At 41.1% G+C, this 144179-nt stretch overlaps 1 protein-coding gene and 1 pseudogene across 3 annotated transcripts; one reads left to right on the forward strand and one right to left on the reverse strand.

The window, feature by feature from the left end:
- Window positions 1-39519: 39519 nt before the first annotated feature.
- Window positions 39520-76992, forward strand: LOC308651294 (glyceraldehyde-3-phosphate dehydrogenase-like; annotated as a pseudogene). The gene is made up of 2 exons: window positions 39520-39645; window positions 76191-76992. The product of its transcript is annotated as a glyceraldehyde-3-phosphate dehydrogenase-like (transcript).
- An 11221-nt stretch (window positions 76993-88213) lies between these two features.
- SERTAD4 (SERTA domain containing 4) lies at window positions 88214-100270 on the reverse strand. 2 transcript variants are annotated; one of them, XM_081299330.1, is made up of 4 exons: window positions 99830-100270; window positions 94752-94943; window positions 93475-93590; window positions 88214-91115 (listed from the first exon to the last, which is right to left on the reverse strand). In XM_081299330.1, exons 2-4 carry the CDS (start codon window positions 94924-94926, stop codon window positions 90366-90368), a joined length of 1041 nt encoding a protein of 346 aa, XP_081155456.1. In that variant the 5' UTR covers window positions 94927-94943; window positions 99830-100270; the 3' UTR covers window positions 88214-90365. The 2 variants fall into 2 exon arrangements, with proteins under 2 accessions (XP_081155456.1, XP_081155457.1); XM_081299331.1 differs by lacking the exon at window positions 99830-100270 and adding an exon at window positions 99458-99809.
- Between the last annotated feature and the right edge of the window lie 43909 nt (window positions 100271-144179).

Here is a 144179-nt window from a genome sequence, read left to right on the forward strand (position 1 = left end):
AGGGGCGAAGGCTAGGAGGCCGCGCTGCTGGAAGGGGACCCGCAAGAGGGCGGCCTGCCTCTCCGTAGCATTTCGGGCCAGCTCTGTCTTGCCAAGGCCCAGGTTCCTGCGCTGAGCAGAGCACCCAGATCTCTCCCCCCCACGCGTGTTCTTAGCAGGTCTGGGGCTAGCTTCGGGTCAATTGCAGGGCGGAAGTCACCTGAAACCCGAAGTGGACAGTAAATCCAACACCAGTGGTCCCCACGTACGTTTTGTAGGCGAAAGGAGGTAGCTTGGTGGGGTGGTGGAAAGAGGGAGGGCTCTGCAGCCCTGGCAGCTTCACAAGCTTTGCCCTGTGAACTTAGCCCCTGTGAGCTTCTCTGTCGTTTGTAAAAAAAAAAATTAAGAGTGAAGATCAAATGTGAACAACTTTATGAACTGTAAAGCAACTTGCAGAGAGCACTACTGCAAACAGATTTTGAATGAACTGTGAAGAGTGGACGATCTGAAGATGGCTTAGGACGGTGACTTTACATTGAGTGTTGATGCTCAGAGGCCTCCAGTGCAGATCTGAGGAACAAAACTGCCTGACTTCTGCAGATTTATAGGAGCAGAATCACCTGGGCTCTCATTAAGACCTGTTTCTGGTTTCTCCCAATAAGGAATCAGAGTTCCCAGGTGTTTTTCTATGGTGAGCTAGGAATGGATAACTGCCTTGGGCAACAGGAAAACAAAGGTTGTGTTGTAAGAAGCTTAAACTACCAGTCATTATGAAGGTCCAGGGATTGTTTTTCTGATTGCAGAATTCTCCTGAAATCCAGAATTTGAAGTCAAAATTGGGACTATCTTGTATGTCACCCTCCTGGGCCCCTAACGCCCAGTTCAAAGGACAATGTTCATCTGACAGGTGCTAGTAAAGGAGCCCCAGTGAGAGACAGGTGTAGCCAATAAAGAGACAGGCTACCCAGATGAAACTGAACTTCAGATATACAACGAATAAATTTTACTATCAGTATGGACCATGCAATATTTGTGACATATACTTGTGCTAAAAAAAAAAAAGGGAAATCTTCTGTCTTTTATCTTAAGTTAAAATTTAACAGGCATCCTGCTATCTGGAAATCAAATTCAACTTTTTTTTTTCTTTATTTACATGTTTTGTTCTAATTAGTTATACATGACAGAACGCATTTTTGACACAATCATCCATAAATGGAGTATAACTTCTCATTCTTCTGGTTGTACATGCTGTAGAATCACACTGGTCGAGTAATTATACATGTACATAGTTCACTGGGTTCTTATAAGTCAACTCTAGATCCCAGGATTTAGCAGGGGCCTGGCAAGGTACGAGCTCAGGGCGTGGCCAACTCAGGGAGAGAGATAACAGCTCCTGTTATTTCTAAGTGATGCTATTGGATATTAATGTTGGTTTGTTTTCATTTATTTTTTTAATTGTTATTATTTATTTATTCTAATTTGATATACACGATGGGAGAATGCAATTCACTTCATATTGCTTATATAGAGCACAATTTTTCAAGTCATTGATTGTACATAAAGTATTTTCACACCATTCGTGTCTTCATACATATACTTAGGGTAACATATTCCCTCCATTCATTCCACCGTCATTCCTACACGCTTGCCCCCTCACTTCCCCTCCCTTCCCCTCCCTCCCCTAGGCCCTATCTAAAGTTCCATTGTCATTTACTTCTAATGACAGAATGGGGAAAGCATTTGCACTAAAAAAGGAGGGAAGGAAAATTAGGAAACAAATATTTCGCAAAACCCTTGAAGAAATGCATAGTAAAATATGGACACTGTTTTTCACATATAAAGTTGACCAAAAAAAATAAATGAGGGGAGTGGGTTGTAGCTCAGTGGTAGCACGCTTGCCTAGCATATGTGAGGCACTGAGTTCTATTCTCAGCACCATATACAAATAAATTAAATAAAGGCCCATCAACAACTAAAAAAAAATTAAAAGTAATAAATAAATGAGGGTTGGGGTTGTGATTCCAAGGTAGAACGCTCTCCTGGCATGCGTGAGGCACTGGGTTCGGTTCTCAGCACCACATGAAAGTAAAATAAAGATATTGTATCCACCTATAACTAAAATAAATATTTTAAAAATGACATTAAAGTTTAGTAAGAGTGATTATGGTAGCAGTCACCACACAACTCTTAGGTACACAAGCAATTTGACACTATCAAAACACTTAAAATATATGAAAATCCTCAAAAACATTCAAACCTTTTTGACTATTAATTTTATTTATGAGAATAAGTCCAAAGGAAATAATCCATAATGTAGAAAATATTTTTTTCAGTTTAATTGAAGTCTAATTGACAAGTGCATATATTCAAGGTATACAACTGGATATTTTGGTATATGCATACGTTGTTTTTTTTTATTTTTTTTTGTTTGTTTCTTTTTTTTTTTTGCATACGTTGTTAAATGATGAAAATAATCAACCTAATTAACCTCCATCACCTTGTTTAATTAACTCTGTATGTGCATGTGTGTGTGTGTGTGTGTAAAATACCTGATGTTGAGAGTCACAGTTTAGTCGTCTGGCATTTTTGCCAGAGGGAATGGTTGAAAGGTGCCCCTGCTCCTGGATTAGGTCGGATCCTGCTGGGAATAGGGCGGCTCCAGAATTAGGGTGGATCCTGCTGGGATTAGGGCGGATCCTGCTGCCTCTGCCCCGCCCCCCCATACTTTGGAGTTCCCGTTGAGTTCTCTCAGGGTTCTGAGAGAATTGGCCTGCGGAGCCCGGTGGAGGCAGTGTGTTTCCGGGAAGTGTGTGTAAAGTGCCAGTGAGAGTTCGGGAATAAAGGTTGCTGTTTGAACCTACAAGGCTGTGTGGTGGCTTGGTTATTTTGTGCCCAGCCAGACTTCGGCAACCTGAGACCTGTTCTCAGTAAATTTCAAATTTACCATATATTATCAAGTATAGTCACTATCATGTGCAGAACTTATTTATCTTATAAATACAAGTTTGTACCCTTATGGCCAATGGCCAATATGTTCCCATTTCCCCCACCCCCTCACCCTGGTAATCACTATTTTATTCTCTTTCTGTGAATTCAACTTTATCAGATTACACATTTAAATGAGATCATGCAGTATTTGTCTGTGTTTGACTTATTTCACTTAGCATAATGTCCTCCAGGTTTGTCCATGTTGTCACAAAATGGTAGGATATTCTTTTTAAGGCTGAGTAATATTCCATTGTATTTATATACCACCGTTTCTTTATCCACTTTTCTGTTGTTAGATACTTGCATTGCTTCCATATTATTGTGAATAAAGCTAGAAAATTATCTTTATCAGCAAGTATTCTAAATTTCATGAACATATTCAACTATGACTTGTCAATCAAAAGAACAATTACAAAATTATATAATTATGGTACTGGGAATTGAATCCAGGGCACTTTACTCCTGAGCTACACCCCCAGCCCATTTTTATTTGGGGACAGGACCTCACCAAGGTGCTGAGACTGGCACCTTGCAGTCCTCCTACCTCAGGCTCCTGAATCACTGGGATAACAGACATGTCTTATCACACCTGGCTAAGAAAAAAAAAATTTACTCTTAATTCATTTCATTTTAATTTATACCATAGTAGGGAAAATGCACTGTATATGCCAAAATTCACCATGGGGGCCAGGGGCATTTTGGAAACTCCATAATATTATAAAAATAAAGAAGTAGAAATTTAATCAAAATTATATACTCTTCTCTGTGATGTATTACATATGCAACCTTTGAAATAACAGTTACTATTCATATGTAATATGATCATAACTATGTATGTTTAAACCTGTGCATGGAAAAATGACTGGATATGACTGGAGAGGAAATAAAGTCGCTTAGATGAGGGTGCTTGCTTTATTCTTAATTTTTGAAAATTTTCATTGAGATAAGTTAGTTTAAAATGGAACAAATTTGAATCCAAACAAAATAATTTTATGATCACTGTGTTAGCTTTCTAGAATTGTGACAAAATACCTGTTATATTTCAGATGTGAGGTGTCCCCCAAAAGCTCACGTGTGAGACAATGTAAGAAGGTAGAGGAGAAATGTTTGAGTTATGAGAGCTTAACCCAATTGGTGAATTAATCCCTTGGTGGGATTAACTGAGTGGTAACTGAAAACAGATAGGGCATGGCTGGAGGAGGTGTGGCTTTGAGGTATATAATTTGCATCTGGTGAGTGGAGTCTCTCTCTGCTTCCTGCTCATAATGCGAACCTCTTCCCTCCACCACCCACTTCCACCATGATGTTCTGCCTCACCTGGAGCCCCGAGGAATGGAGCTGGCTATGGACTGAGACCTCTGAAACTGTGAGCCCCCAAGTAAACTTCTCCTCCTCTACAATTGTTCTGGTCAGGTCTTTTAGTCATAGCAGTAAAAAAAAAAAAAAAAGCTGATTAAAACAATACCTGAGATGATCAACTTATAAAGAAGAAAGTTTTCTTTGTCTCATGACTTTAGAGGTCTCAGTCTATGGAGGATGGTTGGCCCTGTTGCTTTTGGGTCTGTAGTAAGACGGCACATGATGGTGGAGAGCACCTGGAGGAGCAAAGCTGTTCATCTCATGGTTGCCAGGAAACAGAAACAGGAAGTGGCCAGGCCCCAATATCCCCTTCAAGGACATGCCCTCAGTGGCCTCATTCCCTCCACTAGACCCCCTTTCCTAAATGTCCCACCACCTCACAATAGCTCCATGGGCTGGAAACCAAGCCTTCAATACATGGGCCTTTGAGGGACGTTCAAGAGCCAAACTATAACAGCCATAAAAGTGAGGGTTTTTATTTTTAATATTTCTTTAGATGTTGATGGGCCTTTATTTTATTCATTTATTTATATGCAGTGCTGAGAATCGAACCCAGTGCCTCACACATGCTAGGCAAGCGCTCTACTGCTGAGCCACAATCCCAGCCCTATGAAGGTGTTTTTATGAACTATAGATCTCAGCTTACATGGTCTTTATTAAATACTAAGCCTATCTAAATATTAAAACTCCTTAAAACATTTCCCCTAAATATAAACACTGTTCCAAACTCCACATGTTATCTGTTAACTTAGACACTATCCTTAGCAAATTCTTAGTTCTACACTGAATTTATCAAGCTAGTCATTCATGTAACTACATGCTAATAAAAGTGCCTTAAGTGTTTTATTAAGTTCAGCAAGTCACATGAAGCCTCACTCCTTCCTTTGGATTAAACTCTAAAATGCACAAGCTGAGACGGTGTTTTTTGTCATTTGTAATAAAATATACATAGCATAAAGTTTGCCATCTTAACCATTTTTAATTGTACAGTTCCAGGTGTTAAGTACATTCAGATAGCTGTGCACCTCCAGGCTCCTTGTCTTGCAAATATAAAACCCTAGACTCAGTAGACAACTCCTCATTCCCTTCCTCCCTCTATTTATTCTACTTTCTGTCTCTGAGACTTTTAGACTACCCTGAGTCCAACAGATAGAGGGGAGCCATTCTACAGCATTTATACTTTGGTGACAGGCTTGTTTTACTTACCAAAATGATTTATCCATTTTGTAACATGCATCAGAGCTTTCTTCCTTTTAAACGCAGATAATATTCCATTGTATGTACATATTATATTTTTATCCATTAATCCATTGATGAACACTAGGTTTCTTCCACCTTCTGACTCTTTGCCTGTGGATATCCAGTTTTCCCAGTACCATTTGTTAAAAAGCATAGACATATTTTAGGTGTCTGGATTTGGAGTTGAAGGAATGGATGGTCAGAAACTAAATTCTTCTTGGAGTGAGAGAAAAGAGAAAATGAATAAACCAATTTCAAAGTATAAACACCTAGAATAGTTGGGTTTTGATTGGGAAGGATAAGCGGAAGGGAGGAAAAAGAAGAGAAGATTTTCCTCCATATCTTTATTGCTTCACACACAGGCAGAAACCAGTGTTGGAGCAGTCAGGCACTGGGGCTCCCTGACTTGGAACCACAGCAGCCAATTTGGGGCCAGACATGAACAGAGCTGCCTTGGCTTGAAAGACTACTGTCCTGACCATATATGCAAAACCAGAGAGACTCCTCCCTGGCGGTGAGAAGCAAATCAGGAATAGAATAAATTAAGCAAAACCCATAAGTGAGGTTTAAAAGAGAAAATCAAATTTTACCTTGGTATTGTGCTTGTTTAAAAGCAAAAATATCAAAATGAGCATGTAAATGTGAGCAATTAATGGCCACTGATTCTGTGTGCCATTATTTTAATTCTAAGGCATTCATCAAGTGCCTGTTGTGAGTGTGTTTTCTCCCTGTCCCTCTCAGTTATGGGGTCTGAGCCTCCTAGTGGGGCCACCCCATCAGACAGGCAGACCTGAGCACCTGGTAACAACGCTCCAGACAGTAGAACTGGAGCTTAGGAGGGATTATCCAAGCCAACTCTTTTAAACTCAACCAGGACTTCGTCATAGAAATTATCTTCATTCAACAGAGACACAATGATTGATGAGACACGAAGCCATTAAAACAAAGGAGTAAATATCTAATTATGAAATTTTACACCCAGAAATATTCTGAAGGATGCAAAGGTCCTCCCACCACCTACCACAGGCTCTGCTCTACCTATCAGGATGTTGGCCTCGTATCGTATCGTTCTCCACTACATTTCAAAGGTCAATGTTCAACCAGTACTTGTCCAGCAGCTGCTTTACATACAGCACAAAACTGCATGCTGGAGGAGTTGTTTTGTTGTTGTTGTTGTTGTTTTGCTTTTTTTTTTAATGAAAGACGATTTGCCCAGTCTACCTGCAGATTCACCAAATATACACTAGACAACCAGCAACATATGTAAAATTACATTAATATACTTCAAATTGCCCATAAGTCCTGAAGAAAGGACTCACATCTGTAGCCTAAACTATGCAGAGAGCACAATTCAATGTCACCTCCTCCATGAAACAGTCCCTGACCACCCTGGCAAAATTAACCCTTGCCCAAGCACTCTCTACTCTACCGTTGATATATCCTGTTATTTTCCTATGTACTTCTATAGCACCACCATCTGGACTTCTCTTGTCTGTTTATATATGCATTATTAATGTCAGCATTATTCAAACTACTTTCAAGATGACACATAAATAGATTATAAAATAATGCTAATTGGTCACAACTAAATTTTTTAACAAAATGGAAGAGAACATATCACTGGACTTTTCTTAAGGATTATGAACATTGTTGGAAATGTTGCATTCAGTGGCAATGAGCAGGATTAAAAGAGATAATGAAGGAAAAATGAGTATCAGTTGGGTAGTACAAGTCACTCTATCTTTTAAAAGCAAAAAGCTCATTTGATTTTCTAGTATATGATGCAAATATGGCCATCACCATTATAAGACCATTAACAGTCTATGTTTTTTATTAAAATTATTCAGAGTTCATAGAAAGCATTTTTTCTTCTTTTTTTTAAGAGAGAGAGAGAATTTTTTTTAAATATTTATGTCTTAGTTTTTCGGTGGACACAACATCTTTATTTTATTTTTATGTGGTGCTGAGGATCGAATCCAGCGCTCTGGGGATGCAAGGCGAGCACGCTACCGCTTAAGCCACATCCCCAGCCCTTAACTGCACCTTATTTTTTTTTAAGAGAGAGAATTTTTTTAATATTTATTTTTTAGTTTTTGGCGGACACAACATCTTTATTTGTATGTGGTGCTAAGGATCGAACCCGGGCCGCACGCATGCCAGGCAAGCACGCTACCGCTTGAGCCACATCCCCAGCCCAGTAAAGCATTTTTTATGAAAGGACATTATCAAATGAAATATTTCAAGTTTGCATCAAATGCACGTTTTATTAAGTTAGCATGAATTTCCCTTTAACAGGATTTCTCATTATTATTTGACAAAAAAAAAAATAATGAAGAAATGAGAATTAAAACAACAGCCAAGTTCAACCACCAAATATCTAGAACTGTAAATAGTGACAAAGTTGAAACAATCCTTGATTCTAATTAGTAAGCTTCAACTTCATTTAAGGAGGATTTTTTAAATTAAAAGAAAATGCAAGACTTTTTAAGGCAGATTTTTAAAATATTTTTCTCAGTGCATAAAATCAAACAAAGTGACAAACCCCAATATAGTATTTGTGATGATACCTTCAAAACGAGCAGAACACTTGGAAAGATAGCATGATAGACTTATTTTTTGGCACTGGTGATTGAACCCAAGAGTTCTCTACCACTAAGCTACATCCCCAGTGCTAAATTGCTAAGACTGGTCTAGAATTCACAATCCTGCCTCCGCTTCCTGAGTAGCTGAGATTAGGCATGTGCCACTGTGCCTGGCCCTTCAAATATTTTTAAAAATTGTTGGCACAATTCCTTCATTGTTCCACAGAGTATTAAAGAGTTTTATTTGCATATGGTTCTGCAAAAGAAAAGATGGCTTGCACAGTTATTGAAAAATGAACTCTTTTAACATGAATAGAAATGGTACATATGGCTGGGTGCAGGAGCACATGCCTGAAATCTCAGCTGCTTGGGAGGTAGAGACAGGAGGATCACAAGTTCAAGGCCAGTCTGGGTAACTTAAGGAGCACTTGTCTCAAAATAAAAAATAATTTTAAAAAAGGGCTGGTGATGTAGCTCAGCGGCAAAGTGCCACTGGGTTCAATCCCCAGTATTTAAAAAAAAAAAAGGCATGTGTAATTTTTTTTATATTTATCTTTTTAGTTTTAGGTGGACACAATATCTTTATTTTATTTTTATGTGGTGTTGAGGATCGAACTCAGTGCCCCCGCATGCCAGGCGAGTGCGCTACCACTTGAGCCACATTCCCAGCCCCAACATGTGTAATTTTTAATGCTGACTCAACTGATAAGTTACAATGTATAATTCTTCATGATAATGCTATTCTTAATCTGCATTGCTACAGAACCTTCTGGAGTCATGCTTTTCATGTGATTGAAATCCAGTATAGAGCTTAAGACTGTTACCGCTGTTGACCCCTGACGAGTCCTTGCTTCCCCAATGTTGAAGAATAACACCAAAGAAGCACGCCGAGGCAAGGTCAGAGTAGAAATTAGAAGTTTAGTAAAGGACAGCAGAAAAGACTTCTCCCGGAGGAAGAAGGGGACCCAAGAGGTGGAATCCGTGGAAGTGCGGTTGTCTCCCCTTTTTATAGTTCTTTCAGTGATGGAATGTAGGTGGGAAGGCCCGAGGGGTGGGACACATGTGGGCCAAAGAAGTAATCTGGGCAGGAAGGACTTCTGAGTCAGCACCTTCAAGTTTGCTGGGGGCTGTTCATTAACACTTCTTTGGGATGGGCTCTGGCCTTGGGCTTTTTCCTGGACTTCATTAACATTCCATGAGTTGTCCTGCATTTCCCTGAATCATTCTCAGCATGGCCTCCATTTTAGATTTCACTCGATATTAGACCCGACCTAACTACACTGACTACCTAACTTTAAATCTGGCTTCAAGACTATCCCCCAAACAGCATAGATACTGCAATTGTTTATCTCCCCTACTGTATGCAAAATGGCAAGATGCGTATGTGTGTGTATGGTGGTGCTAAAATTTAACCTGATGTGCAGTGGATTCAATCTAGTTATTAAACTGGAAAGAGTTTTATTAGTCAATATCTAATAAAATGTAAAAAATAATAGTGGAATTATGAATGATAGGGCCAGCAGATAAAAGAAAAACATAACAAAACTATTAAAATATCATTAAGGGTCAGTAACCCAGTGTTAATTCTGTGTGCCACCTCTATAAATAACTCCACTATATCTCATGGAAGTGTTTATGGGGAAGATTGTTAAATTTATTAAAGAGAACACATTAAATACCCAAAACAGGGGCTGAGCAAAACCAAGGTTAGCCTCAGTACGCACGCAGCAACACAACAAAAATATCACGCAGAACAATAGAGCTCGATCAGGTGCTCAGTCTCTATCATAAAATGAAAGTACAGCCAAAATAAACCTCTTTAGATTCAGTAGGTAAAGGCTATGGTATGATTGAGGAAATAGCCATGAGCTCTTCTTTCACACACTGGGCATCTTTATCATGGAAGTTTACTTGGAAAAGGTAGAGTCACATGCTGTATCCAAAGAGACTCTCCTGCCCTCAAAGATCCAGCAAGCAAGCTGAAGTGTTGTTTTCATTTCTTTAAGAGCAGAGTGAACCTTGTTCTTGTGACAAATGTGTTCCTGGAGTCATACAAACTCAGGATTTTTAGGTATGAAATAATGAGCTTGCTATTTAAAGAAAACATGAAACAGAACTGGATATGTGGCTCAGTGACAAAGTGGCCCTGGGTTCTATCCCCGCACTGCAAAAAAAGGAAAGAAAAGAAAGGAATTATTTTTTGAATGAAACTATTTTTAAAAACCCTAACACACACACACACACACACACACACACACACACACACACAAGGACTGAAGAGGAATGCTTGCCTAGTTGGGGTTCAATTCTCAGCACCACAATAAATAAATACTGAAAATCTGGATATGTTTTGTTCAAGTCAGAGCTAACCATACCCTCATGTTGAAACATACTAATATTCATTGTTTGTACTGAGGGAACATAATGAAAAGTATTAAGCAGAGTGAATAAACTCAGAAATGACAGCCACATTTTTCTCATTGAAAAGCAATCTCATCTAGCAAGCAATCTCATTTTCAAATATGATATTTGGGATTTAAAGTTAGTATATTTAATGGAGGTTATTGATATGTTTAATGAACTTAAATGTACATTTTTTTTCCCTCAGGGAGAATAAAAACACAATATAATTCAGCAAGCCAAACATATCCAGGACTTCAAGACTTTTTGTTATAGAAAGTGAGACCAAAAAGCAGTCACTAAGCTCACCTGTTTGTTCATGGTATTGTTTCAACATATTGAAGGAGACATTATCGGTCTCCTTTATTAGTCTCCTTCAGTGTGACTGAAATAAAATTAGGGATATTGTTACATTATTTTCCAGAAGAGAAATGATAAATATCAGAGACTTTTTTTAAAATCAAATAATGGTGTACTTTTGGAAACCCTGACTCAATAACTGACCTCAATTTCATGCTCAAAAGAGGTGAATGAATTATTACAGCTTAGTCCTTAATCCATACTAGTGAATGATCACAAGAAAATAAATTTTATCATTAAAGAATGCATTATTATTGTTAGTCAGCTTTCTGTTACTGTGACAAAATACCTGTAATAAATAATTTAAAAGAGGAAAGGTTAATCTTGGAAGGAGAAAAGGTTAATTTTGGTTCATGGGTTTAGAAATTTTAGTCCCTGTTTCTTTGAGCCCATGACAAGATAGCACATTGTGACCAGGAGCATATTACAGAGCAAAACTGTTCATCTCATGAAAGCTGGGAAGCAAAAAGAGAGAGAGAGAGAAAGTGGCAAGGGTCCCAATACCTCCTTCAAGAGTAATGTCCACAATAACATTTCTTCTTTCAAGAGGCCCCACCTCCTAAAAGTTCCACCATCTTCCAGTAGTGTCACCAGCAGCCAGTCAAGCCTTTAACACACAGCCTTTGGCAGACATTTAAGGTCCAAACCATGATACATACTATTACTGTTCACAATTACCTCTTTGTGTTGGTAAGTAGAATCAACAAATGGGACTTACTCAAACTAAAAAGTTTTCTCTCAACAAAAGAAACAATAAGAGAGATAAACAGGGAGCCTACATCCTGGGAACAAATCTTTACTCCACACACTTCAGATAGAGCCCTAATATCCAGAGTATACAAAGAACTCAAAAAATTAGATAATAAGATAACAAATAACCCAATCAACAAATGGGCCAAGGACCTGAACAGACACTTCTCAGAGGAGGACATACAATCAATTAACAAGTACATGAAAAAATGCTCAACATCGCTAGCAGTCAGAGAAATGCAAATCAAAACCACCCTAAGATACCATCTCACTCCAGTAAGATTGGCAGCCATTAAGAAGTCCAACAACAACAAGTGCTGGCGAGGATGCGGGGAAATGGGTACACTTGTTCATTGTTGGTGGGACTGCAAATTGGTGCAGCCAATTTGGAAAGCAGTATGGAGATTTCTTGGAAAGCTGGGAATGGAACCACCATTTGACCCAGCTATTCCCCTTCTCGGTCTATTCCCTAAAGACCTAACAAGAGCATGCTACAGGGACACTGCTACATCGATGTTCTTAGTAGCACAATTCACGATAGCAAGATTGTGGAACCAACCTAGAAACCCTTCAATAGATGAATGGATTAAAAAAATGTGGCATTTATACACAATGGAGTATTACTCTGCAATAAGAAATGACAAAGTCATAGAATTTGGAGGGAAATGGATGGCATTAGAGCAGATTATGCTAAGCGAAGCTAGCCAATCCTTAAAAAACAAATGCCAAATGTCTTCTTTGATATAAGGGGAGTAACCAAGGACAGGGTAGAGACAAAGAGCTTGAGAAGAAGATTAACATTAAACAGGGATGATAGGCGGGAGGGAAAGGGAGAGAGAAGGGAAATTGCATGGAATTGGAAGGTGAGCCTCAGGGTTATACACAATTACATATAAGAGGAAAGGAGGGGTAGGAGAAAAATTATATAAGTGGAAGAAACGATTTATAGTAGAGGGGGTGGAGAGAGAGAAGGGGAGGGGAGGGGAGGGGAGGGGAGGGGGGATAGTGGAGAATGGGATAGACAGCAGAATACATCAGTCACTAGAAAGGCAATTTGTAAATCAATGGAAATGTAACTGATGTGACACAGCAATCTGTATACGGGGTAAAAATGGGAGTTCATAACCCACTTGAATCAATCTGTGAAATATGGTATATTAAGAACTATGTAATGTTTTGAACAACCAACAATAAAATAAAAAAAATTTAAAAAAAGATATAAAACTCTGAAGCCTAAAAAAAAAAACTGAATAAAGCAAAGAAAAGAAGGAGGCAGGCCCATGAACGCATGCACATAGTAATATTGTCCTCGTATGTTTTTCTGGACTGCAGTAAACTTAAAAGCAGAGAAGCATCCCTATGCATCTGGATGCATAGGGATCTTGCCTGATTCCTTTTTTTTTTTTTTTTTTTGGTATTGCTCATTTGGAGAACTTTCTTCTAGGCTGCATTGAAGTCTTAGTAAAGTAATATTAGACTTTTGTTTTCAGTTCTTTATATGTAATAAGAGCAAATTTTGTCCTACAAAACTTTTTATTCTGTTGTATAGTGGGAGGAGGAATATAATATATTGCTATGTAAAAGGTACTTTTTTATTAGGAGATCTGATTTTTTTTTTAGTAAGTTCAAAAGTATCATTTAGTGCCTTCCCTCCTCCCACATCAGCCCCTATAAAAAGCAACTCCAGATGGGCAAGGATTTGATCTGTCTTATTCATCACCAGATCTCTAGTAGCACCCAAAAAAATGCCAAATAAATATAACTATTTTTTCAGCAGATAGATATTTGATGAATAAATGAAGGAACTAACCAAATTGAAAGGGAAAATTCAATGGTACGTACGTAATTACCTCTTGTCCACGTTATCAAGGCATCTTTCTATCTATTCCTTTTGGGGCCATTGCCAAGGTCATTTTTCATAAGGGCCTATGAGTTGCTAAGAACTTGGAAAGACTCCCGACTCCATCTGGTTGGGAGTGGCCTGTGTATGACCTTGAGTTCTAGGTCAATGCAGCCCTGGTTGGGAGTGACTGAGGGCAGCAGGAGGAATGTAATCGGGACCAACTGCAGGAGTGTGCAATGAAACCGTCACTTTTCACACTCAGTAGAGATCAGCTGTGCCCTTGAAAGCCTGCTCAGTTCTTTCCGTGCTGTAAGAGAGACAGAGCCTGGTCCCCATCCCTCATTTTATGAAGGTCAGATAAGATCAAAGGAAGGAACAGACATGAGAAATGGTTTCCAGGAGGGAGCAAAGTGAGGTCAACCCTAGTTTCTTCTTTATCAAATTTGGATAGTATTCATAACATCATAGGGATGTTATAAAGATTGACTGAAATAATAAATGCGAAATGTGCCTGGCCCATAATATGCACTCACTCATAACTAAGTGTTGTTACTATTACCAGCAGAATGTGTAACGTTAGGAAACATTAACTGAAGATTTATTTCTTTGTGTGTCTTTAAACCCATTACTCTTTATCATTCTATCTTATTCCATACACATTGTTCTCAGACAGAATAGATAAGGCTAACGATAAAAAAAAATCTGTTGAATGTCTGAATGGATTTATTTTAAACCCATAGTAGAGACAACAGCTTGAAAGGCAAGACTTTCTTTTATTCACAAAGCTGTGCATTTTGAAAAAGAACAAAACAAGTGTGTAGCGGTTTCCTCATTTTTTTGGTATGGAGCCCAGCACCCCCATCCTGAACCAAGTACACCCACTATTAAGGCAATGTTTTTCAAACCGTGGGCTGAGAGCTACTCTTGGATCATAAAATTGATTTGTTGGGATAAAACCACATTAAAAGAAACAAGATATAACAGAACAGAAAATATCCGAGTACAGTGGCATGAGCCTGTAGTCTTAGCTACTTGGGAAGCTGAGTTAGGAGGATCACCTGAGTCCAGAAGTTCAAGTCCAGCCTGGGCAACATAGCAAGACCCTGCCTTAAAAAAGAAAAATTTAAAACATATCTGAGTATATTACAAGGTATTGGTAAATACTGTTTCATAAAGCTGTTGTTTTATTTGTGCTACATGCACATACTCAGCCATGACTTAAAATGTGTTTTCTAGCCAGGCACAGTGGCGCGCGCAGGCCTGTAATCCCAGCACCTGGGGAGGCTGAGACAAGAGGGTTGCAAGTTCAAATCCAGTGAAGCACTAAACAATTCAGTGAGACCCTGTTTCTAAAAAAAAAAAAAAAAAAAAAAAAAAATAGGGTTGGGAATGTGGCTCAGTGGTCGAGTACCCTTGAGTTCAGTCCCTGATACACCCCCCACCCTTGCAAAAAAAATGTGTTTTCTATCATAGTCATAGGTTTGTTTATCACCAGGGACTCTATAGCAGAGGACACACAAGTTTGTCCTCTCAGAATGTACCAGGAAGAACCAAAGTTCCTGAGGGAACTTCTGTATCAAAGGTAATAAAAGAACAGAGCAGCCAAGGCCTGTAAGTTGGCCATACCCAGCCCCAAGAGCCTTCGAGGTCAAAGAAAGATCTGAAAAGTTTCTGTGGCTAGCAGAAAGAATACAGAAGAGGTCCCAAACAAGCCAAAAGACCTAAAGGAGTTGGAGTCTGGATAATAAGAATGCGTGAAGAGGGGCTGGGATGTGGCTCAATTGGTAGCACGCTCACCTTGCATGCGTGCAGCCCGGGTTCGATCCTCAGCACCACATACAAACAAAGATGTTGTGTCTGCCGAAAAACTAAAATAAATAAATAAGTACTTTAAAAAAAAAAAAAAAGAATGCGTGAAGAGAAGATAATGGTGGAAACTTGGACAGCAAGAACAGAAGATGGCAACTGACCAAGTGAGAAGACCCACCCATTGTGGAAGCTGGTGTGGAGGGAACGCCATGATGGATTGGCCACTGCTTTCCTCCCCCAATCAGCATGGTATAATGAAAGGGTAAAGTTTCTAAACTGCAAAGCCTGGGTTAAATTCCTGAGGCAGTTAAGACAATGCCCTACTGGCCATTTGGTTGTTTAATAACCTAGGACCCTGTGTAGCCTGGCACGTAGGCATTCAAGGCCCAAACCAATCAGTTTGAATGTGTACCCCGCTTAGGAGTGACCAATCACCCCCGCCCCCCCTGTTCCCACCAATGAATGTACTAATCAAGTCTAAGAATTATTGTTTGATTTTCCCGAGGAGTATGGTGATTTGTTAAAGGAGACTGTGATGTGTGTAAAGTCCCCGCCCTCCCCAAAAAGTGTACTTAAGCACTGCTCAACCCCTGCCCGGGGCTCTGGGCTGCTCTCTCTTCCTGAGTGGGCACGGAGCCCCAGCATGCTGGATCAATAAATCCCCTTCTGCCAATTGCATGAGTGGTCTCTTGGTGGTCTCTTCCTCCGACGCTTCGCCGGTTCCTTACAATACAAGTTCTGCACCACAACGCCTGTTCCTGGAAGCTACAGAGACTCAGAGACTACAGGGAAGAAGAAGGAAGGAACTCTCAATTAGCTGCCCATGAAAAAGAGCATGTTTTAAAGCAGAATTGGCAGAATTCATCTTAAACTAGGAAGACCACAATTTCTGCAGCCATGGCAGACGTTGGAAATTGTGTTAATGATCTGAGGTCAGGTCTAAAAAAGTAAAGTTACATCCTTGAACTTCAGAGCTGGGTCTGTATAAAATATCCACCCTGACATATTATTAATGAGGCCTTTGAATTTGGTGCTTTAAACGTCTTGAGCACTCTCCAAAAGGGTAGTTTCCGAAGAAGGGTTAGTACACAAGCCAGATGGGAATGGGGTCAGGACAGAGTGGTCAGAATAAACTGTTCACTGGAGACACTGGCAAGGAGAGTGGGAATGGAAGAATAAGGACAGCAGGCTTGAGGGAAAGTTCTGTTTATTTTAAATGGAAAAACACAAGAATTTATAGGGAAAAAATTGTAGGCAGATGAAGAGGACTTACACAGAGCTATCCTTGGGTAAAAGCAGGAGCCAGTGTACATCAGATATGTTTTTAAAGTGAAAACTGATCCGAATTAGTGAAGCCAGATTTAAAGATAGGTAGTTAGTGTAGTTAGGTAAATCGGGTCTAATATCCAGTAAGATGAATAAATGGAGGCCATTATTGAGAATGGAGTCCTGGAAACCAGAGTAGCACTTGGGGAAATTGAAATGTTAATGTTCCCAAGGTCCCGAGCCCATCCTAAGGAAATGTTAGTGAAGTAGCTTCCAGCAAACAGGGAAAGGCTGATCAAAGCTGCCCCAGGCCCTTCCTGCCAAGATTACTCCTATCCCCCACCTTTTGGACCTTCCCACCTGCATTCTATCACTGCAAGATAACAGGAAAAAAGGATAGGAGTGTGGGAAAGCTGAAAGAAGACCTTAGCTATAAAAATGTGAAGGCCTACCCCTTCCACCTTTTGGGTCCCCTTCTTCCTCCGGGAGAAGTCTTTTCTGCTGTCCTTTAATAAAGCTTCTACTTTCCATTCTAAACTTGCCTCCGTGTGCTTCTCTGGTGTTATTCTTCGCATTGGGGAAGCAAGGACTCAGCGGTAACATTAGCAAAGGAAGGGTGGTGTCACTCATTGGTACTGGGACGCCTGCAGAAAGGAATATGGAATGGGAAGGAAGGTATTTCTAAAGGTGTGAGTCTGAGCAGTGTTTCTCCTTGACTTCTGACCCCCGGCACTACTCCTTCCTTCTTGGAGACCAACACCTGAGTACCTGGGAAGGATGGAGACCCAGTGGAACGGTTTCAGAATCCCCCCTCCTAGGAGCCTCGTTCAGTGTTATGGCTCAAATTCCTCTTCATTTGAACCAGTGTGGTGCTGACTTTTCCCCAGGCCCCTGTGTTCTGACCACTGTTCTCTTTGCTGACACATTTGTGTGTGTGTGTGTGTTCTCCACAATCATTTCTTGGTCCCAAGGAGCAGTTCTACACAAGAACTCAAATGGAGAGTTCAAATTTGAGGCAAAGGAACTTTGCTAAATGAGTCGCTCAAAACCTAACTTTCCTCAGGAAACAAGGGCTGTCTGTCTCATCCTGGCACTACTCATTCCTGCTCTCCCTCTCCCTCCCGCTGTATCAAAGGCATCTCTAAGAAGGAGCCATGACATCACATCCTTCGGGGTGGGTGGTTCTAGGTCAGCCAGTCTCACACCCAGAGGCCTTGGGCCGCTGACCCAGGAGGAAGTGGGCAGCGGCCAGAGCTGGACACACCCTGAGCTCACCCGCCTTTCCCAACTGGCCCATCTTCCAGGGCCGCTGTCAGAGGCCTCCAGGAAGTGGGCCATCTCAAGGATGTCTCTGTGCCTGCAGGTCCCTCAGAGGTCCTTTAAAAACTACCAGACGTTGCAGGGATAAAGTGTCACCACTAGGTGGTGCCTGAGACCTTGTTTGTTTCTGTAGGTGCTAAACTGGTGGCAAAGACCAGACCCTCTACAGGGTGTGTGTGTGTGTGTGTGTGTGTGTGTGTGTGTGTGAGAGAGAGAGAGAGAGAGAGAGAGAGAGAGAGAGAGAGAGAGAGAGAGAAGGGTACCTAGGGAGGCAAAGGCAGAAGTTTAAGAAAAACCAATGCTAAATAACCTAAGTTTACAAAAACTGTTCCGTTAAAGGTGATTCTTTTTCTTGATGCCTAAAATGGAAGAAGCACAATGCTAATAAGGAACAGAATTCCCTTAATTCCTTTAGTTATTTTTAGCTCATCAGTTAGTTATTTGGCAAAGAAACTGAAGTGTCCGCCTGCTAATGTTTCTGGCTACAAAGAATGAATCAGAAATCAGGATGTGTCAAGAGATTTGAACTCCTCTAAGAAGCTGATTCATACTCATTTTCATTCATAATCAGAATTTAATGAGCGCCTACCATGTGCCACACCCTAGGCGAGGTGCTAGACAGACAACTGTGAACAACACTGACATGGCCCCTGTACTCTCACAGAACACTTGAGAAAAATGCATAGACATAGAAAAAGTGCATACAATTTCTCCATTATGTACAATTCTGTATTTCCATGATGATACTCTTCCTTTGTCGAGCTCTCACATATAGAGGTATGGGATAACAAGATTCAACTAATCCACCAAAATTAGATGTCACAAAGATTTCCTGGAGGAGGGTTGCAGAATAATTTCTAGTATATGACCAGGAGTTCCATGAAGAAATAATGCCATTAGATTTCCAACCTTCCCCATCTCATTCTTCTTTGGTCATCAGAAGACCAGGACGTACACCACAGTTGGGGGCTTCTCCTGGGGCAGAAATCTCTGTGAACACACTGAGGTCCAGAGACTGAAGTACGTAATTGGAAAATAAGAAAGAAAAGTTCCAAAATTCAGGATTCCAAGAAGATTGTCGGGGGGAAAAACTCAGAATATAAAGGTGTGGCATTTCTCCGCACTGCCAACTCTATTTCTCTAGCCAAGTCAAACATGACACAATGGTTTCCAAAAGTCCCATAGGAGGAAGTCTATACTCCAGACTTAGTGTGGAAATCACGGTTGGAACTGGGAGATGTCTGACTTGAAGGGCAGGAGTTACGGGGAACACTGTACCTGTGTGCAGGCCCATGAGCGCATGTGAGAACTAGTTAGGAAAAGGCTATTCATGTGGATTCAAGGAACACCAGAAATGGAATTCTGGAATTACCTCTGCAGAAATTTAATCCTCTTCCCAATTAACAGCTGCGGAAATCAGGCTTACAAAGAAAAGTCTCTTCTTCCTTGAGATCCTAGAGTCACTACAGATAAAACTAAGACTAGCACCCAATATTTTAACTCTCAGTTCACAATTCCAGTCTATTTTATCTGCTTTTAAAGAGTTATAGAGAAAGTCACTGCCTTTCTTATTTGGATTTACTAGATTTTCCCTTGTATGTTATGGTGGTTGCATGATACTAAGTGGTGCCCCCCCCCCAAAAAAAAGATATGGGGGCTGGGGATGTGGCTCAAGCGGTAGCGCGCTCGCCTGGCATGCATGCGGCCCAGGTTCGATCCTCAGCACCACATACCAACAAAGATGTTGTGTCCGCCGAGAACTGAAAAATAAATATTAAAAAAAAAAATCTCTCTCTCTCTCTCTCTCTCTCTCTCTCTCTCTCTCTCTTCCCTCTCTCACTCTTTCTTTAAAAAAAAAGATATGGAAGTAATGACTGTGAGCTTATTTGGGAAAAGGGTCTTTTCAGGTGTACTTAAGTTAAGGGTCTTTAGATTATCCTTGATGAAGGTGGACCCCAAATTCAATGTAGAGAAGGGAAATGGAGAAGGCAATGTGGAGACAAAAACTGGGATGTTGCATGTATTGGCCAGGGAACACCGAGGATTGCCAGCAGCTACCAGAATGTAGGAGACAGGCATGAAATGAATCCCTCCTCAGTGTCTCCAGAAGGAACTAACCCTAATAGTACCTTGACTTTGGACTTCTAGTCTCCAGAACTAAAGGGAATAGATTTCTGTTGTTTTAAACCATTAAATTAGTAATATTTTATTATAGCAGCTATAAGAAACTCATACATGTGTATTTCTCAGCCCTTTTCACTGTCTTCACTCCATCCCTTCCTCACCTTGGAATGAGAAATACATTCTTTTATCACAGAAACACATCACAGTTATGTGAGGGCATCACTATCGGAAGGAGAAAGTTTGCTCACGGATGGTCCTCTTGGAAAATTGAAAATGTTGGACTCAGCCACTAACTGGAACTAGTCTCAAGAAGTCCTCTGGAAAGGGCTTTTAGATGCCCTAAATCTATCTTCAGTATGACCTCAAAGAAGAATCAATGGGAAAAGAAAACAACAGATTTCTGTCCCACACCAGAGTATGGTCACAACTGGCTTTTATCAGAATTGTGTTTTCTCTGGTAATAAGAGATGCTGTATCAGTGTGATCATTGCTGTATCAACCAGGTCTTTCAATGACTTTGAATGGTGCAGGGGATGTAAGTCACACCTCAAGTGAATTTAAAATAGAAATGGAATTTTAAGTAATATTATAAGGAAAGTCTATTGCATAATGCAATGACTTTAAGAATATTTTTCGTTTTTATGTGGTTGTTGGCAAATATCTGGAATGGGAAACAGGACCGTCCTTTTGGGAGGCTTTCTCTTTGTGTTTCTCAACACCAAAGAAATAAACATACAACTTTAATTCGTTCCCCCAAAGGAAGGAATAAAGCAACCCCACTCAAGACTAGTCAGAGTCGCTGGAAGATACAGGAAAGAGTTTTTGTGGTTGGTTTGTTTGTGTGTTTGTTGTTCTTCGAAGTTTTCCAAGAAATCTAGTTGAGACAGTAGCTGCCTTTTGGGTAAAACATTCATCTCAAGGACCAAAGAAATTGATACATTCACTGAAACTGTCTCCTGTCCTGAGTACATCTCACTGTCTGAGCTCATAGCACCCTAAGGGCTGGGCTCCAAACCCAGCCCTTACTTAAAGAAGTTGATGATGTTGTTCGGAGGAAAAGCAAAACAGCTGATAGCAAAAAAAAATTTTTTTAAAATAAATAAAAAATATATAAAATATATAAAGAGAGCAACTAAGAACAGAACAGGAAGGAAGAGCATGAGGAAATGACTAATAGTAAACAAAGATGAATGGGGGGAGAGAAAGGGAGAGAGAAGGGAAAGCATATGGAAATGGTAGGAGACCTTCAATGATACACAAAATTATAAGAGGTTATGAGGGGCAAGGGGGAGGGGGGGAAAAGGGGAGAGAATTGAACAACAGCAGAGGAGGTAGAGAGGGAAGATGGGAGGGGAGGGGAGGGGAGGGGGGATAGTAGGGGATAGGAAAGGTAGCAGAATACAACAGTCACTAATATGCCATTATGTAATATTGTGAGTATGTAACAGTTGTGATTCTGCAATCTGTATCTGGGGGTAAAAATGGGAGTTCAAAACCCAGTTGAGTCTAATGTATGAAAGACGATATATCATGAGCTCTGTAATGTTTTGAACAATCAATAAAAAAAAATGAGACTCAAAAAAAAATAATAAAATAAATAAATAAATAAATAAATAAATTTGTAAAAAAACAGCTGATAGCAAATGTGGTTAGAATGTCATCTGGTAAATTCCAATTTAAATTCCAACTGAGATTTAAACATGTCAGATAATAAACCTAAAGTGCCAGGTAGACAAGAAGAGGCAAATTTCAGATTTATTGAATGGGCTAAAGTAGAAGAGAGGAGGTTTGGTGGCTGTTTTGTAGAAGGTAAAAATGAGACGCCATCATGGGATTTGTTCCATACCTGATACCATGGCTTAGTGTCTTGAGTCCTGTAGAAAAGGGGCAGTGAGCAAAAACTATAGGATTGGTCTCTATGAAGGACTCTGTAAGGCCCAAGGCAAAAAAAAAAAAAAATGTCATTCTTATGTGCATGAGAGATTAATATGATGCAGATTGCTGGATAGATGGGCCAAAACATAGCACTTCTCTGGCCATGATGGATTGGAGGATTTGGCCTCTAGATTTAGTTGGCTTGGATATTGGAATTCTGATCACAGCAGCTAGAAAGAGGGACAATGGAGTCACCCTCTAGAGTCTTTGTTGACAGAAGACATTGGAATAGAAATCAGGCCACGAAAAAGGAGGAATGAGCCTAGGGGAATCTGAATGTTGACTCTAATAACGTGGTCACCATTCATAAGGACAAGTGAGACATACTCTGGGTGGGACATTGGTTTTTTTGGGGGGGAGGGAGGTACCAGGGAATGAACTAAGGGTCACTCGGCTACTGAGCCACATCCCCAGCCCCATTTTGTGTTTTATTTAGAGACAGGGCCTCACTGAGTTGCTTAGTCCCTCACTGTTGCTGAGGCTGGCTACGAACGCACCATCCTCCTGTCTCAGCCTCTCAAACGGCTGGGATTACAGGCATGTGCCACCGCATCTGGTCTGAGTGGGGCATTATTGAAATAAGTAGAAAACCCTAGTTGAACATGTGGCAAAAAGAGTCAAAACTTGTATTACTCAGACTAAGGTGATCCCCTTCCTGCCTCTGCCATATCTAAGAAACAGTAAGATTGAAATTGTACCTCATCTGTTAGGCTGTGGTTTTCCAAACGTGCTCCATAATAGTCTAAGTGTTCTGAAGAGACCCCAGGAATACAGTGAGATTGGTGGAGCATCTGATAGCAGGTTCTGGGCCTTTCACCACCAACTCAACCGCCACAGTCATTATTTCATCTATTTTTCTTTTGGTAAGAGAGGTTTCATAATGAACAAAAAGACCTTCATAGTTTCATAAAAAGCTCTCAAACACCCCTGTTTTAGAGCTCCCTTGACTAAGCCCAGAGACTCATATATAGATTTTCAATGAATTACGTATGTATTTGTATACACAATTGAGGCAAAAGAGGATTTGAAGCTACGATAACTTTTTATTAATGGATGAAACCAGAGAAAGTGATTTATTTCTAAAATTGGTTGAAAACAACAAAGCAATTAAAATAGTAAAGTGTTGAGAATGCTGTTTTATTTCTTTTGCAAACACCAGAAATGAACAAACACAAATCTTAATGTGGGACATTTATATTGATTCTATCTATTGGAAACAAGCAAAATAGTGAAAGATCGTGAATACGTTTGTTATTATCTATATTTCAAAGTTATTGCTGGTTGTGTGGGTCTGTTTAACAGTTGTTGACTAATTTTCCATAGCAAGAAAAAATAATGGCCAATTCATAAATTGTGTTTCTGTATGAATTTTGATCAGAAGATTATTGTTGCTTTCAAAAAGGATTTGAAAAGATTAAAATTTAATAGTAAATAAAAACTATGTGAATGTTAACAGTTTTGAATGTCCTAGCCTAACACTTCATAATACACCTATCAACAAGTATTTTCCTCCAGGCAGAAGGTCTCAATGAAAATAGCTTTGAAAGTAGAAGTACACCCCCAGGCATAACTAAAGACTTGGCTAATTGTTTTTCTCTATGGTAAGTTGATGGACCATTTGCAAAAACCTATCCATTTGTGTAACTATGTCTGACCAGATGGGCTTGCTCCAGGGCAGAGCATTCTTTTGAGGGCCAGTCAAAGCTAGCCAAACCAACATTTTTGAAAAAGGCCTTGTCATAAATCTATCAAATCTCCCTTGACTTGAGCTAGGCTATTAAGAAAAAAAAAAAATTCTAGAATGTTCTTGGGAACTTTTCTTTGAAGACTTTGAAAGGTAGATAAAATAACTCTGAAAGCCTTCCCACTTGATAAGCTTTCTTTATTTTTGTTTAGCACAGGTCATAGCCATAAGGAACTACTCCAAAAGGGGGTTAGCATTACGGAAAATTCCAGATTACAGCCAATTGCACTAGCAACCCAGAGAAAGGAGATATCATGAATCAGAGCATATGGACCAGATGCAGCCCTTCCCTGTGCAGCCACAGTCAAGACCGAGGGACGTGGCACAACCGCCGTCTGTTTCCAAGCAGGCAAAGTGATCCAGGAGGGTCTGATCAGAAGAGGCCAAATGGGAATCCAGTTTCATGAGTTCTTGGCAGCAGCAGCGCTCGCTGTTAGGGGTAGACTGAAATGCTAACAGGAACCAGCCAGCTCCTTGTGAGGCGTGAGACTGGGATTGGGCCCAAGTCCTGGGAAACTGAACTGGCAGCAACCCTCTAGGCGGCTGGAACACAAACGAGGCCTACTCCATGCCAAGGATGAGGACAGAAGGGACCAAGCAGACAACCTGGCCACTCATGTGCCTGGCAGTCAGATTCAAGGCTGTGTTCACCATGCTCCAGCCACAGGCAAGAGGCAACAGCAAATATCTTCACAGGCTAGTCTTGATGAGAGAGAGATGCAGCCTTCAGGCCAGGCTTCCATGGCCCATTCTGGGCTGCAGCAGGAGGGCAAAATAGAACAGGACCAGGGATGATTATATGGCAATAGGTGATGATGGGCCTAGAAAATCTTGATCTTTAGCATGGCCACCTGAGGCAGGGCAATTCACAGATAGGTGTACTTCTTGGAAGACCCCCACCAAAGTCCCCCATTCCACATGTGTACCCTGAAAATGTGCTTTCACTGAGAAATCAAGATTGACTTCTCTGGTTGAATGGATGCAAGTTAACTCTGTATTTGGCAAAGCTAAACAACTAATCCCCCAAAGAATGTCTGAATCCTTTGGAAAAGCTTGAGGAGGTATTGTTAGCTTCCCATCTTCCCATATTCCTCCACCAGTGGACCACATCTTTGCTTTTGTACATTTTCCACAGAGACTGGGAACCAGGCCCAACAAATGTTGAAAAAAAGAAGTTTTTTTTTTTTTAATTTTTTTTGGTTTTTTAATAGGAAACAAATTCAGGTTCACATTCAGACAATGCTACACGTAAATGCGCAAACTCACTACACTATCTGGCTCTCCATTTATGTCAGTGCAAAAAAGCAAGTATCCAGAAGTTGCTTCAAGCTCTGACGCTCAAAGCAAGTACCTTTTGCTGTCTGGAACCAGTTTCCAGCAACGCCACATAACCCCCTGGAAGATTAGCAAAAATTGCTTTCAACTTACTACTTGCAGCTGTTTGGAATTCCACATTGCTGCTCTGCTGAGTAGCAGAGCCGAACTGGGCGAGCTGTACAGTAAACACATGAATCTCTGCCAGCGCTGGCATCTAGCAGCACCATGATTTGCAAACATGTTGAATTGCTATTTTATTCAATAAATGGAACTTACAATAGAAAATAGATTTGGAAGTTACATCAAAAGTGTTTATCCTGTTACAGTGGGCTGGTAAAGCTATTGTGCTTTGGTTATGGAGGAATCCCCTATTGAGAAGGAAGAGTTTCTGCCATCCTTTCTGGCCTACTAGGAAGCACGCCATATATACCCAGGCTGCACTGACTCAGTTTACTTGGAGCTGGACAACGCTTCTCTCTAAAACTCTTTTCCTAACACTAACTCCATAAAGTTTTGAATAAAAATAGTCAGTGGTTAGCAATCAGAAGTGATGGACCCCATCTGAGGTCTTGTTCAAATGCAAAGCCCACACCAGGAAGCTAACCTTTAGATCTAAACAGCAAGGCCTATTTCAAATGTAAAAGGCCGTGAGGCTCACCTGTGGAAGGACTCCTTTGTCCCAGAGGCAAGGAGGATTAAAACCTTGGTGCTGTTTTCAGTGCCTGTTTAACATAGATTTTGCTCCATGCCCTATCCAGTCATGCTCTATCCTCCTAAACTAGCACACCAAAGGGGAAATTTCTGCTATCAGGCCCCCTCCTGCATGGAAGGAGTCCTCTCTTAAATAAATCCTGCTCTGTTTACTACTCTCCTCCATTGTTGCCCAAGGATTTTATTCTTTATATTTTGTGAGACAAGAATGCAGAAGGAAATTGGCAGGGCAGGGGATCCAGTCTCATCTCAAAACTCAGTTTCAGTTGGACTCAACTAATAGTAACTATGTCCTTGTGTCCTATCTCAGTGTTATTTATCAAAAACCATTTTCCCATATGTTGTAGGTGAAATACATGTATACATTGTAAAATATAATATGTGGTAAAAATACATATATTCCTATAAATATGTGTGTATATGTACGGACGTGTGTGTATGTATGTATATGTTTTCGTCACCTCGGGGTTGTGCCTTCTCCATCCCCTGGGAACACTCTAGAACAGCTGTCTGGGTCTCCTCCCTCAGTCTCAGAGGTTCCTGGGAAGATTCTCTGCCTCCTGTATCAGTGAAAAGACACCCGCTCTCCTAGGACTGGGAACTCTTCTGACCCCTGTGGGAGAGGTGTCAAGCGGGGGTGGGGGTGGCAGTAACTTTTCCAGCTGATAGAACCATAAGAGGGTACTAAGGTACACGGAGCATACAGGAGATGGAAGAAAATTCTCAAAGATCTGCCCACATAATAGCTGCACTTAACTTTGCCAGTTTTTTTCCATCTGAGTGAATGGGTGTGGTCATTATAAGGCGACTATTCCCCTCAAGTAAATAGGGTATGCTATTTGGTGGAAAGGGAAATTGTAAGAGAAAGTGTCTCATTTCTGCAGTTTGAAAGCAGGTAATCTCTGTAGTCTGGGTGTCTATTTACACTGCTTTTCAGCAATAAAGGGTAACATTACCTTAATAACCTGCTCATCGGAGGCTGGGAGGATACTTAAGGCATCAGAGAAAAAAGGCATTTACTCTGATGAGCCACTTTCCCCAAACAGCCCCAGATCGACACCATTCACCCAGGAGATTTTTTTTTTTTTCATTTCTAAAAATACTTCCTGGTTCTGACATGTGATCTCATGCACAGACACCCCTGCCTCACTCTTCCTTGGCACCTCAATCCCCCACCCCCACCCCTGTCAGAGAGTGGAGAGAGGAAAAGTAAATGAGCACTAGACTTTGAAACAAGCAAGTTCTACAAGTTAAAAACCCAACTAAGTAACTGTGAGGCAGAAAATGGCTTAGTAATTTGATCTCCGTGCTTCCAGAAACACCTCTGGGAGAGAGCACTCTGTCAATGGGAGAGCAGCAGCTCTGCTTCCCAGACCCTGCTCAGAGCAGAAAAGTGGGTTTTCTCGCCTTTTTTGTCTTTTCAAAGGGACCGACCTCTGGACATTTCTGACCTACTCACTGCTCTCTTTTAGGCAACAGGAACATTTATTTCGAAATGGCCTTTTTTTGACACCTGTTCAAAAGCTGCGGGATGACAAGCAAGTGGCACCCACTCCCACACCCTCAGCCATGGGGCATTGTTCTTGGTTCCAGCCGGCTTGAAAACCTCTGTCTCAACTTGCATTTTAAAAGGATCTGAGGACAGGCTTTGAGAAGATTTTTTTTTTTCATAAATATAGCCTAAGGCATACAATGTGTGGGCTTTTTTTTTTTTTTTTTTTGTCATCAACCACTAGTACTTACAATACAGGCAGATGCATTTTCTTTGACTAGAAAAGCTTAACTGGGCAATAAGGGGGACTGGGATTCTGTACATAACAGAAAACTCAGTGATTCAAGCTCAGCCAAATCAAAATTTGATCATGTTAACCTTAGAAGAAAGGGTCAAGTTTTTTTTTTTTTTCTTTTTTGGCGTATTTTTTAAAAGGTGAATTGAAAGGATAGGCAAGAACTGAGAAGGCACCTTCAATTACTTACCATGCTTCTAAATTCAGTAGGATATTGCTAGCATGAAAATGGATGCCGCTCAGTGCTCAGTATAAAACAGTCTTATCTGTTCATTAACAAGCCTTCACAGAACCATAAAACTGACTCTGAGAATCCCTATGAACAGTTAATTCAAATGTGGTCAGGAGAACTGGGGATGTAGCTCAGCAGTATCGAGTGCTGGCCTAGCATGTGTAAGGAACTGGGTTCAATCCCCAGCACCACAGACTCATGTGAGAAAATGTGATCATAAAACTAAAAATACTCAAAATGAACTCAACGTTCTTTAAAATGATCTTGTAATAGAAGTTGCAATGAGATGGGAAAGTTGAGGTTGTGACTTCAGGATTCTTTTGTGCTAATATGTGACAAGATGTCCGAGGTAATAAATTCAAAGGAGGAAAGGTTTATTGTGCCTCATGGTTTCAGAGATTTTAACCCTTGGTTAATTGGCCCTGTTGCTTCAGACCTGTGGCAACACAGTACATCATGGCTGGAGCACATGGGGGACAAGGTTACTCATGTCTTGATAGCTGGAAAGCAAACAGTGAGAGAGGGTCCCAATATCCCTTTCAAGGACATGCCCCCAATGACCTAACTTCCTTCCACTAGGCTCCACCTCCTAAAGGTACGACCACCTCCACAATGGGGTAGCAGCAACTCTGCTTCTGTTGGTTGGCAACCAAGCCTTTAACATATGACCTTGGGAGGGTGGGGCACTTACAAGAACCATAGCATCCTGGGTTCAAATTCTGGCTTGCTTATTCACTAAAAAAAATTAGATAAATAGATTTACCTGTCAAAGCCTGAGATTCCTCATTCTAAGTTTCCTCAATCCAAAGAATAAATAGAATATGATTTTTCAAAGTATTTGGTAAACTGTGAAGTATTATACAGATGCATTTTGTCTAACTTTGTTATTATATTACAGGAACCTTGAATGTAAATGTCCTCAAATAGAACCCAGGAATCTGAATTTGTAAGCAGGATTTTTCAAGTGCTATGTCATTAGGCTGGAGAACCACCTCTGTGTGGTCCCTGGACCAGGAACACCTGAACCACCTGGGAACTTATTGGAAATGCAAATTCTCAGATTCCTGAGTTAGAAATTCTGGGGCAAGGTCCTGCACTCAGAGTTTTAACAGGAGCTGCAGCTAACTCTAAGCCAAGCAAAAGATTGAGAACTAGTCTGGGACATGACTTCTCACTCTGCAGCATTCATACAAGTCATCTGAAAGTCTTGTTAAAATGCCTAGGATGTCTGGTAGGGAAGGATCAGGAGATTCTGTAGTTTTTAAGGAGCTCCCATACAATGCTAAAGTTGGCAACCACATTTTAAATAGCAAAGACCTGGAAGACTCCAGCATCCTTCAGCAAAAAGGGTTCTGATTCTTCAGGACAACCTCAGGCCAGCACCCAATATTGCTTCTATGCACGTTCCCTTAAAGAAGGAGTAGTGTGGGAATGTATGCGGTAGGGGGTGGGGAGGAGATGTTCCATCTAAGTTGCCCCAAAGCCACTGTGCTAGGTAGAAAGTAAGGAGGTATGGATTGAGAGAACCATGGGGGTACTGTGGCTGAGACTGGACTGCCCCTTTATGTGTTTGAAAAGAAGCAATGACAGCTCTTGAACCCTACCCATACCCTCTTATTCCAGAGATGGCTTTGTGGGTGTCACCTGAGTCCTGTCAGAAACTGACCCTGTGTCTTCTCTGGAATCTTTTAATAGAATAAGTTTTTGGTAAGGTGCAAAAGAGAGAGTAGCTGGTCCAGAATTCCTCCACGATCTTTTGTTTTTAACCCCACCATTTAGCATTCCTTCTCATTGACCTTCTTTCCCCAGGGAACCTGCCTCTTGGGAAAATGTGGCCAGAAAGGACTTTGGTTTCAGACACAGGAGGTATTCCCAGAAGCAGAAAACATAGATACGGTATTCAAACATGGTAAAGCAGCTGGCAAGCCTCTGCCCCAAGCATCCCTGGTTCCCAGGACCCTGATGCCCATCTTCCTGGCATCACCCTCATAAGAGAACAGGATATTTAAAGGAGGTTCTTCTTGAAGGGAGAACATCTTCCTGGGTTTTAATGAGATCATTTATTGTCTCTTTGCTCTGACGAAAATGGTAAATGTGACGGGTGAAATATAAAGAATAATTAATCCCAGAGGTGGATCCATCCCCTGCAATGTGTCTTTTATTTTTTTCCCCCTCAGCCTGTTGAAAAGTTTACTGCTTCCAGATGCGTCTGGTTTCAACAGTAAAGAGGAGCTGGTTCCTTTTGAGCTGCAAACTTGTCAGGGAAAAGCTGGTTTCTGAGAAAAAGCTTAGGCAGGAAAGAGGATTCCTGAAGAAAGAGCCAAGTGAGAAAGCAGGGCTATGGTAAAGCCTTGCGGGCCTCCCCAGGGGCCTGGACCCCAGGAGGAGGTAGAGGAAGGTCTAGGTCAGCCCCCACCACAGTAGCGGCTTCTCACTAATTAGCTGTTAAAGAATCTGGCAGCCTCTGAAGGAGACATTTGTGAGGAATGCTTTCCTCAGATCCTGCCAGTGCTCTGGCAAAGCCTGCAAGCCCCAGCCCAGCCGGGGACTTCCTGCTTCCCCAGAGCTCGGGACAGGCCTCAGCCACTGTCTGGAGAGGCCTCTGGAGCCCACACATCAGTCTTTGATAAACACCAGCCACTCCCACTTCAGAAACATAAGCGCTTTAGTCCCTGCCTGTTGCCTGGCAGCTTGGAGAGAATCCTAAGAGCTAGGAGCCCCCAGGGACTACGGGATCCAGCCTTGTGACTTCAGAAGGCAAGAAAGCTAATATCATGCCAGAGGACGACTTTTTTCTCTGGTGTCCACTTGGTTCCTGAGGCTCTCTGAAGCCAAAGGGTACCTGAGGGACACTTGCTCTGAGGAGGGAAGTGAGCAGGAAGGCCTGGCCAGATATCCAGATGTGAGCCTCTGGAGACTCGGAGAGTGAGGGATTAGATGAGGAGTGCCAGGGCCTGAGTCTCTCCTACAAGGAGCTAACAAAATACGGGCAGGATAGATGTCTGTCTGTGAAGAGGGACTGAGGAGAGAGGTCTATAAGGAAAGGTGGGCCTCACTCTACTTGCCTGGTCATGAGCAGAGGAAGGGAAGATGAAGGACAGTGGTGCAGAGAGCATACTGATGTAGAGGAAGCATGGCCCTGACAGAGAAAGCTAGAACCACAGTCCCATGGAGTGGAGAAAAGATGGTGGGGGCCGGGTACAGGGGGTAAGGTGTAAGACTGGGTTTGTGAAAGCTATTACTGTCCTGCTTCCCACACCCTCACTCATTTATACTCCCGATAGCCTCTTGCTGGGGTTCCTAATGCAACCTATGTCTTGGTTTGGAACATCCTAGACCCTGAGCTAGGATATAAGTAGGGGTAACTTACCCACAACACTTTTGGGGGCCCATGAAAATGTTTCAATTTTTTTTTTAGAAACAGAAGAAAAATGAAATTTTAAATAAAAAATATTTTAATACATAAATTAGTACATTTATTTTTATACCAATAGTCATAAAATATATTTTGCTGGTTTTCAATGAAGATGCCCACAACCACAAAGGCCAAAGTGCCTAGGACCTACAAAAGTCACAATGAGACCCTGGGTATGAGAACTGTGCTAAGAACCTTATATATAGGAGTCTTCATAATAGTCCTTTTGTTATCCCCTTGTAACAGGTAAAGAAACTGAGACTCAAAGAGGTTAAATCACTTGCTCAAGACCCTGGCTCATAAGCTGTAGAGCTAGCATCCCTGCTATTTCTGTCTGACTCCCCAGCTCTTCCTTTTCCCCATCATCTGCAGAAAAGTGAAGGACTGGGGGTGAGTGTCAGGGAGGAAATTTCCGTGGGGGAATGTGTCTTCTCTCTTGGCTGCTCTCATCTCTCCAAAGCAGGCCCAGGGAGGGCACCAGAGCCCCTCTAAGTTTAACATCTGCAAACAGCCGTGAGGGTGCATCTCTGCAGATTCTTGGAGCTGCTCCGTCTGCTTCGGCCAGATGCATATTTGTGGCTTTCCTCCTTGGCTCCTTTCCCCGAGTTTTCATTCCTTTTATTCTGAGATGGAGCTGAAATTTTTCCAACAGGGCCCATTGTGGACACCCAGAAGTCAGTAGGGACTCCAAAAGGAAGTTAAGGCTGGGGAAGGAGGCCAACCTAAAGTACACAACACTCAATCCTTTATTACTCACATGTGGCCTGACCGCTGGTGGACCAGCTCCAGGAAAATCTGAACTGAGCCTCCCTGAGGCTGTCCAGGCCAGACCTGGATACCCCCACCCCAGCCAAGCTTATTGTTTTCATATTATAGCCCCAAAAGCACTGAGCTGAGGCTCAATAGACATGGCCCTTCTAGTCTCAGCTGCACAGTTGAACTTGAGCCCAGTGACCTTGATCAAAACGCAAAACCTTTCTGCTTTTCAATTCCCTCATCTGCAAAAGGAGGCTGTTGGAGGTGATGGTCTTTCAGGGTCTAATAATGAAATAAACAGAAAGCCTGTATTTCTACCAAGATAGGGCTATTGATTGAAAAGGGAGTCTCCAAATCCCAAAGACCACTAAGGCCCCTTTTGGCAAGTGTTCTCACTGAAGGCACTCTGGGCCCTAACCCCCTGCAGGCCAGATCACTGAGGACCGCCCATTTTAGTGGACAGTCCATCCACATAGAACATCTCCGACCAAGGCAATGACATCTGGGCAGAGGCAGGGCCACTTCTGGGAGTCGTGGCGAAGGTGCAGGCTGCCTTGGCGCCAGGATCAGGGTGCCCCCTCCTCGGACACCTAAGCCTGACCCAGTCCTGGGGCCAACCCCCGGCAGACGCAGGCGGACGCCAGAGCCTCTGGGCGTCCCCTCCTGCCCAGGCCAGGCTGGCGGTTCCCCCAGCCGCGGAAGTCGCGTGTTCTTTCTTTCTTTTCCTGTGCTTAGCGGAGCTGAAATCTGATCGTGGAAAGTCTGGGGCGGGTCTCAGACCCGCGCGGCTCTGGCTCCCAGTGCCTGGGGCGATTCCTGCCAGAGGAACCCTGCTGGGCCCTCGGAGGGGGCGGGAGGTCGGACACCTCGGGAACAGGGCTCTTTGTCTATGAGGGTGAGGGGCTGGCAAAGGAGAAGGAATTAATTGCAGGGGCGGGGAGGAGGAGGGGGCCGGGTAAGCCGAATGACACCTGACAGCTCCGGAGAGAGCCCCCCACCCGCCACCGCTGGGGGGTGGTCCTGCTAATCCCTTCGCGAGAGGAAGCTAATTACTGCAGCCAGAGAAGGCAGGATAAAAGCGAGCGGGGGACCCACACCCACTAGGCCTAGAGTCATGCTATTTGCTGCTAAATTAATATAATTATATTACCTAATACAGAAACCACGTTAAGAACTCCGGCTCTCTATTCCAACTAGGAGCTTCTGATGAGTTAAAGGCAACATCTTGGTTTAATTCCTTCTTTTTTTCCCATCGTACCCCCCCCAACACACACACACACACACACACACACACACACACACACTCTACAAATGTCAGAAATAAATTATCGAAACCAGATGTAAGGTTTGGGGTGCATATTTTCAGGCAGTTCTGTGCTAACAGATGCCTTGTATTAATAATGTACAGTTGTGACAGGAAATATGGTTTAGAGTCCTGGAAAAACATGAAAGCTAATTCCATTACCCCTTTTCATGGTACCTACTTCTCAAATGCTCAACTGGTTTGGATTACAGTGAAACTCTAGAGGAAAAACGATTTGGTCTGCAATGGTAACTTAGCTCTGCATCCAGCCTCTCCCCTGGAGAAGCACCCACCTTCCCAGGCACCTGCAGACCTACATTCACTGTGCAAATAACCAGAGATGAGAACATCTGGACCAGGTCATTCCTCAGGGGAAGGTGCCTCCAAATGTTCTCTCCTTTCCTGTTCATGGTAGACAGTAAAACCCAACTGATGATCCTTGTTTTGCACTCTTGCCTGGGACATACAGTCCCTTTAAACCTGGCCTACCCCCTCACACTTCACTTGGAGCAAAAGTAAAAACAATAAAACACTTTTATGCTCCAGGAACCAGATAAATCCTGGTAATTGATCTCGGGAGAGGGATTATTAAGGGGCTAAGTGCAATGCTTTCCAGAACTGGGGGTGTAATAAGCATGAAGCCAAACAAATGCACAATTTGTTATCTGTATTTCATCACTTGATGCATTGCAAGCAACTGGCTTGAATATGGCTTTTCTCCAGGAGGGGAGAAGGCACTAAAATAGCTGTAACACATCCATTGACAGTTATGCTCTGCTGCTGAAAAAAATGTCTGCACTCTCCCTGTCTCACACAGGCAAGCACACTCAGTTCCTACTCTGCTCTTTTTAGGGACAGATTCCTCTCCACTTTATGCCAATATCCAATACAAAAAGACAAAACTCTTTCAAAGTGCTCCCCACTCTACATCTATGAAGAAACAAGTGGGTAGCCAGCAAGGTCATCTAACAGACCTAGACCTAGATGAGAAAGGCTTTCCAAAGAACAATGAGGAAGGAGAGATATATGTATCAGATTAGTTGAGTTGGACCAAAGAATCACAGCCACTAAAACAATACCTGATGTGTATTGCCAGGCACGGTGGCACACTCCTGTAATCCCAGCGGTTTGGGAGGTTGAGGGAGGTAGATTGTGAGTTCAAAGCCAGCCTCAGCAATGGTGAGACACTAAGCAACTCAGTGAGACTCTGGGATGTGGCTCAGTGATCAAGTACCCCTGAGTTTAATCTCCAGTACCAAGTAATAATAACAATAATATCTGACATTGATTGTGAGTTCACTCCTTTCCAGGTACACTCCTATTTGCTCTTATGCATATGTTATATAATCCTATCAGTCCCTGATAGGATAGGTACAATAAAACTGTATCCCTAGTTTGTAAATGGAGCTGGGTTTTAAAGACGCTGAGTAATCTGCTGATGGTCACAGTCAGTGGCAGAGCCAACACTCAAAATTAAGTCTGTCTGAATTTTGGGCAAGTCCAAATTGTGTCGTTCTTATACCAAAACATTTTTTTAAAAGCAGATTGTATAGTTAATGTCTACAATATATTAACAAAACTTTCCCTTGTAGACATTTTTTTTTAATTCTTTTTTTTTTAAAGAGAGAGTGATAGAGGGAGAGAGAGAGAGAGAATTTTTTTAATATTTATTTTTTAGTTCTCGGCGGACACAACATCTTTGTTGGTATGTGGTGCTGAGGATCGAACCCGGGCCGCACGCATGCCAGGCGAGCGCGCTACCGCTTGAGCCACATCCCCAGCCCGACATTTTTGTTAATGATAGTGATTAACCTAGAAGTGGAAGAAAGTTCTGGGGATTAAGAATCAAAAATTTTAGTCTTTCTGGGCTGGTAATATAGTTCAGTGGTAGAGTGCTTGCCTAGCTTGCTAAAAGTCCTGGGTTCAATTCCCAGTACTGCAAAAAGCCCTGGCTTTCAGCTCTAGCTTTAGCCCTTCTTACCCATAAAATCAGGAAATTAGTCTTTGTAGCTTCAGTTTCTCCACCTTAAAGGTTGACTTGATGATTATTGCCCCGCTAATGAAGATCATTTGAATAATGGCTATTCACATTTTTGTAAAGCACTAGGAAAATAATTGTGTACATTCCTTTACCTTCTGATCTTTATTTATCCTAACTATAAAACTGAGATTGACAGTATGTAGGTTCCTCAAAAGACTAGAAATGGAACCACTGTATGACCCAGCTATACCACTCCTCAGTATTTACCCTGAAGAAGTAAAATCATCTTACTGCAGTGACATATGCATACCCATGTTTATAGCAGCACAATTCACAACAGCCAAACTGTAGAGCAGGCGTAGGTGTCCATCCATGGATGAGTGTATAAAAAATGTGGTTCAGGGGCTGGGGATGTGGCTCAAGCGGTAGCGTGCTCGCCTGGCATGCGTGCGGTCCAGGTTCGATCCTCAGCACCACATACCAACAAAAATGTTGTGTCCGCCGAGAACTAAAAAATAAGTATTAAAAAAAAAATTCTCTCTCTCTCTCTCTCTCTCTCTCCTCTCTCACTCTCTCTTAAAAAAATGTGGTTCATATACACAATGGAATTTTATTCAGTTATAAAGAAAAATGAAATTATGGTATTTGCAGGAAAATGGGTGGAACTAGAGACCATTATGTTAAGCAAAATAAGTCAAATTCAGAAGGTCAAGGGTCATATGTTTCCTGTTATATGTGGAAGCTAGAGAGTAAAAAGGAAAAGAAAGGTGAGTGTGGATTTCTTAAAAATCAAAGGGAGATCGGGAGGGAATGGGACCAAAGTATGGGAGTGAGGAGGGAGAGGGGTATGCTGGGGAATGATATTGGCCAAATTATATTGTCATATTATGTGCGTGTATGAATATGTAACAACAAATCCTGTCAGTATGTGCAACTATAGTGCACCAATAAAAAATGTGGGGAAAAAAAAGAATATCAACCCCCCACACACCAAAAACCCTATGAGATTGGGTTAAATAACATTATGCTCCACCTCCTGCTCTGAAGTGGTACATTTCAAGGATGGTTGTTATGGTATGGTTCAAAGGAGCAAAAGCCAGGAAGCAGAGAATACTTTCTAAGAGGAAATAACTGGATCTGTTGCTACACACCCACACAATGGAATAGTACACTCTAATGAACATGAAAAATCAGAGCTACACCAGATAGCTTGGTGGAATTTCCATGAGGTGCTAAGCAAGAAAAGTAAGATGTGAGGAAAGGTGTATAAATATTCCCACCACTGTAAAAAAAATGAGCAGCACTTCCTCACCCCAGAATGTGCATAAATATATATTCTATACAGAATTATAAGAGCAAAAAGAAAATTATGGAGAATATACTCTATATTAATGGTATTAAGGTGGGTAGAAAATGGAGCCAGGGCTAATCATACAACCGAAATAGGGCAGGGGGAAGACCACGCTTGAAAATAACAAAAGGCATGAATTTGCTCAACACATGCAATTGGGAAAAGATTGTCATGTGTAGCTATATGATTTTTTAAAAATATGACTCATTCATAAGTTATTTACAATAAATAGCATTTTTTATTTAGAGATTCCTTGCACACATCGGTATACATCTATTGGTACTCTTATCACAAGATGACTGGATGTCAATGGAACGTTCCCTAAGGTAGAAAGTTCCCTAACGCAGTTGGATTACTACCCCTGTTCTTTAATCATGTTTATGCTATATATATGCATATGCAACATTTTTCTCATATAAAGAAAACTTTTCCAGCACCTACCCAAGCACTTCATTTATATTCAACAAGTACCTCTTGAGGGTCTATTTGTAGGCGCTGGTCTAGAAGTAACAGTGAGCAGAACAAAGCCCCCACCCTGATGAAGAGTACCCTCTAGTGGGGGAGAGAGATAACAAAGATCAGAAGCCAGGTGATCTCAGGTGTAGGCTGTGGTCTCAGCCACTCAGGAGGCTGACTGAGGCCAGCCTGGGCAACATAGCTCACAAAACAAAACAAAAAAATAGTAAATAAAACATAAGAACAGTAAGCGATACCAGCTGTGAATAAAAATAAAGCAAGAGGGGAGAAGTAGCTTTGTGATAAAGCCCTTGTCTAGCATGCACAATACACATACATAAATGTAATATTATGATAAAGTAAAGAGGAGGAAATGGGAGAGAAGGGGGTACGGGGAACCACGCAAAAAAGAGTGTTCAAGGAAGACCTTTGCAATGACATTCAGGCTGAGACCTGCATGGAGTGAGACAGGGTGACGTGCATCTGAGCGGGAGACAAGATCCGATCTGTCTTCCTTGGCCTTTCACCTCGTTTCTTACCAGCCCTCTAGCTCTGGCCTGTCTCCCAATTTCTGTTTCTTGCTTTCTATGGCCGATTTTCCATACAGGCAGCCTTAGTGATCCTTTTCAAATGTAAATGAGATCATGTTAGAACACTACAAAAGCCTCCAGGAACTTGCCATCACTCACAACAACATCCAAGGTCTTTCCCTTGCCTGGCCAAAGCCCTCAGGCCTCTGCCAGCCACCTCTCTGACCTCAGTCCCGCCTTTGCTTTCTCACCAGCCGCCCCCCATGGCTCTTCCTGGAACAGGCCAAGCACACACCTGCCTGGGCTGCTCTCTGGGCGGTCCCTAGACCTGTAGCTCCCATAAGTGGACCGTGATTCACCCAATTGGTCTGGCCATAGATTTTAGGAGTGGCTCTTGACTCCTTTTCTTTCATGCCACAGCCAATCCATTGGCAAGTCCTGACAGGTGTCCACTTCAAGGGAATCCAAGTCAGAACACTTCTTCTACTAGTACACATGATCCTAATCCAAGCCACTGCCATATCTCAGTCGGATGACTACACCGACCTTGTTTGACATCCTGCACCTATTACCTATCCTTCACTTAGTAGCCAGAAAGATCCTTTTCAAAAATGTGTTCCACATTCAAAATATACGTATTGAGTCCAGCTATGTGCGAGGGCCTAATATCATTGCTGGAGGTTCATCAGTGAGCAAAATACAGAAGGTGCCAGTCCTGAGGGAAACAAAAGTTTGGAGAAGAAATTGAAGACAAGTTCTGCTTTGTGCATGTTGAAATAAGCAGTTGATTTAATTGGTCAATATTATAAAACATGTTTGTATATACAGCCATAGCCACTGGCACTTTATTGTTATTTCTTTAATGGTTTAAATTTACAAATTCAGTACTCAGGATGCTCTATTTTTTCCCCCAATTGAAATGTTCTGTGTCGTGCTGGTGGTAGATGCCTTGATATCACATCACAAACTACAGTGTGTGTGTTATACCTAAGGTCTAGTTGGGAATAACATTTCCAGACATTTTAGAAATAAAAAATATAATTATTTCCTAATTATATTTGTATATGAATACAAACAATCTATTCAGATAAGATGTTCCTGAAGGAAGCTTTCAATAAGACATATACAGGCAAGGATCTCTATCTACTGACTCCCATCAGTTCCAAAAAGGCTTTGAGGGGGAAAAACTGTACAGAAATGGGTAATTTTAACTGTCATCAATCACAATTTAATCTTAAGTTGGTCCTATTCCCAAACTTTGATTAAAATGCTTCTTCCAAGCTACCTTTAATTTTACTTTGGCTGTTTGCCCCAACACCTGGAGAGCAAGAATTACAGTTTATTCTCCATTTGACCCCAGTCCTGGTATACAGTCACTGACACAAAATACAGGTTTGTTGAATAAATGAATGACATTTTTAGGGCAAGCCTTAATTCTAAGTCTTGTGACTAACTGAAACAAACGTTGGCATTAGAAGTATCTTCCTATCTTTTCAGGGGCATTTCAGCAAGAACAGTATTAGGACTGTCTCTTTCCACAAATTCTAGAATTTTCTCCATGGCTCTCAGCAATTTTTTTTTTCTTCCAAAGGCCCCTGATTCAGAAGAGTTTGGTTTCAGGATACAGAAATCATTATACTCATTTTAAACAGAAAAATTATTTAATATCAGGAATTAGGTGCCTGCAAAATTGTTGGCAGGTCTGAAGCAGCAGATCTAGCCCAGGCATACTGGAATGACTCCCAAAACAACAGCCCAGAGCTGGCTGGGTAGGGGTACTGCTGCCCATGACGGTGAGTCTGAAGATGACGAATTAAAGCATCCACATGGCCAGGGCCACCACTCATTTCAGGGATCAAGAATCTGTCACCACCATCATCAGACCCACAACCTTTTGTTACCTTTAAGGCTGTGACAGGGCACAGGAAGGCCGCTATAGAGTATACCATGTCTGCCCAGACACACCTGCTGCAGGAACCAGGATGACTCTGGACAAGACTGAGGAAAGACAAGCCGGGCTGCTCAATTCTCCTGCGGACACTCAAGGGCCAAAGCTGCAGGAAGAGGACCTTTGTCTCGCTTGTACCAGTGCATTGAACAGGCAGAACGTACATTCTCATGGAGAATTCTAGCTACAAGGAAGTCTGAAAAACAGAATTAACTTTACAGATTCAGGGTAAATCATATAGGATATCATACCTGGGAAGGTAGAAGAGATGCTGAGTGCCCATTGGCCATAATTACTGTGACCCTATCATGCATTTGGCAAAAATAACAATAGCATCGATACAGCGAACACAGAGCCCTGGCCAGATGCTGGTTTTTAGAAGGAAGAACTACCCCTGACATCCCTAGCATACGAGCATCAAACTCCCTCATGAACAAATAACCACCCACTTGAAGGGAGGGGGACTTACACCTCCATTAACATGATTACACACCACCCTTGCTGAAGCTGGGGGAAGGAAGGAGCAAACAGAGCCATTTTAGGTGGAAAATGGAAGAATGAAAAAAGGTATATTTTCCATTTTAAATAGGCATCTTTTCCTTCCATTTGACTTCTTTTGTGGTCTGACTGAATGTCCTTCAGCGGGTCAGTGTGCGGCGTGGGAGAAGAGTGACACAGCTGTCCCCAGGCTGAGAGGAGAGACCCAGTTCCTCCTCCCAGGGCTCTCTGGGGGTCTGACTTGGCGAGCTGCTCTCCGCTGTAATGTGGTTCTAATTAAACACAAAGCTTGACAAAGAAAAAAATTAGATAAAAATGAAAAGGGCCTGAGGGTAGGAATTGGAAGATTCCAAAGGGGCCTCTAGGGAGGACGCCATTTAAACAACCATGGAATTGCATGTGTTTGGGGAGCGAAAGGGAGAGGGGTGCACAGGAAAAGGGCATGCGTGACAAAAGAAGTGCATGGCAGTGAGACAGCTTCTTGAGAGACAGACACATGGGAGGGGGGCCCTCAAAGCCACTGGTCTTGTCTCCACCGCTCAGTTAGGGTCCCACCCAGAGCTCTGCCTGGCAGCAGAACACAACCGGCCTAGATTACCCGTCCTGGGTTAGGGGGATCAATAAGCGGGTTGCCTTGCTGAGGTAGGACATAGTCAAGGACATCGGCCAAAGATTGAAGGGTGCCTGGAGCATAGACTGTGGTTTGGTCAGTGACCAAATGAGATCTCGCCAGAAGAAGCTGCAGAGATGAGGATAGGAGAGATGGGGGTACTAAATGGAATTACACCGTCAGGAAAGTCTGTCTGGGGAATCCCTTCAGCTTGTCCTATAAAGCTCAACAGCCTGGAACGACAAGAAGCGCCGCCCCCACGGGGCTCTGCTCCCTCACCATCTGCCGCTTTCCTGGAGTGACTTGGGCAAGATGAGGCTGCCAACTTTGGGTGGGTTTCTGGGGCCACCAAGGAAGAGCCAGCAATTGCCCCTGGTCATAGATAACCAAGCCATCATACTCTTCCGTGTCCTCAATGATTTCTCTGTCTCTTGGAGATTTTTATGTCAGGATCTATGTCAGAACGAGGGGGCAGAGCATCCCCTGGTCTATCTGTGCCTAGGATTCCTCATCTCCAACAGGGAGGAAATACAGCTCCTTATTTCAAAGGGTTATTGAAGGGTTCAAGTGAGATGTAACTAGTTTAGATACGTCATTAATATGAAATTAGAGCAGAGACATATTATTAGAGCAATGATATGTGCTCAATAAACATTGTCAACTTCTTTTTGTTTTATTTCGATGGATTCTCTCCCCATGTGGGAGATCACAGATTGTGGAGATTCAGGCCATGGTGGAGAACTGAAAGTCAGAGGGGGAGGGGAAACTGGATGAAGAAATGACCCAAACTGCAGTGAAGGTGAGTGACTGAGAAGCTTTGGCAATGGATTATAACAGCGAGTGTCAGAGGTTGACCAGCCAGATGAAATGGATCCTCAAAGAGGGTATGAGTAATGAGGAGCAGGAAGAAGTGTGACTGCGAGCAAACATGGGTTAGAATACCGATTCAGCTACTCTACTAAAAGTTAGAATAATGGTACGTTTAATGAAGAATATTTCTCTTACATAAAAATCGGGGTAGATGTGTCAGGGTTGGTATGGTGATTCCACGGTATTGGAGATCCGTGTTTCTTATACATTGTAGGACCACCAGGTTCCTTCTGCCTTGTGGTGTGGGTCTGCCATTCTCAACATGTGGTTCCATCTCTTAGTCTGAGATGGCTGCTGCAGCTCCTGCCATAACATCTGGCCTCTAGCCAGTGGGAAAAAGAGAAAAGTGATAGTGATTGTATCCTTTTCCCAAAGAATAACCTAGAAGACTTACACCACTTCTGCTTATATCTCATTGGCCAAGACTTAGTCACACGATCAAAGAGCTGCAAAGGAGGCTGGGAATACAGTCTAGCTGAGTAGTCACTTACTCAGCTAAATCATGGTGAAAAAAAAAAGGAGAAATGGACATTGTGTCTGCTCTAGAACTAATGGACATTGGGATCCTAATGGGAATTTTTATTTCAATGATTTTCGAAACACATGGTAATGCCATATCATTTGTGACCATCATTCAAAAGGCCAAACCGTAGAAAGAGTTGGAATTTGCAAGCTTCCTACAATGACCCCACTGCTACCTAAGTATCAAAGCCTTATCGATGTTCATGGGAACATGCCTTGAATTGTCCAAGTTCTCTCCAGGAAAATATTTTGAAGGTTAATTAAGTCAAAGAACTACTGAATAAACTTTCTTCCTCTGGATTGATTCCATCCATTACCAATGAGATTTATTAAGTAGATTACCTTTTCTGAGAAGGGATTATTAAAGGGCAGAATACGTCAGGCTTTTAAAGTTTGACAAAAATACTCACTAAAATTATTATTAGATTCTGAGATACATTTTGAAGGTGATGAAGGAAGTTTTGGGACTAGAGCCAAATGCTAATGCTGATTTCAACAGCTAAGCAAGATCTAAGCAAGCACTCCAGAATCACGCCCTGCTCCCAGTCACATTCCCAGTCACGCTGTTTAACCCGTAACCCCTAGGTTGGCATGTGTTGAAATGTTCCTGTTTGCCCCAAGCTCTTTCTGGAAGGAACTAAGCAACACATATACTGCAGGGTGGATTCCTCACTGGAAAGTGGAGTGAAGTGTTTCCTTTGTCCCTGTCCTCTCCTGTTAAGGGTGTGTGTGTGTGTGTGTATATATATATTTTTTTTCTTTTTTTTTTTTAACAAACATGGAAATTATGCTATGAAAACTGAAAAAGGAGACAGAAAAGAGGAAAGTAAGGAGAAACAGGGTGTGGAGGGAGACTGTGCTCTTATCCTTTTGACCTTCTTTTTTTTGGTGTCAGAGGCCACTTTGACAGCCTAATGAAAACTATGGCCCCTTCTCTGAATAGTGTTTTAAAATACATAAAATAAATAGGATTGCTTAGGAAAACAACTACACTGAGGTAGAGCTCTACTGATGAATTCCTTAATGTTGATGGGCCCAAGAAGAAAAACACTTTCTTGCCTCCCTCGCATAGATTATCAACTTCCCTAAAATCAAGCCTAAGGGGCTGGGGTTGTGGCTCAGTGGTAAAGCGCTTGCCTCGAATGTGTGAGGCACTGGGTTCGATTCTCAGCACCATATATAAATTTAAAAATCAAGGTCCATCAATAACTAAAATGAATAAATAAATAAAATTTTAAAAAAAATCAAGCCTAAGTCCCAGATGCTCAGGCCGCCTCGGCTGATAGTTTGACAAATGTGGTCCCTTACATGAAACTGCTGTGATGCATACTCTTTCTTTCTAAGACATAGTCCCAGCCTCTGAGGGCTATTGATATGAAGGTCAAGTGCATAGGCCTCCTTACTCCATCTCAAGCCAGCACCAGAGGGATAGATCTATATGGGCTCTGCCTGGATGCCACTTGCTTTCCTTCAGCCCTGCCCAGAGATACTGGGATTGATCCATCTCCCAAGGTAATAACCTCATATAAATCTATGAGTTGCTCTCTTAACAAAATACCTGTAAGAGGAGAGTACTTTTAAAGTAGGAGAAGCTCCTGTTCTTTGGAAGAGGTCTTTGATAAAGAGGGACAAAGGATCAAGATCATTGTTCTGTCATGTGTAACTAATTAAAACAAATAAAAAAATCTTTTTTAAAAAAATATTTATTTGGTTGTAGATGAACACACAGTATTTGTTTTTAAGTGGTGCTGAGGATTGAACCCAGGGCCTCATACATGCGAGTCAAGCACTTTACCACTGAGCTACAGCCTCAGCCCATAAAAAATCTTAAGAAAAAAAGAGGGACAAAGGAGAGGCAGGTTGAAGGGGAAAGAGGGAGAGGGAGTCACCATCCATGCCTTAGTTAGTTTTGCCTCATCGGTGAATCTGGACTGAGGGAGATACAAGGCCAAATACCATCTCAGCTTTAGTTCTTGGGCATTTCTCCAAATAGACAAGTTTGGAACAAGAACAATGATATCAGGCTGGGACCCAAGACTCTGTCATTCCAGTATCTCACCAAGCCTTATGAATCTTCAGGAATCCCCAGGCAGATAATGACCCTTCTCCAATAACTCAGTTTTCTGATACTATGACAAGATGCTTGAGAAAATCAACTTAAAAGGGCAAAAGTTTATTTAAGCTTAAGGTTTCAGAGGTTTCAGTCCATGGATGGCTTAGTTACTTTGGGGTCTGTGGTGAAACAGTACCTCATGATGGCAGAAAAAACATGGCAAAGAAGTCTACCCACCTCATGGCAGCCAAAAAGCAAAGACAGGAAAGAACCTGGGTTCCAATGTCTCCTTTAAGGGCATGCCCCTAATTACCTCACATCTTTCTACTAACCCCTATCTCCTAAAGATTCTACCACTTCCCAATAGCATCATCAGCTGGGGACCTAGTCTTCAACACACCAACCTCTGTGGGACATTTAAGCTTCATAACATACAGGTTGCCTTCACTGAGACTCCATATCTGAGGGGAGCCATTTTGCTAGTTCAAAAATAGGCTCAGGGGCTGGGGCTGCAGCTCAGTGGCAGAGCATTTGCCTTGTATGTGGGAGGCACTGGGTCCTATCCTCAGCATCATACAGAAATGAACAAATAAAGACATTCTGTCCATCTACAACTACAAAAAAAAATTTTTTTTAAATAGGGTTAATCAAAGTCCTAAGAATCCAGGCCCTTCCCTACCCATCATGATAGACTCTGATGAAGAAAGAGCCGCCTAGAAATTCCAATGAGACACCCATGACCCCCACTGAACTTCAGTCACAATGGAGCTACTTCCATTGTAGCTGGAGTCAAAATAATTCATTTATTTAAATCCCATGTCAGGCTCCAACACTGGATTGCACTTAGCCTGTTTGGTCACTACATCCAAAGTGCTGGGGACCCCTCCCTTAGGAAGATGCTGTTAGCCTCCCTACCTCTCTAGGAAAAACCCAGCCTGCGAAGAGAGTCAAGAGTGCTCCTTCCAGCAATGCAGTGCTTTCTGAATTTCCCTCATTATGATTCCCATACACTTAGAGGGTTATACCCTAAAAATTCAATTTTATTCTGTGTACCTTTAATAATATTGTTTTTTGTCATTAGAAATTATTACAGGGCTGGGGTTGTAGCTCAGTGGTGGCGCACTTGCCTGGCAGGTGTGAGGCACTGGGTTCAATTCTCAGCACCACATACAAATAAATTAAATAAAGGTCCATTGGCAACCATATATATGTATATGTATATGTGTATATATATATATATATATATATATATATATATACATACATATATATATATATATAGAGAGAGAGAGAGAGAGAAAGAGAGAGAGAGAGAGAGATGTTTTAGAGGTTTTGACAATTATATATATATAGAGAGAAAGGTTTCAGAGGTTCCACCATGCGGCCTGCGCAATGGTTTCATTAATGAGGTTCTAGGCATAAAGTTAGTTAGATGAGATCGAAATAAAACACACAGACTCAGTTACCTTATTTATATTGCCAGGTCCAAGACGTCTCCCCTCTCTGGTTCCCTCCTCTAACCGCCCAGCAGGGCAGCAAGGATTACTCAGGGCTAGCAGGAGAGAGAGAGATTGAACACGCCTGGAAGTAGCCTTTTATTGGGGAACAAGAGATTCAGGGGAGAATTCCATTCAATGAAGGTTGAGGGGGGACCGCACTCCAAGGTCAGGGTCAGTGATTGGGCCCCCGGGGTCAGTGGTCAGGCACACCCCCACACGGATGGGCTCTCTCATCAGGTAAGGGCTGGGAAAGCTTCGACACAGCCAGAGCGCCTCAGGCCCTTAACGGGAGCCACCCAATCACGTGTCAGAAATGGCTTCCCACAAGAGGTTTTGACAATTTTATATATATATAAAAGAGAGAGGTTTATATATATATATATATACATACATATACACACACATATATATAGTTGTCGATGGAACTTTATATGGATATATATATCCACATGGAGATATATATATATATATATATATATATACACACACACACACACACACACATATATGGATATATATTTATATGGACATATATCCATTTATACATATCCATATGGATATATATATATATATATATATATATATATATATAAATTATTATAAAACAAAATTAGAGCAAAGTGTTAATAGTGATTTGTTCCTGAGTAGTATGACCAATGGTGACTTTTAGTTTCTTCTTTAGGCTTATGAATGTTTTCAAACATGACTAATAAACTAGCATTGCTATTACAATTAGAAAAAAGAAAGAGAATGAGAAAGAAGCTGGGCATAGTGGCCCTTGCCTGTAACCTCAGAAGGCTGAGGCAGAAGAATTATAAATTAAAAGCCAGCCTCAGAAACTTGAGAGGCCCTAAGCAACTTAGCAAGACCTTGTCTCAAAAAATAAAAAGGGCTGGGGATGTGGCTCAATGGTTAAGTATCATTGGGTTCAATCCCTGGTACCAAAGAGAGGGTGGGGGGGGGCAGAGAAAACATATCTGGTAAGCAATTACTCTGCATTGAAACCAGGGGCAATTAGTAAATCTTGTCCAATCGATGACAAGAAGAAGGAAAGAAGTTTGTGTTTGTCAAATAAGGGGACTGCAATAATTTAGGTGAAATGGACAAAATTCCTTGAAAAACACAAATTATAAAAATGGGGCTGGGGGTATAGCTTATAGTACAGCATGTGCTAAGTCAGTATAAAGCCCTGGGTTTTGTCCCCAATACAATACATACATGCATATATACTTACATACATATACAAGGGAATAGAAAAATCTCAGTACTGTAATCTATTGAAGAATTCAAATTTATGATTTAAAACCTTCCCAAAATGAAAACTTCAGGCCCAAATAGCTTCCCTAGTAAATAGTATAAAACCCTTAAGAAAGAAATAATGTTAGTCTTGCAAAAACACTTTTAAAAAATAGAAGAAAATATTTTCCAACTCATACTATAAGGTCCCTATAAACCTAATGCCAAAATTGGAAAAAGATGGGTAATTACAAGGAAAGAAAACTATAGACCAATAGCCTTTATATATATTGATGTGAAAGCACTTAATACAATACTGTATTAGCAAGTAGAATTCAGCAATGTATTAAAAAAAAAGAAAGAGTTCTTTTCTTTTCAAGATTATTTTAATTACTGTGGTCCTTGGAATTTTCATATAAATTTTAGAATCAGTGTATCTGGTTCTACCAAAAGAAACTTGTTAGTCAAAGATGTTAGGATGGGACTGGGGCAAAAATTAAAATCAAGAATTAATAAATGGGGTGGATTCAAACTAAAAAGCTTCTTCTCAGCAAAAGAAACAATCTGTGAGGTGAATAGAGTCTACAGCTTGGGAGCAAATTTTTACCACTTGCACATCAGATAGAGCATTATAGAGTATATAAAGAACTCAAAAAGCTAAACACCAAATAAACAAATAACCCAATCAATAAATGGACCAAGGAACTGAACAGACACTTCTCAGAAGGTGATATACAATCAATCAACAAATATATGAAAAAATGTTCAACATCTCTAGCAATTAGAGAAATGCAAATCAAAACTACTCTAAGATTTCATCTCACTCCAGTCAGAATGGCAGCTATTAAGAATACAAACAACAATAAGTATTGGTGAGGATGTGGGGAAAAGGGCACACTCAAACATTGCTAGTGGGACTGTAAAATGGTGCAGCCAATATGAAAAGCAGTATGGAAATTCCTTGGAAAACTGGGAATGGAACCCCCATTTGACCCAGCTATTCCTCTCCTTGGTCTATACCCAAAGGACTTAAAAACAGCATCCCTCAGAGACACAGCCTCATCAATGTTTATAGCAGCACAATTCCCAATAGCTAAACTGTGGAACCAATCTAGATGCCCTTCAGTAGATGAATGGATAAAGAAAATGTGGTATACATATACACAATGGACTATTACTCAGCAATAAAAGAGAATAAAATCATGGCATGTGCAGGTAAATGGATGGAGTTGGAGAATATAATGCTAAGTGAAGTGAGCCAATCCCCCCTAAAACAAAAGCTGAATGTTTTCTCTGATATAGGAGGCCGATTCATAGTGGGGTTGGGAGGGGGAGAATGGGAGGATTCCATGAACTCTAGATAGGGCAAAGGGGAGGAAGAGGAAGGGAAGGGGCAAGGGGGTAAAAAAGATGGTGGAATGAGATGGATATCATTACCCTAAGTATATGCATGAAGACACAAATGGTGTGAATATACTTTGTATACAACCAAGATATGAAAAATTTTGCTATATATGTATAATATGAATTGTAATGCATTCTGCTGTCATATATAACAAATTAGAATAAAAAATTTTAAGAGATTCCAACATGGCGGCGGGCGGAGAGAGATCAAGTCTCTGACCTCTTCAGCTGTGCAGGCATAGGGAGTCATAAACAACCTAAATCTGTTTGCTCAGGATCACTAGGCAATGCTGAGCTGACGTGGAGCTGGGGCGAACAGTCTGGGCCTCTCAGAACACACACTGAGCCCGGATCGGCTGAATTCAAGCTCCCGTTCGCCTGCCTCCCACAGACAAACAGCTGTGACTCAGCACTAATCCATCCGGCTGAAACAACTGGTCAGCCCTTCTCATCCTACGGAGGTAAATGCCTACCGAGCCTTCATAGGTAGTGGCCACAGGTTTGAAACGGGGCTTGGGAGAGACAGTAAGGACCCACCCGTTGCATTGGTCGCAAGCAAAGGGAAACGAACTGTCGCCATTTGCAAAAGATACCACCATGGCAGAGAACTGACATCATCAGACTGCGGCGGAGGAGATAACTTCATTGAAACCTGTGGATACAGGTGTGTAATCCCCTAGCCTTCCCTCTCCACACATCGGGGAAACCTTAAGGGCCCCTCCCAGCTCTCCCGTAAGGGCCCCTCCCAGCTCTCCCGTGAGCGCGATAGCCAGACCGAGGGAATCAGAGGTGGTGCGGGACCCGTGGCGCGGAACTACCGCTCCCACCAGTGCTGACAGCTGAGGTCTCTTGCACCAGCTACCGGGGGCGTGGCTACCGGAGGGCAAGTAAAATTCGCTGAGGATTCTCAGCCCCAAGCTCTACAAACTTAGGGTCTGAGGGAATGGCAAACTGGAAGAGTGTGCCCAGTTGTTCATGAAAACAGGGCTCCCGGGAGCAGCAGACCAGGCGTGTAGCCAGTATTGTGGTGAGCGGCACCCGTGAGAGGGGCCTGGCTAGAGGAAAAGTGGGAAGTGACTAGACACAAGAGGAGGCCCTAGGCACTCAGGATTGGAGACTCGCCCAGTCTGGGAGGAGCTGCTGCACAGTGATTGGTTCCCGCGTATTGACAGGAGAAACTTGGCCTGGTGGGCACAGCGCCACCTACTGGAAGAGAAGTTAATCAAACTCTAAGACTGCATTTATTAGTTTTCTTTTTTCTTTTTTTATTTTCTCTTCTTTTTTGATTTGGGTTTTTCTTTCATTTTCATTTTTCTTTCTTGTTGTTTTTTTAAATTTTTCTTACAATTTTTTTAAATTTTTTTTCTTCTAATTTTAATTTTAATTTTTTTATTATTATTATTTTAATTTTTTTCTTTTTTTCTTTCCTATTTTTTTTCTTCTTTTGTCTTTTCATTTCTTTTCAATTATCTTATCCCCCTTCCTTGCATTCTACCTGCTTACTCTCATTCTCTTTAGTGACTTCTTCCCTTCCCTTCTAATACCTTTCCTCCCAAGCATCAAATAAATTTATAGGAGTAAACAGTAACTCAGCAGTCAAACAGAACAAGAAGTAACATGAGCAGCTTCAAAAAGCAAGGAAGAAAAGGAGTACAAACAATGCAGGACAGCCTAAATATTCAGGAGGACCTAGAGTCATCAGAAAAATGGTCATATAAAGAACTCAAGGAACACCTTAGACAGATGGAATGGAACCTTAAAGAGGATACAAGACAGCAAATTCAAGCAGCGAAAGAACACATTGAGAATGAATTACATAAACAGATAAAAGAAGAAGTTAAGCATCTTTATCAGGAGATAGAGATTATAAAAAATAATCAAACAATAATTCTAGAAATGAAGGAAACGATAAACCAAATTAAAAACTCAATTGAGAGTATCACTAACAGAGTGGAGCAAGTAGAAGCCAGAACGTCAGATAATGAAGACAAAATATATCATCTTGAAAAGAGTCTAGCCAACTCAGAAAGGCTGGTAAAAAATCACGAGAAAAACATCCAAGAGTTATGGGATAACATAAAAAAACCAAACTTACGAGTCATCGGGATAGAAGAAGGTACAGAGATTCAAACCAAGGGAATGAGTAATCTTCTGAATGAAATAATTGCAGAAAACTTTCCAGATATAAAAAAGGAAACAGATATACAAATTGAAGATGCATACAGGACACCGAGCACACAAAATTACAGTAGACCAACGCCAAGACACATTGTTATGAAGATATCCAATATAAAGAACAAAGAGAAAATATTAAAAGCTACAAGAGAAAGGAGACAGATTACATTCAGGGGTAAACCAATAAGGTTAACAACGGATTTTTCATCACAGACACTGAAAGCAAGAAGGTCATGAAACAATGTATTTCACACACTGAAAGACAATGGATGCCAACCAAGAATTCTGTATCCAGCAAAATTAAGCTTTAGGTATGACAACGAAATAAAAATCTTTCATGATAAACAAAAGTTAAAAGAATTTGCAGCCAGAAAACCAGCATTGCAAAGCATTTTGAGCAAAACACTACACGAGGAAGAAATGAAAAACAATAACCAAAACCATCAGTGGGAAGTGCCTCGGTAAAGACAGAGGGCGAGGGGAAAGATAATCATGGAGAAACAAACTAAATTTTTTTAAAAAAAGATAAATAATCAAACATGGATGGAAGTACAAACCATATATCAATAGTAACTCTGAATGTTAATGGCTTAAACTCTCCAATAAAGCGACATAGGCTGGTATCATGGATTAAAAAAACAAATCCAACAATATGCTGCCTACAGGAGACACATCTGATTGGAAAAGACATACACAGGCTGAAGGTGAAAGGATGGGGAAAAATATACCATGCACACAGTCCTCATAAGCAAGCAGGGGTGGCCATCCTCATATCGAATAAAATCGACTTCAAGACTAAGTTAATCAATAGGGATAAAGAAGGACATTATATACTGTTAAAAGGAACCATTCACCAACAAGACATAACAATTATCAATATTTATGCACCAAATAATGGTGCTGCAACATTCATAAAACAAATTCTCCTCAAGTTCAAGAATCAAATAGAGCACAACACAATAATTATGGGTGACTTCAACACACCTCTCTCACCATTGGACAGATCCTCCCAACAAAAGTTGAATAAAGAAACTATAGAACTCAATATCACAATCAATAACCTAGACTTAACTGACATATATAGAATATATCAAACATCATCAAATGGATATACTTTTTTCTCAGCAGCACATGGATCCTTCTCAAAAATAGACCATATATTATGCCATAGGGCAACCCTCAGTAAATATAAAGGGGTGGAGATAATACCATGCATTTTATCTGATCATAATGGAATGAAACTGGAAATCAATGATAAAAGAAGGAAGGAAAAATCCTACATCACATGGAAAATGAACAATATGTTACTGAATGATCAATGGGTTACAGAAGACATAAAGGAGGAAATCAAAAAATTCTTAGAGATAAATGAAAATACAGACACAACATATCGGAATCTATGGGACACAATGAAAGCAGTTTTAAGAGGAAAATTCATTGCCTGGTGGTCATTCCTCAAAAAAAGAAAAAACCAACAAATAAATGAGCTCACACTTCATCTCAAAGCCCTAGAAAAGGAAGAGCAAAACAACAGCAAATGTAGCAGAAGGCAAGAAATAATTAAAATCAGAGCGGAAATCAATGAACTTGAAACAAAAGAAACTATTGAAAAAATTAACAAAACTAAAAGTTGGTTCTTCGAAAAAATAAATAAGATCGACAGACCTTTAGCCATGCTAACGAAGAGAAGAAGAGAGAGAACTCAAATTACTAAGATACGGGATGAAAAAGGCACTATCACAACAGATGCTACAGAAATACAGAAGACAATTAGAAATTATTTTGAAAACCTATATTCCAATAAAATAGAAGATAGTGAAGACATCGATAAATTTCTCAAGTCATATGATGTGCCCAGACTGAGTCAGGAGGATACACACAATTTGAACAGACCAATATCAATGGATGAAATTGAAGAAGCCATCAAAAGACTACCAACCAAGAAAAGCCCAGGACCGGATGGGTATACAGCGGAGTTTTACAAAACCTTTAAAGAAGAATTAATACCAATACTTTTCAAGTTATTTCAGGAAATAGAAAAAGAGGGAGCTCTTCCAAATTCATTCTATATGGCCAACATCACCCTGATTCCGAAACCAGACAAAGACACCTCAAAGAAAGAAAACTACAGACCAATATCTCTAATGAACCTAGATGCAAAAATCCTCAATAAAATTCTGGCGAATCGAATACAAAAACACATCAAAAAAATTGTGCACCATGATCAAGTAGGATTCATCCCTGGGATGCAAGGCTGGTTCAATATACGGAAATCAATAAATGTTACTCACCACATCAATAGACTTAAATATAAGAACCATATGATCATCTCGTTAGACGCAGAGAAAGCATTCGACAAAGTACAGCATCCCTTTATGTTCAAAACATTAGAAAAACTAGAGATAACAGGAACTTACCTTGACATTGTAAAAGCTATCTATGCTAAGCCTCAGGCTAGCATCATTCTGAATGGACAAAAGTTAAAGGCATTCCCTCTAAAATCTGGAACAAGACAGGGATGCCCTCTATCACCACTTCTATTCAATATAGTTCTCGAAACACTGGCCAGAGCAATTAGACAGACGAAAGAAATTAAAGGCATAAAAATAGGAAAAGAAGAACTTAAATTATCACTATTTGCAGATGACATGATTCTATACCTAGAAGACCCAAAAGGGTCTACAAAGAAATTACTAGAACTAATAAATGAATTCAGCAAAGTGGCAGGATATAAAATCAACACGCATAAATCAAAAGCATTTCTGTATATCAGCGACAAAACTTCTGAAATGGAAATGAGGAAAAACACTCCATTCACAATATCCTCAAAAAAAAAAATAAAATAAAATGCTTGGGAATCAACCTAACAAAAGAGGTGAAAGATTTATGCAATGAAAACTACAGAACCCTAAAGAGAGAAGTAGAAGAAGATCTTAGAAGATGGAAAAATATACCCTGTTCATGGATAGGCAGAACTAACATTATCAAAATGGTGATATTACCAAAAGTTCTCTATAGGTTTAATGCAATGCCAATCAAAATCCCAATGGCATTTCTTGTAGAAATAGATAAAGCAATCATGAAATTCATATGGAAAAATAAAAGACCCAGAATAGCAAAAGCAATTCTAAACAGGAAGTGTGAATCAGGCAGTATAGCGATACCAGATTTCAAACTATATTACAGAGCAATAGTGACAAAAACAGCATGGTACTGGTACCAAAACAGGCGGGTGGACCAATGGTATAGAATAGAGGACACAGAGACTAATCCACAAAGTTACAACTATGTTATATTTGATAAAGGGGCTAAAAGCATGCAATGGAGGAAGGATAGCATCTTCAACAAATGGTGTTGGGAAAACTGGAAATCCATATGCAACAAAATGAAACTGAATCCCTTTCTCTCGCCATGCACAAAAGTTAACTCAAAATGGATCAAGGAGCTTGATATCAAATTAGAGACTCTGCATCTGATAGAAGAAAAGTTGGCTACGATCTACATATTGTGGGGTCAGGCTCCAAATTCCTTAATAGGACACCCATAGCACAAGAGTTAATAACAAGAATCAACAAATGGGACTTACTTAAACTAAAAAGTTTTTTCTCAGCAAGAGAAACAATAAGAGAGGTAAATAGGGAGCCTACATCCTGGGAACAAATTTTTACTCCTCACACTTCAGATAGAGCCCTAATATCCAGAGTATACAAAGAACTCAAAAAATTAGACAATAAGATAACAAATAACCCAATCAACAAATGGGCCAAGGACCTGAACAGACACTTCTCAGAGGAGGATATACAATCAATCAACAAGTACATGAAAAAATGCTCACCATCTCTAGCAGTCAGAGAAATGCAAATCAAAACCACCCTAAGATACCATCTCACTCCAGTAAGATTGGCAGCCACTATGAAGTCAAACAACAACAAGTGCTGGCGAGGATGTGGAGAAAAGGGTACACTTGTACATTGCTGGTGGGACTGCAAATTGGTGAGGCCAATTTGGAAAGCAGTTTGGAGATTCCTGGGAAAGATGGGAATGGAACCACCATTTGGCCCTGCTGTTGCCCTTCTCGGACTATTCCCTGAAGACCTTAAAAGAGCATGCTACAGGGATACTGCCACATCGATGTTCATAGCAGCACAATTCACAATAGCTAGACTGTGGAACCAACCCAGATGCCCTTCAATAGATGAATGGATAAAAAAATGTGGCATCTATACACAATGGAGTACTATGCAGCACTAAAAAATGACAAAATCATAGAATTTGCAGGGAAATGGATGGCACTAGAGCAGATTATGCTTAGTGAAGCTAGCCAATCCCTAAAAAACAAATACCAAATGTCTTCTTTGATATAATGAGAGCAACTATGAACAGAGCAGGGAGGAAGAGCAGGAAGAAAAGATTCACATTAAACAGAGACATGAGATGGGAGGGAAAGGGAGAGAAAAGGGAAATTGCATGGAAATGAAGGGAGACCCTCATTGCTATACAAAATTACATATAAGAGGTTGTGAGGGGAATGGGAAAATAAACAAGGAGAGAAATGAATTACAGTAGATGGGGTAGAGAGAGAAGATGGGAGGGGAGGGGAGGGGGGATAGTAGGGGATAGGAAAGGTAGCAGAATACAACAATTACTAATAGGGCATTATGTAAAATTGTGGATGTGTAACTGACGTGATTCTGCAATCTGCATTTGGGGTAAAATTGGGGGCTCATAACCCACTTCAATCTAATGTATGAAATATGATATGTCAAGAGCTTTGTAATATTTTGAACAACCAATAAAAAAATAAAATTAAAAAAAAATAATAATAAAAAATAAAAAATTTTTAAAAAGAAGGGGTGGGGGTTGTGGCTCAGTGGTAGAGTACTTGCCTAGCACATGTGAGGCACTGAGTTCAATTCTAGCACCACATATAAATAAATAAATAAAATAAAGATCCATCAACATCTAAAAATATATTTTTAAAAAAGCATGTTAAGAAAATGAATAGGCAAGATATGGGTTGGGAGAGAGATTTGAGATAAACACACATACACGCACCTGCATGCATCTGAGGCATGGTAAACTGAATAAAGGTTTGCCCAAAGATTTTCACAACTTAATCTTTAGAATGCTCATCATTTTACATGGAAAAGGGGAATTTGAAAGTGTCAGATTAAATTAAGGATCTCAAGATGGGGAGATGATCTTGGATAGTTCAGCTGGTCCAAATGTAATCGTATCAGTCCTTATTAGGAAGTCAAAGTCAGAAAGAGGAGATGGAAAGGATGGAGGAATGAGTTTTGAACACAGAGGAGCTATCCATACAAGTGACCTTGAGAAGATGGAAAAGACAAGGGAATAGACTCTCCCCAGATCCTCTAGAGGGAGGATGGCCCTGAAAATACAGTGAAACCCGTTTTCTATTTTTTACTTTCAGTACAATAAATGTTGTTGTAAGCTCTTAGGTTTGTGGTAATTTTGTTACAGCAGCAATAGGGAACTAATACAGACATGCACATGTGGACCAATATTCCTGATTCAACAAAGAATTACAATTTTAACAGTTTTTATTAAACAGCTTTATATAATAGTTTTATTCAAATATAATTCACATACAATTAATCAAAATATGTTCAATGGTCATTTGTATATTCATAGATACGTGTAATCATTACCACAGTCAGTTTTTGAAACATTTCATTGCCTCCTATCCACCAAAACTTCCAGTCCTAAGCAATAACTATTCTATTTTAGATTTCCCTAGTCTGGATACTTTATATGGATGAAATTATACAGCACATGATTTTTTCGGTGCCAGGATTCTTTCATTTAGTCCCTTTCATGCTGTGGTACTTCATTCCTTTAAATGTTGCCTCATTTATATTCCTTTCTGCAGTATATGAGAGTTCCAATATCTCCACACCTTTACCAATACTTTTTGTTATCTAATTTTTTGATCTTGCCACCTTACCAGGTGTGAAGTACTAACCCATTGTGATGGGATTGCATTTAATTGATGACTAAGATGTTGAGAAACTTTCCATGTGTTTGTAGGTCATTTGTTTATCTTCCTTAGAGAAGTATCTATTCAGGCCCTTTGCTTTTTTTGAATGGAGTTGTTGTGTTATTGAATTAATTTGTTATATATTTTAGATACAGGTGTCATTTTAGAATATTATTTGCAAATATTTTCTCTCACTCTTTGGAGTGTCTTTTCTATTTTTCTGTAGTGTCATTTAAAGATAATAAGTTTTTAATTTTGATGTAGTTAAGATTATCTTTTTCTTTTTTTTTCTTTTTTTGCTGGAATTTTTAGAATCCAATCTATTTTGTCAAAATCCTAGGTCACAAAGATTTATCCCTAATTTTTTTTCCAAAGATTTTTAGAGTTTGAGGTCTTATGTGTAGGTTTTTAAAAAAAAAATTTTTTTAGTTCTAGACACAATACTTTTATTTTATTTTATTTTTTAATGTGGTGCTGAAGATCAAACCCAGTGCCTCCCACGTAGGAGGCCAGCGCACTGTCACTGAGCTACAACCCCAGCCCCTGCATTTTTCTTTCTTTTAATATTTTAACTGTGAAATATGATATATTAAGAACTATGTAATGTTTTGAACGACCAACAATAAAAAAAATAATAATATTTTTTTAAAAATTTAGATGGACACAATACGTTTATTTTATTTATTTATGTGGTGCTGAGGATCAAACCCAGTGTCCCATGCATGGGAGGCAAGCACTTTACCACTGAGCCACAACTCCAGCCCTTATGTATAGGTTTTTATTCATTTTGTGTTAATTTTTATATATATTGTGAGGTAAGGTCCCTCCGTTTTTGTACATGGCCATTGAGTTATCCCAGCACCATTTACTGAAAAGACAACTCCTTTCCTATTTTATAAATGGTACCCTTGTAAAAATTTCAGTTGATCATAGGACAGATGGTTTTACTTCTGGATTCTCAATTTTATTCCATTGACTATATGTCTATACGTCTATCCTGGACCAGTATCACAATGTTTGTTTTTTGTTGCTTTGTAGTAAGTTTTTCAGTTGGGAAGTGTGAGACATACTTTGTTTTTCTTTTGCAAGATTGTCACTATTCTGGGTCCTTTGCAAATCCACATGAATTTTAGAATTAGCTTGTCAATTTCTACAAAGGAGCAGTAGCTCAAATATGGCAGATTATAATTTTTCTTACCAGGTGTTTATAGATTTTTTCACTAGATATAAATTCATTTACTGCTTTCCCTTAGACCCATTTCCTGAGTCTTTAAATGCTTAGGGTTTCTAAAAAAATGACTTTCATCAGTTTCACTGAGAAATAGTCCTTTGGGGGGCTCCTGACTGTGTCATACTGGAAGTGTATCTCTTCAATGAAGGACTGCATGAAAAACTCCTATAACTCACTAACAAAGAGGAAAACAACCCAATGTTGATTAGGATATGGAACAATCACACCTCTCATCCTTTACTGATGGAACTGTACTGTTAGAGAAATACTCTGGAACAGTTTGGTAGTTTCATAAAACTAAAAGTTCCAATTTCCCTATTACCCAATACATACACTCTCATATGTATTTAGCCAGGAGAAATTAAAGTTTATGTCCACAAGACTCAACAAGAATACTTACAATGGCTTTATTCTTAATAGTCTGAAAACAACAGAAATGTCTGTTGATGAAAAAAAAATGTGTAAGAAAATAGTGAGATATTGATTATACCACAATAAAAAGTAATGAGCTACTGACACATACAGCATCATGAGCTTTGGAATAAGGCATTAAATTACTGTATGACTTTGGGTAGATTACTTGGCCTCTCAGAGTCTCTGTTATCTTTCCTATAAATGGGACTATTGTGGGTTGACTTATAAGCTTCCAGAAATTCATATGTTAGAGTCCTGATCCCCAATATCTCAGAATATCTATTTGGAGACAGGGTCTTCAAAGAGGTAATGAAGTCAAAATGAGGTCACCAGCCACAATGCTTGGAAATAGTGAATATCTAATAAATAGCAGTATGATGCTGGGCACAGTGGTGCACACCTGTAATCCCAGAGGCTTGGGAGGCTGAGGCAGGAGGATTGTGAGTTCAAAGCCAGCCTCAGCAATTTAGTGAAGCCCTAAGCAGCTCAGTAAGACCCTGTCTCTAATAAAATACAAAAAGGGGCTGGAGATGTGGCTCAGTAGTTGAGTGCCCCTGTGTTCAATTCCTGGTACCCAAAAATAAAAATAAAAAATAAATGACAGTTTGAAGCAAATCCCCCTGGAGATGTGAAGTACTCATCAATGTGTAAAAGAAACCTTTAGTTTACAAATAGACATAAGCCTGGGAAGGTGTGTGTGTGTGTGTGTGTGTGTGTGTGTGTGTGTGTGTGTAGTTTCCATGCATATATGTGTTTTGTATGTTAAATGATTGTGCCAGTCACATCCACACACCTCAGCTTTCTGAGGCAAGACTCTGGCCTAGGTAATCAAATATCTATAAAGCAAATTGATCTATTTGGTTAATGAAGTTTCACTGAAGTTCAGTCATGCTAGACTTAGCTCACAGATGATCTCTGGCAGCTTTCATGCTACCAAGGTGGGCTGAGTAGTTGTGATTGACATTGTACGAATCAAAAAGCCTAAAATATTTACTAGCTCTTTAAAAAAAAGTTTGCAGACCCTGTTAAAAGATCAATGTAGTCGGGACTCATAACATCTCTTTTCTCCTTTTTTCCTCCTTCTTGTTATAAGTAGAGACCAATAAAAAGACCAAAGGTACTGTAGGTACATTTTACGGTTATGAGGAAACCATACTCCAAAATGGGAAGTGTCAATGTCCTCATCTATAAAACAGGTATTTGGAGGGTGAATGTGCTGATACGTGTTTAGCGATTAGAACAGTACCTGGCACACTCTTTTACTAGCACAAGTTGAATCATTCCTAATCTGAAAATCCAAAATGCACCCAAACCTGAAACTTTCTGATACCGCAAGTGAAAAATTCCACACCTGACTTCATGTAACTAGTTGCAGTCAAAACATAGGCGCAAAAAATACTGTATCAAGTTACCTGCAGGCTCCATGTGGAAGGTGTACATGAAACATAAATGAATTTCGCTCTCCACTTAGGTCCCATCCCCAAGATATCTCATTATGTATGGGAAAATAATCCCCAATCCAAAATATTCTGAAATCCTAGTATTTTTTGGATAAGAGATACTCAGCCTGGATATCATTAAGCTCTTATTGTTAACTTCTGTTCCCTAAGAACATCTGAAAAACTTATAAATTTTTCATTTATATATATAAATAATCCACACCCTTCTCTGCAGAGAACATGAGAGATGAGGGAGTTGGAGCCGAAAAGTTAAAAACAGGCAACCAAAGGCGCCCTGTGAGCCCTGCCACCCCTGTCCCTACCCCCAAACTAATAGAATTCAGAAGGTAACATAATCCCGAAGCTCTGAATTCTGGAGGATCCTGGCCAGGGGCTACCAGGAGCTGGCAGGAGGCCGGAGGTGGAGAAGGCTCTGATAAAGATCAAGTGCCTGCAGCCCTCCCATCTCACCCCAGAGGCCTCCTGAAACCCGGCCTCACAACAGCGTTTGTAGATTTCCTCCAGTTGGCTGTCTGGCTTCCTGGGGAGAGATTGTTCAAGTCCAGGGAGCCTCAGGAATGGAGTCTAATCAGACCCATGTGTCGAGAAAACCACTGTCCTTGCCTCTTGTTCTTGCTGCCTCCGTCCCTAACCGGAGGACACGGGAGTCGCCCCAAAGGGGGAGGACTTTCCTATGGGGTTGGGGACCTGGTGAGCAGGCTCTCCCCCAGGGCTCGTGCTTAGAGACCTCCTCTCTCTCACCCTGAGGGGAATCTGTATCTAGACAAGGTTTCATGTTGCTGTTTTCTTTCCCCAGGATCAAAGTGGAGGCAACCCCTGAAATACAAGATAGTTAGGACAGGGAGGAATGCAGGAGGAAACATACTGAGACAGCAAGACATGCCCCCCCCTTTGCACCCCTAGGCTGTGGGAAGATGCAGCCCCTGTCTAGAGCTCCCTGTCCCAGGACAGAAACATCATAGGAAACAAGAGGAATAAGACAGAAACTTATCAACAAGAACACAAATAGTAGCAGACGAGAGCTCCAAGGGGTAGTTATAAACCATTGTCTTACTGCTATCTCTGACAGGAGAAGAAGTGAGGGATGTGTGAAAGTAGCCTTTTGAGTTTTTGAGGACCCAGATTCCTGGCACAGCACGAGTAACTGTGCCAATGGAGGAGCTACGCGTACCCTGCATAGGAGCCTGTTTATGGTAGTTACACTCTGTCACCGCAAACCCTGAGTTAGCGAACACTGAGACTTGGCTCTTTGCAGAAATACAGGGTTAGGTCACTGTGAGCCTCAGGCCCCAACATTTTTTTCAGCTGAACAATATATAACTTTCTTGGATGTGTTCTTCCGGTTCACTCGATATTAATAATATACATGTAAATAATGAGTAATACATATTCATTAACATTGAACTCCCAGCCATCAGAACGATAACTCACACCTGAACAAAGCTTATCCCGTGTGCTCAATTCCTCTGAAAGGCTCACCATAATTTTCCTGTGCCGAGGAAGATGCAGACTTCCACATTATGCTTGGGGACCATTTTAAACAGTGAAATCACCAACCAAAAGCACAAAAGTGTCCCCAAACAAGGTGCTGTGAGAAGGATACTTATTCACAAGAACTGAGGTAAGAAGCCAGAGAGCGCCTGTTTGACCTCAGCTGGGAGTACGTGTGTTGGGTGAGTCCCATTTCTACTCCTCTGTATATGTCCACAAATGACTCCAAAAGCATGGCAAATAATGATTTGGGGGTTACCAATAAATTTTAGTGAGTAAGCAAATTCACAAATACAGAATTCACCAACATTAAGGTTTGACTGTATACTATTCCATTTACTTCTCCTAACAATTCCATGTGGTAGGTATTAATATAATTCCCATTTTAAAGACTAGAAAACTTGGGCCCAGTTGGTTATAGGATATGCACAAGCCAAAAATGATGCTTGGTATTTCTCCCTTATCCATTTAAAGACATTTCACTTGGAAGAAACACTACCAGCGAGGACCATCCTGCTTTGGTCTTTGTTTTGTTTCAATACACATATTTAAATGAGCTTGTTCAGTCATGGGTTGGTGTGTTCTGCCTAACTTATTTGGAAATGCTTCTGGGGACAGGGGATTTCCATAATGAACCCTAAATTTATTGTGTACAGAGAGGGCCTCTTTTGCCATTTATTCTCCAGAAGCTCTGCAAGTGATTCTTGAAAAATCAGCCCACAACCCCATCTTTGTCTACTGCTAGCAGCTCACATGACGTGTAGTCTAGGACAACTGTGGGAAGCCATAGGGAGGCTTTGCATTTATTTATCCACTAGATGCAACAAATATTGGGTCCCCGCTGTTTACTTAGTTCAATGTTGAGCTCAGGTCAGGGTCACTATGGACATAGAAAACATGTTAACCCTGGTCCTCTTTCAAGGAAGTGACCTGTGCTATGGGGAGACTGTTAGACACAAAGATCTTAGGCCATTCAGAAAAGCACATGGTGCACAGCCAAGTTTGGGGTGGCCTTTATTGGGTCAGGGGATCTGTGAGGGCTTGAGTGGGTACTTCCTCATGGAGGATATCTTCAGTGGGAATAGTTGGAAAGAAAGATTGGAATCCAGGCATCAAGAAGGTGGAAACAGACTACAGTGACACAGCCACATCAATGTTTATAGAAGCTCAACTCACAATAGTTAAGCTATGGAACCAACCAAGGTGCCCTTCAATAGATGAATGGATAAAGAAAATGTGGTACATACACATAATAGAATATTACTCAGCCATAAAACGTAACTTTTGGTGGTAAATGGATGGATCTAGAGATGGATGTTAAGTGAAATAAGCCAATCTCAAAAAACCAAAGTTCGAATGTTCTCTCTGACCTGTGGATGCTAACACACAAGGGGTTGTAGGGGTGGAGAATAGAAGTTCAATTGATTAGACAGAGGGGAATGAAGGGAAGGGAGGGGAAATGAGAGTAGGAAAAATAGTGGAATGAATTGAACATAATTATCCTATGTTCATATATGAATAAATCATAATGAATTTCCACATCAAGTACAACCATAAGAATGAGATCCTAATTAGAATAAGTTACACTCCATGTATGTATGTCAAAATACACTCTAATGTCATGGATATCTGAAAAGAACAAATTAAAAAAATGAGTGGAATATAAAAGAAGGTAGGAATAGGCATAGCCCATGAGAAGATCCATGTGGCAGAAGCTGTGTTGCATGCTCAGGGTAGGATCAGGCAGGAACCAAAAATCCACCCAAAGAAGAATCTGTGAGGGTCAAGGAGACAAGGGAGCTATTGCCAAGTTGTGGAGGTGGAGAGGCACAAGGCCGCATGTTCTCAGTTCCCTCCCAAACAACACTGGGGAGCCCAGGATCAATCCACCCAGGTTCCTTGGCAGTTACGTTGCGTCTTCAGCCGGTGCCACTTACAAGTCCCCAGGCATAAGGAGCCACTGCAGACAGCCAGCTGATAACGGGGTAGGTTATAGAGAAGACAAAATGTCCTGCCAGGGGTTCTCTCTTTATCCTCATAATCAGAGCTGCCTTCACCTTCCCAATCCATCTCCAATTCATTCCTCAACCCAGCCCAGTCTGGATTTCACCCTATTTCTAAACAAAGTAAAGACTTTTTCATGAGGGTCACTAGTGACTTTCTTGTCACTACATCCGAAACACATTCTTTCAGTCCTCAACTAACTGGGTACTTAGAATAGAATGAAATTATCACGAGGTCAGAAAATCTTTCATTCACTACTACTTTCCCAGAATCTAGAACAGACTGGGATAATAGGTGCTTAGTAAACAAAGAATGAGCCAGGTACAGTGAGGCATGACTATAATCCCAGTGACTCAGGAGACTGAGGCAGGAGGATTGCAAGTTGGAGGCTAGTCTCAGCAACTTAGCAAGACCCTCTCCAAATTAAAAAAAAAATTTAAAGGTTGGATATAGCTCAGTAATAAAGCAACCATGGGTTCTATACCCAGTATAAAGGAAGGAAGGAAGGAAAGGGGGAGGGAAAAAGAACTTTCTTCCATTGATTTCTGTGTCTCCAGTTTTCTCCTATTCCTTATGTTCTCCTTTCTTGTACCCTCTGTAGACTCTTCTTCTTCATCCTGCCATGGAGGACACTCGAAGCCTCCATCCTGGGCAATTTTCTCTTCTCATCTATTTGGATGCTTCCCTACTTATGATGGGGTTACATCTTGATAATTCCATCATCAGCCAAAAATACCCTAAGTCAGGGCTGAGGTTGGGGCTCAGTGGTAGAGCACTTGCCTAGCACATGTGAGGCACTGGGTTCAATCCTCAGCACCACGTAAAAATAGATAAATAAAATAAAGACATTGTGTCCATCTACAACTAAAAAAAATTTTTTAAATATCCTAAGTTGGGGCTGGGGTTGTGGCTCAGCCGTAGAGCACTCGTCTTGCACATGCGAGACCCTGGGTTCGATCCTCAGCACCACATAAAAATATATGAATAAAATAATGGTATTATGTCCAACTACAACTAAAAAATAAATATTTGAAATATATATATATATACATATATATATATTTGAAATGTATATATATTTGAAATGTATATATATTTGAAATATATATATTTCAAATATATATCCCAAGTCAAAAGTGTGTTTAATGTATCTAACCTACGGAACATCAGATCTTAGCCTAGCCTAAAAGTGCTCAGAACATTTACATTAGCCTATAGTTGGGCAAAAATCATCTAACACAAAGCCTATTTTATAGTCAAGTGTTGACTCATGTAATTTTTGAATGTACTGTAGGTGAAAAAGAGAACAGCAGTTTGGGTGTGATTTTAGCACCACCATAAAGTCAAAAAGTTGAATTGTTGTTAAGTCTGCATTCTCTTTCCCTGGGAGATTTCACTCATTACCTTTAATTAGCATCTGTGGCAGTTTTTATTGTCTGAGGATGGCCACAACTATCTGTTTATCCAATTTCACACTCTTCTTACAATACAACTGATACTTTTCCACTAAGAAGTGGAGTCTAAGTCCCCTCCTCTTGAATATGGGTTTCAGATTATGAGTTCCTGAGTCAAGGAAGTATGGTAGAAGAGATACTCTATGACTTCCAAGGTTAGGTCCTATAAAGGATAGTTTCCACTTGGCTCTCTCTCTCTTGGGATTCTCCCTCAGAACCAAGCTGTCGTCTGGTGAGGAAACCCAGGCCACATGGAGAAGCCACATGTGGGTGTCGTAGCCAGCAACTCCAGTTATGGTCTTAGTCAACAGCCAACATCAACATCAGATAGCCCCAGCTCTCAGCTACTGAGGCTCCCAGCTGAGACCTCCGACATTATAGACCAGAGTTAAGCCATCCCCTCTGTACCCTGTCCAAAGTACCCAACACACCCAAACCACAAGAGATAATACATGTTGTTTAAAGTCATTAAACATTGAGGTCCTTTGTTACTCAGCAATAGATAACCACTGTATACTGATATCTCCTAAATTCATCTTTCCAACCAAGGCTTCTCATTTGGTCTCTAAATCCATACATCGAATTGTGTATTCATCATTTGCACTTGGATAGCTCAATTGTCATCTCAGCACATCCAAAACTCTTTCCAGGTAGGATCTTTTCCCAGTGTGTTATTTCCTGGTAAATGCTTCCACTTTCCAGCCATGTTCTCAGTCTAGAAATTTAGGAATCATCCCTTAATCCTTCCTGTTCCTCCTCAATCCACAATAAATCTATCAACAAATTAGGTCAATTTATCCCTAACTGTCCCTCAAATCTCACCACCTCTCATGATTCTTACCATCATCCTGGTCCAACCTGCCATCATCCCTCACCAATGTCTTTGCCTGTAGTAGTTTCCTGTCTCTCTAAGTGTAACTTGATCCTTTCTGATTTGGTCTTTACACTGCATCCAAAGTGATCCTTTATTAGGTCACTTAAATGGCTTTCCCTTGCTTTTAAGGCCAAGACCAACATCATTAACATGGGCTACAAGACCCTATGAGATTTAGCCCTTGCCTAAACCCCCAAATCCCAACCCTTCTTCCTAGGATCTCTGCTATGCACTGCACTGCCCTGTGCCAATTCTGGGACATTTCAACAGGGGATGCACACATATTGTCACTTTCCAGGGAAATGTCTTTGTCCCCAGTCTTTTGCCTATTTTTTATTCATTCTCCTGTTCTTAGCTCAACCAAAGAATTCTCTCTTGACTTTGTCCCACCCCTATGTAGGGGCTCCTGTTAGATGCTCTCATAACTCCATAGGCCTTTTATTCATAGAATATCTGCCTAATTGCACATGATCTGTGGGATAATTTTATGTCTCCTTTATAAGACTGAAAGGTCCAGGTTGGTAGGATCCAAGTCTATTATGCCCCTAGCACCAAGAAAAGGCTTCTGCAAATTCCTACTGTTTACTGAAGAAGTAGATCCAAAGTGGATACCCAAGAAGCAAGCTCTAACCTGGAGGGTCAGCAATACATTTCTCAGTTCCATGAGCACAGTGTCCAGGTTAGATTCTGTTGGAAACTATACAGCATCCTTTCCCACTCCAGAAGGCTTTTTTTTTTTCTAACAGGGTTCAGGTTTCCTACCCCAGCATTGATGTGGGGATGTTTGGTGAAGGATCTGGATTAAATTTTCTTGGGATAGATTAAGAAATAGGCATGGGACATAAGAAAATTTTATGTGCAATTGTGATACTTGGGGTGTCTTGTGGCCCAGAAGAAATAAATGTCCCATAAATGGCAGAGGCAAAGCCTACTGATGCAGGGAACCCAGTTCCTCATTAAGGAAATAAAATAACCTGTGGGCCTGAAACTGCTTGTTATATGGGACAATAAATTGTTCCTTATTGGTTTAAGCCAGGGCTTCTCAACATTGCTACCATTTGGGGCCACATAGGACATTGAGCAATGTACCAGTAATATCCCTCATCAAGTTATGACAACCAAGGTTGTCTCCATACCCTATCAGATGTCCCCTGGCAAAATGGCCTCCCTTGAGAACTACTGGTGTAGCCAATTGATCTACATTTTCTATTGGTTGTAGCCAAAATCATCTTAATTGATATAACACCATCCTGCTGATTTACCCATAACAGACTAATCTCTTTTTACCTATGTACATCACACCTGCCTCCAGCTCCAGACCCGCTCACAGACACTCACACAAAAATACCTGCCTACCAGCTCCATTCAATACCAGTCTTCCTATCTCTGCTTTATACTGTCTCATATCATCTCTGCCTTTAGCATCTCCTGCCACTTGCTGTGGAAGCTGGTGACAAAGGGCTCAGTTACTTACTCCTGCCCTGTTAGTCAGTTTTCTGTTCCTATAACAATATAGCTGAGATAATCAACTTATAAAGAAGAAATGTTTATTTTAACTTGCAATTCCAGAGGGTTTGTGGTAAGTTAGCCCCCTTGCTTTTGCATCTGTAGCAAGGCAGCCTATCAAAACAGGAAGTACATGATGGAACAGAGCCATATACCTGCTGGCCTGTCCAGAACTAAAAGAAAGAAAGAGGAGAGGGTGAGGATCCCAATATCCACTTTGAGAGCATGCCCTCCACTGTCTGGAGGACCTCCCACCTCTTTCGATTTCCACCACCGCCCAACAGTGCCAATCTAAGTACCAAGCCTTAAAAAGCCACATGGGCCTTAGGGAAAATTCTAAACGATAACACTGACACAGTTCTTTGTTCTCCCCACTCATCAGGACAGAACGTCTCCTTCAAAATTCCCTTACCACAGTTCTTTGCCATTCCTGTACTCCTGCCTCACTAGTTTCATCTATCCATCCCTCCATCCCTCCATCCATCCCTCCATTTCTCCATCCATCCATCCCTCCCTCCCTTCATCCATCCATTCATCTCCTGTTCAACACATATTTTGCACACTTACTCTGCACTAGAAGCTATAATAGGCATTGGAGGACAAGGGTCCCTAAAGAGTGTACAATCTGGCCAGGAAGACAGTTTGCAAGCCAGTGAGAAGTACTACAAGTGTTGAAGAAATCCTTTTAAAAAAGCATTTCCAGGGGCTCAAGTGGTAGTGCGCTGGCCTGGCATGTGTGCGGCCCGGGTTCGATACTCAGCACCACATACAAACAAAGATGTTGTGTCTGCCGAGAACTGAAAAATAAATATTAAAAAAAAATTAAAAAAAATAAAAAAGCATTTCCACACCCTGCATAACCCTCTCATTCATTAGCTCTTCAAGATGGTGGCAATAACTGATCTTCATCTATATACATGCAGCAGGTCTGGCAGGACAGTATCTGCCTATGGGATCACGTCCCTTTCCAATAACTGAATACACTTGGGAGAAATAAGAAAGCCTAAATTTAACTGTGTTAAGTCAGACTTTTCTTCCCCTCTGGACTTTTCTTCAACTGTTCTGAATTAGTGAGGTCTGTTTCTATTTAAAGAAAAAGGCAACAAAATCTTGTGGGTGTGCCTCTGAATATCTTGCCAAAAGACACACACACACACACACACACACACACACACACCCCACCACCACCAATACCAACACCCCCACCACCACCACCTCCATCATCCACACTCTGCTCTTGAAATACAGACACACAGTGACATACAGTGTCCGGCAGTTCAGGAAAAAAAACAGAAAATGGGCATCCTTTCAAACAGCCTGACGATATGGAGATGGAAGGGCAGCAGCAGGGGGGGTGGGGGCAGGGCAGGGTAGGAGGGGTTTTGGTGAAGAAACTGCTCCAAGCACAACAGCAAAGGTCCCTCGCCTGAAGATTCTGGATTTCCTCTTTAGTTATTTCAAAGAATGAGTCTCTGGTTCTATTTGGCTGAGGGACCAGCACTTGTGGGGTGTGGCCTTGGGCTCCCTCTTCCCTTACACAGTAACTCTATTGTTCAGAAACTGCGGCCAATTTATGGAAAGAGGTGGAATGTTTATGTAACTGACTCTGCTTTAGACAAGACGTTTGAAAGCAGAAAAAAAAAAAAATGACGGGTGGAAGGAGGCCAGTCCAAACAGGGTTTTTCTTCCTTTCTGGACACAGATGTTGGAAAAAGGAGGAGAAGGAAGGAGGGAGGGAGAGAAGAAAGTCAAAGGACAGAGAAGGAATGCCAAAGTCCAAGCTGGCCAGAGACAGCCAGAGTCTGTCTTTGTGGCCAGGGCCAGGGCCTTGGAGCAGAACCTCCATTTTTGGAAGCTGCTGTTTTAATTAAATAGGTCAACCCCATCAGGGCGGCTCTGGTGTGGGGTCTGGAACTCATTAGACTAACATGGGTGGGGTGAGGCTGGCCGTGGGGGCTGCCATCCCCTGGTGAGTATGCAGGGGGTGGGGGTCTGGGACGAGGGAACTTCTTTACTGCTCTCCCCACAGCCAGGCCCCAGGCAGCTGGAGCTGCCAGGAGGGCCAGACCACAGATGGAGAATGCGCTTCGTTAAGCACAAGTCCGCTCTGCAGCCTGGAGGCCCAGGCAGCCTGGAAAAAGCAGAACTGCTTCCAGGGGAAGTAGCAGGGACAAATCTCACCCATCCACCCAGCTCGACTGGGGGCTAATTAGGAGAACAAGCCTCATACCTATACTTTCCCTTGACCTTGAGAGCGGATGTTGGGCGCTGAGGGAAAAGGCTGGAGCAATTGACAGACGGAATCTTTGTCTGGCAGATGACAGGATTCCTGTCCTGGGGAGCCTCATTGAATAGGGAAAGCAGTCTTTTGCCCTCAGGGACAATCCTGCATTTAGGGATTCCTCCTGACCCTGGGATCCCTAGTGTGTTGGGAGAGCAGGACTGCAGTAAACCAAGCAGTCATCAAACTCATCTAAAACTGGCATGAAAACAGGCTCCATTGGATTTCAGGCCAGATGAAGGATTTACATGCACAGTGCATTGGAGTTAGGGCTGGTTCCCAAGAGCAGCAAGATGGCCATGGCTTGGTTAGGACAACAGCCTGTTAGTTCTTAGCAGGCAGAATTTAGGCACCCACGTCCCCAGAGCTCTCAGTTCCACTGGTTGGGAGTGGTGAAGCAGGGTCTGAGCGCCAGATCTTTCACAGAAGGAGAACAAAGACAAATCACCTGACTGCCTAGTTTTCCCTGAAGGTTCTTGCCCAGCCGCAGGGATTGCTGGGTCAGGCTGTAATGACATCTTTGTCAGCCCGTCCTAGAGGCTAGGGACTGTCAGGTGTCCCCCAAGAATAAGATGACCACATGATTTATCATCTGAACTGGGACACTTTGGAGAAGGAAAGAGGTCTTATTAATCATTCTGCTGGGCCACAGGCATACGCCAGGCCTGCTTCACGTAAACCAGGACATTTAGCACCCCCTCCCTTCCTGAACTCTTGAAGGCCTGTGTGTGTGTGCAGCTGGGGAGGTTGCAGAGAAGCCAAAGGATTAGCTTCAAATATCCTTCAATGCCTCAATTCTACATGAAGACTTTCATATTTTCAATTTATCTGGAACAGGCCTGGTTTAGGTCTGTGGATCCAACATAAGGAAGACTTTATTATGTTAAATAAGATGTGTGTGCATATGTTGTATATGTGTACTTGTAAGAAGTATATATGTGTATACATATAGAAATACATAGTTGGGTCTAGATAGGTAGGGATAAATACTAATAAAATACAGAGGTTACATGTATTTATTTTTTAATTATTCAAATGAAAATGAGAGGCATCAAAAAAACAGGAAGCCTCTTAGGACTATATCCTCAGCATCCCAAGGAGCAAATGTCACAAATAGATGTCATTTGTGGTTGCCCACATATTTGCAACACCCTCTTGGTATTTTGATAGTTCCTGAGAATACACATCCCACTTTCCTAATGAAAAGTAAAACAAACTGCATCCATCTTCCATTTTCTGTTGCTGCTGGAACAGGTAAGTGATTCCAGCCCCACCAATCCAACTCAATCTTTGACTCAGAAAAGAGTTACCTGGGGATAGGGACATGGCAGGACCGGGTCATCCCTTTTTGCTGGCACAGGTCACAGTAGGCACAGTGTGGGTAGGGATTGGCAGCTTTTCTGTTCCTGACCAGGGCAGGAGCTCTGCTGGCAGCCATACCTGTGCTGTGGTTCTGGGAATCATCCTAGAAGCTCCACCTGAAGTCATTTCTTCAGTTCTCCCAACACCCTTACTAAATCCCATCATGTTTAAACCAGGGAGCAGGATTCCAGCTCTTTATGTTTGCATTGTTTTCAAAGAAGAGCCCTGACCAATTCTTATGCTTCAGGGGCAAATTTTCAGTAGACTTTTGTCACGCATATAGTATGAAGGATGGGGGAAATTCGGCCCCAGAGAATGAAATGAGAGCATAAAATAAAGCCATTCTATTTCCCCCAGTGTCCAGCCCCAGCCTCCGTCTACCTGTTTCTACTTATTGGCTCCCACCTGTACATCCCTCCTCCTGCCCTCTCCTGCCCTAGCTCTTCACATTTCCTCTCCCTGCATCTTCACACTATTCCTCAGAAGTGGGGAGCTCAGGAGAAGATATTTGTCTCTGTCTTTCAGGAAGGTACAATGATGTCCAGTGAAGGCAGCATCTTGACTGAGCAGCTACAGGTGGAGAGGCAGTGACAGACACATCAGTCTATCTCTTTCTGTTCAAGGGCTTGGTGCTTCCCAAACCAGGGCTCCCTGGAGCTATGAGTAGCTCAGACATCTGCAGACCTCATTAGATTGGTGTCTAGTGAAAAGGGCAGACCCATTCAGATTTCCAGTCCCCATCTCTGCTCTGAGGCTAATGTAATCCTGGGAAAACCACTGACTGTGGGGACTTCAGTTTCCTCATCTGCCAAAGGAAGGATCGCTAATTCTTAGCCATTAAAAATATGATCCTCTTTCCTCCTGTCTCCAACTCTCACACAACCCCCACTCCTGCAAAAAAAAGGCGGGGGAGAGGGAGGAGTGGTGGTGGTGGTGGTAATACATAATATTTTCTGTAAGATTTCAAGAAGTACTTTGTTAAGTCCCATCCCCTCCCTCCCTCCCTCCCTCCCTCCCTCCCTCCCTTCCTTCCTTCCTTTTCTTTGATTCTGGGGATTGAACCCAGGGCCTCATGTGTGCTAGACAAGCACTATACCACTGAGTACATCCCCAGCCCTTTTAGTTTTTAATTTTGAAACCAGCTGATCTGCAACTTGCCATCCTCCCTAAGTTACCCAGGCTGACCTCAAACTTGTGATCCTCCTACTTCAGCCTTCCAAGTAGCTGGGATTATAGTTATATGCCATAGTGCCTGGTTTCAAGTTCACTTACTCATCAAGAAGATTCAAAGTTGTTTTACCGTCAAAGTCCCAAAGGGATCTAATGATCTCCAAATTATAAGATCTCTGCTTTAAAGTCACCTGGGGGCAATGATTCTGGAAAACTCTGCTGGAAAAATCTGCCAGCTCAATTTGGTTCTGCCCCTAGGAAAAGAGTCTATTTCTTTCTTGAGCTTGTTTTCTCACCTGTACTAAAAGGCTAATAAAAGCCACCCTGCCAATCCTATAGCACTGTTAGAAACATACCATAGTAGAGGTGAACTTTTTTTTTTTTTTTTTTTTTGTAAATGTAAGGAATAACTTAGGCAATTGCCTTTTATAAAGCCTAGGGGATGGTGGTGACATCAGGCCAGAGTTGTCAGAATCCCTGGTACCACTCTAGGGCCTGAGAACTAGAACCCAGTGATGTCACCCCTTAGAAATGAATGGCTTTCCCCACTCGGGGGCCTCTTTGAAGCTGCTTCATGTTCTGAATTTCAGACCCATGAACATCACTTCCTCCAGAGCTCTCTGCTTCCTGTAGCACCCTCTATTTAACCCACTGACCATGGCTGCATGACACATGCTCCCTGCCTGTGACAGTCCTATGCTCATTCATCCACTGCTATTCCCTGGGAGCAGTCAGGGAAGGACAGGCATAGTGAGACAGTGACATCCCTAGGACAGTCCTATTTTTCAAACCATATATCTAAATTTGGGGTTCAGAATATATGAACCCAGGATTAGTATCCTCCTTAGGATGCTCTCAGCTGTGAAGCATGTAGAAAGAACCATCTGCAACCTGATTAGAGGCCACAGACATCCACATCCAGTCAAAACCACCTGGGAAGTGCTGTGTCTGTCCCAGGCTTGGCCTGGCCTGCATGGATGGCATCAGGGCGCTACATCAAAGGAGAAGAGTGGTAGAGCCGGCGATTATTCAGGCATGTGGCTCACCTTCCTGCCAGTATTCTCCCTGACAAGACTTTACTTGCCACCCACATTGGTAACAGAGGATTAAAGGATTCTGGCTCTTCTCCTAACAAAAGCCCTCACCACCCTGGGAACAATGCTGTTATGCAGTCCTCCACCCCTGTCTGCCTTTCATGGCTCTACTGGCTCTAGGATGGCCCCACACAACCTCCAGCTCAGGCCAGGGTGGATGAGGCAGGAGAACGTGGGCCACAGCGTGTCCACCCCAGGATGTTGACCCTCTGGTCCCTGGGAGTTTCCACTGGGCAGTTGCTGTGAGTGACAGCAGATTCTAATGTCTTTCAGTGTTCTCCCTGCTTTGAACTAGAGGACTGGGCTGAGGAGCCCCTAAGAAACAAGAATATGGTACCCAGAGGGCAGGGAGAGCAGAGAAAGTGATTATGATCAAGACAGGAGTTGCATGACTCCCTGTACAAGGGACTATGGGGAAATAGACTGACTTTATCCAAAATGGTAGCCACTAGCCACACGTGACTCCTGAGCACTTGAAATGTGTCTCATCCCAATTGATATGTGTTGTAAATATAAAACACACACCAGGTTTCAGACATTGCAACACAGAAAAGAATATGAAATATCTTGTTCAGAATTTTATATGATTCCATGTTACAGTGACAATATTTTGCATATATTAGATTAAATAAAATACATTATTAAAATTAATGTCACCTTCTTTTTTGAACTTCTTTTTTTTTAATGAGGTTACTGGAAATTTTAAAATCATATCCATGGTTCAAATTTTATTTCTGTGCAATAGTGCTGGTCTGGCCTAGCCAAAGCAGAGGGCCCACCCAGGGGATCAGCTCTGGAGTGAGGAGGGCCTTCTATGCCCACCTCACAGAATGGGGCTGGAAACAGAAGCCTCTGAATAGTTTACTTGGGAATGAGACAGACCTGGAGCTAGAACCAGAGTCCCTGACCCCATTCTAATATTCTGTTCCCTTAAGACACAAGCCCTTCCCTTCCCCAGGATGGGTTGATAAACTGGTGACTCATGATGGACGGATGGGAGAAGGTGCCCCCAGGACTCTAGGCCACCTACCTAAGGGTCCTACCTACTGCAGGACCCACAGAAGTTCCAGGGACCAGGGTGGTGGTGGTACGAGTTTCCTCCTGCCAGGAGGGCTTGTCACAGCCTGCAAGCTTAGAGAAGAGAGATACCCTTTCCAATGCAGGGCATGTTCTATTATTTATTAACCCCGAGGAGGCCTGCCCACGCTGGCCTTCCAGCTGGTTAATTGGATTTCATGACAACTTTTTTAAAAGAAATGTTCTGAGGAGCACCGCTGTGTCCTGCCCCAGGGGTCCTGTGCGGTTTCTTCGTCTCCTTGAAAATGCAGCCACTGCCATATAACGTGGGGCTTTAATCATACATGTCAGGGTAGCTCCAGCCCCAGCGGAAGCTGTGTTGGGGCTGACATAACTGCGGATGCTCAGGGTTGGGAAACAAGTCCCTTTCTTGGCTGCAATGGAGAAAATAACCACTGTGCTTGGTATGTGGGACACTGCTGGTTAATTTGTACAGTGCGACTGCTTCCATTACAGCCCTGGTAGGTGAAAGCATGCTGCTTATTAGAATCCAAATGTCATAGGTTTGCATTTCCTTCTGATGAGGAGATCCTACTAAGCATAAGGTCTGGTGATAATAGCTATTATCAAGGTAGAGACCTCTACTTAAACAATTACTTTGAGAATAGGCAGCTAAACACTAGTACATGTATTGTGGAACTGCTCATTGTCCCTCCTCCGTTGTCACTTTTGCCATGGTTAAGATTTCATCCAAAGCATGCTAGTTTGGGGGCGGGGGCAGGACAGGAGCCCCTGCTGACTCATAGCCACTCATTGTCCTGTGGTCTAAGCAACATATAAAGAGAGTCACAAGACCTGCCTTGCAAAATCGATGTAAGTATGCATCAACTTGCATCTTCAAGGACAGGCACGGATTCTTGGATTATGGCAGGATTTGCTGGAGAACTCTATTAAATTGTGGAATTCTGCCATAGGAAGGAGGTCTACCACCTGGGAAGTGCTGTGTCTATCCCAGGCCTGACCTGGCCTGCATGGATGGCCTCAGGGCACTACATCAAAGGAGAAGAATGGTAGAGCCAGCGATGGAGGTTGGAGAATGAAGACAAGGAACTGACCCCCATTCCGTGTCTTCCTTGTGTGGAGTTCTGATTATAGTATATGCTTAAATATTACTAGCTTGTGAACTCCAGAGAAGAAGCCCATCCTAGGGATTTGCAAAGGGCCCTGGTGAGAAGAGATAGCAAGCAGGCCCTGAGACATTAGCACCTCTAGGGATAAGGCGGGGCAGGAGTTCAGATAACCAGGAAATCCCTCAAAGTGGGGGACTCTCTAGGACAATGATCACAGAGCTATTAGTATTATGTGCCTGGCATTGCGTAAGGTGACTTACGAGTGATTTGTGCTCATTATTTATCCATAAATCCCAATAACTTAGTTATGTAGGTAACATTATTAGCCTCATTTTACTAGTGAGAAAATCAGAGCTTACAGAAATCAAGGGATTTGCTTGAAGTCACAAAGTTATGTGAAGCCAGGATTGTAACAAAGGTCTGTGATTCCAAAACCAACTGAATTTCTACTTTATAATGTCTTTCTTAAGAGACAGCCCCCTAACACCCATCAAAAAACTATGATTCTCGTATTATATCATGCAACAGGCCCTATGACAGCTTCAATGGAGCATGAACCTTGAATGGGCCTTGAGAGGAAGTGACTGCAGATGTGGGGGCAAGAAGAGCTTATCCTAGGTTAAGTGCAGGGTTGAATGCTGGTGGTGTGATGGTGGGGTGTGTGTAGGCCAGCAGGAGAGGACATGAAGAGGACAGACAAGATGAATCAGAAGGTTCCTCCCCAGACAGCAGAAGGTAGGGTTTGACATGTGGCCTGGGCTGAAGTCTGGAGGGCAGTGAAAGTGCTGGGAGGTTAAATGCTCACTTGAGGCTGGTGATTTAGGACAATCAGTCACATAATAGCTGGGGAGGGAATGCCACCGGGGAATCGGGGAATCGTGGAAGCTATGCCTCTAGGCAGGAATGAAGCTTGGCAGGTTAAAGCTGCCAGGGGTGGCTCTCTGCATTTCAGGGAGTACCAGTCATGTCCCTGAGGCAGGATAGTTAAAGTCAGAGTTACCAAATTTGCCTCATATTGGGCACCTGGTCATCAGGACTGCTCTCAAGTCTGGCAAAATTAAGGGCCACGACTTGATCCTTACTGTCTGTCTCCAAGCCTGCGCTATGAACTGTGAACAAAGGGACCATTTGTGTTTCATTTGAATTGAAGACCAATTGTCTATGTGCTTGTTTTTATGTGCCAAGACACCCTGACCTGGACATCACGCTTTGGTTGAACACGCAGGCCCAGTGCAGGTTGAGAACAGAAGTGTGCACATAGGCCTGCAGAGCTGTTGCCAGCAGCAGGAGATATTGTCACTAGCAGTGATGCCTTCAGTGACCTCAACTATATGATTCTCATGTTCTAGTTTGATTCCACTCATGGCAAGTTCAATGGCACAAAGCTAAGAATGGGAAGCTTGTCATCAATGGAAAGCCTGTTTCCATCTTCCAGCAGTGAGATCTTGCCTACATCAAATGGGGTGTTGCTGGTACTGAGTATGTTGTGAAATCCACTGGTGTCTTCACTATCATGGAGAAGGCCTGAGCTCATTTGAAGGATGAAGCCAAAAGGGTCATCATCTCTGAGGCTTCCGCTGATACCCCCATGTTTGTAACAGGCACGAAACATAACAACTTCTTTAGTGTCACCAGAAATTCCTCCTGTATCACCAATTGCTTAGCACCCCTGGCCAAGATCATCCATGACAAGTTGATGTGCGTGATGGGACTCAGGACCACAGTTCCTGTCATCACTGTCACCCAGAAGTCTTTGCTGTCCCCTCTGAGAAACTTTGGCATGATGTCACGCATCTACCCAGAACATCATCCCTGTGTCCACAGGCACTGCAAAGTCAGCAGGCGAGAGCATTCCTGAACTGAACGGGAAGATTGCTAGCATGGCTTTTTGTGTGCTTACCCCAATGTGTCAGTCATGGATCTGATCTGCCACCTGGAGAAATCCACCAAGTATGATGACATTAAGAAGGTGGTAAGCAGGCATCGAACAACACCCTGAAGGACATCCAGGGCTACAGTGAGGACTAGGTTGTCTCCTGTGACTTTAACAGCAACATGCACAATTCCACCTTTGATGCTGGGGCTGGCATTGCCCCAAGGACTACACACAGAGAATCTCCCTCCTCCCAGTTCCCATCTGGGACCCCCTGAAGAAGGGGAGAGGCTTAGAGAGCCCTACTGTCATATACCCTTAATAAAAACTCCACTGTACCACCCTGAAAAAAGGTGCCAGGTGCAATGGTAGCAGAACAACAGTAGTGCCTTCTTTTATTTAATATGTAAAAATTAGAGGGCAAGAACTGACGAACCAGGAGCAGAGGGAGGAAAAGGAGGAATAGTCCAAGTGACTCTGAGGCCCCAGTTGGAGGATGTGCACAGAGGTTCCTCCTTGCACCTGGTCCCCAGCACAGTCTGAAGCTACATCCAAGTCAGGGGTCTCCAGCCTATCCACTGAACACTCCTACCCCACAGGCCAGATTTGGGATTAGGGTCTCTTCCGAGCTCTTCCCTGCCCCCTCTGCATTAAAACCAAGACATCCCCCATTTCTCCAGCCTCTTGTTTCTCTAATTTTATGATTGTATGAAAATAAGGTTCCCAAATTGCCTTTAATTAGCTTTAATAAGACAGCCTTTTTGCTAATTAAAACGATTATTAAGAAACCATTTATTGAGAGTGAACACAGTTGTTAGAACCTGGGAGAATTCTGAACTCTTAATAACAAAAGCAGCCACCAGCAGCCCCATCAGGCCACCCATTCACCTGCTGGTCTCCTTAACTCTGATGGGTGATGTTGAGGCTGGGGATCAAGGGTCCCAACCCTCCCTCTCTTTCCCGGGCACCTCAGGGGCCAGATGCTGCCCACATTCCTAAGACCGTACTTTCCCCAGCCCTTGGGTTCAACGTGTTAAGTAAGCATCTGGTGCTCGGGAGCAAGGCTGGGGCAAGGCAGTCAGAAGGCTTTTAAACCTCCAAAGTCACTTCACCAACGTGGGCCTGTATCTCTAGGTCTGTAAAAAATGGGTGATGAGCCTGGGTGGCCTTAGAAGCCCAGTCTCTCTGGAACTTGGTCATGCTGAAGCTCCCCATAGCGCTTACACTATCGAAAACAGTTCTCTGAGTAATGGGGCAGCTTGGGGCTGGCAGAGCCCGGCAGCTCATCTACTTCTCTCCTCTCTCTCCGCAGGGCTGCTCAGCCTAAGGAACTGATACACGTCGCGAAGGGGGTCAGAGGCTCTGAGAGGCACGGTTCAGGTAAGCTTGGCAATGAGGCAGGCCCAGAAGCCAGGCCCGAGCCGCGGAGGGGCAGTGCCCGGTTCCCCAGGTACTGGATCCCCTGCTGGGGCGCTCCTCCCACCTCCTCCTTATCCCGCCCAGGGCAGCATAGCTGCAGACAGCTCCCTGAGGACCCCGAATCCCTGGTGCTGTCATCTTTTCTTTGCGTACAGAGTGGGCTGGGAGCTGGAGTCTGCAGAGGCTGGGCGGGGACCTTTGTGTGACATCTGTGGCCAGGGAGGGGGAGACCCAGGTCGAAGGTGGCTGGAGATGTCCCGGGCTTCTTCTAGGGACGTTGTCTGGGTCATGTCCGCTTTCTCGGGTCGTGGTGTCTGGGGCAGCCTGACCCTCACTTCCCCGCAGGCATCCCAGGGTCCTTTTGGGGACTTGGCCAACTCAAGGTCTGGCATCAATCTAAAAGCTGTGTTTGGGGGTTCTTTTTATCTTATTTTATTTTTTTATTTTAAAATATTACAATGAGAAGAAGGTGGCCTCTGGAGTTCCACAGCCCTGGGTTCCAGTTTTGTGGGGGCGAAATACCAGCTTTGTGACCTTTTGTAACACAACTGAGCCTTCGTTTCCTGAGCCAGCTTTCTTCCCACGGTACTGCTGGAAGGTTTACATGTAGTTAATGAAATTGCGCAGCCAAAGAAGGTGCACTTGACCTCGGTCAGTGAGGGTAAAGGACAAACTTCAAGGCCTTATATCCAAGGCTCAGCTGGCCCTTCCCTGCTCCGCACTCGCTCTAGGCCAAGGTCAGCGCCTGGCTCCGCGGTTCCCAGCCCAGCAGTCGCTCGGAATCACCGCCCACGTTGGGGGGTCTCAGTGGAGGCTAATTAGTCCTGATTCTCCAGGGCAAAGCCTGGGCCTAGGGGTTTTGTAAAAGCTCCCCGGGGGTTTCCGAGGTACAGCCAGGATTAAGAACTGGCGAGGTAAGTAAAACGAGCGCTCTTTCCGAAAGGAATAAACAAAGAGGCCTTCCAGGGCGGGAGGGAAGGGAGTTGCTGGGTCCCTTGCCCACCTGCACTCACACGTAGGAACACGGTCACACGCGTGCTCAGACGCATATTGATAGGGATTGACACTCATCCACATCCACACACACATACACACTTTGGCGCTGCACGGACGCTCACACCCACACGCACTGCCTTCTCCTGGCCTGTCCAGCCGCCCAGACCCAGGCAGTGTGCGCCAGCGGTGGGCAAAGAAGGTCTCCTGCCCCACGGCCGGGGACGCACTGCTGCTGGTGACAGCGCGGCTCCTCGGAGCCCGGGGCGCTCTGCAGAGCCCCCGCAGGGCCGCGCCGCGCTCGCTTCGGCTCTTTGTTATGCTAATTCCCCTTCCCAGCTGGTGCCAGCTGCCTGCACAATGAGCGCCCGGAGCCCTCGCCAGCCTTCGCCAGCCAGAGAGCGGGGGTGGAGAGGGACGCGGGGGTGGAGTGGGGTGGGGGGCGCGGGGGTGGGGTGGGGGGAGGACACTACGCCCTGCGCCGGCGATTTCAGCCTGGCCCTGCGTGGCGCAGAGGTGAGCTGCCCAATAAGCAGCCTTCCCACATCCTTCCCTCCCCCATGCTTGCAAGGCCGCGCCCCTTGGGGCCTTCAGGGCATCCACTGATTCATTCCAGTCGCCTGGGCTGCCCGCCCTCCAGGTGCCAGGGCTTGAGGAAAAGTAAAAGGCTCCTTGGCGGCTCGAGAGCCGCGTGGATGAAAGAGAGGAAGCCGCCTCCCAGACCACACAGCTAATCCTCCCATAAACCTCGAGCAAATAAGGGGAGAGGAAGAACAGGCCGGCTACAGATGTGGAGTGCAGCCTCCGGGGATCCCCAAATTAAAACTCGTGCAGGGGAAGCACTTGGACCACCACCAAATGACACTAATTGGGTTATGGGACCATAATCTTGGCTGGTATGGAAAAAAAAAAAACAGTTATAGTCACAGCGGCAAGGACTGTCTTCATAAAACCGAGGAAAGTCGGCTATTTTATTACGCATAAACATGAGAGCGAAGAGGGTTCACGGATCCCCTGCCTGCACCACACTAGCTTGAAGGCGAGGACAATCTTATGCCAAGAGGAGCAGCGTTGTGCCTGGCTGGCTCCGGGTGTATGCAGCTAATGGGCTGGGGGCGGGGAACGGGGGCGGGGGAGCACTCCAGGGGGAGGGGTAGAGTGGCTGTATTGAGGATGGGGAGCGTGGACTATCTGGAGGAATGTAATGCAGACAATAGGTTGGCAGCCAAATGCAGAAAGCAATGATTCTGAACAGAAAAATCTCATATTTAGTCTCTAAAGATCATTCAGAGGGCTGGGGTGTGGCTCGGTGGTAGAGGCTTACCTAGCATGCACTAGGGCCCTGGGTTCAATGCCCAGCACCATAATAAAATAAAATAAAATTTTAAAACACCCAGAAGCAGTTTCACCAAGGGGGTAGAACCTGGAGAAGCAAAGGAAAGAAAAATGTTGTAGAAAATTCAAATGCAAATCTTCAGAAAGATCCCAGGTTGTTGGAGTCACAGATGTTAGACTCAGAAGAGAACAATCTTAGAGTCCCTTTAGGTCCAGCCTCTTCACTTGACACCCAGACACTGTTCATGGTAGGACAGCTAGCAGGTACCAGAGATGGACAAGAATCTGTCTTCTAACTCCTAACCTAATGCCCTTATCACTGCTTTAGCTATAATTTTGTGATTAAGAAACAGCAGTTATTTGACCAGAAATGAGTAGTAGACCCTAAGAAAATAGCTAAAAATGAGAAAAATTTAACAATGAATGATTAAGTTAAATCTTATCTGAGCTATAATTATAGTTGGAAATTAATTCTTACAAATTCCATTCCAAGATTCTTCCAGTACATACGTATCTATTTATTCACCCATTAAAACACCCAGATGGACAGATGATCCTAAGGTTTATTTAAGGTTCTTTCTGTTTGGGTACCAACAATGTTTCCCAGGGAGCATTGTCATGTTGGCTAAAACCAGCTAGGTCAAGGCTGGACTGGTTGAAAAATCGAATTGATCATCATTACTGGTTGGAATCATCTTCTGGGTTTCCAAACAGAGAGGACAGGGGTTTGGAGATGCACAGCTGGAATATCCTTGAGCATGTTCAGGTGTCCTGGCCTTCCCTTTCCTTTTGTCAATCAACCGCAATGGCAACTGTGGATACCAATCATGCCATTCCAGAGCCTGGGGGGCGTAGGAGGAGACCCTGTTGCTGAGAAGTCCTGGAACCATCATGACCCAAACTACACTGATTTCATTACACTCTGGTGCCCATTTCTCATTCTCAAATCACACGGTTCAGAAACTCATTTCAGGTCCTATCAATCAGCAAGTTTCACTACAGGTGCATCTCATCTTGTGGAAAAATATATACTCTTGAAAAGTGGTCAGAGAGGGAAATGCAACTTTGTAAATGAAAATCTTTTTTGAAATCATCAGTTGGGCTGCATTGAGAGGTAGCATTAAAAAGGGATTATAGTTTGAAGTAGGGATAATCACCCCATAGTTAAGAGTTGTGGTTAACCCTTAACTACAACTCTGGTAGTTCTGCTTTTTAAATGTAGATTTTATGAGTGGAAACTGTATCTTAGTTTTGTTTGTTTTTTGTAGTGCTGGGGATTGAACTCAGGGCCTAATGCATGCTAGACAAGTGTTCTACCACTGACCCACACTTCCAGCTCTCTGTCGTAGTTATTTTATGATAGGCCAAGTCCTCAGTTATGATTATCTAGAAAATTCTGCTTTGGCTTTTGTTGCCAGGGAATAGTATTGAGTTTAAATAATAATAATAATAATAATAATAATAATAATATATATATATATATTAAACTTAACACCATTTTTTTCTCAAAGACCCATTTAATATGCTAATAGAATCAACTGGAACTTGGGCAAATTCTGGGGGTGAGTCAGAGGTTAGTGGTTTTTAATCTTTTCCCTTGTAAGGGACACTTCTTAGTCCCTCAACACAGACAATGTTTTAAAATATACTATCTTCAAAACAAAATGCACTTATTAAGAATCATGCCTTTTTCTTGTAGAAATAGATAAAGCAATCATGAAATTCATATGGAAAAATAAAAGACCCAGAATAGCAAAAGCAATTCTAAGCAGGAAGTGTGAATCAGGCAGTATAGCGATACCAGATTTCAAACTATATTACAGAGCAATAGTGACAAAAACAGCATGGTACTGGTACCAAAACAGGCGGGTGGACCAATGGTATAGAATAGAGGACACAGAGGGGCTGGGGATGTGGCTCAAGTGGTAGCGCGCTCGCCTGGGATGCGTGCGGCCTGGGTTCGATCCTCAGCACCACATACCAACAAAGATGTTGTGTCCGCCGAGAACTAAAAAAAATAAATATTAAAAAAAAATTCTCTCTCTCTCTCTCTCTCTCTCTCTCTCCCCTCTCTCACTCTCTCTTTAAAAAAAAAAAAAAGAATAGAGGACACAGAGACTAATCCACAAATTTACAACTATCTTATATTTGATAAAGGGGCTAAAAGCATGTAATGGAGGAAGGATAGCATCTTCAACAAATGGTGTTGGGAAAACTGGAAATCCATATGCAACAAAATGAAACTGAATCCCTTTCTCTCGCCATGCACAAAAGTTAACTCAAAATGGATCAAGGAGCTTGATATCAAATCAGAGACTCTGCATCTGATAGAAGAAAAAGTTGGCTCCGATCTACATATTGTGGGGTCGGGCTCCAAATTCCTTAATAGGACACCCATAGCTCAAGAGTTAATAACAAGAATCAACAAATGGGACTTACTTAAACTAAAAAGTTTTTTCTCAGCAAGAGAAACAATAAGAGAGGTAAATAAGGAGCCTACATCCTGGGAACAAATTTTTACACCTCACACTTCAGATAGAGCCCTAATATCCAGAGTACACAAAGAACTCAAAAAATTAGACAATAAGATAACAAATAACCCAATCAACAAATGGGCCAAGGACCTGAACAGACACTTCTCAGAAGAGGACATACAATCAATCAACAAGTACATGAAAAAATGCTCACCATCTCTAGCAGTCAGAGAAATGCAAATCAAAACCACCTTAAGATACCATCTCACTCCAGTAAGATTGGCAGCCACTATGAAGTCAAACAACAACAAGTGCTGGCGAGGATGTGGAGAAAAGGGTACACTTGTACATTGCTGGTGGGACTGCAAATTGGTGCGGCCAATTTGGAAAGCAGTTTGGAGATTCCTGGGAAAGCTGGGAATGGAACCACCATTTGACCCTGCTATTGCCCTTCTCGGACTATTCCCTGAAGACCTTAAAAGAGCATGCTACAGGGATACTGCCACATCGATGTTCATAGCAGCACAATTCACAATAGCTAGACTGTGGAACCAACCCAGATGCCCTTCAATAGATGAATGGATAAAAAAATGTGGCATCTATACACAATGGAGTACTATGCAGCACTAAAAAATGACAAAATCATAGAATTTGCAGGGAAATGGATGGCACTAGAGCAGATTATGCTTAGTGAAGCTAGCCAATCCCTAAAAAACAAATACCAAATGTCTTCTTTGATATAATGAGAACAACTATGAACAGAGCAGGGAGGAAGAGTAGGAAGAAAAGATTAACATTAAACAGAGACATGAGATGGGAGGGAAAGGGAGAGAAAAGGGAAATTGCATGGAAATGAAGGGAGACTCTCATTGCTATACAAAATTACATATAAGAGGTTGTGAGGGGAATGGGAAAATAAACAAGGAGAAAAATGAATTACAGTAGATGGGGTAGAGAGAGAAGATGGGAGGGGAGGGGAGGGGGGATAGTAGGGGATAGGAAAGGTAGCAGAATACAACAATTACTAATAGGGCATTATGTAAAATTGTGGATGTGTAACCGACATGATTCTGCAGTCTGCATTTGGGGTAAAATTGGGGGCTCATAACCCACTTCAATCTAATGTATGAAATATGATATGTCAAGAGCTTTGTAATGTTGTGAACAACCAATAAAAAAAAAAAAAAGAATCATGCCTTGATTTTCTCAGTCAGTTTCTTCTCAGTCTGTGATAAATGGGTCAACCTAGAGCTGATTTAATTCCAACAAAGGTAAAAAGAAATCTGACATGGGTTTGCCAATGCAACTGCTTTCAGGAAATTTTATGAGTTTCAATATGCTTTTGGAAGCACTGAATGTATCTCAGGGACACCAATGTCCTGAGACTGCTTTTATAATTGTCTAAAAGCCCTGGGACCCCAAGTTTGACAACATCCCCCTGTTCAATTTCAAGCTCACTGTACAAAACTGCAGAGGCTGAACATTCTCCATCAAAAAGAGAATCTAGTATTGTCAGGACCCTGTCACAGGGCATCCAGGGACAGTAGTGGAAAAGTCACAGAGGCTTGCTCTTATGATACACCCATAATGCATACCTGCCCCAGGTTCAGTCACTTCCTCAATATTGAAGACTTTAATCCTGACAACCTTATGATGTGGATACCATGTGCCACCCCATTTTACAGTCAAGAGAACAAAGGCACTAGGAGGTATGTGGCTCGTTGGCCAGGACTGCACAGCTACAATGGCGGAGTTGGGATTTACATCCAGACAATTCTACTCCAAACCCCACACTCCTAACCCTCTGCTACATCCCAATCTCATTAGACACCCACAACTTCTGCGCCTGAACTGAACAGGAGACAGGTGCTAATGCCTATACCTACTCACAAAGACAGTTGGGCGGCATCTATAGACCTGGAGAACAACAAGAAACTCCTCTGGCTCCTGAAAGGGCAGACAAGTCATTTCCCTCTTCCTGCAAAAACATAAAAGAAATTCTTTCATCCCTGAGATGTTTTTTCTTGTCTTCCTTTTTAGTCTTTTTTAAACTGATCATTCTGTAACGCATGTGGAGCACCAGACTTCCTCCACTCTACTGGATCAGAGATCAACTCCCTAACTTTCTGCCAAAATCCCTTGCCTAGCCTCTCGTCCTGTTTTTTCGTTATCAGCACAGGGGGGTGTTGTGAGTTTTGAAGATGGTGTAGCTATCGGACTGCTGTGCTAGGCAAACTTTAGAGCGACACATTCACCTCTCAATTGCAAGAATGCAAGGGTCATGCCATATCTGAGCTTAGTTCATTGCAGCAACCTCAAGAGGCAGCTGCAGACATGTCAGAAGCCTCAGAGCTGGTTTGTGTGAGAGTTGACTGATCACATCACATTCCAGGATTCAGTAGCTCTCATGGAATGATCTGGATGGAAACAGTATCTACTAAAGGCCCAGCTGGTTTGGGCAGCACAAGCCAAAGTGTAGATTGGATCCTTTCCCCACAAAGTTCTGATATTTGTTCATTGTCTTGAGGATCTCTGTGGGAATATCACAACTTATATCTCTGTAAATTCTTTTCTATGTGGGTTCTGTCCCCAAGATAAGGCATTTTATAAGGTGGGATCACTTTATTTTTATTAGGTTTTTTTTTTTTTTTTTCAGTGTTGAGGGTTGAACCAGTGGTGCTCTACCACCAACCCCCATCCTCAGACCTTTTAATTGATTTCTCTTTTTTATTTGGAGACTGGGTCTTGCTAGGTTCTAGGCTAGCCCTGAACCTTCAGCCTCAGCCTCCTGAGTTGCTAGGATTAGAAGCATGAGCTTAGAAGTGATAAAGTTACTGTGCTAACTTTATCACTTTAAATCAAAGAAATACTTATAAAATGGGAATATGGGAAATTTCATGAGAAATGATTAATACATGACTATACTTTCTATTAGCTTCATTGTGGTCAAAAGCAGGTGTTTTCAGGCTATGAATAAGTAGTTTGCATTTTCGAAGTTAACTGGATCAACACCAAGGGGAAAAAAAACAATCATAGACAGCCCACCAGAGAACTGTTTACCAAAGAAGCAGCTCATGGCAATGGTTTGCAAACACCACCAGACTAACTTGTATAAATTCCATTCGTTTAGTCATCGTTCTTCAGCCTGTCACAGATAGTGAAGGGAAAGGCAGAAACAGGAAATTACAGCCTATTTTAAACAGCATGTTTTATTAAATTCACTTGCTGATGCACTTTATGGCAGGATGCGAGATTCAAGTGTTCATAACTTACATCTTTGCAAGTGCTTTTTCTGAGTGAGTTCTCCCAGCTAAAATCTAGCATGTACCCAGGACTGGAAACATCTCTTAAATAGTAAATGTTTCACCCTAGGTCATGCAGCTATATCACATAAAATGGAGAAGTTTTAGCCATGTGAGGAGAATATACCTTGCGGATGTACCATAACCCTAGGAAAGCAACAGAGGCATCTTGTAGGTAACTTAGGTCCTTACTGCCTTCATTTTAAACTGAAGAATCAAAACACAGCAATCTTAAAATGAGTAACTAGAAACCATACATTGTTTCTTCTTTTTTACTTAAATGCTGATTTCATGCTTTTCTTCATAGGATAGTTGTGCAGCTAGTTTCAGCCATCATTGTTAAGGCTGAATCCTTGTCTTCGAAAAGGCCTAATAAAATTGGCAGGGATGTGATAACCTTAACTACAAATGAAATGACTTCAAATTTAAGGGGCTGTCATAAGCATGGTTTCAAATGACTAATAATGTCTAAAAACATCTCCTGCTCCCAATTTGTTTGAAGGATAGAAGACTGGCTGCATCACCTAAGAATCCTTATGTTATTAGCTGATATTTCCTGGGAAGTTGGAGTCCCAGTGGAATGCCCATGTCTTCTGTAAGTTTTCTATTGCCCTTCTGATACACAGAAAGGAGGTAATCAAGGGGAACTCTAATAAAAAGTTCATGATTGGAAGGGTGGTAGTCATGCTTTGATGGATTTAAGGATGAGTTCTAAAAATAAAAATATTTTCATTCACTTGCTTCAGCATATAAAATGTTCTAAATTTCTGTTACCTTACAAGATCACGCTAAAGATGCTTTTCTCTAATTATTAATTGTCAAACTGTGACTTCTCTTGACTGAGTTTTTCTATTTTCCTCCCACATCCCATCCTGTCCTAGCCTTAAGACTCTTTTCAAGAATAGGATTTTAAGAATGGAAGTGTATAAAATCTTTACCCTTTTAAATTGCCTTTGCTGAGCCACTTTCTTTTTTTTTTTTAGAATTTTTAAATATTTTTTTTTAGTTATTGGTGGACACAACATCTTTGTTTGTATATGGTGCTGAGGGTCAAACCCGGGCCGCACGCATGTCAGGCGAGCGCGCTACTGCTTGAGCCACATCCCCAGCCCTGCTGAGCCACTTTCTACAATGACCCACTTTGGAAAGGAAGGTCCAGTGATAAAGTCTAATGATTGGCTCAAGACATGTCCTGAGATGCCAGGGAGAAGCAATGGAAGGCACTCTTGAGAAGCAGGGCCACTTTTTAAAGAATTCCCTTGTCTTTCAAAAGTCTGGATTCAGCTCTATTGGGTTACACTTGAGGTAGAGCACAGCAATGAGAAAAGGTGCTACTTCCAAGCAGGCAGATGGCAGATTGGGTGGAAAGTGTCAACTTTTCCAATTCTCCCATAATGGATTTAACTTACCATGAAGGAGTGCCTTGGCCACTTTGGGAAAAATCTTAGTATCTTGTAAACAGAAGTGACAATGCTGGGCATGCAGGGCCCACACAGGAGGCACTCAGGCTCTCATGCTAATGACACGGAAAATTTTTGTAATTTGGATGGGTGTTTAGGGATTATATTTGGTGAATAAAAAGAATTTCTATACGTATTCTGGAAATGTCCTAGGATCAAAAAAAAACCTGATGACTAACAATTACAGATTTTTATGCTGCTGGATTCAAAGGTACCACCCACCTTGCAAAGAAGTAATTCCAGTTGGTTCTACTGAGCAAATGGAAAAATCACCAACTCCTTCATTTGATAGTTTGGGCCACCAAGAACACATTATATGGCAGTGTTGGGGGCTTTTAAAACAGCAAAAAGATAAGCCCTTTCTTTCATATTTAAATCTCCATGGTATTATAATAAGAATGCTACTTTTGACAAATTAATTAGCTTTCAACTAGCTTTCCCCTTTATCAAATAAAATATTGGCTTTTAAGAATAACATTAATACAGAATTGAATGGAATACTACTTGCAATAATCTGTAGCTGTTAAAATCATTTATATATGGGTCATCTTAATAATTTGACATTTCATAAAGAAATCACCCAGGGTTCAGTATTTAATGGATTCGTGTTACACAAGTTTTTTCAGAAATTTTCCCAAAACAAAACTTTTTACATTCTTTAAGATATAACTTTAATCAATCACATCATTTATCAACACTGTGCTTCTTAATCAACAGTAATCTACACCTACGAACTAGGACCAGTCTAAAATATTGGCCTTTCAATTTGAAAATTCCTGTGTGGTCACTGTCCACTACAGTTTCTAAGTGTTTTGAGTTTTTTCATGGAGAGAGAATAATGGCAAAGAGAACCATAGCCAATAGTCATTAAGATAAAATAAAAAAGCTTAATGAATTTTGATCATTTTAATAAATATATATCAAGAAAACCTCACTTTATTACAACACATTCATATACAAGCATCTATCATCTAAATTTTCAACATCAAATGTTTATCAAATATTGAAAATAAAGGACAAAACATTGCTAGACTATTTAGCTATAACACAAGAACATTTGTTTTAAAAATTGGTCCTTGTGGACAATTGTCCAAATGATCCTACTCATACACTGTATGAATGAGACCTATATTTAATATTAATAGCAATAATAATAATTAAAAAAAAAGCTTTATCTTGGAGAAACTGGGAGGACTTACTTATTTCCTCTGTTTGGCATTTGGTTCCTGTAAAGTAATATTTCAAGAGACCCAAGTCACTTGGTAACCCTGGCAATAGGAATACCATTTCGCAGAAGGAGTTGGCTGGAGTGGAAGGAAAGATGGTCAGAGGGTCACCTGAACAGTCTTGCAAATATCCAAATTCAAGACATTGCTGAGAAGACTGTTGGCCAAATACACAGTAATGATTACAGACCAAGTCCCATTTCTCCAAAATAACTTTCCAAAAACTAAAATCTTTACATTCTTTAAGATAAATCTTATTGATCACCACATCATTTATTAACATTGTGCTTCTTAATCAACAGCAAAAGTCATATATAAAAAACCACATGCTTTTATAATCTAAACGAGTGAAATGATGCAAAACAGATTAAAGTATAATGCATGCCACGGGCTCATGAACTTCATTGGACAAGAAAACAAAACAAAACAAAACAACCCAAAACCCAGAAAACCCAGACCCCAGCAACACACCGTTGCCACAGAAAAGCTCAAGCAGCTAGTGCTGGTTGCTAACAGCTCTCTCTATTGTGTCCTCCATCCCTATCCAAAAATGCCAAACCCAAAGCAACTGGGCATCAAAAATAAAGGAAGAATAGAGGTGTCGAATCAAAAGCTGAACGCAATAGTTCAAAGTTAACAGTTTCCAAACCATATGTATCCACCCTGTGTTTTTTTTTTTTTTATTCCTGTTTGTCAAATCCCTGCTGTAACTCTGATTTATCCTTAATTTTCACATTGGCAAAAATTAAGATAAAGTAAGGCACCAAAAATCGCCCTGTATACCACCTCCCTAAAAGCCTCATCCCCCATCACAGGCAAGCCGGGAACTTGCAGGGAATACCCTCTCCAAAGAGTGTCAATTGCTGCCCCTAGACAGGTGTTTCATTCGGTTCCATCCTATTTTTACCTGTCACACAGAGACTGTTAAATACAAATACTTAACAGCACTATGAAGCCATTTATCTAGCTCCCTGTCTTCAGTCTTTTATTCAGAAAAAAAAAATACTGTATCATATGGAAGAAGCAGACATCTTTTGCTGGTTATATTGATTTGCTTACCAAATAACTACCTAATGAATTGGCAAACGAGTTGAACTTTCTTAGCTAGTAGTGACAGGCTTCTTGGGGGGCCATGAAACTATCACAAGGGCAGGTTGTCCCCCAATTTAACCTACTGATCTTTTTCTGTAAGAAAACTAAGATGAACTTTTAAGCATTAAGTCAACTGTTTCCTTGGTAGAATCACCGCATTTATAAGTAGCTTGCTGGTGCCTACTATACAGATGTTTTATGCAATCTGCTCTCCAGGCATTAAAACGACACGGTATGTTCATGGCATAATTTTATCAGTTGTACAAAACTATAAAATCCATTCAAAATAAAATTTATGAGAGCTAACTGATCATGCTGCGCATGCTTCCAAGTTTCGGTGAAAAGATGGTTCATATTTTACTTCCTTTGCTGCAGCACAGTTTGTTACTTGGTGAAGGCTCCTTTTTCCTTAAAGACTTTTTCCAGGACTCACTTACATTGTTTTTGTCATTATATCCAGTCTCGAAATAATCATAAAATTGGCCTTTGCACTCAAGATCGAGGTCATTGCCCACAGGTTCATGGCTGAGGGGGTCACCTTCTCTGTTGGTGTCGTTCGCTTTCTCCTCACTTAACCTGGCCTTTTCCTGAACGCCAAGTGACCTGACATTAGTGACAAAGATTTCATTGGCAGGTATCTGGCCATCACTCTTGTAAATGGGTGCCCCGCCTACATCAAAATCCACCTGATGGGAACAACTCGGCAAAGGCAGAGGGGGAGAGGAAGAGGAAGAAGAGGAGGAGGAGGAGGAGGCACTTCCCACATTCGCATTGACAGACAGGGGTAAATTCAGGTAGTGACCACCGCACTCTTGGTAAAAGCAGCAGGCATGAAACTTTTCACACTCCTCTTTGGCCATCCGTGGTCGTTTTCGGTAAGGACAGTCTTGAGCCATAAACCACTCCTGGGCAGAGGCGCCACTGAAGGAGCAGGCGGGAAAGCACCAGTTATTCTGCATGATGATTTCTCCATGGATCCTTTTCATCAAGTTGTTTATAAGGACAGATCTTCGGAGGTACACTTCAGGATCATCAATAAACTTCAGCTTTTCTAAGGACATGTAAAGGATGTGGGCTCGTTCCTCAAAAATTGAGATGGTCTAAAAATTTTTAAAAAAGAGAAAGCTTAGAAAATGGACTGTACAAAAATATCATGCCTGCGTATTTCTTTCTTGGCAGGATCTGGTCTGGCAATGTTGTGTTCTTGCTTACCCCGGGGGTCCACTTAGAAAGGCTGACCCCAATGCTGCAGATGCCCCCCATCCTCACCCGCAAAGCTCCCACCCACTTCTTTTTTTTATTTTCAGAAACCAATCACAATCTTATTACAGGGGCAACAAACTAGGATGTAAAATAACCAACTAAATCTATAAGTTTTTTTTTTGAAGGTTATTTTCCTGGGGCACGAAAACCATTTATAAAGTTTTCAAAGTTTTTAAAGACCCCTTTGGAATTACACTTCTAACTGCCTATATATGTAACAATTTGGTTAACACTTTGGAAAATTCACAAGTTTTCACAATATCCCCAAACCAACATTGATACTCTTATGAGTATTTTGGTTTGACACTTTTTTTTGTTGTTGTTCTTTTTAGTTATACAGGACAGTAGAGTATATTTTGACATATTGTAATACATGAAGTATAACTTCCCATTCTTGTGGTTGTACATGATGTGGAGTTACACTGTTCATGTATTCATATATGAACACAGGAAAGTGATGTCTGACTCATTCTACTGTCTTCCCACCCACTGGTATAGTCACACCAGAGAATCCAGCCCAGTGCAGATCTCAGCAGGGGCAGCCTGGTTGTTCAATCTTTTATGGCTGAGTGAGGAAGTTGATGAAACACACAACTAATCTAAGCTGTTAGAAGTTAGAAGAGACCTTGGGTGGAGCAAAGGGGTAGTGACTAGAAGTGGGTTCAATGAAGCATTCTGATAGCTGGTTACATTTTGGTTCTTGACCTGGATATTAGTGATGTGGGTATGTTCATGGGTGAAAATCATCAAGCTGTACTTCACTTGCACTTTTTTTTTATGTGTGTATATACAAATACATATGCACACATAGGCGCACACATGTACGGCATATCAATCAATGATTTTAAAAAGATGCCAAGGCACAGATCATATTGGGTATGCTTTGAAGTATACCCAGAGTCTGATCTAGCCGTCAGGGAGCATGAGATTTGGCTTTTGGTGCTGTCCTTCTTTTAATCCTCTGGGTGTCATATCTGTAATGACCCTTGCTTGATACGAGAATGACAATAATTAATGAGGCTCAGACATGGACAGTATCTGTCAGTTGAAAGACCAAAGTAAGCTTTCTTTTAGGGTCTGGCAGGAGAAGGCAACTGCAGAGAGGAAATGAGGGGACTCACTCTTGAGCTGTGAGATACCATCCCTGTGTGATGGTTGGTGCAAATCCAGTAGGAACTGGAAAACTGCTACAACCACAACTTCAAAATTGAAAAGAAAATAAACTGCCAGTGTCCTGGGGGCCAGCTCTCCCAGATCATAAAAAAAAAAAAAAAAAAAAAAAAAAGGCAAACTGGTAGCATGACCCAAAGAGCTGTGAATTAAATCAGGGAAGACTGACCAGAGGCCGAGACAAGGACAACGCACACAGGGAAAGGAACATCTGCCAACACATGCTGGTGTCTTTCTATGGGCAAGGCAAAAGCAACATCTAAAGCATGTGGTACAGGTGCAAGAGGAGACAGAAGGGAAGCTAAACTCAAAATCCCTCTGCATTTCAGATAACAATGGTCTGGGGCTATATCCTCTTTCCCTCTTTCATTAAATCACCAGATCATTTTTGAAGGAAGATTATTATAAGGAAAAAAGAATTGATATTTCAAAAGTTCCATAATCCTATGCTCTTTCCCCATCTTAATAATCTCTTAGAATATGTGCAAGAAAGTAAGGTTTGTTCTTCTCTTAGGAATGGATTCTATATTTCAACAAACTTAACATGAATGAATGTGACCTCCCTCAGCCATGAATGAATGTAAGAGGAAGCGCTTGTCTGTATTGCATGCACAGACTGAGAGGGCAGGGAAAGCCCTGAGGAGCCACCCCCATGTGGGTACACAGAAGTAACATGGGCCACCAGAGGCAGAGCTCAGGCTGGGGAGAGCATGTCAGGACAGAACAAGTGCATTTCCTGGCACATGAAAGTGTAGAACAACCATAACCCTTCAGGCAACTTGAGAAATATTAAATCTTAAGTAAAAAAGATGTTTGTTGCATTGTATGATTTTGTTATTTCTACATAGAAGATCTCTTTCTGGCTCTCTCTTCAAGTACTTGTGAAAAATAACACAGGACCCAAAAAAGTGACAACTCTTGATGTGGCCCTCCAAAGAAGTGGCTCATTTTAATTTCTGGAAATGGATCAAGCAACTAAGTATCTTAAACTCTTAATAAAAATAATGACTATTAAAAAAAACATACTTTATGGCTACAGCTGCTGAGTGGTGGGTGAAAATCCTCTTCTTCCACATACTTCCTCTTAAAGTATGTGATCTTGGATGTTGTTATAGGATTTGAAATTCCCCTGTAATGTGATCCTGTGGTAATAAATCAGATATGACAAATGACATGCGGTTTGCCAGAGGTTCTCCAAACAAAATACTTTCATTTCCTTTTCTTCCAGAGGATAGCTTGGCTACATCTTTGTCTGTACATGTGGTGATCAAAAATAAACATTTGTCTTAATAGTTGCTATCACACAGAATCCTGTGACCCAAGCTGGGCGAGGGCTTCCAGGCAATTTTAGAGGAAAATGATAACTTTCAGCACCTACTAAACACTCAGATTCTTAACTCAATGTATAGACAAACAGTGAAATTTGTAAAGGGGAGGAGTACGGCAACTCCGAAATAATATTAATATTTATTCCAACTGTTTCATTAAATCCAGACAACATAACATTACTATACAGATGTATACATCTTTAATGGGAACCACTGGTAACCAGACTTCTTTTAAATATTTTTGGTTCTAGGTAGTAAACACATGGGGACACACTGGTGTTATAACAGTTCTTTTAAAATGCAAAACTTAGATATTAAAATTCAGATTTGGGGTAATTAAAATCATTTTCACTCTTAAAAATGTAGCACATCATTCATAACAAAGTAGGCTTTATTATTAATAAACAGACTTCTTTCAAGTCTTATTTTATATTTTAGTTTTTTTTTTTTCTTTAAATAGCCAGTGCTACCAAAAAATCCCCAAAGGAACTTAAACCTCAAGGATAAAGAATCAGGAAGAATAGACTTCTATTTTGTTGGCTTATAACAGTTTTCCTCCAATACCAAAGCCGGTCATATGTTCCATAAAGAGAAAAGGTACACAGCTGCTCATCCAAAGTGCAGATTCTTTTATGTCTCAAGGGGGTAAAGATTTCACTGTCAAGCCCACCAGAGTTTGTGCCACTCTGAGAGAACTATACAGTTGTACGAGATTGGAAAATAAACTCAGAGTTTCAAAAATTTGGTTTGGTTCTCCTAAAAATACAGGCCCATGACTTGTATGCAAGGAGCAGCAGAGGTACAGGCACATTTGAGTGCAATTTAAATACCACCACTGTCCTCTCCAGGAGCCCTGGGTTTGCTTATGAAAGGCACACTGGCAGCCCTGGAGCATCAGCTCTCAGCTCAGAAGGACATGCCATCTGTCTACCAGTCTGGCTGTGGAGGGCAGAAGGGGAAGGTCAAAGGCAATACCTGCCAGTGGGGGACCGGCTCCGCGGTCTCCCTGCAAAGGAGCCTGTGCTGGCCCCGGGGGGCTCGGGCCTCTGTAGCTGTCAGCCTCCCATAGTGTTTGGTACCCAGCAATTTCAGCAGCTCCTTCCGAGACAATGGGCTCGCAGAATCTATTCATGGACAGAACCAGAGTCATCTCTGACAGCCTCAGATCTGGAAAAAGAAAAAGAGAAAACAGCCCTAATCAAGACCAAGCTAAGGGAAAGCCTTGGCATCTTCATGCCTTTGCTTTGGGAAACTTTTACTTCCCAGTCCTCCCTTTCACCCTGAACCATTTGATTATTTTCCCAAGAAAACCTCAGCAAACTCCTGCTATTAGCTCAGCCTCTGTGTTCAGCAATCTGCATCTCAGGGGCGGATCTTTAAAAGCCCATTTCTTATTGTTCTCAGATTCCCTTCAGCCCTCTTCCAGACAGCTGCTTTGCCTCCTAAACACATTTTCCTCCTGACCTTCCCTCAGAAAATATTCCACTAAGAGGCAGGGCCAAAACCCTTGCGCTTCCTTTCTATTAATAAGGCAAAATCAATTTTCTAGTCAATCCCCTGGGAGTCTCCTTTGATGAAACCCGCTAATCAATCAAAAGGAAAGGGCGGGGGAGGCAGAAATCTCCACCATAATCCCAACTGATACTCTGAGGTTCAGTCTGTTCTGCTGCCCCCTGTCCCCTCCTCCTCTCGATTCTACAGGCCAGTTCCTCTACAACATTCTGGGGGCTCCCTCCACTTTCTCCTTCCAAAGCGAAGCAGACAGAGAGACACTTGGTAGTTGTTTCCACCAGCCCTGATCCGCCTGAACTGGATCTGCCTCCAGTCAAAACACTGTGAGATGAAGACAGAAAATTGGCTCCAGTTTCCAGCCGTGAGTTGCAGTCCCACAGGAGCCAAGCACAACATCAACGGAGCAGGCAGAATATTAAACAGCAGCCAGGGCTCAGGGGCCAGAGGCAGCCAGCAACTCCTTACACAGCAAAGCCCAGACACAAGGCAGGAACTTTCCAAGAGGCAACACATCACTGCCCTCCTCTCCAGGTCACACCCTTCCCTTGAGACTGCAGGAAGATGGGAATATCTTTGATGGTGATGCTCCCTGGGCTCCTCCATAATTCATGCATGGGGCCACTTCCATGGGGACTCCATGTTTTCACCTGATCCAAAGAAGGGTTCAAGGTAGGGTCAAGGATAAGTTGAAACAAGAACGAGAAGAGAGTCTGATATTAAAACAAAAAGATCTTGGGGCCGTAGACCAGTGGTGACAGCCCCGAAGCCTCAATGCCTTGTTAACTGCCAATTCCTTTAGGAGACCCAAACCTCCACTCTCTCATTCTGCGGTTTAAAGAACTGTCACAAAAGTGATGTCAGGCTTGCTTTCTGAAGATTGATTGTCTTTCAAATATACACTAAGGGTCTCGTTCTTTCTTTCTTTTCCAAATTATACAGCTTGTAATGTTTGGAGGTGGGTGTGAATCTGTCATTGTCTCGAGGGAGACCATTACTCCCTCATGCTATAACGAAGGTCCACTTCCAGGTAAAAGAATGAAAAGCTTCAGGGTAAGGGGAAATAGCTTCATTAAAGTGACAAAGTCCTCTGGCTAACAGAGCAGCTCTTGGCAGCAGTGCCTGTCTTTCATCAGGCTTCTCTCTCAGTTCTCAGTCAGTCCCAAACCCACTGAAGACAGAGAAGGTGTCCAGGTCATTGGGTGGAATTAGTACTCAGCTGATTTAGGCTGCTAAACCTGACCTCCCCTTTCTTTCAAGATGCCCTCCAGAGAGACATCCACAAGGACTTATTAGAGAACCTTGTTACAAGAGGGGGAGAGAAAAGAGGTTTGAACAATTATGAAGAAATAATGGACATGCCATTTATTTTTTCTGTTTGAATCATCAACCAAGAAATTTAGCCTCTGTTGATTTAACAAATTAAGCCACTCTGTCCATCACTTCTCAAACTCCACAAGCAGGCAAGGTATCAAACCTCAGGATACTTTATTCCCTGGAAAACTCTCATGAAATGATCCAATTTCTTAAACTATTCTAAGAGACGATCATATCAGGAAATGCTATTGCTAGAAGCACACAAATCATAGCTTTTTATCAGAATCAACAGGCTTCTCTTTATTGACAAGAATGATATTTTCCAGCTTGAATTTTACACTCACTTTTGTGCTGGATTCTGGGGAAAACATCCAAGCCTTTCGCCTGGCAGAACTTTTATTACAAATAAACAAAAGCAGGTTGACAAACCCAACCTGCTTAAGAAAGAAAAGCATTTGCAGGCCCCCAGTAGCAATTACCTTTGTTTAATAGGATGTTCCTGGGCCCTGTGCTGTTTTATGTTAGTCAGAGTTTGTTTGTATTATAATGGTGAGTAGCTTTTTTGGTTATTAAGAATTTCAGTGTTTCTATTTGTTAGTATTGTTTCCAGCATATGAAATTTCATCATTTTGCATCTGAACTTGAAATGTGGCATAATAGTTTTTATTTTGGTTGTTTCTTTTGTTTACAACATCTAATTTCAGTTAAGTTTTTCCTTTTTGAATTGGAAACTGTTGCACACAAAATTCTAAATGAAAGAGGCTGGGTTCTGCAAGTGATTTATGTAAATCTGAATAAAACATGAATGAGTTGGGATTATTTGGGAGCAGGGAGGAGATTTTGCAATTGCATCTTCCTAGCCTACTTAGAACTTACACTGGGATATTAACAAATTAAGAAGGAAAGTTTAATGTTCATGAAACACTGGACTGTATAGCATCAACACCAGCGTTTAACATGCATCTTTATTTGTAGTATGTGTAGACAGCCAAGCTCATTATTCTCAGAATGATGAGATTTACATTACAATTCTGCTACAGAATTCAGAAGTTCAAGTCCACAAATTCATGTGCTGTTAATATTAAATATAGCCACAAAGATGTACACTATGGCAATTTTTTTAACATTAAAAGTGAACAGATTCAAAAGGAGGGTGTTAAAAAAGTGTGTTTTGTCTGTGCATGCATTTAAAAAATAAAAAAGCCCTAACCCTTTATCCTCAGGCTACTGTGTGTCTGTTTTGTTACCCAAGGGGATGTAGTGAAATGACCCCCTCAAGCATACTCAGAAGGCTGAGGGTTAAAATGTCAAGCAGTCCTAGCAAATGTTCATAGTAAAGTTACCAGGCATTTCAATACAATTTGGCTTTTCCAGATGAGCTGTGCTTGCTCCTTCCTTCATTATAATGCTAATAGGAGTGGCTGGCACACAAAACAGGAGGGTAGCTATGATTCAGTGGCACCTTGAATCTAACAGAGGGCTCCTGGTCATGTTTTGCCCATCCCTCCTCCCATCTGTCATTAGAAATCAGAAAACATTTTATTGAGAGCATTGTAGCAGTGAGAGGACTGATTCCAATGCTGGAAGCTGGGAGGTAAAGGGCAGGTATTTCCAACTCCCCCTTGACACTGCCAGTCTTAAATATTCTGTCCAGGTGGAATCAAGCCCCTGACCTGGACATTGTCCCTAACAAGCTCTCACCACCTTGGCTGGCTCATGGTGGTGGTTGTGGAAGAGGCTGGATAGGCAGAACAAAATCTTCCAACCTTTCTAAACAGACAGCTGACGCTTTTCTGCTGGTCCCTGCAGTACACCTGTCTTCCCTGGGAAGTCCATTTCTCAGCTACAATCTTGCGAGGCCAACAGCTTAAGTTGGGTCTTGGGGCTGGGAATGAGGGCACTGCTCCTAAGGAGGTTGAGGGGTTCCCTGGGTGATAGCCCAAAGAGGGGGGTCTGGGGTTTGGCGGGCCAATCCCCTACCAGCGGGTGGCAGCCACCACTCCTGGTTTCCGCACAACCACACCCCCGGGGATTGGCGCCCAGGCCCCTAAATCTCTCTCCTGGGTAGCGGACAGAGCCCGGCCAGTTACTGACCGCAGGAGAAAGTAAACACCCCAAGTGTCTGGGAACAAAGGCAAGTTGTCTTTCCACGGTGCAGGAGCCCAGTGCCTCTTCTGAAGAATAAGAGCTACTATTATTCATTCTTTCTTTCAAAACCAAGTTTCCTTCTAAGGGAAATAAACACCGAAGGTAGGATTCCAAGGAAATGACTCACGGCGGCTGGCAGGGCTCTGGCTAGGCTGGCCCGAGCCCCGCGCTCCTGCCCGCAGCAGATGCCTGCGGGGCCCACACGCCCTCACGGCCCATGCCCGCTCAGAGCAGGCGACTGCGGGAGCGCCCGGCGCGCTGGTGGGACCCGCCGGCGAGCACCGGGCCTGCGCCTCCTTGGACCTGGGGTCCGCCTCTCCCCCCAACATCTGCGGCCGCAGCCGGGCACTTGGGAAAGTTGCTAAGGCCGAGGAGGCGGGAGGAGAGAAAGCGAGGAGAGAGGCGGAGGCGTGGACCCGGCGGGCAGCAGCCTCAGCCCGCTGGGGAGGTGAGCTGAGGACAGAGGAGCAGCCGCCGCCCGCAGCGCGGCTCGGCTGCTGGGGAGGAGGGTGCGGGGGCGGAGGTGGCGGGGGACAGAAGGTGTCAGCTCCTGCAGCTATTCCTTTTTCTTGCAAACGCGCGCTCCTGACATCCATAACCCCTCCCTCCCCACCTGCCAAGCACCGCGGCGTCCAGCTCTGGGAACATCCTTCCTGCTGACCCTAGAATGAGGGGCTAAGCGGCCACCCAGGACCCTGAGGTCTCACCCAGAGCTGCTGTCTCTACCAGCCTCTGGAGTCAGCTCCTGCGCGCGGGCGACAGTCGGAGCAGCCCTAGTGGAGGCGGCGGTTCCCGCCCTGGTAAAGGGCCCCGCGGCTCATGCTAGCCCCGGGAAAAGCCCGCGCCGCCTCCGCGCCCAGCTATGCCCCGGCCACCTCGCCGCTCTGGCCGCCTCGCCGCTCCGACCCCGCAGCAGCCGCCGCGAGTCCACTAGGTGACCCGGGCGCTGCCCTGGAGCCGGGGGGCGCGCCGGAGGCCGCGTGGGTGCGGGTTTGCGCCGGCAGGAGCCCAGAACCTGGCCCTCGCCCTCCGCCTGCCCCGGCCTCCACCCCCGCCACCCGCGCCCAGCCGGGTCTTACCGCGGGGTCAGCGGGGAGGCGGCGGCGGCGGCCGCAGCGCTTGGGCTGCCGCTGGTCCGCTCTAGGCTCGGCGCCAGCCGGACCACCGGTGCACACTCGCGCGGGTCCCGGCCGAGCGGCCCGGTCGGCGGTGGCCGCTGGTGCGCGGCAGGCGAGGGTCCCGGCAGGTCCCGCCGCCGCGACTGGGGTGCTGCGCCGCCGTCGCTGCAGACGGTTATGGTAATGAGCGGCTCTGTCTAGCGAGGAGCGTGTGAAACCCGTCAATCCTGTTTGCCATTTCCCCGTGGATTTCCGAGGAGAGGTTCTGCAGGATGCCCCCAGGGTGAGAGAGGGAACATGACAAGCGCGCCCGCTCTCCCTCCCTCTCTCTGCTCCCGTCGCCGCCGCCACCGCTCCTCAGGCAGCACACGGGGCGCCTTCCCCTCACCCCCACCCCAGCCCGCCCCCTGCCTCCTTTCCTCCTTCCCGCCCTCCCTCCTCCCTCTCCTCCCCTCCCCTCCCGGTGCCCGGGGACACGCGGGCCCAGCTCCAGCCCGCAACCCAGACCCCACGCGCACTCGGCTCCTGCCCTAACCCTGGGGGCTCGGCTCCAACCGAATAATGTATTCACTCTGCAACCTTCTGAGATGTCTTGTCTTTTTTTATTTGGCTTAGTTTTGTTGTGTGTGCGTGTGATTAAAAAAAAAAAAACTGTGCCTTTCCCACCCTTTGCAAAAGACTTTCTTCTCCTTTGCCACAGCAAACGGAGACGAGAAACAGATGTCTGTGCAGGACCAAGCAGTTATTCTCCTCTCGCCGCCCGCCCCCGCCCGTTCCCCTCCTGAGCTGCACATGTATAAAAAAGCAACCTAGGTCCTGCTGCAACTTGAATTGGCAACTCTTTCTGGGTGAGGATTCTCTGGTGAAAACCTCCAGGGGAAAAAAGTAATAAAGGAAGCTATCCTTGGTCAAATGAATGTAATTTAAGCTCCAGAATCACACTATTTTGCAAATAGTGGTTTTCCCCTATATTGGACTCAATTGGAGTTTGTATTTTTGAAACATTAATTCATAACTTGTGTCTAGGGACCCCTCCATAGTTAAGATGGGTCATTTCAGGTGTAATTTACGCAGGAGCTTGGAATGCATACACCTAATAAAATCGGGAGTGGAGGAGGCACCTGCACAAAAGTGTTACAAGGACTATCGTGTTTGTTTACTGCTACTATGCCAGATGTGCTAAATATAACACTTCTTTAAAACAGTGATCCTCCAACTGTGAAAAGCCAGACCTCTGGCTGCCTGACTCCCTAGGAATCAGGGGGATGCACAGACTGAAAATCGGGGAGGAAAGGAACAAGATCAAGGATGAGGATTAGCATCTGCAAATTGAACTCTATCTAATTTGCATGTTTATTTCTTAGAATTGTAATTAAATTTGTGTAATAAATGTTTTCCATTTCATTTGTATACTTAAAATTTGGGTGACTGACATGCAGTTAAGTGAATTTCCTTTTTCCTTTTTAAAGAAACTGTGGTTTATTCAATAAAGCAGCAAACAAATATTAAGCATAATTAGAACTAATCTGTTTTGAAGATGTTTTTGTTGAACTTTGTACATTAAAGACACTCAGAGGTTTCAGGGGTATTAGGAAGCCTGGAGGAGGCAATTATGCTGAAAACAGACTAACCCAACAGACTATCAGGAGCATTATTTCATTTTTTCCACAAGACATTCCAGGGTTGGATGCCTAGAATTGGGAACCGGCACCCGTCTTGGCTTTATTTGAAAACTATATCAAATTGCATTGGCTGATGCATGATGCAGGTCATTACAATGATGATTTAAGAATTGTAAAGATGCCACTTATTTATTTATTTATTTGCGATCAATGAGAGTTGTAGTCCAGGTTAAAGGTAGAATATAATTTCCATTTGGGTCAGGGAGGAGGGCAAGGAAAGGCACAAGGGCATCCAAAGCAGTGTAAGTACTTGAGAATTCTAAATCCGTATGTAAAACTGGTTATCGTCTAACTCCAATGAACTAAATGTGAGGGCTTGGAGGCATGGCTTATTATTGTTTTTATCTCTCTGTATTAAAGTTTTATAGCATTTAAAGGACTATGGGGAAATCCACACACACACTTGGCTGTGTCAAAATACATAAAACCAAAAGGAGCAAATTAAGCATAAAATTGAGAAATAACATGAGACTAAGAATCAGCATGGGTTGCATTGGCATCTTTGGAGCTTTGCTTTGTCTCTGAGAAATGAGCCTTCTGGGAAATTGGCATTGCCCTTGGGTGAAGAGGACTCTTGGCTTTTAATGGTACAACAAAATGACATCACAACACAAGAATCAAATCATTATGCTTCCCAGTACCCTTGTGGCTCTGGGTGTGAACCTGACTCTGTTTCCTTCAAATAAGTCAGGCTAGCATGTCCTACTGCCGGCTTTCCTTGCCTACTTTTAATCTCAAGTTTATTGTTTTCTGAGATTCAGTGCCCAACTGTTGACAATGTGAACCTGTGTCTACAAGTAGAAAAGGCAGCCATATGTCTATGGAATGAGAAACATCATTTAAAAATTTAAGGTAAGTGGCAGCTATGGCTCAAGTAAAGAACTAACTGCAATTCAACAATGAAATATTTGGAATGAGTGAATGCTATTTATGAGGGACACTATTCGACTGAGAACTATGACATCATCATTTTGGGATATATGTGGATATGTGTGTGAGTTTCCAAGATAGACGGTTGATTATAAAACTTAAAATACTTGGAGCTGCAAATTCACTGAAGGCAGTGATTGTTTTTCTACAGTTAACAAACAGAGTGCCAGACTTAAAACTGCTGAAACCCATTTCACAAAATCTTTTACTCATTTGAAAGGGAGATTTTTGCAAGTAAAATCTGACTTATTCAGATTTCTGTGGACACAAACCCTGTTTGGATTAATAAAGTCTGAATTACTGGCTTTAAAAAAATGCAACTCTTTTTAGAGCAAAAAGAAGCACTGAATCGAATTCCTCTTCTCCCTTCTTCGGACTTTCTCTAATTAGACTTTCTTATCCAATCATTTCATTGAACCTATTCTTGTCATTGTCACCTATCACTTCCATGTTGCTAAATCCAAAGGTCTTTTCTTGTTTCTGCTCTTTCTTGACCTGTTATTAGTGTTTGAATCAGTTGTTCAATTCTTCCTTCTTCAAATACCTTTTAAAATGGCTTTCAGGATAACACACTTTTCCTGACTTGACTCCTACTTTACTGGGTGATCCCTTCCAAGGCTCTTTTGATGATTCCTTCTGGGATCTCAAAATGTGAGTCTCCCTCAAGCTCAGCCCTTGAACTTCATCTCTGCTCTATAGCTCCTCCCTTGTCAATCGGATCCTGTCTCTTGGCTTCAAATATTGTCCAAATCTGATGACTCCTAAATTTATATCTCCAGCCCAGATTCTCTCCTGACCTCCAAACTCCGTTTAGATGTCTAGTAGGTATCACAATCTTTGCAGATCTAAAACTCAATCCCCGATTGTCTCTGCCCCCACCAACTTGTGCTATCATTGACATTCTCTATTCATTAACCATATTGTCATTGTTTTTCCAGTTGGTCAGGCAAAAAGTTTAAACCCATCCTTGACTCTTTTCTCCCTCACACCCTACATCTGACACATCAGAAATTCCTCAAGGAATTTCTTTTAAAGTTTTCTAGACACTGATCATTTCTCAGTATTGCTACTACCATCACCTGTCTAAGCCATCAGTACTACCTCATGCTTGGGATATTGCAATAGCCGCCTAACTGGTCTTCCTGCTTCAATCTTTGACCCTCTCTACAGTTTAGTCTTGGCTCAAAATTGATGTCACTGATGTTATTTTTTGCTAAGACTCTTCCTAAGGTTCCCTATTTTACTCAAAAGCCAGAACTTTGCAATGGGCTGCAGAGGCTGACACTTCCCTGAATTTCATTGACCTCACTCTGAGCTGCAGTCACTCCAGTCATTCTGCCTTCTTTCTGTTCCTCCAACATGCCAGGTCTTGCTAGCCTCAGGATGTTTGCACAGGCAGTTTCCTGTGTGGAATGCACTTTCCCAGATAATTGTGTAGCCCAATGCTCACCTCTTCCACATCCTGCTCAAATATCACTTTCTTAACAAGTCCTGACCACACTGCTTAAAATGTGAACACTTCAACTCTATATCCTGCTTTATTTTTATCCAGAAGATTGATTAATAAGCTCTGTTTTATGTATATATTCTATTTACCACTTCTCTCTTTCCACTAGGAAGTGAGATCCATATGGCAGATATTTTAATGTTGTTGTTTTTTTTTTAATTTACCTCTGTCTAAATCTTCATTGCCTAGTACACCAAAGACGATAAATACGTGTGTTGATTGATTGAGGATTTGACTGAAGGTTGTTTCACATATGTACAGAAACCAAACAAGGCTAAAATAGAGCTATTCTAGTGCATGTAGAATGGTGAAGCAGACAGTTTATTTTGTTACCAACTCATTTGCCTCTTGTAGAATTCTTTGCTTCCGTGTTCTCATCCATCTGCAGCATTTCACGACCTGAGGATACTACCAACGTCCTTAGCACCCAATGGTGTCATGCTGCCCTGCCTGCCGGAGAGTCTCCAATACAATGTCATCAAGTGGGTGCTGGTGCTCTGGACCAGCCCTCCTTTCTCCCAACTCAGATTTCCATCATCACCCAGATGCTTTTCCTAAACTACAACCTTAGACAAAATTACAAAGTATGTGAAGTTGCTCTCCAGGACCCCATAGTGTTACTTCTTGGAAAAGCCACCTTTGCAGAAGCCCAGAACTCCTCCACTTTCCTCACCTTCCTTCAAAACTCACTCAGAAATGCTTCAATAATCACATGCCTCATATATGCAAGAATTGAGCTAGGCAAGACGGGTAAAGTAGAAATGAGTAAGGCACTGTTCCTAGACTTATGGGGTTGTCCATATGGTGAGTTGCAAAGACAAGCATAGAATTAGTGGTACTATTTAGTAACTCAGGGCATAGTAGGAACCATGGGATACCAGTGATGGACAATCACATTCTCAGTGGGATGATCCAGAAAGACTTATCTAAGAAAGTAAAATCTAAGAAGTTGACCTTGAAGATAGGTAGCTCTCAATACGTAGAAATGGGCAATGAGTGAAAAGTATTCCAACAATCAGAAGAAACAACTGGAGGAAAGATATGTAAGTTGGAAAGCAAAAGGTACTTTTAGAGAAGAGTGAGTGATCCGGTTTTACTAGAGGACATGGGAAAGTAGAAGGTAGATGAAGCTGTATCATAATAGACACTGAAAAACAAGATGAGCTTGATTTTCATTCAATAAGCAATGAGTTCATTAAAGATACTTGAACTGGGGGATGACATAGTCAAAGCCAAGTTTAAGGATGAGTGAGGTCCAATGGAAAATGGTATTGGAAATAACAATCAGAAAGCTTTTTTGGCCACCAAGAGAGGAAAAATGTGGTTCTGCATTAGAGTGCAGGTCTCTGAGTGAGAAGAAGACAGCTGAGATGCCACAGGTGTGAGACTCTTGGACATGTGGGAGATGGAATGTTTGGGCTATACTTAACTGTGGGAAAGAGGAGTGGAAAGTGACTCTGAGGTTGCTGGTTGAGTTACTGTGTGGTCAAGAAACAGGTTTGAAGGGAATAGGATGGGCTGGTTCTGGCTATGTTGAATGTGAGGTGTTTATGGAACAGACAGATGGAGCATCCAATAGACATCTGAATGTCCTGGTCTAGCTGAGGCAGAATAAGAGAGCAAATTATAGAACTGTATCATTATTTTAATATATATTGAAGCTGAAGCCTTAGAACTTGGTGCAATGGTTGAAGACACTGTCAAGACCCCAAGAGTGAAAGAGTTACATCACTACTTTAAACAATCTATTAAATGCATTTATTTAGAGGTGAAAACAACATTTGTGGGCTAGATATATGAGTTATTTCAGTATTATCTGTAGTTAATAGTGTACATCCTTTGGCTTAAATTTAAAGGAAGAAATTAGGGATGGGGTGGTAGAGTTTTAGTACCAGGAGTCTCTCCAAACTGCCTTGAAAGCATAACACAGAGGTAATTTTATGACATGTTTCTGCATGTGGCTGAATTTACTTATGTGCCATCATAGGTGGAAAGTGATTTGTTTCATCAGATAATCCTGAAATAATCCCTGAAAAGATGTTCATTATTGATCATGAGCTCTGAGTGTTATCTCTCTCAGGGATATTTGCATTTTAATAGGAGTATCATGACTTTAATCAAAGCAATTAATAATTAATGACATGATTTCAGATGTAATACAAGTCAGTAAGTATTATTTCTTAATGGAAATTCCATAACACATATCGTCCTTGCTCAGGGTACTATTTGGGGGGACCTACATTGGTGAATAGCTAGGAATGATTTACAGTAAGCTTACCGATTATGTGTAGAGAGATGTTCTTCTAACATTCTTGGTAATTTTTTAATTAAAAAATTTCCATTGAAATTCCCTTAATATTATTAATACTATATTAGCTAAAAAAAGCATGGTAACTAGGTGTCCAATGACACCAACATTCATCTTAAGACGTCAAGGAGAAAATGGGTCCTAAGTCATGTATGAATTTGGGTTGGACCTGGATAACCAGAGAAGAGGAAGACCCTCTGTGTGACCCACATGTGACCATGAGCACTGAGTACTCCAGAAATGAGGGCACTGGATGAATCAAAGCCAACTCGATGCTTCAAAAAAATCTTCCTGTTTGGGAATATGGCCGTGCTGTTGTCAGGAGCACAGAGGGAGGAGGGAAGAGTTGTTTGAGCAAAAGGTAGTGAAAGAGTGTGTGTGTGTGTGTGTGTGTGTGTACACACATGTGTGTGTGTGCACGTGCGCGTGCTTTGGAAGTGGACTGGGTTTAAACTTTTTACGTAATAAACTTGGATAATAAGTTAATGAGAAAATGGTGACATGAATATTTGCCAGAAATATCACTTTTTTTTTGGTTGTTATTTCTCTTTTCCTCTTCCAGAGACTTTCTTCCCTGTATCCTTTTCCTTTTTTTTTTTTTTAAAGAGCATATGTAGTTTTTTTTCTTCACCAAAAACCCAACACACAAGATCAACACTTTCTAGAACACTTAATTTTGAAATCTGAATTACTGAATACAGAGGTGCCATGTTTCATCTGAAATCTAAATGCAGATTTTGGTGAGGCCAGGGAGAGGCTGTGCAGGGTGGTGGTGGTGGTGTGGGATGTCCAGAGCTGGACAGCGACACCCAAGGCTGTTTAAGCCTAAATATTATTCTCATTGTACAACAACAGAAGCCTCCTGAAACCCTCGTTTTATCATCCCGATAGAAAGAAGATATAAGCCAAGGGGCATAAGATCCAAAAAGGGGGCATATATGGAGAAACTACAGCCACTCATAATTTGATTCAAACTCCCTTTCCTTCTCTTACATGCCTCATCTGTACATTGTTATAAAACAGGCAGGCTAAACATTTTATGCACAGATTAGCATAGTCAGTGATACTGTGTCATCACAATCAAGCTGCATTGGCACATAGAGAATTAGCCCAACGTAGTTCTTTCAGGAGCTGTGGTATCTGTAGACATTGGCAGTATTTTTTTGAGCTCAAATTTCACCTACAAGTCTTTACACATTAATGTACACCTAGTCTATTTCTGCTTTTTATATAAGATTCAAGCCTCAAAGAAAAGTTTTGGTAACTGACAAGAATACACTCCAATTAAGTAATAATTTGAGCTATTTTTAAAAAGTATAGAGCTGGGCACAGTGGTGCACTCTTGTAATCAATCCCAGCAGCTCAGGAGGCTGAGACAGGAGGATCATGAGTTCAAAGCCAGTCTCAGCACAAAGCAAGGCACTAAGCAATTCAATGAGACTCTGTCTCTAAATAAAATACAAAAAATAGGGCTGGGGAATGTGGCTCAGTGGTAGAGTGCTCCTGAGTTCAGTCCCTAGTACCGCCCCCCCAAAAAAAATAAAAACCAAAACAAATAAAGTGCATCTTTATTCTGTTTTTTAAAAAGGATAGAGATTTAAGTGCCATCATAATTCTATTTATTAAATTTAAGTAGTATGCTCTTTCACTACTAAAATGATTGACACAAAGTTTAAGTGAAATGTGTCCACTTTCACAAGCATGTTTTTCATAGATCAAATATGTTCCAGTAGAGATCTAGGATAGCTATAAAGGCATAAAGCCCTATTTCTGATAAAAATATAAGGGAGACATAGCATTTGCTAATCATTTTTCTCCCCTGTAGGTAATGGCCTTGGCTTAAAGCTCTTGATTGAATGACCATGTATACAACACAGAGAGAGTGAACTATGTCAATAACTGGTGCAGGAAAGGGGAACTAGGGGGGGATACCAGGAGAAAAATTCATCTTTAAGCATTTCTTTGTATTCCTACTTTATGAGTAGTAAAAAGCATGCAGGCCTATCAAATTTCACAACAAAACCTGCTTATGCCATCAGAAAGGTATATTTATTTTCCACAATCTAAAGGGAAAGCCATACAATTGGTGCGGGAAAAAAATGGAGAGAGAGAGGCAGAAGGAGGCGGTGGGGGAGAGAGAAAGGGCGAGAGAAAGAAAGAAAAGAAACAACCTGCAGCAGACATCACCTGAGCAGGAAATTACACATCCTGCACACACAGGCAGGCTCTGCACACACATGCACAGAATTCATCTCTGACAATTTAATTGTTTAATGGTAGGACTAACAAGGAATCCTTTCTAAAGTAATGGCATATAAAGGCTTCCTAGTGAAGTTAATATTCCTGCTGCATTTGATGGGTGTTTCCCATTTGTGCAGTTCTGCCCTAACAGACTCCTGGTGTTTGATGGGGGGGAAGCAGGAGGGGTGATGGGTCTGCATTCAATAGCAGGATCTGGAGAATGCCTTAGCCTGTGACCTTAGCCATTAAAACAATAAATCCAAGGCCATGATTGGCACCAGAGCAATTGCTTACGTGGGTTGTAATGTCTTGGCTTGCAGTCCTAAAGATCTGGTCTTCGTGGACCACAGGCTGGGTGTTTCAGGCACAGAGTTCTGCTTGCAGAGTTGTCTGTTTTTGCTCAGTTCACTAGAACCAGGGTTTGGCAGCCGTTTCTGCTGAGGTTGCAGGACTTCAGTGTGACCAGTCTTCTAGATAATGACATGCGTGATGCCTCAGCTGCTCTGGTTTGAATTCTCATTCTGAGTCACAGACTCTTCTCATATTTCCTTAGGTTTCAACCTTGCTCCTAGGCTTTCATTTGATCCCCGGATGGCCTGCCTTTTACAGCAGTGTACATAACCATGAACACTCCTTGGAAGAAGGACCATCTCGAGAAGCAGGAAGTTTTCAAAGCAGACCCCGACATGTTCTCATTTGGTAGTTTCCATTCTTAATACATTTTACGTTGTTTTGCTCTGAGTGACTTGGCTTTGGATGGAAAACAAAGTTTCATTGCCTGCATCAGAGGAACTCAGTGGAGGTGGTCTGAACATCATGGAGAGGTTGCTTTGCTCTGCAGCATGTTTCCCTGTGGTTGTGAGCGACCAGCATGCTGTGCCGGCTCCTCTCACTGAAGCACTGTGTCTCTCAGTCAAGGAAAAGGCTTAGTAGGCAGAGTTGGAAATGACAGACTATTTTTAACATGAGCTTTCTATCCCACAGCTCTGGTTCCTACTTCTATTATCATTACTTATTCATAGACCTTTATTCCCAAATATCATTACCCTTTACCGTAATAGGATCAGCAAAGCAACCACTTAAAACAAAACAAACAGATGCAGGAATCCAAGTCCTGTAGTGGTCCTGTTTTCTCCACTGTGCCTGCTCCCTGCCTCTCCCTGACTACCTAGAGGAGAAATTGATTTTATCAGTCGCTAAGCAGCTTGGCTGCTTCAGAAATGCCAGAGTAACAAAGGGACTTGGCACCAGAAAAGGTGTGAAGGCACCAGCAGTCTAGGAAAACAGGAGGGAGGTAACAAAATCTAAGGAAAAAAAAAAAAAACAAGGGAGGAAGAAGGAAGAGGAGGAAGGTGGGAGGTGTCAAGAAAACTAAAAAGAATACTCAGTGTGCATTCCTTAAGCTTAGAGTCTGCGGAGGAAGACCCTTCTAAAGCAAACCCCATTTAATTTACAGTGAATCTTAAGTGGGATCCTGGGGTTATTCCCTGCCTTCTAAAGATAGCTACAACGTACTGAGGACCTGCTATGTGCTTTCTATATGTTATATGATTTGCACATCTTTTAAGAGTGGGTATCATTTTTTTCCTCCTTTCACATTCACGAAGACTAAGGTTGAGAAAGCCTGAGTGGCTTATCTAAAGTTGTATTCCTTAACTTAGTGGAACTGGAATGTAAACTTAGATTTCATGAATCAAAAAAAAAAAAAATGTGCCCATAACCATTACAACTTTTTCATATTCTGATATTTCATATCAGAGATACATGGCCTTGTATTTTAATCAGTCATTTGTCTCTCCACTCATGCATTTATTCACTATATACCACCTTGTTCCAGAAGTGATTTAAGGTAGTGGAAATGACTTGGAGTTATACATATCTAAGCAGCTAGCACACAGTACACTACAAATATGTGTTGATCAACAGAGTGGTAGAACCTTGATTTTTAAAAGTTCAGGATTCTTTCACCTTTGCTTTTTGCTTTTTTTTTTTTTTTAATCCAGAAACTCATCTGTGGTTTGGATATGGAGACAAGAGACTGGATAAATCCATCTCCCCAAATCTCTTATAGACCTAGGCTTCTATACAGGACTAGCTTATCATGTGGAATGAAAATTATTTTCTCTTTCATCATTAATTACAGAAGGGTAAGAAGTAAATTGTCAGGAGGAAAAACGAATAACTTTATCATAACCCAACAAACACTACATCAACCAGGTGATCAAGGTCAATGTTAACAAATGCTAACTCAAGTTGATAGCATGTATGCTCGGTGTGATGTATTGAAGTGGCACTTTACCTCTGTGGTCTTCCTCCTCAAATGCCATTACTTCAACCTAACCATGAAAAACACCAGACAAATCCCAACTGAGAGGCATTGTATAAAATACTTGACTGGTACTCCTCAAAACTGTCAAGATCATCAAAAACAAAGAAAGACTTAGAAACTGTTGCAGTCCAGAGGAGTCCACCAAGACAGGATGACTACATATAATATGGTATCCACAGAACAGAAAAAGGACATTTGGTGAAAACTAAGGAAATCTGAGGAAGTATGGATTTTAATTATAATGTATCATCATTGTTCATTAATTAAAAAAAAACACCAATACCATAAGTTGTTAATAAGAGCAAAAATAGTTGTACTGGGCATATGGAATTTTGTTGTTTTCTGTAAATCTAAAACCTTTGTACACAATTAAGCCTGTGAAATTATGTTTACACACACACACACACACACACACACACACACACAGTGAATAATCCAAGAATACCGAGAGAACCTGTAACATGACTAGATGGAGAATGTTTGCCCCTATCTTGAAAGCCAATCCAATCAAGATGAATAGCTTTTTCTTAAATTAGTGCAATTTAGTTTCCTGTTGATTTTGGAGTTTTATGACTGGCTTTTGAATATTTAAAGATAGGGCCAAGTTGCAAAGGAACGATTCAGTTTATTCCTGTGTTCCCAGTAGATATTCTTCTGGAATAACTGAATTCCATTGCAACATATGCTTGCAGAGCTTCCCTGGCTGGCACTGAAGACCTTCCTCCCACCACCCACAGTCCAATGTCAAGCTACTCCAAGGTGTTAGTTTCTCTCTCTTTAGAACTTAACAAGGGTTCCTGAATCAATCCAGAAACTGATCAAATAATTATCTCAATTCAAAACACAAATGCCACATCCTGTTTATACTAATTGGTAACTCCTGAAGTCTTACATGTAGCAATAACAGCAACTTTGTCATCAATAGAAATCTTAGATGTGTTGGGGGCTGGGGTTGTGGCTCAGCGGTAAAGCGCTCGCCTAGCACGTGTGAGGCCCTGGGTTCGATTCTCAGCACCACATAAAAATAAATAAAATAAAGATATTGTGCCCAATTACAATAAAAAAAGAAAAGAAATCATAGATGTGCACCCAGCACATTACAGTTATTATAGATAACTTTAAATATTGTTTACACTATCACTGCTTTGTAATTATAGTTATTAGTATTTGCTAGTTATTAGATTTGCTACAGTATCTTGATATTTAATATATTAATTATGCACGTGGATTACTGTATTACAAATTTTAAAGTATTTTGATAATTGTATTTTTAATATAATTGGTTTCTTTTGTGATTCTATGGTATTTAAAAATATATATATGTATATATATATTTTTAATTTATTATTATTATTATTATTATTTGTGTGTGTGTGTGTGTGTTTTGATTGATTTTTTTGGTGCTGGGGATTGAACCCAGGGCCTTGTGCATGCAAGGCAAGCACTCTACCAAATGAGCTATATCCCCAGCCCCCTAAAAAATATATTTGAAAACATTTTTCTGAGAAGGAGTTCAAAGGCTTCTCTAGATTGTTAAGAAAGCTCACAGAACAAAAAAGTTGAAGAACCTCTGAAGTAGTGGAAGAAACTTGAATTGAGTCATAAATTGTGTACTCTCCATCAAATTCACCCCTAGGATACTCATTTTTCTCAGCAGTGCCAACTCTATAAGGAATCACTATTATTATTTGTTATCCTTGGCCATTAGATAAAAATGACTTTTTACCAAGGTTTTAAATGCAGTTCATTGCAAGGAATATTTTTCACCCAATGATTTAGACCATGCTTACATAAGCAAAATGAAATGGAAAATTGAGTCAATTCTCTAGATAATAATTCACTCTAATAGGTTCTTACATTTGCCTGCAATATCCAGATAATCAAAGAAAAAGTGTTTTTAACTTGAATTAGCAGCATAGCAATATCACAATTCTCAACTGCACTTCGAATACGTAGATTCAAGTGCCAGAATTGACGTTCTTAAGAATATGAAGAGGAATGTGACTCTTTCTGGAGATACTCCAAATACACACACTGAGATAAGTCATATATTCCAGAGATGTTTGTGGTTGACTGTGCATCAAGATACATACTCACGATAGATTAGAAATGAGTTCTGTGTTAGATAAACCTTTTTAATTCCATCTGGATCCACAGATCTCTAAACCAATTGGACTTCTGTGTAATACTTCTGTCTTAGGACAGTACTGTCTAGTTCAGACCTTCTGGTCATTTGTATGAATGTAGTGAATGTTTTAAATGGAAACACAGGCTTACTCTTGACTTGAAGTGTATAGATCCTAAGCAATCTATATACAATAGTGTACATTCAATGATCTTTTTTAAAAAAATATATTTTAGTTGTAGATGGACACATATATTTATTTATTTTTATGTGGTGCTGAGGATTGAAGCCAGTGCCTCACATGTGCAAGGCAAAGGCTCTACCACTGAGCTACAGCCCCAGCCCCATTCAGTGATCTTTTAAGAAAGCTTAAAAATTTCTGTGATTTGGATATAGTTTGTCTCTCAAGGTTCATGTGCTGGAGGCTTGGTCCCTAGGGTGGTGCTATGAAGAGGTGGTAGAACCTAGCTGGAGCCTAGTGGAAACAACTTAGGCTATGAGCATTACCCTTAGAAGGGACTGATAAAAAGATCTGTTGCCTGGGGAGGGTGGGGCGTGCATGCCTGTAATCCTAGCAGCTTGGGAGGCTGAGGCAGGAGGATCATGAGTTCAAAGCCAGCCTCAGCAACTGAGTTAGGCTCTAAGCAGCTCAGCAAGACCTTATCTCTAAGTCAAATATAACAAAGGGCTGGGAATGTGACTCCGTGGTTAAGCATCCCTGGGTTAGATCCTAGGTAACAACAACAACAAAAAGTCTATTGACTCCTTAAATGTTTGATGTCTTGTCTCACCATACACTCTCTCCGCATAGGCATTTGCTCCTCCTAATATCCCATTCACCATGCTGTGATGTAGCCAGAAGGCCCTCACCAGAGCCTAAGAAGATGCAGGTGTCTTACTCTCGGATCTCCAGAACTGCGAGATCACTTTTCTTTATAAGTTACCCAGGCTGGCTATGGTGGTGCACATCTGTAATCTCAGAATTTTGGGAGGCTGAGACAGAAGGATTGTGAGTTCAAAGCCAGGCTCCGCAATTCAGCAAAGCCCTAAGCAATTCAGTGAGACCCTGTCTCTAAATAAAACATACAAAAGGGCTGGGGATACAGCTCAGTGGTTAAATACCCCCTGGATGCAATCCCTGGTACTGACAAAACAAACAAACAAAAAACGCAGTTACCCAGTCTTAGTTATTTTGTTATGGCAACAGAACATGGACTAAGACATAAACCAAATGTACACTGAAAAGACTTGAATTAGTTAGAAAATCAAATAAAGAACTGGAAAGTCTTTGTGAGTCTGATCTTTTCCATCCCATGATAGAATTCATTCAGTCTAAAGAATGTATTATATTTTCTCTCTCAGCTATCCCCTCTCATAACTCTACACCTGAAGCTCTAAAGAAGAATTTAATTCAGTTGACATAATTATGTTGAGAAGATAAACTATAGCCATATTGACTCTAGGTAATTTTTGCAACAAAAAGAAAGTTATCTGGCCAGTAGACTATCACTTCAAACACATATTTCACATGGTATTAGTTTTCTGGTGGTTTGTTGGCAATCTTTGGTATTCCTGGTCTTATAGAAGCATCACCCCAATCTCTGCCTTCATTTTCTCATGGTGATTTTTCTGTGGGTGTATCTCTGCGTTCACAATTCCCCCTTTCTATAGGGACACCAATCTTATTGGAGTAAGATCTGCCCTTAATGACCTCATCTTAATAATCATATCAGCCATGGCCATACTTCTAAAAAAAGTCACATTCTGAGTGATGAGGGTTTGGACTTCAGCATATGAATGGGGTGGGGGGTGTCACAATTTAAGCCATAACATACACATTAAGTATTCAATATATACTTTTTTAATATTTATTTTTTAGTTTTCAGCGGATACAACATCTTTGTATGTGGTGCTGAGGATCGAACCCGGGTCGCACGCATGCCAGGCAAGCGCGCTACCACTTGAGCCACATCCCCAGCCCTCAATATATAGTTGAAATATTGAATTGAAAGGTAATATGCCTATGAAAAGCTAGAGGGCCTTGAACTTCTTGAGAGGAAATGACAGTACTCAGAAAGCTCTGATGTCAGTGTAACCATCAACTTAGCAGTGAAATTAATTCCAATTTCTCTCTATCTTTAAGGTAATTACTAGCAGCAGTTCTTAATAGTGAGAAGAATGAGCATGTATATTGAGGCTTCATCTAAAACTGTGTTTTAATGCTTCACTGTTCCCTATAACATGGGCATGTTTTCTAACACAGAAAGGATCCTTATGCTAGTAACCCTTGGGTAAAGTTGAGTCCCTAATCTAAAGATGGATCAAGCTTACAGTATAGTTCCTCATTCCTTCCAGAATACTGTAGGTCTGCTTAATCACGCAATTTGAGTAGGGTGTCTTTACTGCCCAACAATTTGTATCTCTGAGAATACACCCAAAGAAGGGGGTTCCATTGATTCCATAGGATCAATCTTTCATTGAAAGAAAGTGAAGAGATGTGGAGAGCAATGATCTAAATCCTGGTGTCTGACTCTTGTGGGCACATTGGCACTGGGAACTGCCTGTACAAAGGTTCAGGCCCAGATTCTCCAGTTGCTATGGTGACACTGGCCTGAGAAGGCTCCATGCCAAAGTGCAGAGCTGTTATCAGTTGAGGCCTTGAGTTCAGCACCTTCTCCCACGGATAGTAAATTCTGAGCAAAACAAAATAACCCTAATGTCTCACCAGTCCTGCGTCCTTCAGATTGCTTGCTTTGCTGAAACGTTCCTACAATTAACCTTTTGATGATAAAACCTATATAATAAACTTGCTGAGCTCACTCTGAGTAGGTCAAGCTTCACCAGGGCTTGGCTACCCACCTGGCCCCAGCTTTTTTTCCTATGTGTGTCTGTTTGTCTTTTCTTTATCCCTCATTGCCTCTGCACATCAGGTATCTCATTAATTAATGGCCATAGCCAGGAGAGATAAAAAGGTCACAGCAACGATATGGTTTAACTCAGGCCTAAGTTCCAATTCAAAATTAAGAAAGAACTTGCCCTTTATTACATATTTTCCCCAATTTTAATTTAAGATATCCATATGCACAATTTAAAATGTTAAAGTTCTATAAATTTTATAACTAAAACCAACAATTTCCATCTTACTTTCCTCATCCACAATTAATGCTAGCCAGAAACAACCACTTACACACATTTAGGTCTTTCTTGTGGTATTTACCTTGATATTTCTAAATGACATTTCTAGAAGGCTAACACCTTCTATTTTTTAATTTTGGTTATCATCTATCATTGACTTCCCACTATGTAAGATGATATTCTCTTACACCCCCCCAGATTCTTCCAATTCTCACCCCATCTTCTTAACATAGTTTGTGCTCATCATTTATGTCATTATAAGAAAATACCTGAGATAATTAAATTATAATGATAAAAGGTTTATTTTTAGAGATTCTGGTAGAGGATTGGATAGACCTATGCTTTTAAGGCTGTGATGAGGCAGCACTTCATGGTGGCAGTGCATGGCGGAGCAAACCCTCTCACCTTATGCCAAGAAGCAAAAGAGAGTGAGCATGGGGTCAGGATACCACAATCCACTTTAAGATCACACTCCTAAAGAACTAAGGCACTATCGCTTAAAGTTTCACCAGCTCCTAATAGCACCTCCCTGGGACCAAGATTTCTAACACATGGGCTTTGGGGGGACATTTAAGATCCAAACTTATATAATATTCTATTTCCTTCCCTTTTCCTCTTTCTCCGTCTTCCTCTCCCTCACTTGTGCACACACACACATGCACACGCACACTTTCTCTTTTGAGGCATCCCTTCTGGAGTCCTTCATCTCTCTGTTCTAATCAAAGATGCTGGTTGCTCCCCAGTCCTGCTGCATCCAGCTGTCATCCAGGAACTTCCCCTGTCGTCATTCTGGGATTCACTTCATCTCATTCCTATACTCTGTCTCCTATCTCTTGTTTCTTGGATCTCAAACGTTCTTCTTAATATACTTCCTTTTGATGGACCACAAGTTTCAGCCGCTTTCCTAAGAAAAGGTACGTAGGAAGTGTATTTTCTGAGGCTTGGTGCGCCTGTTATCAATTTGTTACCTCTTAACTCTATTATTTTTCTTTCTGATACTGGAGCTGGACCCTGTCAACATTTCTTTTGCCATTATTAGTTGGAATAATGCTAGGCTTTGTCAGTTGCAGGCTCTGGAAAGATTCTGTAAGTCACTGCAGAGAAAAAGTCTTCTTGATTTCCTCACGCAGCTGCCAACAGGTGGACAGGGGACTCGGTGGCACTTACCCTCCAGCAAGCTTCTCTACTCTGTCTCCAGTCAGCTCCTTCAATTCTCCAGCAGTCAGCTCCAGTTCTCTCCAGGGGGTGACCTCCTGCCTACTGGCTTCAGCTCATCACACTCGGGGTCCAGCTTCTTGTGGATCTGTTTTGGCTTCTGGTATCCCTAAGGAACTTCTCTGCCATTCCGCAGGCTTCAACCACACCCTCTATGATGAGATCTGAATTTCATCCTTTCAAGGAGGAAACCTTTCCAGTTGATTCCTTCCTCGGTTATGGATATTTTATCTCAGCCCTAGAGGAAGCAGAGGATCCCTACACTTAGTATTCTCATATTCTTTAGGGTCCTCTTTTACCCCCCTCTTAGTAGTTCATCATCTTTTACTAATTATGAATTCTTTGTATTCAGTTGTCCCTGCATCAGTCAGAATTCTAACTTAATTTTGTCTGATAATTTGCACATCTGAAAATGCCTTTATTCTATCATTTCATTTGATTGAATACTTGGCTAGTAGACAATTCTGGGTTGAGAATATTTCCTTCAGAATTTTGAATCCCCTTTTACATCTTTTTCTAGTTTCCATTGTCATTGCTAAGAAATTTGATGCCAATTTGATTTCTGATTCACTGAACAATATTTAAAAAAAAAATCTCTGGAAGCTTTTAGGGTCTCCTCTTTATTATAGGGTCCTGGTATTTCATGATGAGTCTTGGTATGACTTTCATAGGTGTCTTGGTATTGCGTTGGACATAATCTGGAAACTGATGCCACTGAGTGTGAGACATTGTCTTCAATTATTTCTTTAATAACGTCCTCCACTTTGTTTTCTCTACTCATTCTTTCTGGAATTTCTATTATATGGATATTGTACTGTGCACACAGGTCCTCTAAATTTCTAAATTTTCTCTCCCATTCTCACCTCTGTCTTTTGTTTTTCTCTTAGCAGATTAACTTAACTCTTTGCACAATCTTTCTCTGCTACTGTGTGAGTTCATTGAAGAGCGAGGCATTGGGAAACTGGATGGAGCTTTTGTGTGAGTGGTGGTCTTCATCCCAGGGTGGCTGGACTGGACAGTGATAGTACCCTCCATAATATCTGTGAGCCTTTCCTCTTGAGTGGGTCTATTTCCCCAGAGAGGAATATTCCAGTCTTCTTGGGGGTGTCAGTCTGGATGCCATTGGTTTTGGGAGCTAAACGAAAGAAGGTTGATAAGATTCTTACCTTTCTTACATAGACTTTGATTTTCACTATAGTATTGCTATTTCTGGCTTCCTGATCTACTATGACCCAAGCTACTACAGTGCAGCCTCTTCAGAGAGAAAATCAATTTTCTACTGGGGTTTGGGTTGTTGTTATTTGGGGTACAGAGGAGCTCTGAGGGGTTCTAACTATATCCTATACAGACTTGCCCACCCTTCCATTTTTAGCACCTGTAATTTCTGAGTTTTTCTGGGGTTCTGTGGAGTTAATTATCTTGATTCTGGGCTATCCCCCCGCTTCCTCACCTCTGGTTTGCTTCACCTTTCTTTTATTTAGTGAATAACATACCACTCATGTATCTGCCTTCTACTCTCTGATATGTTATACTGTTATCTCCCTCTTTCTTTTGCATCACTCTTAAAGGTGTATGTCTTTTAGGCAATCTCTTTTGTGGTAGTAAGGTTTGGGAAGGAAGTGGAGGCAAACTCATGTGTTTAATCTGGTGTATTTGAACAAAAGTCTCTTTTGCTTCTTAAAGTTTCATTCTATGGGGCATAAGATAAGAAAAAATGAAATTTCTCCCACTAGGTCTGTGGGGTAAATCTGGATAGAAATGCTACTTAAAAAAAAAACATTTTTAGCTGTAAACGAACGTAATACCTTTATTTTATTTATTTGTTTATTGTTATGTGGTGTGCTGAGAATCAAACCCAGTGCCTCACACATGCTAGGCAAGCGCTCCACCACTGAGCCACAACCCCAGGCCCAGAAATGCTACTTTTTCTATATGCAAAGCTTACTCTTGGAAAAATACAAAATTTGAATCAAGATATCCTCTATGAACATAAACCTTTAAGACCTTAAGCATCAACACTTCAGTAAGTTAGAAATCCACTGAATTAACAGGTAAAAAGATACAATAAAGACTGCCAACCTTAAAAGGAACCTGTGTATTTCATAATAACATGTTGATTGATATGGATGGAATAAACTATCCCCACGTCTCGAAAGATAATAGTTTGAAAAAGAAAGTATGTCCTTGATGTATTTCAATTAGCTTATTAGGTAAATTATTTATATAAGAGAAAATAACTTCTTTCCAGACTTGGAGAGTTCCTATCTATGGACATTTCTGTTAATTTTTGGGGAAGGTAAAAAAGGGCTTAGGTAGACGTGAACAGAGGTACAAGCTGAAACAGAAATCTGCTTGGACCTTATGTGGGCTCATTCAGTAAGTCTAGGTAGCCACCTGTAATGAGTGAGCTTCTCACTCTCACCAATAGTCAAAAAATAGTTTTAAATTTCTTGATTTTTTTTTATTTAAATGACTTTTTTCTCATACATTTATAACAGATATAATAATTTTGAAAATTTTAAACCAATGTAGTTTAAAATTTCTCTTATGGTGTGATGCCCTGATTTTTCTCTTCACCGAATTAATATTTCACTGTCAGAGAAATGGCAGGCGTCTGCTGGAACAACGAAGTTATTGTTCAGTTTGGTCCAACTTTCTTTCATTTTTCCATCTTTGATAATAGTCTTGAAAGTCAGGCTTTGTTGGGAGAAAAAAAAATGTCAGACTTCACTTACCAAAACCAAAGTTTAGTGACCTGCACATAAAACTCCACCCAGAAGACCTTAGAATATGAGTTAGAGCAAGGCCCCCTAGCCCAGAGAAACTCCAGATGGGTTCAAGGAGATTCTGTTGACATCCAGGCCTGCACTTTGGGTTATAAAGGATAAAAATCTACCTAATCTTCCCAGTTGAGAGTAAATAAGGAATGCCACCTGCAAATTAGTGGCACCTTAGAGTTTTGTCTTCTATTCAAAAACTGCTATTTTAAATAACAATCGGTTATTTAAAAAACTCTTTTCACGGTTCTGGCACTATGCTAAGTATTTTACATGGATTATGGTGTGTGTGTGTGTGTGTGTGTGTGTGTGTGTGTGTGTATTTTACAATAGTGTTATAGAGACATTCTTCCTTTTTTTAAAATATTTTTTAGTTGTTGATGAACCTTTATTTTATTTATTTGTATGTGGTGCTGAGAATTGAACCCAGTGCCTCACACATGCTAGGCAAGCGCTCTACCACTGAGCCGCAACCCCAATCCCCAAGAGAGACACTCTTTCAAGAAGGGTAATGAAGATTAAAGGAAGAGAAATATCTTGTTCATAATGTCCTGCTAGGAAGTGTGAGAAGCCAAGCTCTGGCTAAGTTCCTAATGCCTCTGCAAAGCTTTCTCCCCTGAACTTCTGTTTCTTTTCTGAACTCTAATCCTTAATGCTATGCTTATCTTCCCCCCAAGCAAGAGATAAGTTTGCAACTATTTACACCTAGTTCCGAGACAAGATTTGCAGTGTACTTGAAACTGATTCATACTAAACTGTTACCTCAGCCAGCCACCCACATTTAAAACACTTTATTGAGGTATAAATTTACATAAAATTCACTCACCCTAAGTGTACAATGCAATGACTTTTATTAGATTCACTGAGCTATGCAACCTGCCAGAAGAATTCATTTTTAGGATATTTTTATCATCCAAACAAATTCCTTCATGCTCAGTTACAGTATATTCACATTTCCACCCTCAGGCACGGATACCACTTTCCTTTCTGTCTCTATAGATTTGCCTTTTTAAAGATCCTGGAGAAAAAAGAAATTGGACAGTAAAGGGTATTTTGTGTTTGACTTCTTTTCCTTAGCATAATCTTTATGAGACTTTGAAGTGTGTTTTAGTTCCTCTTTTAAATTGCTGAATACTATTCCTTCGGGTTGATATGCCTTATTTTGTTTATCCATTCAGTGGTAGATTGACATTTGGATTGTTCCTGTTTTTTGGCTGTTGTAAATAAAGCTGCTATGAACATTTACGTACTAGTCTTTGTGTGGACTCATATCTTCATTTTTCTTGAACAGATATCCAGGAGTGAAATTGCTGGATCATATGATCAGTCATCTTTGAATACGAATTCAAAGATTTTCCCTTAACTAAAGGAATTTCAACCATTAATAAGAAATGGAGAGACTTATAAAGCTGGAGGGACAGCAGGCTCTCACTGAAAGGAAATCTAGTTTTATTCTTTAAGAGTGACTTGTAGAGTGCTTCTGGTCCTCACAGAAGATAGACTATGTACTCTCTAGATGAGGGTAGGTTTTTGTTTTGGGAAAATTGGCAAAATACTGCTGAGATCAATCCCAGTTTGCAGGGTTGAAGAACACTTTTCTGCAAAGGCTAGTGTTATGAGGTCTTTCAAGAAATCTCCCTCTAAATAAACTGGCCATCTACTAAATGAATTCAGCCTGCAGTTATGTATTGTTGGCCTACACAACAAAGTTTGTATTTTAAAAAGATTAGATTTGATTGTTTATAAGTTGGTCATGCATTCTCCATTTTCCCCACATTTCCCACTACTCCCGACTGACCAACATAAGAACAAAGTTAGAGAACTCACATTATCTGATCTCCAGGCTCACTATCAAGTTACAGTAATCAAAACATTGTGGTGTTTGGTGGACTTGGAGATCAATGAAGAAAAATAGAACACAGGAATCAACCCACTCTGATGTGGTCCTTTGATTTTTTTTTTTTAATAAAGGTGCAAAGTTGATTTAATGGAAAAGATAATCTTTTCAAGAAACGGTGTTAGAACTATTGGACACTTGTATATAAAATCCTCACACAAACAAAACGCAAGCTAAAAAACCACTGCTCTTCAAAAATAGCGCTGAAAAAATAAAAAGAAAGCCACAGACTGGAAGAAAATATTTGCAAACCACATTATCTCCCATAGGACTGGGAACCACAGTTTATATATAAAGAACCCTTTTAAAATAGCTTCATAATAAAGAAACAAGTAAACCAATAAGAAAATGGGCAAGAGATTTGAACATACACTATACCAAACATACAGATGGCAAATCAGGCACATTAAAAGCTACTCAACATTTTTAGTCATTAGAGAAAAGTAAATTAAAATCATAATATGTTACTGATACATCTATTAGAATGGCTAACCTTTAAAAAGTAAAGCAAAAATGACTTTCAATACTCAATTCTGGCAAGGATGCAAAGCAGCATTCATACAGTTTGTGACAATGCAAAATGTTACAGCTCCTTTGGAAAATAGTTTGGCATTTTTTTTAATAAAGTTAAACATACACTTACCACATCATCCAGAAATCCCACTCCTAGCCTTTTTCTAGGAGAAATGAAAACTTACATTCACAAAAAATTATACGTGAATGTTATAGCTATTTTATTTGTAATCACCCCAAACTGGAAACAGAACAAATGTGCTTCGCCTGGTGAGTAGTTATACACACTGGTACGTCCATAACAGGGAATACCACTCAGCAATAAAAAGGAACAGAGGGCTGATACAAAAATGTGGATGAATCTCAGATGCACTCTGCTAAGAAAACGAAGTCAGACCCAAGAAGTCTTATGTTGTTTGATTCTATGTATACAATGTTCTTAAAAAGGTAAATCAGAAAAAAAAAAAAGATGGGTGGTTACTGGAGTTTAAAAGTGGGGAAAAGATTGTAAACAAAGAAGCAAAAGAGACTAGGGAAGAAAGGGAGCTATGGGACATTTGATTGCAGGGGTGGTTGTAACTGGGGTTTGTCCAAACACATAGGACTGTACAGTCTGCACTAAAAATGAAGAATTCTACTGTAGGTAATATAAGGCTGCTTTATAGTGCTATTTTTCATTTACAAGATAGTAACCTAATGTTCCAAGTGACTTTGAAATATGGAGAAAGTATATCTCTTTGACTAATTATTAAGACTTCAATATGAGAAAAGTCAGCTTTCCAAATTTAGCTTGTATAGAAGACACAATGGTGGAGTCTTCCAGCACAAATCTAAATAAAGCTTTTCTGGTCATCTGTCTAGGCATGCTCACATGTTTTCCTCTCTAATATAGCTATTAAGCCTATGAAATCTTTTCAGTTTCTACTTCATCTATGAGCACTTCTCATTTAAGTTTTCTGGTGTGCACGCAGAGTGATTCTGCTGCCTCGCTTTATATCTTCTGTTGCCTCTGACAGCAGCGATTGCCAATCATATTTAATTTTGTTTGCCCAGAATAACAATGAAATGCTAAAAATATATATATATTCTATTCACACTTCTTTTTACTCTTATAGTAACAGAAGAGCCTTAATGTCCTCTGAGGAAGCTTCTGGTAAAACAGAAGAAACATTATGAATAATTAAAAAATATGATATTTACTCCAGGAGAAAGATAAATCTTTGAAAAATCTCTGCTGGCAGAAAGCTTCACAATCAGGTATCATATCCTTACAAATAAATTGCTAGTCTTTTCTGGTGTCAAGGGATTTTCATAGTCAGATATTAATGAGATAAAGATGTTCAACCTGATCATTAAGGGTGGGAAGAAAGAGGATTGAGCTACTTCTTGTTAATTCTTATCATTCTTCATTGTGAACTAACAAGTAAGTACCAGATGCTTAGCATTGTGCAAAAACTAGAGCTATAAAAGGAGAAGCAGATCCTAGACTAGAGAGTTTTTTTTTTTTTTGAGAGATTTGACTTCAAAATATTCAGACTTAGGAAATTATTTGCTTTTTCATCGGACAGACAAATCTTAATGGGATTGGCCATTTGACCTATTGTTGTTTTACTACATATGAATACAGGAAAAAAAATTCCCTATTTCCTGAGTGAGGAATTAAGGTCAGTTGAAGAAAGAAGTGCTCAGTCAGTCAATCTTGACAAGCAATTTATATAGTAACTGGCTGGGCTTCAGTAGACTTGGCTCCAGTTCCACTGTGACTTTAGTTGTTGACTCTGGGCAAGTCATATTGGGGGGGCCTTAGTTTTCTTATATGTATAAAGATAGGGTTCAATCTGATAATCCCTAAAATTAACTACAGCTCTAAAAACCACTTCTGATTCTGCATGCAACACCACTTTTCAAATTATTTGAATACACTGTGTAAACTTATATTAAATATAATTAAATTCTTGATAATTCAGAATGCATTTCAAAATGCTGCTTAGAGGCATTACTATGAACAGCCTAGCAAAGTTCTGGTTAAAGAGAAGTTTCAGACTAATGGAATCCTCATTAGATTAGCTTTTACAAGTGTTTTACACAAATATAAAATTCTAATGGCAATGAAAAATTTACCCTCATGTTAATAAAACAAACCCTAATTCTTTAATTAACCAGGAAAAGAAAGAGATGTAACTCTCTTGTTCAGGGCTGATTCGTTCATATATAACATTTGGATAGTTGTCAATCAATTCTTACTCCTTCATTAATTGGGAAATACAGATTATCAGATGAAATTTATGAAAATATTTGTACAAGCAAGACTATTCTGATGGGCCCTAGGTAGGCTCTGCAATGCAATTTCCTCTGTATTTTTAATATAGACAATGAATTTAGAAACTAACAAATTAATAACCAATTATAATTACAGTTAACCTCCACTGATGGGTTAAGGCTAATTGACATTTGTGATATTTGGATATGAAATGCGCATTTCCTTCCTTCATTCCATCTTTTCTTCACCAAGCATTTATTGCATGGTTACTATACCAGACTCTGTAATTGCCAGATATAAAAACATAGATCAGGGCTGGGGCTGAGGCTCAGCAGTTGCGCACTTGCCTGGCACGGGTGAGGCACTGGGTTCAATTCTCAGCACCACAATAAATAAAGGTCTATAAACAACTAAAAAAATTAAAAAAAAAAAACATATATCAATCCCCGAGGGTCACAATCTATCAGGCAAAACATGATTTGATCATTATAATGATGAGACAATTTATTGATAGAGATATATGAAGGCTAAAAGGGGAGAATTTACTAAAATTGAAGCTTTCTGTCTCTATCTCCATCTATGTCTCTCTCATACATACACAATTTTGCTTGAAATGACCACTCCATATCAAATTTCAAAGAAAAACTTTGACTCATTCTTAAGTTTTTTTGAAGCACTCATTTGCACATCACTAACGTATTTTTCATTCACTTTTGAAAGCAGATGCGAGAACTTATGTTTAGAAAAATTCCTAAAATTTTGTAGTTGCCATGAGTAGAGAAATTAAAAGTAACTTTAAAAAAGCACTTTAAAAAATCGTTTTAGATGGAATGGTTATCTAGCTTTAATGAAAATGAAGAAAGAAGGCACTTTTGATACATTCTGAATAGGAATAATAGTATTACCTTTCTGGAGGGAAATATGGCAGGATTTGCCAGAAGGTTTACAAATGAATGTACTTGGATACAACAAATTAATCTTAAGAAAGTAACTGAGAATGAAAGCAAAGATTCAGCTATTAGCATACACACATTTAGGATTGCTATATCTTTTTGGTGAATATACCTTTGTATCATTATGTAATGTCCTGCTTTATTCCCAAACCCCAAAAGTGGAGTAACATTTTGTCAGTTAGTTAATGTAGGGATACAAATATATGCAACACCTTTTATAAGCAGTGGCAATCTGAAAAAATCGAGTATTTCACTCACAATTGAAAACAGTTGCTTAGATTCTGCTCGAGGCTGAGCAGGTACATGTTAGTGATAACATGCATTTGTAGAAATAGCTTTCTATTATTAATAGTCTGAGATGCATGACTTCTAATTAGGCCTGAAACAAATAACAGTAAACCTTACGCATTATTCATGATCATACCAGGGTTTCCTGCCAGATAAATTGTTTTTGTAAAATCCATATGATTTGTTATATGATCCCATTGGATAAATTTTATAGCTTTCCTATGGTTTTGTGCTTTGTCTTAATATTATTTTGAGCACCCCTTTGAGTTTATATTACAGCATTTAAAAACCATCAGTATTTTATAAGTAGGTAGAATGTCTCACACGAAATAGAGAACAAAGCTACATTGCTGTCTTTAGACCAAGTCTTCCTCACTCAATTATCTGGATAGTGGGCTGAGAGTTAAGTGAGCTCAAGGTTGTGCTGACACCTTGTGTCTAAATGTACTTGTGAGAAATTTTACAAAGATGAAAAATTAAAATAGGAACCCTAATGTATAGGAGTGATGTATGTTGCACCACTCCTCTGGTTTGAATATTTTTCTGGATTATACTTGATTTTCCCCTTTCACTGTTCATTGGCTCCCACACTACGTGCTATTGTTTGGTTGCTGCCATTTGGAAAAATGCTCATGTCTAAGTAATGTGGTTATGTTACAGTGTAGAGCTCTTTAAAACAGAAGGTGTTACACATACTCTTCACTTTTTCTGTCTCTCTTTAATTCATTATTTAGGAAATAACCATTTTAAATTGTTTCTCTGCAGGTTAGAAACTAAGAAGAGGAACCACACCTTTTACTATAATTCTGTACAAAATTTAGCAAAGTTTCATATATATATGGTTACCTTCAAAAAAAAAAAAGGGATTCAGAGAGGCTGGGGTTTGTGTCCAACTACAACTAAAAAATAAATATTTTTAAAAATAAAAGGATTTAGAGAACTACATTTACACAACACTTACCATATGCCAGGCCCTGTTCAATGTGTGTTATAAACTTTATCATTTAATAAATAAGATTCATAACATATAGAATCATGATTTGTAGGTCCTATCCATCAATCTTTCACTGGACCAGAACCTGTGTTTTTGAGCTAGCCTGGAAACAACAAATAGTCTTGACCAATCTCTGAATTCCTTGTCACTACTACATATTTGATGAGTCTTTCTGTGTTAATCTATTTCTTTTTTAAAAAATTTTTAGTTGTTGGGGGCTGGGGATGTGGCTCAAGCGGTAACACGCTCGCCTGGCATGCGTGGGGCTCTGGGTTCAATCCTCAGCACTACATAAAAATAAAATAAAGATGTTGTGTCCACCGAAAACTGAATAATAAATATTATAAAATTCTCTCTCTCTCTCTCTCTCTCTCTCTCTCTCTCTCCCCCCCCTCAAAAAATTTTTTAGTTATATATGGATATAATATCTTTAATTAATTTTTATTTTTAAAATTTTAATTTGTTGTATATGACAGCAGAATGCATGACAATTCATATTACACACATAGAGCACAATTTTTATATCTCTGGTTGTACATAAAGTAGAGTCACATCATTTGTGTCTTCATACATGTACTTAGGATAATGATGTCCATCTCATTCCTCCATCTTCCCTACCCCCATGCCTCCTCTCTTCTCCTCCTTCCCCTTTCCCCCTCTCCCCTATCTAGAGTTCATCTAATCCTCTCATGCCCCTCCTCCACCATATTATGAATCAGCAGCCTTAAATCAGAGAAAACATTCGGCATTTGGTCTTTTGGGATTGGCTGACTTCACTTAGCATTATAGTCTCCAACTCCATTCATTTACCTGCAAATGCCATGACTTTTTTTTTTTTTTTTGAGAGAGAGAGAGAGAGAGAGAATCTTTTTTGTAGATGGACAGATGGACACAACACAATGCCTTTATTTTTTTTATGTGGTGCTGAGAATCAAACCCGGGTCCCACCCGTGCTAGTTGAGCGCTCTACCGCTGAGCCACAATCCCAACCCCAAAAATACCATGATTTTTATTCTCTTTTAATACTGAATGATATTCCATTGTGTATATATACCACATTTTCTTTATCCATTCATCTACTGAAAGGGATCTAGGTTGGTTCCACAGTTGAGCTATTGTGAATTGTGCTGCTATAAGCATTGATGTGGCTGTGTCCCTGTAGTATGCTGTTTTTAAGTCCTTTGGGTATAGACCAAGGAGTGGGATAACTGGGTCAAATGGTGGTTCTATTCCCAGTTTTCCAATGAATCTCCATACTCTTTTCCATATTGGCTGCACCAATTTGCCAGAAATGTATGAGTGTGCCTTTTTCCGCACATCCTCAGCAACACTTATTGTTGTTTGTATTCTTAAGAGATGTCATTCTGACTGGAGTGAGATGAAATCTTAGAGTAGCTTTGATTTGCATTTCTCCAGTTGCTAGAGTTGTTGAACATTTTTTCATGTTTGTTGATTGATTATACATCTTCTTCTGAGAAGTATTGTTCAGCTCCTTGGCCCATTTATTGATTGGGTTATTTGTTTTTTTGGTGTTAAGATTTTTGAGTTCTTTATATATCCTAGAGATTAGTGCTCTATCTGATGTGTGTGTGGTAAAAATTTATTCCCAATTTGTAGGCTCTCTGTTCATCTCACTGATTGTTTCTTTTGCTGAGAAGAATCTTTTTAGTTTGAGTCCATCCCATTTATTGATTCTTTTTTTTTTAAATTTTTAAGTTGTAGATGGATACAATCTTTATTTATTTATTTTTATGTGGTGCTGAGGATCGAACCCAGTGCCTCATGTGTGTGAGGCAGGCATTCTACCACTGAGCTACAACCCCAGCCCTTGATTCTTGATATTAATTCTTGCACTATAGGAGTCTTATTAAGGAAGTTGGGGTCTAGTCCGACATGATGGAGATTTGGGCCTACTTTATCGTCTAATAGATGCAGTGTCTTTGGTTTAATTCCAAGGTCCTTGATCCACTTTGAGTTGAGTTTTGTGCATGTTTTGAAAGATAGAGGTTTAATTTCAATTTGTTGCATATGGATTTCCAGTTTTCCCAGCACCATTTGTTGAAGAGGCTATCTTTTCTCCAATGTATCTTTTTGGCACTTTTGTCTAATATAAGATAACCATAATTATGTAGGTTAGTCTCTGTGTCCTCTATTCTGTACCACTGGTCTCAAGTCTATTTTGGTGACAATACCATGCTGTTTTTTTTTTTTTTTGTTGTTGTTGTTGTTGTTTTGTTTTTTAACTGTTGCTCTGTAGTATAGTTTAAGGTCTGATATAGTGATACCACCTGTTTCACTCTTCTTGCTAAGGATTGCTTTAGGTATTCTGGGTCTCTTATTTTTCCAGATGAATTTCATGACTGCTTTTTCTATTTTTATGAGGAATGTCATTGGGACTTTGATTGGAATTGTATTAAATCTGTATAGTGCTTTTGGTAGTATGGTTGTTTTGACAATACTAATTCTGCCTAAGAACAAGGTAGATCTTTCCATTTTCTAAATTCTTCTTTAATTTCTTTCTTTAGTGCCCTGTAGTTTTTGTTATAGAGGTCTTTCACTTCTTTTGTTAGGTCGATTCCCAAGTATTTTATTTTTTTTCAGGCTATTGTAAATGGGGTAGTTTTCCTCATATCCCTTTCAGAGGATTTGTCACTGATATACAGAAATGCCTTTGATTTATGGGTGTTGATTTTATAACCTACTACTTTGCTGAATTCATTTACTAGTTCTAGAAGTTTTCTGGTGAAATTTTTTGGGTCTTCTAGGTATAGAATCATATCGTTAGCAAATAGTGCTAATTTGAGTTCTTATTTTCCTATCTGTATTCCTTTAATTTCTTTTGTCTGTGTAATTGCTCTGGCCAGTGTTTATTTTGCTGAGGATCAAACTCAGTGTCTCACACAAGCTAGGCGAGAGCTACAACCCCAGCCCCTAATCTGTTTCTTTTTACTATAATGAAACACCCAGGTCAGGCTTCTTTATAAAGAAAAGAGATTAATTTAGCTCACAGCTCAAGGTTCAAGGACATAGGCATCAGCTTAATCTGGTAAAGACCTTAAGGTGGTTGGTGTCACAATGGAGGGAACACATATGAGAGGAAGAGAATACATTGCCAGTTAGGAAGCCACAGATGTCCCAGAGATGTCTTCCAAGGGCATGTTCTCATTTGACCTAAGGACCTTCAACCAGGCCCCACCCCTTTTAAGGATGGACTTTTAGTCCCACCAGCCCTTAACGTGGCTTCATTGAGGCCAAGCCTCCAACACATGAACCTTTGGGGAACACACTCAAGTCATATGTAAAACACAGCTGTTTTACTTGCTAAATATTCCTGAAAAGCCTTAAGAGTGATCATATCCATGTATCTGCAAGTTAGTCTTGGGTTTCACTTATCTGGTATAGAGGAAGAATGTCTTTCAGTGTCTTTCTGGAAGCTCAACTTTACATCTATGAACCTCTTGATGCCCTCTTCCAGAATCCAGTGGGTATGATCACTCTTAAGGCTTTTCAAGAATATTTAGCAGCGAAACTGCTCTGTTTTACATATGACCTGAGTGCGTCATATATAAAACTTGAGTGTATCATAGATGAAAAAGATGTTTTGCTGTTGGCAAAATTCATAGAGCCCTGTCAGTGTCTTGTGTCACTGAATCCATTGGTGTCATTATAGGTTGGCTCCAAGTAGGCTGGGCATCAGCAACCATGAGATGAACAATAAATGCTCTGCTTTGTTATACTCACCCAGCTTTCTATAACAAAGTGGCTTGTACCCTGAAGGATATGTCTTTAATGGCACAGCTCTTGCTATTCTTACATGCACAGACACATTTTCCCCAATTTCCCCAAGATGGGGTCAAGTTCCTAGAATTACTGAATTGGGATGAACTCTTTATTAGCTGTAGGAATCAACAGCTCTCCCATTTAGCTCTCAGCACAGAGCATGGCTTGTAGGTTCAAAGGGCATTAGCATTAGTTAAGAAGGAGGACAGAACCCACTCTCTTTTTTTTTTTTTTTTTTAGTTGTCGTTGGACACAATACCTTTATTTCACTTGTTTATTTATTTTTTAAATGTGGTGCTGAGGATCGAACCCAGGGTCTTGCACGTGCGAGGCGAGTGCTCTACCACTGAGCCACATCCCCAGCCCTAGAACCCACTCTTGTTATAGAGCACTTTTTTTTTAAAGAGAGAGTGAGAGAGGAGAGAGAGAGAGAGAGAGAATTTTTAATATTTATTTTTTAGTTCTCGGCAGACACAACATCTTAGTTTGTATGTGGTGCTGAGGATCCAACCCGGGCCGCACGCATGCCAGGCGAGCGTGCTACCGCTTGAGCCACATCCCCAGCCCGCTTATAGAACACTTGAAAGAACTGAAGAAAGAAACTCTTTGCAGAACTTCAGAAATGACTCTCAAACCCACCACAAAGCTGGCTGCTGGTAGACCACCAGACTGTACCATGATCAAGAAGTTGTAGGACCAGGAGTCTTCTGTGCTACATCTTTTAGGTCTAGAATCACTCTGCCTTGTGACAATTGAGAAGATACATGCCAAATCATAATGTTGCTTGTGTTAGTTTTCCATTGCTATATTTTATGATCTGAATACCCCCCCATTTATACATTTTAAATCTAATCCTCAATGTAATAGTGTAAGAAGGCATTTGGAAGGTGATTAGAAAGAGTACTTATGAAGGGGATTAGAGCCAGGGAGCTAACTGGCCCTTTCTCCCAGGTGAGCATGCAGGAGGAAGATACTGTTAGGAGTTCAGGGACACCAAGATGGCAGAGACAGGGTACTAAAAAGGAGCCACTGGAAGACAAGACAAGGAGGCAAGTCCTGTCCCTGTTTACAATAAATTCCATTGCCATGACAACTCCTACCACTTATCACCATGACAACTCCTGCCACAAGTTCAAATTTAAAATAACCAGTGGAAGTAAAGTGGGCAGTATTCTAATTAGGTTTTCTAAAGTAACCCATAGGGGAGAAAACCGGAAAATAGTCTAATCAGGTAGTATAAGGTAACTAATGGAGAAAATGGGGTAAAGTCTTCAATCAGGTCTGTATAGGGAAGAACATGCCCCACAGTTCAGGATATAAGACCCTAATTTCCAGACATTGGGGCCTTAAGCCTCTCTCTCTCCATTAGGTAAAATGTTCTACCTAATCGAGTGCTGTCTTCACCTTCAATAAATCTGGACTCTGTTACTTTTGTATGTCTCCCTCAATTCTTTGTCCGTGACACCAAGGACCTGAACTTTGACTGAACACTGCAACCATAAGAATGCCACCTTTTGAGGAAGTTGGCTCTCATCAGACAACTCTGGTGCCTATATAAAAAATAATTTCTGTTGTTTGTAAGTTAGCTGGTATAAAGCATTTTGTTACAGCAGTCCTAACAGACTATGACATTATGTAACCAAGTGCTACAATCTTAGTGGCTTAAAACAATATCCACTTATTTTATACAGTTCTGTGAATCAGAAGTCAGGGCAGAGCTCAACTGGGCTCTCTGCGTAGGATCTCACCAAGCTGAAATCAAGGTATCAGCTGGGGTAATGATCTCACCTGAGGCTTAGAGTCTACTTCTAAGTTCATTGTTGTTGGCAGAATTCAGCTCCTTGGGGTTGTAAGACCACTCTCTTGCCAGCCCCCAGTCTGGGAAGTTCTCAGCTGTAGAAGCTACCTGTTGTTCCTTACCACAACGTGGCAGATTGTTTTCTTCTCGGCCATCAGGAAGGTGTCTCCTGACTTCTTTTAAATACTCATCTGATTATTAGGTCAGGTCTACCTAGGAAAACATCCATCACTTAAAATCAAATGATTTCAGTTATATCTACAAAACCCTTCACAAGCAGCACCTGGATTAGTGTCTTATGAGTAACTAGGGAAAGGTGTAGGCATTAGTGGAACAGAACTATAGGAATCCTCTTAGAATTCTGTTGAATTGGATGTGAAGAAAAATCAGTTCTTGATGTCTAAAATATCTCTTGTGATAGATGAAAGATGGCTGAAAATTCTTTGCTATTTCTCCTATTAAGAGATGGGGTATAATTTCACTCTCCTTGAATCTGGGATGACTATAATGACTTTCTTGATAAATAGAATGCATCAGAAATGACAATTTAGGAATTTGGAAGTTAGGTCACAAGAAGGCAGCTCTGACTATACTTATTCTTGGAGTCCTGAGCTACCCATTTAAAAGGTTCTCACTTCCTTGACATCATTATGCTACAAGAACACCCAATAAAGTCCCTACATTGTTCTAGCCTCCAGCTATTCAAGTCATACATCCAAGGTAAGAAGGAATAGCAAGAGCTGTACCCAGAATTGGTACAGTAGAGATGAGCTATCCCCACTATGCAATGTTTGAATTTCAGACTCACAGATTCATGAGGAAAATGGAAAGATTGCTGTTTGGAGTAGTTACATAACATAGATAACTGGAAGAGAATTTGGTGCCAGGAGTGGGGTGCTGGCTTAAAAAAACCTAAGACATATGACATTGGATTGGGACTGGGTGGCAGGTGGAAGCTGGAAGGGCCTTGAGGAGACTATTTATGAAACCTATTCAGGCCTAAGGAAGCCATTAGTAAGGCCTTGGTGGATGGTGAGGAAAATGTCATGAGACGCTGGAGGATAGAATGTGTAATAAATATATGTCCTCACAGAGTAACTAGGCAAACTGTTACCTGGGGTTATGTAAAAAAGAAAGATTTTGAGGCTGTGGTTAAATAGATTTCCAGGCAGAATGCAGAAAATACTACTTGGCCTTTTCTATTTACCTACATTAAAATATGAAAAGTGAGGCTGAATGTTCTGATATGTGGATGCTAACACAATAAGAGGTGGGAGGAGGAATAGAAGTTCATTGGATTAGACAAAGAGGAATGAGGGGAAGGGAGGGGGAGATGCGAACAGGAAAGACCATAGAATAAAACGGACATTACTTTCTTATATCCATACATGAATACACAACCAGTGTAACTCCACATCATGTGTAACCACAGGAACGGGAAGTTATACTTCATGTATGTATAATATGTCAAAGTACATTCTACTGTCATGTATATCTAAACAGAATTTTAAAATTTGTAGAAGTATGAGAAGCGAAGACAAAAAATGAACATGGAACTGTTCAACTTTTGAAAACTTAGAGGACATATTAAGGAGCTAGAGCATGTTTGGTTAAAAAATAAAACTGTTTCTAATACCTAGTCTCTTTCAACAAGAACCTCAAATTAAGAAATGGTTTTAGAGCAAAGGGACTGCTGATAGAGGTCTGACGGGTTTTGTAAGTATTGTGGACCCATGGCTATAATGAGCCTTTGGTTCTCCCCTTCCCTTTTTGGAATGGTAGTGTGATTGCAGTCCTCATCCCTGTGTCACCGTTGGACATGGGGATGTGGGGGAGACAGATAACGTGCATCTTCATTGCACAATCTTCAGATCAAGAGACTGTCCTCAAGGAACTGCATCAAAGGGACTTATCTACATGATGAAAACCTAGACTTCAGGCCAGTGCTGAAATAGGCTGAGAGATTTGGAAGACTTGGGAGCAGTTAAATGTGTTTTGCAAGTGGGGTAAATGTAAATGATTTGTAGGCAAAAAAACAAACTGGAAAATGACTGCAAATTCTTTGTTATTTTCCCATTGATAGGTGGAATCTGATTCCCTTCTTGAATCTGAGAGGATCTAACTTACTTGACTAGTTGAATGTGGCAGAAGTGATGTTCTGGAACATCTGAGGCTAGGTCATAAAAAGATTTTTACCTTTTGCTCAGATCTTATAAGAGACTTCCTCTTGGAGCCCTATCTGCTACATAAGATGTTAGACAACGGTGGGTCTTATCCAAGAGGATGCTAAGCTACCCATGAAGACAGGCTGTATGCTAAGACACGGGTAGGGAAACTAAAAAGCCTCAGGGAGTTATAGCCTCAGAGCTTTGGGATCACTCTGAGACCCCAGACATCACGGAGGATAGATGAGCCATTCCTTTTTCACCCACTCCCAATTCCTGACTCATAGACTCATAATAAATACATTTTTTAAGGTCACTAAGTTTGGGGGTTATTATTTGTTTTAGTCAGCTTTTTTGCTGATCTGACCAGTAGAACTTAGAGGAAGAAAAGTTTATTTGAGGGCTCACGGTCTCAGAGGTCTTAGTTCATAGAAGGCTGGCTCCATTCCTCTGGGCTCAAGGTGAGACTGAACATCACGGTGGGAGAGAGAGGCAGAGGGAAGCAGCTCACATCATGGTGATCAGGAGGCAGAGAAAGAAACTCCACTTTCCAGATACAAATATGTACACCAAAACCACGTTCCAGTACCTACCTCCTCCAGCCATATCCTAGCACTTCAGTTACCACTCAGTTAATTCCTATCAGGGGATTAAATCACGGATTGGGTTAAGACTCTTAAAACCCAATCATTTTTCTTATGAACCTTCTTGCATTGTCTCACATGTGAGCTTTTGGGTGACATCTCACATCTAAACCATGACATTATTTATCAAAAGATAATTACAATATCCCTCTTTCTTCTTAGAGGTCCCAGTACCATTTTCTGGGATCAAGATTTGGTTTGATTTTATCCCAGTTCATCAGAAATGATATTTCATTCTTAAACCTCACTGGATGGTAGAGTTATAGCCTTACTCCTTTCCCCATTAAGAAGGACTCCTCATTTCCTTTATAACTCTGCATCTGCAAAGCAATACAATGGATATCGCTCTGTCTGAGTTCATAATTTGGACCTCTGAACTTCGATTCAGCTCAAAGAAGATTTTAGCAGTGACAGAATAAAGAGAACTTCCTGCCAAATGAAATGTCCTGCAATAAATAAATATGCTCAGTGAACATATAAATTACTTTCATAATTTTCAAATAATATTCGATGTACAATAAATATATTTAAAATCTGCAATAATCATTAAAGTCAGGAAATAGTTTTTAGACCTCTAGAGATCATACATTCAAAGCCTGAAGATGCTTGAGAGTAAATTGTGTACTGTAAGTTTCCAGGCAACATCAGTATTCAGTCCTAGGTTTGGGCTACTTTAGAAAAAAAAAAAAAGATTCACAGCATTTTCAGAGGAAGGGACCAGGAAGCGGGTGCATTAGTCATATTTTCATTACTGTGACAAAATGACTGAGAGAATCAATTATAAGGAGTAAGGATTTATTTTGGCTGATGGTTTCAGTGCCTGGTCAGCTTTGGGCTTGTGGTGAGGCAGAATATCATGGTGGGAGAATGTGGTGGAGCAAAACTACTCACCTAATGTCAGCTGGGAAGAGAGAGGAAGAGGCTGGGAGTCCCAACATCCCCTACAAGACCTAACTTTCTTCCACTAGGCTCCAACTTCTAAAGGTTCCATCACCTCCCAACAGCACCACAGGCTGGGAACGAAGCCTCCAGCTTATGGACCTTTGGGAGACATTTAGGATCCAAATCCTAATAAGGAAATTCTTCAAAGTTGAGAAGAACTGATCCAGTAAAGAGATACTCTCCGTTGATCATAGAAGTAAATGGAATGTAATCTTTGGAATATCTTGGGAAGTACCTTCGAGGCTGAGGTCTGAACAATCTGTTCAAGTCACTTCAAAAATAATAATTTTTTAAAAGAGAAAACATTTTAAGACAACCTCATACGCAAATTGTACGTGGCCCATACATCCATACTCAGCTTGGAATGGGACCTATTTCTTTCCTCCACTGTACATTCTAGCTGCTCTGTGTGCAGAAAAATATGTGTTTTTAATATGACTCCCTCCCCAGGTGGTTTGTAAGCACATGCAAGTTTGAGAATCACTGACAGGAGAACTAATGAGTGTTCTCCTTACCTCCTCTATACCTAGCATCCCAAATGACCTTTAACGCATTTCACTATGTTGCTGCCAATAACAAAATCAAAATCAAAAAGAAAATCAGAAATACCTTATTGGGAACAAAGTGTGTGTGTATAAAGTGAATGAGAAGGCAATGCAACTATCCACTAGTGGGTTTTGAGAAATAAAGACTAAAAACCACTGGATTATGCCTCCAGATCTAGGCACATCTCTATAATTCTGAGTACCCTTGGCATTTTTAAAGTTAGTGTTTTATTTTCATGAACCCCATTTAACATCTTGAAATACAGCCCGTAAGTCATAGATTATTTTACCCAAAGGTTTTTATGGAATACATACCCTTCACTTAATGTTAATACTGCTGCATTCAGAGCGCCAATCAACCCCATCTGGCAGGAATTTTATTTCAAAACTATCATATGAAGCAATTTCCCCTTCAAGACATTTCACCCTGTTGCTGTCAGAGATCCATTTAGAACAAAGTCAAAATCAAGAGAGAATCAGAAGTAACTTTATTGGGAAAAAAGTGATTGTGTTTGTAGTGAGAATGAGAAGACATTGACCACCATCCACTCATGGATTCAAGAAATAAAAACTAAAACACTTTGAATAATGTAAACAACCAAATCCAGTTTTTACCTTTTATGATTTCCGGTACCCTGATGATATATATATTCATAAAGAATGATTCTTATCTAGGAATGTTATGTAGATAACATTATTATCTAAATGTTCTCAATAACAAAATAGAGCCAACCAAAGATCAACCAAAGGAGATCATATAACTTTGAAAAACAAGCTAATGCTTGAAGCTAGGAGAGGAGGCTGGGTAACTGCTATAATTGCCATCCTAGGGCAACTAACACAGTGGAAATGGGAAGAACAACTGTTCATTCTTCTCCAAAATCATACTTCACACTGTTTTTCAAAAAATATTATCCATGAACCTTCCTATGAATACTGCAAATCTGATACTCAAAAGGTTTTGCTTCCCTCCTTCTGCACTTAGGATAGAGCTGCACTAAATGGTAATGAGCCCTTGGTAATGGCCACATGGTCCCAGCTGATAACTGTTTCTATGGATTAGATCTGAGGTGTCCCTGGAAAACTCATGTGTAAGACAATACAAGAATTTTCAGAGGTGAAATGAATGATTCGATTATGAAGGATGTAAACTAATCAAGGATTAATCCATTGATATGGATTAACTGGATGGTAACTATAGGCAGGTAGGGCGTGGCTAGTGGAAGTAGGTTACTAAGGATGTGCCTTGGGGGTTTATATTTTGTCCTTGGTGAGTGGAGCTGAGTGGAGCTTTCTTCTTGGTTGCCATTCCTGAGATGTTTTCCTCCGCCATGCCCTTCTTCCATGATGCTCTGCCTCATCTTGGGCCCAGGGCTATGGAGTCCACTGACCACGGACACAACCTCTGAAACAAAACAAACTTTTCCTCCTCCAAAAATTTTTTTTCCTTTTTTTTCCCCAGGGCTTTGTGCACGCACAAAGGCAAGCACTCTGCCAACTGAGCTATATCCCCAGCCCAATTAACTTATTCTTGTTAGGTCTTTTGGTCACAGTGATGCAAAGATGACCAAAATAGCTATCATTCTTATACTCTTATTTGTCATGTAATTATGCACATTTTTCTTTTAATATCTGTTTTAAAAGTTAAATAGTAATTGTTACTATTATGACTTAAAACATTATACATATATAGTATGTAAAACATGCTAGTAAAGCCCGTTCTTTAACAAAGAGCCAAATTTAAATCAAATTTAAGCAGCTTTTTGGTAACTATTCCACATCTCTTACTTTGAAGGTAAACGCCCTATTCAGGGTGAATACAAAGCTCCAGAATTGTGCACCCAAATACTTCTCTGTGCTCTTGTGGCTTTCACTATCTTTTAGCAAGTAAGATTATTCTTTTCTGACTCAACCAGCCAACAAGATTAAGTGATTCTGATTGACATTTTCATATATCCTCTTTTTCTTGTCTTTCCTCCTGTAAGGGGACATAGGAAAGTGACAAGAATATATGCAATTAATGGTTTCTTTACAGTTAGAAGGTTTCAAGAAAAGCAGCACTGCAGCACTGTCTCTATGCCTGTAGAACATTCTCAATTCAGTTGGGCATCTCAAATATAGAAGAAAGAATTATATATTAACTACTTCCCAGATGTTTTCTTAAAAGTCTTTATGCTGTGAAGAGAGTTTAGCAAAAGAGATCCTCAGGACCAATTTTTAATAGCCTAGTTCTTAGTGGAATTATGCATACAGTTAGATTATTACATATTCTGGTTAATTCATGAAAAGTATATTGGAGTTGATTTTCCTCATAGGAATGTGCTAGTGGGAGAGAACAATCAAGCATGCTAATAATTAACAATACCAAGGTCTCAAAATATTTTCATGAAATTGTTGACAGGTGTTGGAGAGCTGGAGAAATTAGTCTATCCCTTGCCAGCAAAATTTAATTCTCTCTCTGATAGTGATAATCTAACCATTGCAATTAAGAGTCAAAGTAGACAATGCATTCAATTAAACATATAAATAATCTATTTAAAGGGATGGTAATTAGAATTATATGTAAGTTCAAACACTATTTTAAAAGATTATGGCTTTGTTAAAAAATATTGTTAACACTTTAGGAATTTGAAAGTCTCCACTTCATTCTTCTTAAGACCTTAAACACAGCTCCTCCAGAATGGGTTTAATCACGAGCAATACAAAAATATTAATCAGAATCTAGACTTGTAAATAACATACACACTAAAACTATAGGTTAAACTGAGAAGTATTCCTCAATAGGAATGTGACAGATAACATTTCCCAGAGGAAGTCAACCTCCTTTTATCACATCTCCTACTTTCCCTCTACTTGTACCTGGGCAAACCTTGGTGACTGTCAACAAATAGTGGGAGTAGTAACACTTTGTGACATACAAGCCTCTTTTATACAAATACCACATGCTTTGGCCTTGTTTTCCTAGGACACTTGCTTTTGGAACCAGGCATTATGCTGAAAGGACACTAACCAGGAGAGGTCATGCAGAGGTGTCCTGTCGACCACCAGTCAGGTGATTGAGCCTTTCAGTGATTTCAATTTCAACTAATGGAGTCACTCCCAGCCGGTAAGTTATTCCAGGTAATGCTGCAAAGACCAGAGATGAGGTGTCTCTACCAAGTTTGGCCCAATGACAGATTCTTGAGTAAAACAAATGATTGTTGGTCTTTTAAGCCACCACCTGTGGGGTGATTTGTTACTCAGCCATACAGAACTAGAACAGTATTGTACTGCTGACCAAAAACCTAAAACACGTGGCACTGGTTTTAGGACTAGGTATGGGAGGAGCTGGAAGGGCCTTCAGGAGACACTTTATTATCAGGGGTCTAAAGGACCTTTTGGTGGCTGTCAGCAAGGGCTGAAAAGAAATCGAGGAAAATGTTATTAGAAACAGAGGGAAAAGAGCTTTGCTTTATAATGGTAAAGAGTTGTCCCTAAGTCATACGCAATACTACTGAAAATAGGAAATGCACCCAATTCAATCAATAATCTAGTTAAGGAGATTTACAGACCTTGCATTGAAAATTCCACCTGACTCCTGACAGGCTATGCATTAGAAGAGAGATAAGAGAAAGAACAATATATAAGGAGCCTTTCCAAATGATAAATAATATTTGAATTAAGAAATAGTTTCTAGGTAAATCAATGATGCTGCAGAAAAATGTGATCTACATATGAAGCCAGAAGGCTGGAAATTTCTTTAAGACCTCAGAAACTCTTAAGGTAGTGTTTTAGATACTTTTTCAAATAAACATAGCTCCTTCTAACAATCTGAAGGAAACTCTCCCTGTTAAACAATGGGCCATCTAACATCTGAGCTCCAGATTCCTGGGAAAAAAAGGCTTATCTTGGAGTGATTTGTGAATTCGGTTTTTGTTTAATATACTGAATTGGAAATCAATACACAAAAATTCCATCAGATTTGTAAAAATTATATTGGTTGGACTGAAAGGAATGAAGAAAATACAATATGAAAAGAGACCATGGGACCCCCAAACTTCTAAAGCAGAAAGTAATCTGTTCAGTTGCAAAGATGGACCGCATTTTACTGGAAGGAAGGAATCTCAGAGGCAGAAGTCTTTCTTGAACAGTAAGGTCAGTGGTTATCCTCTGCCTGTTCCATTGCTGTGTGCTGTGTGCTGTATGCTCTACGTAGGTCAATAACACATAACGTGTTTCTCTAGATCACAGTTCTTCACAATGCTACTCAATTTGACAAATCCACACTTATATCTAACTGGTCTGATGACTTTTTTTTTTTTTTTTTTTTTACAGTGCTGGTAATCAAGCCCAGAGTCTCATGCATGCTAGGTGAATGTGCTACCACTGGGCTACATTCCCAGTTTAGTGATGAAATCTTTTATTTTTATTTTTTTGGGGGGTGGGTACTGGGATTGAACTTAGGGGCGCTCAACCACTGAGCCACATCCCCAGCCCTATTTTGTATTTTATTTAGAGACAGGGTCTCACTGAGTTGCTTAGTGCCTCGCTTTTGCTAAGGCTGGCTTTGAATGTGCAATCCTCCAGTCTCAGCCTCCTGAGCCACTGGGATTACAGGCGTGCACCACCATGCCTGGCCCATGATGAAATCTCCGACTTTATGTTAATATCATAATGGCCAAAGATGTAGGGCTCTTGGAGGAGGGATTTGGATGCATTTTGTATGTAGAGAAATATAAACTCTAGTAGCCAGAAGGGAGCAAGTGGCAGATAGCCACAAAGATGGTCACATTAACATATTCTATCCCTCATTTTCTTATAGTGTGACACTGACACTCCTCTCATTGAGTTGTTGAGTCTCTGCTCTACTCCTCTGAGACTGGATAGAACTTTGTGCCTATATTGGCCAATGGAGTTGAAAGAAAGTGCACCTTTGTGATGTCTGAGGACATCATAAAAATAGCATACCCTACCTTGTTCTCTTGGGATGCTTATTCTTGGACCTCAGTTCCCACAGACTGCGAGGAAGGTAAGCAGCCATGTGTAGAGGCTCCAGATAAAGTGCCAGCTGATAGCCAGTATCAACCACAAGATATGTGACTTGATTCCAGTCTCTGGCCAGAACAGAGAGAAACTATCCCTGCCACTCCATGCACAAAATACAGATGAGAGAAATAAAGTTGTATGTTTTCTAAAACCACTTAGTTTGGGGTGGTTTGTTATACAATAATAAATTAGGAAAAGAGAATGGAAAGCAAATTGTGGTATAATATATGCAGTGGGATATTATTCAGCCATCAAAGGGAATGAACCAATAAATGTGACAAATGAGATAAATCTTAAAGGTCTTATGCTTAGTCAAAGAAGCTGGAAACAGAATATATTCTGTACATTTCCATTTATTCCAAATTCTGGAACAAGCAAAATTAATTTAAGATAAATACATTGAATAGTGGTTGCCTTTGGGTGCAGCCTACTAAGAAAGGTCATGAACACACATCTTGGTGGATGAAGATGGCCTGTCATGATAGTGTAGCAGCAAAGGCACATCTGTTTGCTAACATCATTCATTTCAGTAGTATTTATGCATTTGAATTTAGGTACATTTTACTTCAAAAGCTTAAAAATAGGGCAGGGGATGCAGCTCAGTGATAGAGAAATTACCTAGTATGTGCAAGGTACAGTCAGATAAACACGCAAACTTAAAAATATTAAAGATTAAGACAGACTGTTGGTTGACTACTAGAGTTGGGTGAGTAGTTCATGAACATTTTTTATTTGAACCCATTTACTTTATTGGTGTTTTCAATTTAATAAAACATTTTTAAAAAGAAAAAAAATGCTGATTTTTTTGTCATAACTGAGTTGACTATAAAACAATGAGATATTTTTCTTATATGGCTGCTAGGCAGCTTCTGAAAATAGTATCAAAATGGTATGTTTCCAGAATGTTCGAATTAGGCAGCATTTTTAAAATAGATAAATAGCATACCATGTGACAGGACTACCAAAGTATAATGCTCATTGCAATATGAAAATATTTTAAAATCAGTTTTATTATTTTATGTGTTTCAACCTCTTACTTGAAACAGCTCATTAATTTTTCATTATTTGTCTAGCAGTTACTGTCCATCCATCCAACATTTGTGGAACATTAAGTAGTATAAACCAGTTCCAAAAATAAAAACACAAAATCGAACAAATGAAGACCAAAAACTGTTCTTATTTTATTATTTTTTTTGCAGTGCTGAGGATTAAACTCAGGGCCTTGGGCATGCTAGGCAAATGCTTTACCATTGAGCTACATCTTTAGCTCCCTAAACTAATTCTTAATGATGATCTAATATACAGAGGGATAAATGCCAACCTAAGTGTAGCAATGGTGGCACTTTGCATTCTAGAAACAGTTTTAGATGCCAATTTATCTGAAATTTTCTCATTACTATTTTTATTTGGGTGATGGGGATCCAGCCCATGGCTTCACACATGCTAGGCAAGTATTCTACCATGAAGCTAGACCTCCAATCCCTAATTATTTTATATTTAATAAGTGGCAGAAGTGTTGACTATCCACAATGCCATCTTCCTATTGAGTTTAGTATTCCCCAAATGATTTTTATTTTTATTTATTTATTTAGGTGCTGGGGAGCGAACCCAGGGATTTATTATTTTATTTTTTTAAAAATAGTTTTTGGTTGTAGCTGGACATTTTTATTTTATTTATTTTTATGTGGTGCTAAGGATCAAACCCACTGCCTCACACGTGCTAGGTAAGCACTCTACCACTGAGCCACAACCCTAGCCCCCAAATGTTTTTAAAATGTTCACCAGTAATATATGCTGGTTGAACTATATATTGTGGAAAATACAAATTCTGCTTATTCACACTTCAATTAATTTTAAATTTGATGAAACAGATTTATATCATTGGCTCAGAATTTTCTTCGGAGCTCTGAGTCTGAATATGCAATAACCTATTGGAAACCTTCTTTGGGATACCCACAGGTACCCAAGGCGGCTGATGCAGGACCTTTTCGTTGAGAAAGGCTCACTGTCTCTTAGACAGTAGCATCCTTCCTATATCCAATTGCCTACGCTGGTAACTGAGTATCTTCCCAGGCTTTTTCCTCTACCTAATCCTTCCTACTTTAGCCAGTCACCAAGCCCTGTTCCATCTCTGCATTTCTTCTTTCTCTTTTCCCACATTCTCTCTGCAACTGCCTTCGTTCCTCAATACTCCTCACCTCTTTTATTGTGACAACTTATTTATGGAGGTCCTACTTTCAGTGTTTCCTTTTGCTCCA

Source organism: Spermophilus citellus (genome assembly GCF_964194105.1).
Source record: "Spermophilus citellus genome assembly, chromosome: 6".
Lineage (NCBI taxonomy): Eukaryota > Metazoa > Chordata > Mammalia > Rodentia > Sciuridae > Spermophilus > Spermophilus citellus.

Coding starts and splice junctions, on each gene's coding strand:
- SERTAD4 (XM_081299330.1), bottom strand. CDS start 94,926: ATGACTCTGGTTCTGTCCATGAATAGATTCTGCGAGCCCATTGTCTCG. Junction 93,591..94,751: donor AGCCGGTCCCCCACTGGCAG/GTATTGCCTTTG, acceptor TTATTACCACAG/GATCACATTACAGGGGAATT. Junction 91,116..93,474: donor TCAGCAGCTGTAGCCATAAA/GTATGTTTTTTT, acceptor AAAAATTTTTAG/ACCATCTCAATTTTTGAGGA.